General features: G+C 40.6%; 2 long non-coding RNA genes and 1 pseudogene across 4 annotated transcripts; 1 reads left to right on the top strand and 2 right to left on the bottom strand.

Moving 5' to 3' along the window:
- Positions 1–53,731: 53,731 nt before the first annotated feature.
- LOC144577410 (uncharacterized) lies at positions 53,732–60,843 on the bottom strand. The gene is made up of 3 exons (XR_013521213.1): positions 60,708–60,843; positions 55,011–55,085; positions 53,732–54,557 (listed from the first exon to the last, which is right to left on the bottom strand). It is a non-coding gene; the product is annotated as an uncharacterized LOC144577410 (long non-coding RNA).
- A 470-nt stretch (positions 60,844–61,313) lies between these two features.
- LOC144577409 (uncharacterized) lies at positions 61,314–139,770 on the bottom strand. Of its 2 annotated transcripts, none has more exons than XR_013521212.1 (5): positions 139,737–139,770; positions 125,313–125,420; positions 122,316–122,482; positions 89,668–89,792; positions 61,314–61,723 (listed from the first exon to the last, which is right to left on the bottom strand). It is a non-coding gene; the product is annotated as an uncharacterized LOC144577409 (long non-coding RNA). The 2 variants fall into 2 exon arrangements; XR_013521211.1 differs by lacking the exon at positions 139,737–139,770 and adding an exon at positions 130,426–130,562.
- On the top strand, positions 101,258–102,482 carry LOC100390652 (L-lactate dehydrogenase A chain pseudogene; annotated as a pseudogene). The gene has a single exon (XR_008474400.2). The product of XR_008474400.2 is annotated as an L-lactate dehydrogenase A chain pseudogene (transcript).
- Positions 139,771–144,179: the final 4,409 nt, after the last annotated feature.

The raw sequence follows: 144,179 nt of genomic DNA, 5'->3' as shown, positions 1-144,179 counted from the left end.
TTTGGCCCAGTTCCTTGGCTCTGGCTGTTTGTCCAGCTCTTGTGACAGGAGGCTTGTCTGGGCCAAGTATTTCAACTTCATCTTCAGCACTCCCTCCAGGCCTGTTTTCCAGTATCTATTCTCAAGCCTCATGGGCCATGATCTCCCCTGACAGACACCCTTGGGATGAACAAGTCTGGATTTCTTGGGTACCCGCTGTTCTTCCCAAATTCATGTGGAGGAGGTCAGGAAAGAACAGTTTCTTCAGATTCATCATAGTATAGTGATTTCATATTAGTCTGAGTCATGTGCCTCTGTCAGCGCCCCATTCAAGCCCTGTTGACATTAGCAAGTTGAATATTCCTACTGGGAAGTTCCAAACAATGGAAAAAGTCTTCAAAGAAACTGATGACTGTTTTACTTTGGGTCTGAGCTTGGGGTAGGTTGGGCATTCCACAGTACCCATCCAAGATATCACCTGATCTGATCCTTTTACTCTCAGAGTTCAAAATGTTCCTTGCAGAGAGACCTTGCATTTCTCAGACTGCTGCCCAAAGAACTTGTTGCTACAACAAAAACTCCCAAACCATGGAAACTGTTTGTATCTGCCAAACCCAAAGCAGAACTGTACACACAGTGTAAAAAATCAAGTTGCCTTAATCTTGCATATTTGGCTCATTTTTCCTAGCCACATCCTAAAACAAAATGGGTTGAATTACTAGATGAAAAATAAATTCCATCCATGGAACTGTTGCTATTGTCACAGCAAACAAAAGGAAGGTGTTTTTCTGTCACGTCTCGGAAGAGGTGAAGTCATTGTTTTAGGATAAAGGGATCAGACCTAAATTCCTACCACACAAAGAAAAATGGAGTTGGTTGCTTAATTAGACTGCCTATTAAAAGGTCTCTTATTATTTTAAATCGTGTTTTAAAATACTTAAAAATCCAGGAAGCCCTTTCTGGAGAAAAATTTGAAAGTGCATATTTAAAGCCCCTAAAAAGTATATAATTTTACCTAGTAGTTCCAATTCTAGGAATAATCTTGGAAGTGGCTGAAGAATTATCTACATAGATATTTAATGCTGTGTTACTTTTAACAGTGAGTAGGAGAAAAACTGTTAAGATGTCCAACCTAGAAAATTGGCTAAATAAATTACTATGCAGTGGAAGTGCTCTTTAAAACCAAAATAGCCCCCTGGATTAGCCATAACCCTCCATTCTTTACATAATAAACTTTTGTCTAATGCCTCAGCATGCTGAGTGCTCACGGAATATAGGCTGTCTTTTGTTAACCCACACACGTTTATTCCCCGTAGTTGAGCTGTATGCTCACCAAGAATCAGGTGTGTTTATTCCCAAACCTGTTTGTACTGTTATAGTTTTAATTGTAATTATATAATTTTATTAAACAGTATGTACATCAATGGAATTACAAAAGAGAGATTTTTATTTGTCCAAAAACTAGATTGAAATTTTTAGAAAGACTGGATAAAGTTGAGTTGCCAAAAAATACAAATTTTGATTAATTAGGTGATAGCGGACAAGACTGAAACATTAGGGGAGTAAATAGTAATGATGCCGGAGATGCTGTCATTTGTATGAACGTGAATGAACCTAGAGGACGTACGCTAAGTGAAATAAGCCAGGCATGGAGATACAGTTACCATCTGACCTCACTTGCACGTGGAATCTAAAAAAGTAGAAGTAGAGAACAGAACGGCTCCCAGAGGCTGGGAGTAGAGGAGTAGATAGGGAAGGAAAGACATTGGTCAAAGGGCACCTAGTTTCAGTTAGACAGAAACAGAAGGAACACGTTCTGGTGACACTGCATGTCATGGTGACTAAAGTTACTAATAATACAGTTTACATTTCCAAATAGCTAAAAGAGAGAACTTTAAATATTCTCACCACAAAGAAATGATAAATATTTGAGGCGATGGCTATGTTTATGAGCCTGATTTGATCATTCCACAATGTATTCATGTATTGAAACATTACATTGCACTCATAAATATACACAATTATTTTTTGTCAATTAAAAATAAACCTTTTTAAAAAGGAATGTTTGCTAACTAAAAAAATCCAACATTCATACTGAAGCATAAAAAAAAGATAAATTCAAAAATTCTCACTTATTCTCCTGTATTTTGCCTTATCTAACAAAACCCCTTATTTCCACTTAATTCAATAATTTCGCTAATTTTGACAAGAGTTGGTCTCAAGTTTATTCTATGAGAGTCAATCAATAATATAAATATAACCAAAATAAAAATAGTAAGAGAACAGCTCTTTTAGATAGAGAAACAATTTGGAAACACCCACTTACGTATCAATAATTTGACTAAATTCAAAGCACAGAGGAGGTATTGCTAAACCGATTGCAAAATAATAATTTCAAATCCTTCTCAGGATCAATTCAATGAAGAACAACACTTTTCAGCCTAATTCTTGTAACTGAAGGCACTCAAAAGTATTAAGTTATATTTTGGAAACAATAGTCTAATAACCAGATATCTTTCTAATTCAGACTATATCTCAAATTTAATCTAGATTAATGAGGTTTCATTTGTGTATCTACGGAAAGATTAGGCACATTCAGATGGTGGCTAATGTCTACTAGAGAGGAAAGTAGTAGATTTAACATTTATTGAGTCCTTAGTATTTTCAAGTAACTGTGATGGGTGAACGATTAACTACAAACAGTCTCGATGCAGTAGCCTGGCAGACTACTGTGAGACCTGCATAAAGATAGATGGGGAGAGGAAGACCTGCTGAATGTAATATTTAAGGAAGGCAGAAGAGGGAGTCGTAAATTCTGACTCAGGAAATAAAGAAAGGGTAAGGTTTCCAAGAGCAGAGTTGGCCCAGGGTATCAGGAGACGAAAGCTCATGAGCAATGGTAGACACATAGGAAAAGTGCTTGGCCAGGAGCAGTGAGCAGTTTGCTGAGGGTGTGCCGATGGTGGGATGGGGACAGTAAGTGTGTGGGAAACAGAACTGGAGCATCAGGCTGGGGCCTGATCCCGGAGAGACTTAGAGGCCATTCCAGAGAGGTTGGGCTTAATTCTGTGCACTGGAAGTGCTCACAATGACGGTCCACTGACATGTTTTGAGCCAAGGAGTGAGCAGATCTAGGTTTGGCCACTCGCTTTGGTGGCAGTGGATTAGATAATTTGGATTCAGGAAAACCTGGAGGCTAGTGGAAAAAATCATGGAATCTATTGTCCCTGGTTGAGACTCTTATTCCCAATCTTCTAGTTTACCTGCTGTCTTCAGAGAGAATTATTAACATATCAGGGTGTAATTTTTTGAATGAAAGTAGTAAATTCGGTTTATCATTATTTCTTTGTTCCAAAATACTGGTTTTTAAAGATTTTAGTGCTCTTTTCAAAATCTAACACTCTCTAGTGAGACAGTGAAATATGCAAACAAATGCAGTTTGCTCGGCTTATAAATGTTGGCTATTTTAATTAACACTGTGACATTGATACATTTTTCTTATATAGATGATGAAAGAAAGTTTCTTCGAAAAAATTGCATTTCTATTGTTCTTTAGTAAGTTGCTAAGAGCATTTTACCACTAAGAAAAGAACTAAAGAAAATTGGCTCTGCCTTGTCTGAACACCATGACTTCTACCTTGGGAATATGTGCACCAAAATGAATACAGCCTCCTCTATGTGTCCATGGGAGGGGACTGTGGGTGGAGAGGCACAGTGAGTCTCAGAATGGCCCTGGTAATTTAAACCTAAGTACCAACATCTCTATGTCAGAAGCAAGGAAATAAACCAAAGCTTTAAATGACTAGTTTCAAAATATGCACTTAACCAGTTCTAATGCTAAGGAGAAAATCTTCATATTTAGAATTTTTTTGCATATCCAAGTAAATAAGTGTAACAACTTTCTCCTAAGACATTTCCCCCTTTTGGTTCTAGGCAAAAAAAAAAACAAAGAAAGAAAGAAAGAAAGAAAAAAGAAGGGAAGGGAAGGGAAGGGAAGGGAAGGGAAGGGAAGGGAAGGGAAGGGAAGGGAAGGGAGGAAAGAAAGAAAGAAAAAGAAAGAAAGAAAGAAAAAATTGTTGCCTGTGTTTCTAAACTTTCTTCTAGGACTTCATACTTTGTAATTCATGTTGAATATCCCATATCTGAAATGCTCGGGACCAGAAGGATTTCAGATTTCAGATAGTTTTGGATTTTTGAATATTTGACTATATATACTGAGATTTATCAGGGATGGGATCCAAGTCTAAATTAAAACAAAATCATTTATGTTTCATATACACCTATACACATTGCCTAAAGGTAATTTTTATACAATATTTTATATAATCTTAAGGACAAAACAAAGTTCTGGCTGTGTTTTGACTGCAACTCGTCACGTGAAGTACGCTGTGGAATTTTCTACATGTGGTGCCATGTCAGCTCAAAACATTCAGATTCTGGAGCATTTTAGCTTTTGGTGTTTGGGATTAGAGATGTTCAGCCTTTGCATCAAACGTAACCAATTCACTAACAAAGCAGGTACAAAGTACAGCACATTTATGCCCCTAAGTTTTGAAGAAAAGAAAAAAAGATTAGTAGGGAAAAGATGTTTTTCTCCCCTACAAATCATTGTTGCTACTCACACACACCATATACTTTGCAAGTGTTTGCAAATTTCTGGAAACTTAACATGTCTTGTCTCAATCTCTGCATATGTACCAGCCTACCATACTGTGGCGTCAGAGGGAAGGTGTCTGAGCGAACTTACTGATCTTAATCTTTTCTTCTCCACCTATAGCAGAAGCCATGAATACCTTACGTAAAGGGTTTGCAGCTATGCCCTGTGAAGAAGCCCTCTCTCCAGACCGGGCATGAGTCCTAGCCTCTGCTTGGAATGCTCTCTTTCTGGCTCAGTTTCCTTCCTGATGTGTATACATAGACTCTGCTTCTCTGCCCAAGTCTCTGTGATGACAGCTCACTGGGCAGGCAGCCTGCATCTATGTTCCAGTCTCCTCTTGCAGATCAGACACTGCCTCTGAGATCCTTCTCTGCTTCTCCGTGACCTAACTCAAGGACCAGATCTTCACTGCCCAGGTCTCCAGGACCGCACCCTCGCCCCTTCTAAAAGAGTAAGTTAAGAACAGTTATAGCAAGGGATAAATCCTCCCTGCCCCTCACATGGTGTGCCTTAACATTTAGCCTTAACTGCAGAGATACAGAACAGCCCCTTCTGCACAACTAAACTGGAAAATTGGATCTGAATATAGAAAGGAGGTTGTTGGAGCTAACTGATTAGTAAGGCCCCTGTGGCTTGCCCAGTTACATATATTCGTGTCCAACTTGTCACACTGCCTGGCTGAATAATTTGGCCTACAGACTCCCCAAACATGAGATTCTCATGACTCACCTGAAGTTTTAATATTCAGAATACTGGGGCTTCTCCCTGGAAAGCTGTTCTGAGGAGCAGGGATGTTAATTTGTGAGTAAGCACTGCCTTCACCTCTAGACGTGTCTGTGTGGTATGTGCCAAAGAGACAGAACTCAGCACAGATGGTAACTCCTGAATCATTAACTTCAGGCAGCTGTGTTCTGGGGCTGTATAGCTCTGTGACAGCACCAGCGTCACAAACACACAGATTATCACGATAAACACTGCAAGATCTCTTGCAGGTCGTAGGCCATGGAGCACATGTTTAACTTCTTTGGGGAAAAAATTAATTCACTGGCAAAAAAAAAAGAATATTTGCCAAACACCTCATTTCCTGCTCATAACCAGATGGTTATGAATCATGTGAAACACCCCTTCCACCTCCATGGACAAATATTCACGTTATTTACAAACTAGTAGTACATTTGTGACTGTACATACATGCCTAACAAATTTCTAGGCCATGGAATATATTTCTCAAGTCTATGGAAAAATCTATATATAACATGAAAATCTTTATCTTCCCAGGTTTTCTGAATAAGGTATATTAAGCAGTGGCTGATGACCTGACAAAAGTTCCTGGGTCTTGGAGTGTGAGACAGATCACTACTCGGGAACTACATTTTTTCACTGTGGTTTCACCCTTTTATTTAGAACAACAATAAACATTTTTGTTATGGCTTTGAAAACAGAAAATAAATGCCTTTTTGTTCTGGTTTTGCAAAGGGAAAATTAATGCCTTTTTGGAAGAGAGAAAGAGAAAAGGCAAGAAGGAAGGGAAACAAGGAAGGAGAGACTGGATCGATTTGTTGCTAGCCAGAAACAGCTAGAAACAAAAGTAGGAATTAAAAACACCGTAGCTTTCTGCACCACAGCTGCCTCCCCTCGCAACAAAGAGCAGGCCCTCGGCCTCTGAGCCAGGGAGAGGGAGCATCACCCTTAGGCACAATCTAGCACAGAAGGGCCTGGTGCTGTCCTTTTTGGCCTCTTGACAAGAATGTTCACTTACAGATCCCAAGTTATCCTAAGTCCATCTGGCGTGTTCTGAGGATCAAAAACAAATGTGTGGAGCCTCCCCTCCCTCATACCCGCCTGCGCTCTCAGGCCCTGACCTGCTTTCAGGAACACTCGGGGTGAAGCCCAGACTTGTCCCACAGGGCATTCTCTGGGAGGAAGGCTGGGAGCACATGGCATGCAGTGCTTCTGCCTCCTTGCCCAGCCTAAGAGGTGGAAGGAACTAGCCCAGCAATGCCTCTCAGAGTCAAAGACAGCCTGGCTCACTCTCACAAGCCCTTCAGCTTCGTGGTCAGTAGTGAGACGTTTTGTTCCTTTCTTATTAGAGTCACAGAGAGTAAGAAGGGAACTCAGAGATGATTTTGCAAAGGGAAGACCGTGAAGTCTTAGCGAGGTCAGACTACTCACACAGGTCATGTCAAGTTAGCAGAAGAGCTGAAAGTGGTTGATACCAAGGATGAGGATTTCATCTTTAGTGTTTTGCCATCCAATGGATGGGTTTAAATCAGAGGTCATAACTTCAATCCAGCTATTCTTCAAGAGAAAATAAGGCCAGGGCTTTGGGGACAGCAGGAGGTGGAGATGAGGGGAAGGGCAACATCAGGCATTTATGTGACCAAACAGACACCTTTTTGACACTGGTTAGACATGTCAGATAAAATTATCTGCCATCTGCACCAACTTGTTTGACCTGAACGACAAGTTCAAATGCCAAGTGACTAGAGAAAAGGGACAGCACAGGAAGCCAGGGAGGGGGAGAGGTTTCTCCTCTTTCTCAGGACAGGAGTCTCGCACCTTGTCCTTTTATGAACAATAGAGCCTCTGTGTAAGCCTCACATCCCTCAGGAAAGGAGAATCCCAGGAGGTCCTGTCCTCTGCAGCCTGCGCCTCTTCCTCATTTCCTCATTGTCTCCTGATTCCCCGGGGTCCCAGGTGGGCAGGGCTTACATGTTCAGTTGCATCAACTGTCCCTGCATCCTATCCCCGATTTTACTTCACTACAGGAAGTAGCCAGAGTGCAACAGCAGGCTGTCTGTGTCTGGATTTTATGACAAAAGAGGATTTATAAACAGAACTTGAGGGCCTTCCTGAGAAAGAGGAATTGGCCTCTCTTCAGTCAGGAGCCAGGGAATTATTTGCACGCCACACAAATAGCTCCCAAGCTAACAGTAAATAGCTCTGGGGCTGTGTCATTCATTGACCCTGGGAATTCAACCGAGGCACCTCTGGAATTTGAAAATAGCTGTTAATTACACTAATTCCTGAGAGTTACAGATTCTTCCAAAAGGGATGATCATTAGAAATGTGAGGTGTCAATTGAGGTTCATGAATAGGCACCACCAGTTTATTTTCTTCCTGTAATCCAAGCCTCTGAAAAGCCTCACGGGGAGCTCAGACACACCCATCCCTCTCCACTCCCACCTCTGCCCTCCACACTAAACTCTGCACTTGGCACCAACGCCCACCTCTGCACTCCGCACCAGAACCTGTACTTGGCACTAAACTCTGCACTGGGCACCAAGCCAGCCATTGGAAAACCCACCAAAATTTGAAAGAAGTCCCGCCAAAACGTGCCCAACAGCACAGCCCACTCACCAGAAATCCCGCCTACCTACCAATAGCAGCTCGCCCCATCTACGTCCTGTTTCTCCACAGCCAATTAGAACACCTTCCCTATAAAACCCCATGCCTGAGAAGAATCAGGCACAACCTCCCTGGTCCCTTTCCCTGGGACCACAGAACCTCGTCTGGGAGTTAAATAAATTGGCATTTAATTTTCTTGTGCTGGCCTCAGTTTCCTCATTTTAAACTTGGCGATAAACCTCACAAGACAATAACCGTTAATGTAGTACATTAGTCTGGTGTTTAGAACACCTACAGTAAGCTATTCTTTTGGACTTATGCATTTTTGTATCTAAGAAACTTCTCTCAAAATAAAAATACCCTTGCCAGGGGCAACATATCAGGCTGCTGTGGTCTGAATTGTGTCCCCCTAAAATTCGTAGGTTAAAGTCCTAACCCCCAGTAGCTCCGAATGTGACTGTAACTGGAGACAGGGTCTTTAAAGAAGTAATTAGGTTAAAATGAGGTTACTGGGGTGGGTCTTAATCCGATATGATGGGTCTCCTTATAAGAGGAAATTGGGACACAGGGAAGACCTGTTCATAGGGAAGACAGTGTAAAGACACTGGAAGAAGACAGCCATCCACAAGGCAAGGAGAGGGGCCTTGGAAGAGATTCATTCTGGGAACTCCTTTAGATTAGACTTCCAGCCTCCAGGATTATTAGAAAATAAATTTCTGTTCTTTAAGCTGCCCGGTCTGCAGTACCTTGTTATGGCAGCCCTAGCAATCTAATTCACAGGCTATTTACACTTGAACATGAATTATTGATGGTAGGAAAATAAACGAGCCCTGTAACTTTCCTAGTCCTGAGGAATAGAGACTATGAACAAATCAAGTCTTTTGTGGGATGCTGGGCCATGGGCTTTGGAATCAGCACCCACAATGGAACCCCAAGTTGGCTACTAAACCTCAACAGGCTCATCTATAATATGGGGATTATCATAATACTGACCTTATACAGCTGCTAGAATTAAATAAAATATATGGAAAGTGCACAGTGCCTAAGACATAGTGAGCGCTCCATAAATTGTAGCTATGATAATAGTGAGGGGCTAGGAGAGGGGTCTCTGAGAAAAGAGGACCAGGTGGAAGACAGAGGTGAAGGTAATAAAAACAGTGATACTCTGCAGCTTCAGGAGCCCTGGATTTTAGCTCTATCTCTGCAATGATTAGATAATTTGGGAAGTCATTTTGCTGCCCTGATCCTCAGTTTCTACAATGAGAAGTCTAGACTATACACAAAAGAAAAAGGGGAAGAAGCTAAAAACCACCTTGAGTTTGTTTGTTTGTTTGTTTCTCAAGGTGGTCCTGAAAGGAGGAAGTGCTTTGCTTCTTTTTCACAGATGTCAATTACGAATTAACTTCTGAGTCACACAGAAGATGTAAACACAAGTTTCTTCACTTGCTTTCTTTTTCTTCCACCAAATATCCATCCATGTAGTAGCTACCATGATCGATAAGAGGAGCATTTTCCAGAACCACCCCTGATCTCAGGCCTCTGGAGTGGCCCCCTCCACCTTTCTTCAGTGATCTTTTTTGGAGCCTCCCCTCCAAACCTTCCCATATTCAGGAAACCTAGATTTCCACACCCCAGGGGAATATCTATCTCACTGGATCCCAGGAAGAGCAGAAAAGCATAGATGGGTTAGACCTCATGTTAATCTGAAGGAATATCCAGAGATTTACTCTAGAAATGCATCCTCTGCCAACATCAGAACTTAAGAGTCTTCATCACGAAAATTATTACATTTATTAGGTGATAATTGATGTGGCTTTGGACAGAGCATGCATTCCTTCGAGCAATCAGCTCTGTGCTTACTTGCTGCCAAGAAATAGTGCTAAGTGCTGGGCTGGACAGTTCTTTCCTTGGGGGACATTCATAGACTGTTAGAAAAAAAAAAAAGAAGTCCATCATTTTACCATGAATTTCACATCAAATGAGCCATGGCATATTTCTCTTAAATACTGATATAAACCATCATGGAAATAATTAAACCTTCCAGCACCATCAATTGGCCATTTCTCACCTGATCACTGAGAATATAAAGTGCTTTTCCAGACTCCAGGACTCTGGTTCATTGCTAGTAACAGGACACCTCTCACATATGGGAAGCCAGAAACAGCCAGGACCCTTGCTGACTGCTTGGGCACAGTCCTCTGAGCAGACCTATGAAGAAACAGAAGGATTGGTGCCCTTTAGGCATCTCTGGTCAAAACAAGTATTTGAAGTTCTGATTCTGCTATTATCTGGCACCTACACTTGGCCCATTGCTGGAAATATTAGGTCTAGAAAACATCAAGATCAGGCATTGAACAGGCAAATCTCCACTGAGAGGGTTCAGATGTGGAAATAACCAATGAAGACTGGTGATGGTTATAAAATTGAGCACAGTTTTCTAATTATGGAGTGCATGGGTCTTGTATGTGTGTGTGCGTGTGCGTGCATGTGTGTTCACTGTGTATGCATGTACATCTAAGGCATGCATGCAGCCCTCAGCTCTCAGAATGACTCCGCGTTCTAAGCTACACCTATGGTATTTGATACCAACCGACTGGACAGAAGCCTCTGGTGTCATTTGTTTTTCTGGACTCATTTTAAGTATCTCCAAGACAGAGACACAACAAAACTGTACTTAGGGCCAACTTATTCTAAGGCTTTATAGGTATCTAGAAGTGATACCTGTGTCTCTTCCACTTCCTCATTTGACTAAATTTAAGTGGGTCTAGTTCTTACCTTAATTCTCTCTTAAAAATGCTCAAGAAACCCAATTTCAATAGCTGGGCCTAAAACAATATTGCCAAACTTGGGTGCTAAGATTATAACAAGGATTTTTCCAACCAGTGAGAAACAAAATAAAACAAGACTTTCAAACAGTTTTATCATTTTTATCTTTGTAAAAATTGTATCGGGGTAAAATACACGTAGCATAAAATTTACCATCTGAACCAATTTTAGGCCTAGAGTTGAGTGGTATTAAGTACATTCATGTTGTTAAATGGCCGCTTCCACCATCCATCTCCAGAATCTTTTCATCTCCCCAAACTGAAACTGTCTCCATTAAACAATAACTCCCCATTTCTATCTTTCCCCAGGCCCTGGAAACCACCATTCTATTTTCTGTTCTTTTAAATTTCACTACTCCATATATTTTATATAAATAGAATCATATGTGTTCTTTTGTGACTGGCTTATTTCACTGAGCATAATGTCTTCAAGCTTCATCCATGTTGTAGCCTATATCAGAATTACCTTCCTTTTGAGGCTGAATAATATTTCACTGTGTGTATATACCACATATTGTTTACTTATTCAGCCATCAATGGACAATTGGGTTGCATCCAAGTTTTGGCTATTGTGGAAAATGCTGCTATGAATATGGATATACAAACATCTCTTTGAGATCCTGCTTTCTATTCTTTTGGGTAAATACCCAAGAGGAGAATTGGTGGATCATATAGTAGTTCTACCTTTAATTTTTTGAGGACTCATCATACTGTTTTCCATAGCAGTCACCTCATTTTACAATCCTACCAACAAACTGTACAAGGGTTCCAAATTTTCTCACATCTTTGCCAACACTTGTTGTTTTATGTTTTTAGGTTAGCCATCCTAATGGGTATGAGGCCTTCCAAACAGCTTTACTATTGACTGAGTTAACCAAATAAACCAGATCAATGATGTGCTGTAACATCAATTATCAGAAGAAAGGGGGGTAGAACACACTCAGAAAGTTCCACCCTAGTCTTTACAACACGGTTTGAATGGAGAGTAGAAGGGAACAAGTTCCCATGTCACAAGGTAAAGTTTAAAGATTACCTAGATGTCTTTCATTGCCACTTGTTCTAGGTCACACATACCAAACCCAACCCAGCAGCCTCAAGTATATCAGGAGGAAAATCACGCAAGTCTCAATGAGAGAAAGAGAGAGTGAGAGAAAGAGTAAAAAGGAGGAGGAAAAGGAGAAAAGGAAGGAACAGAGGGAATAGGAAAGGCAAGGCAAGGAAAGCTTTTACATAGCAAATGAAACAGAGTGAAAAAGTAACCTACAGAACAGGAGAAAATATTTGCAAACCATATATTTGATAAAGGATTACTGTAATATCCAAAGTGTATAAGAAATTTCTACAACTGAATAGCAAAAAATAAAATAAAAACTATAACAAATAACCCTACTAAAAAATGGGCAAAAGACTTGAACAGACATTCTCCAAAGAAAATATGCAAATGGTCAACAGTTACATAAAAAGATGCTCAACATCATTAATCATGACGGAAATGGAAATCAAAACCGTGATGAGATATCACCTCATTAGAGTGTCAGGATGTCTATTAGAGGAAAAAATGATAACACGTGTTGGCGAGAATGTAAAGAAACTGGAATCCTTGTGCACTCTTGGTAGGAGTGTAAAATGATGCAACCACTATGGAAAGGAAAAAGAAGGGTCCTTAAAAATTTGAAAATAGAACTATAATATGATTTAACAATCCCACTTCTGGGTATATACCCAAAAGAATTGAAAATAGGATCTCAAAAAGATATTTGTACTTCCACATTCCTTGCAGCATTATTCACAGTAGCCGAAAAGTAGACGCAACCCATGTGTCCATTGATAGATGAATGGATAAAGAAATATCCAATATAATGGAATGTCATTCAGCCTTTAAAATGAATGAACTCATGCAATATGCAACAACATGGGTGAACACAGAGAAACATTATGCTAAGTGAAAGACATCCATCAGAGAAAGACAAATACTGTATAATTTCACTTATATTAGATTTCTAAAATAGCTGCTATGGTTTGAATAGTTATCCCCTTCAAAACTCATGTTGAAACTTAATCCTCCAATGTGACAGTATTGAGAGATGGGTTCCTTAAGAGGTGGCTGAATCATGAAGGCCCTGCCCTTATGAATGAATTAATTCATGTATTAATAGGTTATCATAGGGGTGGGACTGGTGGCTTTATAAGAAGAGGAAGAGACCTGAGCTAGCACACTCAGCCCCCTCACCATGTGATACCCTGCACTACTTCTGCAGAAGAGTTCCTGACAGCAAGAAGGCCCTTACCAGAGGCAGCCCATTGATCTTGCACTTCTCGGCCTGCATAACTATAAGAAATATATTCCTTTCCCTTATGAATTACCCAGTTTCAGGTATTCTGTTATAAGTAAGAGAAAATGAACTAAGACAGTAGATGAACTCACAAATGCAGAGAGCAGAATGTTGGTTGCCAGGGATTGAGGGAAGGAGAAAATGGGGAGTTGCTAGTCAATGGGTATAAGGTTTCAGTGATGCAAGATGAGGATGTTCTAGGGATCTGCTGTACAACATTGTGCCTTTAGTTAACAATACTGTAATGTAGACTTAAAACTTTGTTAGGAGCCTAGATCTCATGTTCAAGATTCAAAAATAATAAAGAAAAAGGAAATGTAGGATTTGTCAAGTTCTATTGATAAATAGACATGTGTGCATATGGATGAACTTGGCTGACCTAACAATAAAAATCCTAACATAGAACTTCTTTGAAGATTCAATGTCTTGAATGATAGTCAACTATTAGTGATCCTAATTCTCCATAGTGAATGGTCTTTTTCAAAAAGAATACATGATCAAAAACTTTCTTCAGGCAGAGATGACTTAAAGCTACTTCACAAACGTTACTTACATACTGTAATGAGTTGTGAGGGATATGTATTACTTTAAAAACTTGACTACACAGATTATTTAAAATGCTTACAAATGAAAAGGCTCCTGAGATAAAGCTTTACAGTATTTTTAGATTAAATAAAGGTTTTATGAAGCTAGAGGTTTCAAATTTGCAGCTACATTTCTTGTGAGAAAATTAAAATAGAATACATCCAAAAGAGCTTGTCCATAGAACAGTTAAAATAATCCTTCCTATTTTGCAGAATTAAGAATCTATTCAATTAGTGGAGGGGAAATACTAAGTCTGAGGAGAGACTAGCTAAAACTAATAGTTAATATTTATTGAGCATTTATTATGCACATCTGCTCCTCCCAACAATTCCTAAGGTGGGTCCTATTATTTTCTTCATTTTATAAATTTGACATTTGAGGCCTAGTGTAATTAGACAACTTGAATAAGGTCATTGGAGTAGTAAATGCAGAAGATCACAAAGAACCCAAGCAGTCTGACCTCAGTACCTATTCTTAACAACCATTACGTTGCACTATCTCTCTACAGATTAAAAAGGAAAACATCTTAATCATCAATTGTCTGATGAAACGACCAGTGATTCCTCTGCTTTGGAGTAAACAAAGTATATTACAACAAACTCTCATTCACTTTCTCCTTCCTTTCCAGGATTTCTGAAACTTGTCTTCTTGTCAGCTGCTCAGCATAAGAGGAACCAGAAGCCTACTGCCCATTTGATATTTTCTTTAGCAGGGAGAAAGAGACTTAGTTTCTAAAATCTACAGTCTCTCTCACACAGCAAGGAGGATGCAGCACATGCGGAGGCATCATAAATCTGATGAGTGCTGAAGAGAACCATGTCCTCCAGCAAGGGGAAGCCAGGAAACAGCCCACGGGAAAGTCTGGAGTTTCAAGACCTGTTGAGAGACATACCACCCACTAAAGAAACAAACAAAAAAAGAGGTGCAGACCTCTTCTACCCTTAGATAATATATGTTTGGAAGAATTAACAGGCGAATATGAATGTAGCACATACAAGCTCATCTCTTCTTTCATCTGTATCAGTCATTCTTTTTGAAAATGAGCTAATGTCCCAGTTGTTCCTTCTACTTGGCCAATCATCTTTTGGTCATTTTTCAACAATTTAGCATTGTGTAATGGACAAGAGAAGAAGTCACTCTTCAATCTATCACAGGTTATGACACCTGGTAAAGAAGTGAAGTGGCAGGAAGATAAACAAGCTCTGTCAGAGATAGCCTTTGTCTTATTGACTGCAAGTGCTCAATGAGTATGTGTCAAAAAGGAAGAAAGAGAAGGAGAAGGAGGAGGAGGAGAAAGAAGAAGAAAAGGAGAAATGAAACAATTAAAACTTTTCCCACTAGAAAGAAGTCATTTGATGTTCATCTGAGCTTCAGACCCCTCCTTGTTCTCAATCTAATTGTGCCTTAGGTTGGGGAAATTACATTTATCTGGCATCAACACAGCATTGTGATTTGCTGCCAGTTCCTGTTGATTTTGCACTTAAGGTCAGGAATGAGAGTGATTGTATGCTTCCATTGTCTACAGCCACATACAAACCATCCTAAACCATAATGGCTTAAAATAACAACAATCATTTATTTGCTCACAGTTCTGCAGTTTGGTCAGGATTCAGCAGGGACACTTTGTCTCTGTTCCGTATAGTGTCAGCTGAGGCAGCTCAACTGAGGCTGGAGGATACACTTTCAAAATTGCTTTCTCCCAAGGCTGGCAAGCTTGTATTGTCAGCCTGGACCTCAGCAACGACTGTTGGCCAGGGACCTCTCTCCTCCTCCACATAGATCCATCTATGTGGCTGCTTGGGCTTTCTCACAAGATGGCAGCAAGGTCCCAGGAGCAAATACTCCAAGGAAACAAGCCTCAATATGAAATCACTTATCAAGCCTCCCCATGCATCATATTTGCTGATGTCCCATTGGCCGAAGACGGCTCCATGATCAAACCCAGAGTCTATGTGGAAGGGGGATACACAAGGGTAAGAACTCCCAGAGCTGTGGTTCCTTGGGGGTCACCCAACTAAGAGTTTACCACAGAGTGTGGTACCTTTTGTTTCTCTCCATTAGTAGAGAAAAATTGAGAGTTGGTATTATTTGCCCACTCCTACATTTTTTTTTAAGCCAGAAACTTAATACCAATGTTTCCTAAGTTTTTAGTTGGCTTAAGAAAATTGCAGGGAGGAATAAAAAAGCTCTATGAGAGAAAAAAAATGTTATGTGTAAATAAAATCATAAAAATAGAAGTACTTTTTTTTTTTTTTGAGACGGAGTTTTGCTCTTATCACCCAGGCTGGAGTGCAGTGGTGCAATCTCAGCTCACTGCAACCTCCACCTCCCAGGTTCAAGCTATTCTCCTGCCTTAGCCTCCCAAGTAGCTGGGATTACAGGCACCCCCCCGCCCCACGCTCAGGTAATTTAAAATTTTTTGATAGAGATGGGGTTTTATCATGTTGGTCAGGTTGGTCTCGAACTCCTGACCTCAGGTGGTCTGCCCGCTGGGCCTCCCAAAGTGCTGGGATTACAGGTGTGAGCCACTGCCCCGAGCAGAAGTTCTTATTAAAAACAAGAGTAACTATCCTAGAAGCACAGGGCAGCAAGGGGCGCACATGTGATGGGGAAATGCTTATGTCACGGATGAAAATTATGGTATGTTGGGTGACAAAAAACATAGACATACAGCACACCTAAATGTTATGAGGAGTGGAAATGTTACAAGCTAATAAGGTTCATGAAGAAATAATAAGGACTTTTTCCAGGTAAAGTCAGAGAAACAAAAGTCAGAAAATAATTTGATTTTATAAGCAGCATTTCACTGGATTTTCAAAAGATTTGTTAATTTAAGTGACATTTTAAATGCTTTTACCAATGATGAGATTGTTAAAATGGTAAGATACCTAATACTTTGAAGGACTGGATTAGAATTCAAATTAACTGAGCAAATAGAAGTTGACAAAGATGTAAGGGATACAAATGTTTTCTAAGCCATGCTCATATTCCAAGCCCATATTAAGACCTGCATATATATTAATCAGCACAAAAACTTGAGACACAGAGAATTCAACCGTTTTCTCAAGGTTCCACTGCTTGCCAGTGTGGGAGACAGGATTTGTAGCCATATGTGTCAGCTTGTTTTGATCAATTTGTTAGATGCAAAATTTCTGCAAACTGAATCATTCTTTTTTTTTTTATTGACTCCTTAAAGCCAGAAAATATAGTTCCAAGAGAAAAAAATGCTAATCAAAGATGCAACGAAGACATCACATATAAGAATTCTGAAAGCTCTTCTAATCCTCAAACTGAATTGAAACACGTTTAATAAAATGATAACCCTCAAAATAATTAACCAAATCAAATACTAAACCTCCAAATATCAAATTATGAACATGTTTTCCTGTGGCCAGATATATGTAAGCAAGTATTTTTTAAAGCAAGAGCTTCCTTCTTCCTTCTTTATTCCAAGTAATCCCTTTTAAATTCCTCAAAAGTTTTAAAGACAGACCGACTCCTGGCACTTTAAAAACTTTGAAACAGTTTGTGCTATAGTTTTTTTTTTTTTTATCTTGTCTGCTTGCTTGCTATAAGTACGTTCCCAATTGTTTATTAACTAAGGATTTTGCTCTTCTTCAGCCAAGAATATTAATACGGGCCACGTGATTGACTCATTTCCTTGGTATCCTTTGTGAGTTCTTGATGTTGGTGGAAAACATACTAATTTCTATGTATGTTCCTTCTTAGAAATAAAAAGGGTAGGTATTAGGATTGTACATTACAATAGTAGTAACAGTAACTCTATCATTTGCTGTCAGAGAGCCCGGTTTCCTTATTGATTGATTTATTTGTTTGTTTGTTTATTTATTTTTCAAAGTTAACATTCTTCACCATGGGGAAAATGGCTCCATCCTTTCGTGCTGCAGCACAGACATGGAGCACACACCGGGGTATGGAAGTGGGAGGCAAGCATGTAGAATGTGGGTGGGAGGGAAGTCCTTTACATTCAGCTTTTCTCAGAGCTCTGTTAGAATTAACGTCTACTTTTTGACTCAGTAACTTTGGCAAGTAGTGGAAAGTTTGGGAAGCATCCAGAAAACAGCTGTGAAAAGTATTAAAAGGCCAAAGAAATAGGTCATACGGGAAACATAAAGGAACCTAAAGGTTAGTCATCCCATAAAAGAGAAGCCTATGGTGGGACTGAGGATCTGTCTTCACATCTGGGTAGAGCTATGACATGCATGATGGTGGCCCCACTTCCCGTGATGGGGACTGAGGCTCAAAATGAGGATACCTATAAGGTATCCTAGGACTGGTTGTCAAGGAGGAGAGCTGATTTTTAAAAATAGGCCAGAAGTATCTTTGCCTCGTGTTGCCTAAGGATAGATTTATACTCAACTATCCACACAAGCACTGGCCCCATTTCTGGGACATTAATTATTCATGTAGTCCAGTGAAATGCAGAGACTAGGCCAGAAGGGTAAAATTCACCTGGCTCCACTTTCCCTTGTTATTTTGTGTTTAGGGGATTTTATGGTGCAGCACTCCATTTGCTGATGGAAAGGTGCTCTCAGTAGATCATCCACCGCCCTGGAAGGAATTCAGTTTTGGGATTCAAGCAGACCTAGGTTGACACTCTGCCACTTTGCCAGTTGCCAAGTTCTTAATTCCGCTTTTCAGAGCTGTCTTTTCTCAATCATTAAATGAAGATAATAATACGCACTTACTTTTTAAAAATGTTGTGAGGACCGAGTGAGACAAGATATGTAAAATGCCTTGTCTGCAGTAGGTGGTTACTAAGTCTTGTGTCGTCTCCCTTTCTGTGACTGGGCAGGATTGTAGAAAAGTGAAGAATGGAAGGAGTATCCAGATGAAGCATAAATAGGGACCACATAGATTTTATAGCTGAATTTCGATTTTTTGAACCCCAACAATGTGTAAAAACTACCCTCAAATCAACCAATCATCAAGTGACAACTCCAGGAGGCTCAGATCCCTTTTGATTGCACGCCAACGTCCATTGCCTTTCTCAAGCTCTTTCTGAGTGCCAGGCTCTTCGCTAGCACTTTATGTCCTCACCAACAGCTACGTGTTATTGTTCCTCTTTTATAAATGAGGAAACTGAGGCACAGAAAGATTGTGTACTTGCTAATTAGGACAGCACCAAGTTCTGGAGCTAGAACTGGAATGCAGGTTTATTCTGGTTCCAACACCTGAGATGGTAAAAGGAAGAGTGGAAGTAATAGCACCGACTCATATGTAGAGTCCTCAGGGACAAAGCCAGACTTAGAATTTAAAGCTACCAAGTTCGGAGGAACTGGGGAGCCACTTTGTCAGGCCCTGGCACCTGAAATCTGTTATCATTTATCAATGCCATTAAAAAAAGATGTTCCCAGGAGTCAGGGCAGAGCAACCTGCTTGAAATCCACCTAATAGGTGTGTTACAAGGAAGACAGAGGACTGTTTACTTCCTCTGACCTAATCTCTTTATATCTTAAGTGGATTTCTGAGGGTATAGTAAAAGCTCTCTCTGCTTCTGACACAAGTAAGTCTTGAGTGTCACTTGATTTATGCTTCTTCCCAGCTTGTGCCAGCATGTCTCTACTTACAAATAGCTTTCCATTCACCTAAGGCATACAGGTAGGAACAGAGCATTCTGACTCACCAGCACGCAGTTCCAACCTGGTGCTACTTGCCTTTCTTCACCCAGTCACCAAGTTAGTGGGTTGTATTAACAGTGATATTTATAGACAACAGTGAACCCCAAAGCAGCAGTGATGCCTGACCCACTTAAAAAGAGCCTATTCATCATGCCTTTCCCACACGCAGTACTGCTATTTCCTTGTGGCCTTTCTCTCAAGGTGCTTGCCAGATAGTGCAAGTGTTTCGTTTCCTTTCACGTAAGAATGTTTTGGCTACAATGATTGAGATGAAAGACTAATAAAAGAACGTAGATGCTATTATTCCTGCTGTTTTATATTCTGGTTATTTTATCCCATCACACTTGGAATAAAATAAAAAATTATTCCTATAGCCAACAGGGCCTTTTGTTATCTGGTCCCCTTCCTCCTCCATGCATGCATGCGTGCGCGCACACACACACACCCTCACCCCCACTACAGCTCTGACTCTTCTCCCATCTCTCCCTCCTGCTTCATCACTGGACACCAGCCACTATGGCCTCCCTGTTGCTCCTGAAACACATCCAGCACCTGAGCACCCCAGGGCACGAGCACTTGCCTTTCCAGATGGAACTCTCTTCCTGTACATAGCCTCCTGACGTACTCCCTCACTTAGTCCAAATGTCTGCTCAGACATCTGAACAAAGAGCCTTTCCCTGACCATTCTCTAGCACAGCACCTTCCATCACTCTTTATCCCTTTAGCCTGCTTTATTTTTCTTCTTAGCACTTATCTATTTGACATTATGTTATACATTTCTTTATCGTACTCAGTCCACATACACACATGCACATGTGCACATACACTGGAATGGAAGCCCCATGGGGGCAGGGCTTGGCTTTGTCTGTCTTGTTCACTGTCACAGCCTGAGTATCTAAAACAGAGCCAGGCTTATAGAAAGGGCAGGAGGAATGGTCACTGGATGGATAATTGTTTTGTCTTCACCTAACAATCTTAGTCAAACTCTTTTAAGATATGATAAAGATATCTAAAAGTTCTATACATCATTGTCAGCTGGCCTCATGATATGTTAGCTTTAATTTAAAAAAAAACATTGCTTTTGATTTAGAAGGAAGAATTTTGTATATGGAGAAAAAAGAAAGATAAATTAAAATGTTGACAATCTAGTTACCAGTTATAAAGATATAATAATTTTAATTAAAGAGAGTGACTAGACCTATTGCTGTTTCTAAACTAGATTTGGATCTTAAACTTATATAGAAGTATATTCCAAAAAATGCTAAATTCTGAGGCACAGAATTTCATAAATCAATACAAATACCATGAAAAATGCAGTTGGTGCTCCAGAAAGAGATGTTTTAATCTTGGCCAGGCACGGTGGCTCATGCCTGTAGTCCCAGCACTTTGGGAGGCTGAGGTGGGCGAACCACTAGGTCAGGAGTTCAAGACCAGCCTGGCCAACATGGTGAAACCCTGTCTCTACTAAAAATACAAAAAAAAAAAAAAAATAGCCAGGCATGGTGGCATGCACCTGCAATCCCAGCTACTCTGAAGGCTGAGGCAGGAGGATTGCTTTAACTCAGGAGGCAGAGGTTTCTGTGAGCCAAGATCACTCCACTGCACTCCAGCCTGGGCTACAGAGTGAGACTTCGTCTTGGGGCTGGAGTTGGGGGTGTGGGGGAAGAAAATGTTTTAATCTTACTTTTTGCACTAGAGGAAGCAGAGTCCATTGCTTCCTGGAGGTCTTGAAAAGTCAATGGGAGATGGAAGGGCTAGAACCTGTATCTTCCCCTGGCTAATTTTTTTCCAAAGTTGCTTATTTCTTCCACTTGCCTCTCCCTCTGGGCTTCTACACTAACACATTTTTATCTCTTTTTTGCATACAATCTACTTTTTTCTTACCTTTTCAAAGGGAAAATTATACTTATCTTCAAATCCAAGCCAGCATTTCCCAAATTGCATTCTAGATGATAACCAAGATGTTTACAGATATTCCTCAAATTAAAGTATATATATGTGTGTGTGTGTATAGACATATATACACACACACATATACAAATATATACTCACTTATATATGTATATTCAAATAAGTTTAGGGAAACTCTAATTGTCTCTTTCTCTCTGATGAATATGTAGTACTCATTAGCCCATTAAATCTGAGAAGCCATGCAGTAAAGAAATTGTAAACTGTTGTTTAGCTCAGTGCTTCTAGAACTTACCTGACTGGAGAACATTACTCTTTCTTCCTAGAAACTTCTCATAAACACAGTTGAAGAAATACTTCTTTCTCTATATACATATACAAGATAAACACATAGGCATTTATAATACGTTGTTTGTACATAAACATAAACATACAAAAAGAAGATTGCATATTACATGCATATTTTTTGAAGTGCAAATATGTAGGCCATTGGAGGAATGGACAAGTTAGAGCACCTTAAGAGATCCTGCAGAGCTGAGGTTGCAGCTGGCTGGCACAAAGCGAACGGGGTAGCAAGCATAGAAAGCATGCTACTTAATTTTTTGTTCAGCATCCCTTTACTAGAAACTGCCTCTACCTACTCACACACCACCCAAATAAGTGTAGTAGGAAATGCCATGTCTCCATACTGTAGAATTCCTGACTGCACAGCTGTAGTCGACTGGGATGTGGGTAGCTTCCTCTACTAAGTTGGGCCAATTAGCTCTTTCCATAGAAATTTTGGGTTCATGACCGAAAGATCTTAAGCAAAAGAATAAAGTTGGCATTGGGAGAGGAGTGGAGACAGAGACTGAGAGAAAAGAGGCATTCCTGAAGGTCCCCATCTCTGACTGTCCTCCTGAGGCCCACCTTCATCCTCAGCTCAGAGTCCTGAGATAACTTCATACCCCACCAATACATCTTCTCTTTTCTCGCTTTTCCAGGCCCTTTTTTTTTTTTTTTTGCTAGAATTCATTTCTGCTCCTTGCAGACACACTAACACACCAGGGCAAGAGGTATGCCATGGATGAGTCAAAGACAGGAGGGAGCAAACGCTAGAACTTGCAACACATTCACAGGTCATTGGCTGTTCCCCAGGCTTTCCATGTTCTCCCTCTGTGCTTTCATTTGAAAGAAAGTACAGTTTTCATGGAAGGAAAAAAAACTAGGTAGATATGAGATGCTAAGGAATCTTGCACTTAGATTTTTATGTCTATCAAACCCTAATTACTTTAAATAAATGCTGTCAAATTGCCCCACCATGTTTTGTAAGTAATTTGAGCTAGTCGTATATTATCTCAAGCTTTACTTCTTGATGATCTCTCTTTTCTTAAGGACGTCAGGTTTTTCTTAAGGAAGTATTTCAGGTGGTTTATTCTGTTTGAGTACAAACATTATTAAGCCCTTTTAAAGCTCGTTGATATGGTATTGCATTTCAAAAGCATATCTTTAAACTGAAGTCCATATTTTGGTGGGAACAGAGGAGTATCCAAAAGTAATAAATAATCTAGCTTTAGTGAAGCCATCTTAAATTAAATTTAAACAAAAGAATCACTTTTTAGCCGGACGCCGTGGCTCACGCCTATAATCCCAGCACTTTGGGAGGCCGAGGCGGGTGGATCACGAAGTCAAGATATCGAGACCATCCTGGTCAACATGCTGAAACCCCATCTCTACTAAAAATACAAAAATTAGCTGGGCATGGTGGTGCGCGCCTGTAGTCCCAGCTACTTGGGAGGCTGAGGCAGGAGAATTGCTTGAACCCAGGAGGCGGAGGTTGCGGTGAGCCGAGATCGTGCCATTGCACTCCAGTCTGGGTAACAACAGCGAAACTCCATCTCAAACAAAAATAGAATCACTTTTCTAGAAACAGACCAACACAAAAGAGCTGAACAAGCAAATAACATTAGAGAGATGCAATTAGGAAAGCATTCAAACCTACAAGAAATCACAGAAATACAAACTAAAACAAGACATGTTTTCCTCTTAGCAAAATTATACACTCATATAAACACATTCATCGTGTGTGTGTATGTGTCGTGTCCATAATGGGAAATAATTTGGTGTTGTTTCCCAAATGCTATAAAAATACCTGTCCCCTTTAATCCTCAGCTAAACTTCTAAGTGTAAGGAAAAATATTAAATATGAAAAAGCTACATACTTAAATATGTTAAGTGCTGCCATTTTTAACAGTAAAAAGGTAAGAAACCAATGAGCAGTTAGAACGGAATAAGGAGGTAAATCATAATATATCCACTTAATGAAGTACTTTATAATAATTAAAGCCATGATTGTGAAGACCATATAGTAAAATAAAAGTTACTAATAATTTCATATTTAAAAACAATGCCGATATTATATGTGTGGAATGATTACAAGTCTATAAAAAGAAATATATGGAAACGACTCTGAAAGAAATATATCAAATTGCTTACCATGATTTATTTCATGGTAATAGTTATAATTCCTTTTTTTTTTTTTTTTTTAAGAGACAGGGTCTTGCTCTATCACTCAGGCTGGAGTGCAGTGGTGCAATCAATCATAACTCACTGCAACGCAGCCTCGAACTCCCGAGTCCATTGATCCTCTGGCTTCAGCCTCCTGAGTAGCTAGGATGGCGGGCAGGCACCACCATGCCTATCTAATTTTTTATAGAGGTCTTGTTACGTTGCTCAGGCTCATCTGAAACTCCTGGCCTCAAGTGATCCTCCTACCTCAGCCTCCCAAACTGTTGGGATTACAGGCATGAGCCACCATGCCCAGGCAATTTTACATTTTCTAAATAAAGCAAGTCTAACAAACTATAAAAATAAATGTTCATACTCCAAGAAACAAGATTTTGCTGTTTGTGATGGTTAGTATTGAGTGTCAACTGGATTGGATTGAAGGAGGCAAAGTACTGTGAGGATGTTGCCAAAGGAGATTAACATTTGAGACCGTGGACTGGGAGAGACAGACCCACCCTCAACGGTGGGTGGGCACCACCTAATCAACTGCCAGTGTGGCTAGAACTGCCAGTGGCTGCCAAAGCGGGCAGGAGAAGATGGAAGAGCAGACTTGCTGAGTCTTCCAGCCATCATCTTTCTCCCACGCTGGATGCTTCCTGCCCTTGAGCATCAGACTCTTGAGTTCTTCAGCTTTGAACTCTTGGACTCACACTGGTGGTTTGCCAGGGGCTCTCAGGCCTTTGGTCACAGACTGAAGGCTGCACTGTAGGCTTACCTACTTTTGAGGCTTTGGGACTCTGACCGACCCACCACTGGCTTCCTTGCTCCTCAGCTTGCAGACAGCCTATTGTAAAATTGCCCTGAGTGAGAGTCTTATCTCCTGTATACAAAGGGCTGAAATTGTGGCAACTAGACCCAAGCTCTTATCATGCTGACCAGCAACAAAAGGTGCACTCTCAGCCTCACCAAGTGTCTACTGTCAAAGTGAGGATATTGATTGGAAAAGAATGGGACCCTGCAACTTGGAATGGGGACGTGTGGGAGGACCATGATGAAGCAGGGGACACTTAGCTTGTCAACTCGGATGAGGCTTTTTTGCCAGAAGAAACAGCCTCCCCACCCCCAGTGGGGGTAACCTCCCCTCCTCCACCCAGGCTGCCATCAGCCTTTCCCCCTTTGTCTGAGGAGGTAAACCCTGTGCTGCCTGAGGCAATAGTGATGGTCTTCCCTGAGGCAGGTGCCAGGCAAGATAATGCTGATTTCCCTCATGACCCACTGTATTAGTCGGAGTTCTCTGGAGGGACAGACTATTAATAATAGGACAGATGTCTATATGAAAGGGGGTTTATTAAGGAGAAATGACTCACGGGATCACAAGGTAAAGTCTCACAATAGGCTGTCTTCAAGTTGAGTAACAAGGAAGCCAGTGGTAGATCAGTCCTAGTCCCCAAACCCCAAAAGCAGGGAAACCTTCAGTCTGTGGTCAAAGGCCCGAGAGCCCCTGGCAAACCACCAGTGGAAGTCCAAGAACCCAAAAGCTGAAGAACTTGGAGTTCAATGTTCGAGGGCAGGAAGCATCCAGCATGGAAGAAAGATGAAGGCCAGGAGACTCAGCAAGTCTGCTCTTCCATCTTCTCCTGCCTGCTTTATTCTATCTGTGCTGGAAGATGATTAGGTGGTACCCACCCACCGTTGAGGGTGGGTCTGTCTCTCCCAGTCCACTGACTCAAATGTTAATCTCCTTTGGCAGCACTCTCAAATATACACCCAGGAACAATACTTTGCATCCTTCAATCCAATCAAGTTGACACTCAATATTAACCATCACAAATACACCTTTTGTCAACTTGAACTCACATACATCTCCTGAAATCATACATAATCTTCAAATAAAGACAATAAAAATGTCATGCTTATACCTAACATAATACAGCTATCCTTCATACAACTGGAAGTGCACTAATCCTTGACCTAAACGCAATTACAATAAAATTAACAACACTTAAATGTTGATATGGACTAAATAAATCTAATGTCACATGATAAGGGAAAAACAAAGGAAATAAAATGAATATATTTTCTTAGTACAAGTGTATACCTGCACAAACATTTCTTAACAAAGAGGAAACTCATGACAATTACGGTCCATGTTTCTGCAGCTGGTCAGGTGGCTGTAGCTGGGGTTTCTGACTACCTTCTGCTACTACCCATTCTGTATTTCCTTTGCCTGTAGCAAGCACCTCAGCAGGTTGACCCAACCTTCATTCCTGAAGGGTCTGGGCCATTTGTAGTCCTGCCTGGACTTGACTGTTGTAGTTTTCCATTGACTTTTTTTTTTTTTTTTTTTTTTTGAGACAAGAGTCTCGCTCTGTTGCCCAGGCTGGAGTGCAGTGGCACAATCTCGGCTCACTGCAACCTCCCCCTCTCCTGCCTTAGCCTCCCAGGTAGCTGGGATCATAGGCATGCACTGCCTTGCCCAGCTAATTTTTTGTATTACTTTAGTAGACATGGGGCTTCACCATGTTAGCCATCTCCTGACCTTGTGATCCACCTTCCTCAGCTTCCTAAAGTGCCGGGATTATGGGCATGAGCCACTGTGCTGGGCCCCCATTGACATTAATCACAGGGCATGGTAATACTAAGAGACACCCTAAGGGATCTCCTGTATTCCACACCTCCATTGTGGAGTAGTAGACTGATTTCATCTTGATAGTCACCCCAGCCAACACTGTAACTCCCTTCTTAGTCTGTTGACTTAAATGTAAGAGAAGCCCAACGTGTCCAGGTGGCAATCTTAACTTACAGTTTAATTGAATCATTGTTCTGTCTCCTGGTGGCAGCATTCCTCTTTCTGGAACTAAGATCTCTAGGCCAGCAGAACATACTGCCATGGGAACAGGAAGCAAAACTTTTGCTATGGGTCACTAGGGGTGATGGTGAATGGAGTTACTTCCACTTCTACACCATGATTCCTAGACCCGTGAATCCTGGCTCTGGGAGAAATAGTATCATATATTGGACGCTGATTCAGGACATATACGGCCTTCTGGAGAACTCTGCCCCAGCCCTGCAAAGTACTGTCACATAGTTGGCATTGTAATTGTGACTTTGAAAGGACATTAAACCATTCTATCAATTCAGCTGCGTCAGAAAGATGGGGACATGGTAAGACCCGTGAATTCCATGAGCATGAGCCCACTGCCACATTTCTTTAGCTGTAAAGTGAGTGCCTTGGTCAGAGGCAATGCTGTGTGGAACACTATGGTGGTGAATAAGGGATTCCACAGATGTCCATGTCCATGAGTCCATGGACGGTAGTATTGGCAGAAGCACTGTGCACAGGATAAGCAAACCCAAACTTGGAGTAAGTGTCTCTTCCAGTGAGGACAAACTACTGCTCTTTCCATGATGGAAGAGGTCCAGTATAATCAACCTGCCACCAGGTAGCTGGCTGATCACCCTGAGGAATGGTGCCATATCGAGGGCTCAGTGTTGGTCTCTGCTGCTGGCAAATTGGGCACTTGGCAGTGGCCGTAGCCAGGTCAGCCTTGGTAAGTGGGAATCCATGTTGCTGAGCCCACGTGTAACCTCCATTCCTGCCACCATGGCCACTTTGTTCATGGGCCCATTGGGAGATGACAGAGGTGGCTGCAGAAGGAGGCTGAGTAGTGTCCATAGAACGGGTCATCCCATCCATTGATTATTAAAATTCTCCTCTGCTGAGGCCATCCTTTGGTGAGCATTCACATGAGATACAAATATCTTCACAGTTTTTGGCCACTCAGAGAGATTAATCAACATACCTCTTTCTGAAATTTATTTGTCACCAATTCTCCAATCATGCTTCTTTTAAGTCCCTGACCATCTAGTCAAATCATTGGCTACAGCGCATGCATCAGTAATCACATATCTGGCCATTTCTCCTTCTATGCAAGGTGCACAACCAGATGCACTGCTCAAAGTTCTGCCCACTGAGAAGATTTCCCTATGCCACTATCCTTCAGGAATGTCCCAAAAAGGGGCCATAGTGCTGTAGCTGTCTACTTTTGGGTGGTGCCTGCATATCATGCAGAACCAGCTGTAAACCAGTCTTCTCTTCTTCTGTCAACTGATCATAGGGAACTCCCATGAGGCCACTGGTGCAGGCTGAGGAGAGAAGGCAGGATGGCAGGAGTGGAGACCAAGGGCATTTGAGCCACTTCCTCATGTAACTTACTTATGCCTTCAGGACCTATTGAGCCTCATCAGGTATATATCACTTGATGACAGAATGATGCTGTGCATGACCCACTTTATGGATAGATGGGTCAGAAAGCACCCAGTTCATGATAGGCAGTTCAGGTCACATGGTGACTTGATGGTCAAATGTTCAGTTTCCAACAAAGCCCAATAAACAGGCCAACAGCTGTCTCTCAAAAGGAGAGTAGTTATCTGCAAAAGATGGCAGATCCTTGCTCCAAAATCCTAGCGGCCTCCACTGTGATTCACCTATGGGAGTCTGACAAAGGCTCCAAACAGCATCTCTATCTGCCACTGACAGACACTTCAAGCACCGTTGGATCAGCTGGGTCGTATGACCCAAGTGGCAGAACAGCTTGCACGGCAGCCTGGACCTGTTGCAGAGCCTTCTCCTGTTCTGGACCCACTCAAAACTGGTAGCCTTTCACGTCACTTAATAAATGGGCCAGAGTAACACACACAAATGAGGAATACGTTGCTTACAAAATCCAAATATGTCCACAAAGAGGCCTCACTGTGCCTCTTTCTTGGTTGCAGGAGGGGCCAATGCACCAACTTATCCTTTTCCTTAGAAGTAATACCTTGACAGGCTGCACATCACTGGGCCCCTAAAATTTTACTGAGGTAGAGAATCCCTGAATTTAAGTGAGATTTATTTCCCATCCTCCAGCACACAAATCTCTCACCAATAAGTCCAGTGAGTTTGCAACTTCTGCTCACTGGGTCCAATCAGCATAATGCCATCAATGTAATGCAACACTGTGATATTTTTGTGGAAGGGAAGTAATCAAGATCTCTCCAGACAAGATTATGACACAAAGCCAGAGAGTTGATATACCCCTGAGGAAGGACACTGAAGGTATATTCCTGGCCTTGCCAGCTGAAGGCAAATTTCTTCTGGTGGGTTTTATGGATGGGGACAGAGTAAAAGGCATTTGCCAAATTAATGGCTGCATTAATAATACCTGCATCCAGGTACCAGGAGACGTGTTCATTTGCTCAAGCAAATTAACCACATCTGGTACAGCAGCTCCAGTTGGAGTCATCACTTAGTTAAGCTTATGATAATCCACTGTCATTCTGCAAGATCCATCTGTCTTCCACACAGGCCAAATAGGAGAGTTGAATGGAGATGTGGAAAGCACCACCCCTGCATCTTTTAAGTCCTTGATGATGGCGCTAATTTCTGCAATCCCTCCAGGGATGCGATATAGTTTTTGATTTACTATTTTTCTAGGTAGAGGCAACTCTAATGGCTTCCTTTTGGCCTTTCCCACCATAGTAGCCATCATCCCACCACTCAGGGAGTCAATGTGGGGGTTCTGTCAGCTGCTAAGTATGACAGACTGTCTATACCAACTATGCATTCTGGCACTGGGGAACTGATGACAGGATGAGTCCAGGGACCCACTGGACCCACTGTAAGTCAGACATGAGCTAAAGCTGCATCAATTACTTGACCTCCATAAGCCCCTACTTTAACTGAAGAACCACAGTGACGTTTTGGGTCCCCTGGAATCACTGTTAGCTCAGAGCCAGTGCCCAGCAGTTCCCGAAAGATCTGATCATTTCCCTTTTTCCAGTGCACAGTTACTCTGGTAAAAGGCCAGAAATCTCTTGGGAAAGGATGGGAGAAAGATTAATAATAGCAGAAATTGTCAGTAGTGTAGTGGGGTCCCTCCTCGAGGGGATCTGGCCTCCCCTTTATTCAAGCGGTTCTGGGTCTGCAAACTGATTGAAGTCTGGAAATTAATTGAGGGACTATTATTCTGTTTTTATAATTCAAATTAGTCTTTATCCACTCAATCCAGAAGTTTTCTCCTATATAAATTAAGTAAGAATGCAGTAGGCTTCCTATCAATTTCACTTCTAGGAACATCGTGATTAATTAGCCAATGACAGAAGTCTACACGAGTCAGACTATCCTGATTGCCGCTTTGCCTCTGCTGTCCATTACAGCAGCTACACCCACCTTGCCTTTGAAGGTTGAGTGCTGCCACTTGGCCCCTGCTACCTTGGGTTCAATTATTCTCATTGCATTTAAGTTTTGTCATTATGACTGCAGTTCCCACTGTGAGATCTGGCATACAGAGGCAAACAATCACAGAGTTCTTCAGGGAAGAAGGTGCTCCTTTCACAAATCTGTCTTACAAGGACAGATTTGGTGCAGGCTATGTATTCCGGACCCTCCCAGCTGGGAGGAGTACGTCTAATGTGACTAACGCACTCTAGTGTTTCCATCTCCCTAAGCCTTTAGATCCCTTCCTCTACGTTAAACTGAGATCAGGCATTTCTAGCTCACTCGCAGTGGGCATCTTTTGATCCATGTTTCAGCTAACCAAGCAAATAAACTATTAGAACCTTTTTAAATCCTCAAGCTACAATATTAAATGCAGAATCCCTGCTTAGTGGGCCCAAATTAATAAATTCAGCCTGATCCAACTTTATGTTCCTTCCATCATTATCCCATATCCTTAGTATCCACTCCCATGCCTGTGCTCCAGATTTCTGCTTATATAAATTAGAAAACTCAATCAGTTCTTTCGGAGTGTAGCACACCTCCTTGTGGGTCACACTCTGAACCTCACCTCTAGGGGCCTGCCAGGACTTGAGACTAGTTATAGGACTAGAAGCAAACAGGGGTGTTAGGGGTGGGTGATATGGTTTGGCTGTGTCCCCACCCAAATCTCATCTTGAACTGTAGTTTCCATAATCCCCATGTGTTGTGGGAGGGACCCAGTGGAAGACAATTGAATCATGGGGGTGGTTACCAACATGCTGTTCTTGGGATAGTGTGTGAGTTCTCATGAAATATAAGGGTTTTGTAAGAGGCTTTTCCCCATTTCACTCATTCTTCTCTCCCCTGCTGCCTTTTAAAGAAGGATGTGTTTGCTTCCCCGTCTATCATAATCGTAAGTTTCCTGAGGCCTCCCCAGCCCTGTGGAACAGTGAGTCAATTAAACTTTTTTTCTTTATAAATTACCCAGTCTGGGGTACGTCCTTAGAGCAGCATGAGAATGGACAAACACAGTATTAAACAATATATAGCCAACTAGAATTTAAAGGATCAGGAGGATCCTAAAAATAGCATCCATTTAAAAAATGTAATTAAATCACTGATCTACACCTAGTATAAATCCTAGAGAAAGAGTTATAATAGGGTATATTATAGCAGGGTACACAGTGTTTAGAAGATGTGCATTGAGAAAATATTTTTAAATGTTCACTGGCACAGTTTCTAGGCATGGCGGTGTGCTATTTGGGGTGGACATGATAATTAGATTACTTCCTCTTGGCAAATTACACCATTAAATTTTCTTTGAGAGAAAGCAAACATGCTACTGAGTGTTATAAATATTAAGCATATGCTCTTTTACATATTGTTACCTTTTTCTCAGACTTTTTTCATGTGCAGGAGGAAGACTGAAAACAATTTCCCCAACATATAACAAATTCAAACAAAGGCCACTTTGAAGGAAATAAATGTGAGTTATTGTTTCTGCTGTTATTGCTATTGCAATTACCCTAACCTTCTAATTGAAATTTCGCATTTTAAAGACAAACTTTGCCCTCCACCATCACCACTCTAAGAAAAATTTGGCATCATCGACCATCTCCTGGAAATTTTCTCTGATTTGAAAAGAGAACATTTACATACTGCTAGTGGGAATGTAAATTAGTTCAACCATTGTGGAAAGCAGTGTGGCAATTCCTCAAAGAACTTAAAACAGAACTACCATTCAACCGAGCAATCCACTGCTGGGTATATACCCAAAGGAATATAAATCTTTCTATCATAAAGACACATGCACACATATGCTAATTGCAGCACTGTTCACAATAGCAAAGACAAGGAATCAACCTAAATGCCCATCAACAGTAGACTGGATAAAGAAAATGGGGTATATGTACACCATGGAATACTGTGCATCCACAGAAAAGAATTAGACCATGTCTTTCCAGGAACATGGATGGAGCTGGAGGCCATCATCCATAGCAAACTAATGCAGGAACAGAAAACCAAGCACTACATGTTTTCACTTATAAATAAGGGCTAAATGATAAGAGTGCATGGACACAAAGAGGGGAACAACAGACACCAGGGCTTATTGAAGGGTGGAGGGTGGGAGGAGGGAGAGGACTGGAAAAAAAATAGCTATTCAGTACTAGGCTTAGTACCTGGGTGATGAAATAATCTGTACACAAGTTTACCTGTGACACAAGTTTACCTATGTAACAAACCTGCACATGTACCCTGAATCTAAAATAATAGTTAAAATTTTTTCTCTGATTTAACTTCCATGATACTACTACTGAGAGCTAATAGTTCTTGAGTCGTGGCTGTCTTCCAGCCACTGTTTTTAGCACTTTCAAGTATGATCTCCCTTAATTCTCACAATAACCCTATGCACAGATACTTTACATAGCCCCATTTTACAGATGGAGAAATTGAAGCACATAGAGGTGAAGCATCCCAGGATAATCCAGCTACTTAAGTTCTGGAGTCTGAACCGAAACTCAGCCAGTTCTACTTAAAGCCCACTGTCTTTTCTTCTACAGTGAAGCTTGTCATCTCCAAGTTCTTGGGATACTCAAAGTGATCTCCTGTGGTTTCACTTGTTAGCTTCTCTTTGCTACTTTCTCATTGCCTCTTTTCAGTGCCCCAACTGATTTTTTTTTTTTTTAAAGCCCAAGACCTACTCCCCCACTGCCCTGAAGTTCTTTCTCCCGTACTTACAAAACATTTTCCTGACAGTGAGGGTGCAGCCTGTATCTGAGATCGTACACCTAAAATACTTGCCTTGTGTTTACTAAATGCTGTTATTACATGACAACGGTCTGGTGCCTTTTCAAAGCACTTCCCATACATATTTTTACCTGATTCTCAACTCTGCATATTGAAGGTCAAGTTTAGGATATTTCTCTCCAGCTTTTGGCCTCCCTCTTCTTTCAGGATGCTAGCATCCTCCTACTCATCATCATTGGAGTCGTCTTAACTCCTCTTTCTTCTTTAGTCTCTATATTTGATCTGCTACCTAGTTTCAGGGATTCCACTTCCACCAAGCTTTTGAGTTTTTTCCCTCCTTTCTATTTCCCCTGACACTAAAGCAGTACTCCATGAATTCCACCCCTCTTAACGCAAAAACTTTCAATGGTTTCCTACTGGCTGCCAAATCAAATGCAATCTCCTGAGTCAAACACTAAGATTTATGTACATGTCTTTACCTTACCACTCAGCATTAACTTAATCCACTCTGTGAGTCCTACACTCGTTCATATTAGACAGAATAATCTATACCTAATCTTTAAGCAAAGGGGAGCACTGTAGAGTTTCAGACGGATTAAACCTCACACATTTTATTTTATATATGTCAGACTTCTCTTACGAGAACCTCAGAGTAATCTGACCTGGAAAGCCCGTATAATATCTTGCAGATTATCAGCTAAGATTACTTCATTTTTTTAAAAGTAACTACTTGTTATAGCTTGGATGTGGTCCTTGCCCAAATCTCACATTGAAATGTAATCCTCAGTGTTGGAGGTGAGGCCTGAAGGGAGGTGACTGGATCATGGGGTCGTATTTCTCATGAATGGTTTAGTGCCATTCCCCTGGTACTGTCCTTGAGATAATGAGTGAGCTCTTGGCAGAGCTGATCCTTTACAAGTGTGTGGCACTTCCCCATTCATTCTCTTGCTCCTGCTTTTGCCCTGTGTTGTACCTTCTCCCACTTTGCCCTCCACCGTGATTGTAAGCTTCTTGGGGCCTCCCTGGAAGCAGATGTCACTATGCTTCCTGTACAGCCTGCAGAACCAAGAGCCGATTAAACCTTTTTTCTTTATAAATTACCCAGTCTCAAGTTATTTCTTTATAACAATGAGAATATGGCTTAAGATACTATTCTTCATAAATTTACAAAATCATCTCCACATTTCAACATAGTGAGCAGCTCCTTACATTCCATGTAGCAGTGGAAAAGGAAAAGAGTGAGAGGATACTGTGGGGCTACTGAAATTGTGAAAATCCCCTTTAAAAGTTCTCCTTTGACTCAATAAAAGAATATGGTTCCCAAATAAGAAATCAGAGTGAGAAGGAACATGGTTACTACATCTAGGACCATAAGCAAGGCTACCTTGAATTATCAAAACCACATAGTGAGGCAGGTAGCACATTTTTCCATGGCTTTTATTTAAGAACTTGCTTACAGGAATCATCTTTAAGCCCTAATTGGTAATTTTATTTAAACTCTATTTCAAAGAAGTAAAAATTACCTTATTCTCTGATGGTAAACCTGATCGTTTGCCCATACAACCAAGGCACTGAAGTGCCCCCTGGTGGCCTCCTATCATAATTGCAGGTTCATACCAAACCCCTCGAGAGTGCTCTAATTTCAATCTGTACTCAGTTCTTTGCCTATGTAGTGCTGTTTCAAGGTTTCACTAGTTCTAATTTTGTGCCCACCTTTAAAAAAATCTTCACTACCTAGGGGATGTCTGATATTCTTCTGATAGTGCTTCATTTCTTTATCACAAAAGCACTGGAAGAGTTATAGTTCTTTGTAATTTGCACTGTGGTATAAACAGGTTACTCTTTGGTATACATTCACCACACTCTTTGCTGGGACGAGTTTTGACAGTAGAGAAGCAGTCCAGGGCCTTCTGAGGGAAGAAGGTATTTCTGGCAAAGGTGAAAGAATGATACAAAATGGAGAAACTAGATAAACCAAAGACCAATTATGTTTTAAATGTTTTATCTTTATAAAACCGTGGTCGGCTTTCAGAAGAAAGAAAGTGGCTTATGAGGGAAGTAAAAGCATTTTGGTAAAAAGCAAAAGGAGAAATCATCCCTCCTAAGTGCCTCTACACTTTATTGCCAGCACTAGCAAACTATTCTGCAATCCATCCTGAGAAATTTGCTTAACCTAGTTCTCAGCACATGTCACTAAGATTTTTTGTTTATTTGCCTCTGGCTCAGAAGAGCTACATGACCTGGTTACAGTTTAACACATGCCAATGGCTAAGAGATTTCTCTAATTTCTTTAGGGGAAAATCCCATGGTAAAAATTAGATCCTAAGAATCCAATCTAATGTTAATACTAAGAGGAAGGTCTTTATTATACTCAGCAGCTGGTTTGGGAGAATATCGGTGAGTGACGCTTCTTTTCTAAGAAGAGGATGAATTGGGACAGGAATGCCAAGCCACAGAATGTTATCCTCCCACATTCCTGATTCCAATGCCGATTCAGCTGCGCAGACACCAAAATCCCCAAAGATGTCCGCTCTTCATAATGGTTGATTCCAAGAGGGAAAAAGAAAATGTAGCCAATGACTATGTTCCTATCTTTTCCCAGATCAAAATCAGAAGATCAGCCCTTCGCAACACCATAGCATGCTGAGAAACTCAGCACAGTATTCATTTCCGTGCCCTAACATAGCATCATGGAAGGATTTGCCACTGTCATGTAAATCCCAGACATTTCCCTCTTTGGAAGAAACTTTGCAAACTTTCTAAATCTTACCTCTTCATTGAACTTCCATGGTGATTTTTAAGAGGCTGTTTGCAAGCAAGAAATACTGAATTACATCTCATTATCTTCTGAACTGTCTCTTTTACTTTAAATGGGCAATCATTTTGTTTTCCAGAGGTGGAAACCTATCTTTCATAGACTAGCACTACTGTTACTACTTGGAACTACACTGTCCACTATGACAGTCATTAGCCACATGTGGCTATTGAACCCTTGAAATGTGGCTAAACTGAACTGAGATTTTCTACACATGTAAAATACACCATGGATTTCAAAGTCTTACTGAGAAAAATCTCATTATTAGTTTTTTATATTAATTACATTTCAAATACTATTCTGGATATATCGTGTTAAGACAGATATATTATCGAAATTAATTTCATTTGTTTCTACCTTCTTACGTCGGCTCCTGGATAATTTTCAATCACACATGTGCCTTGCATCTTACTTCTACCAGTGAATCTCAGTCCTTGCTGCATATGAGAATCAAATAGAGAGCTTTTGAAAAAGAGAATGGACGTGGAAGATACCTGGTGCCAGGACCTTTCTTCAGTCAGAATACCTGGGATTGGGGCTGAGCACTGGTATTTTGCTCTTTTTTGAAAGTTTCCCAGGTGACTCTGATGTGTAGCCAATGTCGAGCCACTGCTTTAAGCTCTGAATTCTATGATTCTAAGATTCTACTGACAACTCATGCAGGTTAAAAGTTCAGAGTTGTTTTGTCCTTGTTCTGTGTAATCAACTCTTGTCTGTTCTCATCTATTTCTCCCTAAAGAAACACTGAGATGTTTTTGGAGTCACACAAGTTGGAACTTTGTTTGTTTTAATTTTTAATGAAGTTCACATGAATCCAATGCACTGCCAGGGCTGGGGGAAAAATGTATTGAACTTGAAATGTTAAGGTTAGTGAGTAACATGCAATCTTTCCTCAGGCTGCTTCTTTCATTGACCTTTTTCTTTTTGGAAGCACCTGCTTTGTTCCTTCTAATAACAAGAAGTTCATCAGAGTGCTTCTCGGGCTTAACATGCCTAAGGATCTCCTGGGGATCTGGTTAAAACACAGATTCAGATTCAGTAGGTCTGGGTCTTGCCAAGTTCATGCCCTTCTAACAAGCATCCAGGTGATGCCAATGCTGCTGGTCCGTGGACCACTCTGTGAGAAGCAAGGCATCAGGGCTTAGGAAAGAGGTAAGACTCACCTGGTGGGTGTAGCTTGTGCACAGCTGTGCAGTCACGAGCAATAATGTCAACAGCACATTGACTTCATTTTCTGTAATGAACATGGAGCCGCCTTTTAAATGAAGTCTGCTCTAAATTGCCCACTGAAGCACAGTTATAAGGGCACATGTTTTCTCTCTATATACAAGTGAGCCTCCTGAGAATAGGACAGCTGAAGCTAGTAGATGTGATTAAGAATCCACATTTTAATCACATCTATCAGCCCCAACTCCTACCTTTTTCCTTTCATGGCAGGAGTTAAGAAGAAGCGGATGGGCTCAGAGAAGGGTCTTAGAGTGGGACTAATCCCATGCGTCCCAGGCCTCACTGCCTCCAACAACAGGAGTCAAGACTGAGTCCCAGGCACCCCTGTTCCCTGCCCTTCATCACCACCACCTGCCACAGGTTCCCCCAGGACTAACTGCATCATGCCTTTGATCCCTGTGTCCATGGCCACAAGAAGCCCAGGCTCCCAGGTCACCCTACTTCTTTATTCTCTGCTCCCCAGAGGGCTCCACACATCCTTCATTCTGTTTCCATCTTCCCATCACAAGACCCCAACATCTCCAGAGCCCTCCAGTGTGCATTTGGATTCAGAGCCCCTCTTTAGAAAAATCCCTGTAATCTGCAGCCTCTTCCCTGAATGGCCCTCTCACCTGGGGATTCCTCCTGCCGATGCTGCTCTTCCTCCGCTACAGCCTCTCTTGTGCTGATGTTTTCCCCTCATTCTTCTGACCACTGGGCTTAGAGAGGGGGCAGGTGTCCTCTTGGCCCCCGGATACTGCTTCCATACCATCCTCCTCCTCCCTTGCTAAAAGCCCTCAGCTGTTTCTCTCACTAACTGCTTCTCCTTGCTGTTACTCTCTGCTCTTGGATTACTCCTGCCCATGATTTCTTTAGCTCCAGGCTCACTGACACATTCTCGTATACACTTCTTTCCCTATCCTTGGTGATTTCAGCACACACACACACACACACACACACACACACACACACACACAATTTATCTAACAATATGTCCTCTCAGTCACTTGAATTCTACTTCCTCACAACCTTGTTTGAAATCTCACCTCAGCCACTCACTCCCAGGAACATACCCTCCCAGACCAATGACTTCAACATTTCTGATTCAGTCAGATGGGATCAATTTTTTAAATCACAAAATCTAACAAAATAAGCACATTCTAAATGAAGTTTTTGCCTGTGGTCCATTGCACCACTGGGTTAGGTGGAAAGCCTTCCACATGATGACTCAGGGACCCAGGCTCCTTCTGACTTGAAGTGCAGCCGTTCCCTGAGGCTTCACAGTCCTTGGCTGATTCTCTGCATTCAGTGGCAGACAGAAAAGAGAAAGGGCATAGAATTGTATGAGATGATTTTTTATGGGCCACGCTGAGAAACTGGGCACATCATCTCCATCCACATTTCCTTTGCCAGAGCTAAGCATTGGTCATATCTAACTCCAAAAAGGAACAAAAATATGTGTTCCAGCCATGTTTGGGGGTGAACAACCACCTTGCCATCCATATTCTCATTTTCATCCATTTCAGCCTCTGATCACTTACCTCCTGACTCTCCAGTTCATACCACCCAGTGTCCCAACTCCAATAAGCCTTCAACCCACTGGGAACTCCCATACTCTTCTCTCACCACCTTCAACCCACTGGGAGCACCATCACTGCTCCCACCACCTTCAACCCATGGGGAGTACCCATCTTCTTATCCCACCACCTTCAACCCATGCGGAGTGCCCATCCTCTTCTCCCACCACCCTCAACCCATGGGGAATGCCCATCCTCTTCTCCCACCACCTTCAACCCATGGGGAGTGCCCATCCTCTTCTCCCACCACTTTCAACCCATGGGGAGTGCCCATCCTCTTCTACCACCCTCAACCCACTGGTAGCACCATCACTGCTCCCACCACCTTCAACCTACTGGGAGCGCCCTTCCACTAATCCTGCCACCTTTTGCTGCCCCTCACCATTTTCCCTTTTCAGTCTGCTTTCATTACCTGGGCAATTATCATGATGGCCCCCTTGCATCCAATCTGTATTTCCTTGCCTCTCTGTAGCTTTCTCACTTGGCAACACCTCAACCCTGGTTAAATCTAGCAAACTGTGCCTGCACCTGAACAGCCAAACATAGCTAAGGAAAAACTCATAACTACATGCACTGATCCCATTTTATGTTTGTGATAATGAACATCATTGAGTGCCTGGTGCTGCCAGGCAACCACGGTCATTTCCCTGGTCTATGGACTCTCCCACTCTCCTAGATATCCATGTATTACCTTATCCACGCTCCTTAAGCCTCTGATATCTTCTCTCCTGTTCTTAGTTTCCCGTTTCACAGGGAAAATTGAAGGCATCAGGAAAATCATTACAAACTCATACCATTCATTACCCCCACCAGCATCAGCACTTACGTGTGCTGCCTCCCACCTGATACCACAGCTGGCCTGTCCATGTGCCCATCTAATGCCAACCTCCCCCCTGTGTATAGATCCCACCTCATCCCACGTACTCTAGGGCATTACTCCAGCAACTCTTCTTTCTCTCTGGCATCAACAATCCCTCTTCTAATTGAATTATTCTCATCCTCACACAAAAATGTTATCATTCTCACTTAAAAAAAAAAAAAAACCTCTTGACCCAGTTCCCTATGAACTACTTGCTGTTCCTTTCCGTTCCTCTCTTTTGTCTCCAATTCTTCCCTTCCCTTCTCACTTAACCCATCTGCTGGCTTTAACCCCTCTGCTCTTGTCAGGGTAACAAATGGCCTCCCCATGACTAAATCCAACAGTCGTTTCTCAGGCCTCCTTTAACTCAACCCCCAGCAGCGTTTGGCACCGGCCTCCTTGCCCTCTTCCTCGCTTTCCTCGCCACACTTGCTGCCAGGACACCACATTGTCCTGACTTTCCTTTCACCTCAACTGTAGTTCCTTTGCTGGTCCGTCCTTGCCCCCCAGACCTCTTGGGGTGCCACAGAGCTTGGTCCTTGCACTTTTCACTTCTCCATCTGTACCCCACCTTCACCGATTTCATGCAGTCTCTGGCTTTTAAAACCATCCGTGTCCTGATGGTCCCTGGTACATGCCCCCAGTCCAGATGCCTCTCCCAACTCCAGGTGCTCAGGTCCAGTGCCTCCTGGAGGTCTTCACTTGGGGGTCAAACTCAAGTCACCAAAAGCAAACTTTAATGTTCCTCCCCAAACAGTTTCTACCCACAATCTTCTGATCTGGAAAACAACTCTATCCTTTCAGTTGCTCAGGAAAAAGTGAAAAAGCAAAAAACCAAAAACCCCAAACCAAACCAAACAACTAAAAAAAAAAAAAAAAAAAGTCTTAGAGTCACTAATTCCATGCTTTCTCTTATACCTCATGTCAACATATCAGGGAATCCTCCTGAATTTTCCTCCAAAACACAGTCACATGTCACCATGTCCACTGCCACTGTCTTTGTCCAAAGCCACTGGGACTCTCCCTGGATTCCCACTAGAGCCTCTTCTCCTGCATCCTCCCTTGCACCCTTGCCCTCCTACGATCTATTTGCAATGCTGCAGCCATGCTGAGAATAATACAAATCCTGTGCCTCCTCTGCCCCTGACACCCCAGTGGCTTTCTGTCTCACTCAACGTAAAAGCCAGAGTCCCGAAATGACCTACAAGGTCATTTTCTCTTCAACCTCATTCCCTATTCCTCAGCTTCACTTCACTGAGACCACACTAGCCTCGTTGCTGTTCCTCAGACACATCTTGTATACTTGAGGGCCTTTGCACTGGCTGGTCCTTCTGCCTGTATGTGAGGCATCCAAGATGTTCTTGCTCCCAGTATCCACATAGTAAAACTCCTGCTCCTTCTTCAAGCACTTGGTCAATGAGTCTCCTTAACCATCTTACTTAAAATAGTTTTAAGCAACATTTTATCTTTATTTTATCTTTCACTACTTGGGCAATTGTCATGATGGCCCCCTTGCAGTGATGGTGCTCCCTGTGGGCTGAAGGTGGTGAGAGAAGTAACATTCTAACACTTTATGACTTACTTCTTACTATGTTTACTTTTTTATGGCCTGTCTCTTTCCCTTAGAATGTAAGCTCCAATAACACAGTGATTTTATCTGTTTTTTTTTCACTACTATATTCTAATAACTGCAGCAGTGTTCAATAAACACATGTTGAATAAAATGAATGAATGAAATCATACATCAATAGTCCTTAGCCCAATGCTATGTACTCAGAAAGTACTCAATAAATTTTCATTATACAAGAAAATTAAACCCCTCTAAAATCTTTATTTTAAAATGGTTATGTTTTGTTTGAGAATATCAGAAACTGTCTAATAGAAAGTAATTTTTTTTAACTATAGGAAAACTGGAAAGGCATGTATAAGAGTCATTTTACGCAAATGAAGTACTGGCAGTGCCATCTTTCACACCTTTGCAATTGCTGTTCCAGATATTCAAAGTTGACTAATTAGCACAAAGACCTCAATTCTCATAGCCTTTGTCTAGTCATTTGCTGGAATCAATGTTCAACGTGGACATTATCAGTCTTTAATTTTTTTTTTTTTTTGAGACGGAGTTTCACTCTTGTTACCCAGGCTGGAGTGCAATGGCGCGATCTCAGCTCACCGCAACCTCCGCCCCCTGGGTTCAGGCAATTCTCCTGCCTCAGCCTCCTGAGTAGCTGGGATTATAGGCACATGCCACCGTGCCCAGCTAATTTTTTGTCATTTTTAGTAGAGACGGGGTTTCACCATGTTGACCAGGATGGTCTCGATCTGCCGACCTCATGATCCACCCGCCTCGGCCTCTCAAAGTGCTGGGATTACAGGCTTGAGCCACTGCGCCCGGCCCTTTTAATTGTTTTTATGCCACTGCTTGTGCAGGTACCATGTGACTTTGTCCACTTATACCTGCACCTAATAACAAAGAAAAGAAAGGAGAAAAGGATCAGAAAGAAGAAGATGAGGCAGTGGCAACAAAGGAGGAGGTGGCAGGAAAATCTTCCACCTTTTGTTGCCTTACATATACCAATCTAACCTTGCTCAATTCTGCCTGAGCTTTATGATCACCTCTAAGCTTTCCAAAACCACAGACAATTGGAAGCCACCCCAGAATTACTGAGTCTGAATCTGCAGCAGTGGGCAGGTATGTATGCAGTGTTTACAATCCCATGGACCGTTCTAGTGCACAACAAGATTTGAGCAACACTGGATGGGGCAGTTTACCTGAGAAAAGTTCATATTTCATAGTCATGACAACCACAGAAGGTACATACTTTGATCTTCTTCTTATAAACAATGAATCCAAGTCGCTGAGAAGTTAAAAACTTGCTCAGGATAACACAGTTAGTAAGCAACAAGACTAAGGTTCAAATTCAAGGCTTTTTCATGATACTCTGTCTACAGTTATGGACCATGCCAAATCCTAAAGCATCCTGTCAGTGACAGGCCACGCTGAGGCCCCTGATGGAACTCAGTCATCAGTCACTTTCAGAAATCTCCAAATGCCCTTTGGAATCAGCATCTTAAGTGCTGTCTACTGGGCACAGTTAGACCCAGCAATCCTGCTCACCATCGCAGGCCCTGGTCCCTGGCTGTCGGCTCAGTTCCTGTTCCTGAGTCCTGCCTTCCAGCCCATCTCTGAATAAAGGAATGCGTGGCCTCCCTCACTACAGACAGATCTTTCAGGGAAAAGTGCCTATTTCCTCAAGGTTGTAAATGTTACTTCCTTGTCCTGGAATCCCCTTCTCCTTGCTCCACCTAACAATGAGACTCTGATTTGTCATTTGTAGAACCTTCCACCCCAACCCCAAGCCCGAAGCTTCACATTTTATCTATTTGTTTATTCATTCATTCACAAAGTATTTATTAAGCACCATGAAGGTACTATGACTGAAGAGTTTACTAGTTTCAGTGGGCACTGAAAACTAGAAACTAGTAAACTTGACACTCATAGTACCTTCATGGAAGCTACGGAGGAGGCAAAAAACAAGTCAACCGACATTCATGCTTCTATTCTTGTAGCGTGTGTTTAGTCATTTGTTGTCAAGGCCATGGACTCCTCCATGTATTCCACAAATATTCATCCATGGGTAGATACATGGTAAGTGCTTTGAAGAAAACAGGAGGGAAACAAATAGTGGATGGGGAAATTTACCTACGAGAGGAAAGGCTTTGCCACAATGTGCTCATGTACACTGGAACACAGAATGGGAGGCAGTCAGGTATGGGAACCGTGACAGGAAGAACATTATAGGAAGAAGGACAAGGTGGACAAGTTTGCTGGGCAGGAAGGAGCTCCGAGTGACAGTGACAAGATGGTTGGTAGGCATGGAGCTGGAGTCCACACGTGGCTTTCTGAATAAAAAACAAGCGCAATATGTACATATTGCCAACAGATACTACATTTAGACTATTTGACTCATACGAAGACATGAACACCAAAATGGGGCAGCAGGGAAGAAAAATAGCTAGGCAGGAAGACGGCGAAAATAAAGCCATGGACTGCTGCAGACTCTTCATGCAAAAGAGAAACACTTGAGCAGTGCTTTTAAAATCACGTTCTACAAGTTCCTTTATTCATCTTTTCAGCAAATGTCTGCTACATGCTTGCTCTGGATCAGGCACTGTTCTAGGCACTGGGGATTCAGTGGCAAATAAGAAAAGTTCCTTTTCCTCTCTCAAGCCTAAACAGATTCTGAGTGCCCAGCTGGGATCTTTCCTTCTCTATCTTGTCAGATTCCTCCCTTGGGGTCTTTAAATACAGAACGAGGAGCAGAGGATAGAAGGACGAGAGAGACACAGGCTAGGACTAATGGAAGATTCCCCACGTCACTCCCCAGGATTTTTAGGAAAGATAGTGCTACAGTGTTTGAGGAAAATGAAAGGGAAAGGCAAGAAGTAAGAAGGAACAAGTTGTATTGAGCCCTTACTATATGCACGGCAGTATTCTCAACGTTCATGTTATCGTCTCATGTAAATCTTATAATGACACTATGAAGTGGGAGCAGTTATGACATCCACTCTACAGATGAGAAAACTGAAACAGAGAGGTGGAGTGATTTTCCCAGGGTTACACAGCTGGTAAGTGGCAGAGCTGGGATTCAGACCCCAGCAGGGTGGCTCAGAGCTCACACTCATTATCATTCCATGATAATGGCTTGACACAAACTGCTCTTAACTAGTTAAGCCCTTTATGGCATCCATAAAATGTAAATTTAAAAATTGCTCTTCTTCTTAACACCCTCTGTTATAAAATAAAACAAGATTAAGAAAACCACACAAAGTGAATTCATAGCTCCATTCATTGTTAAAAGCCGAACACCTTAGCAACTACTGTCCAGGTCAAGAAATGGAACTTTGCACGGCACCCCCAAAGTTCCTCATGTGTCTCATCCTGCTCAGTGTGGCTTCTTTCTCACAAAGCTAACCAGTGCTCTGAAGTGTTAAGTAACCATTCCTTGTGTTTCTTGTAGTTTTAGCACCTAATCATGCATTTCTAAATACTATAGTGTAGCTTTACCCACTTGTAAATTTGCCGTGTCTGTTAATTCTCTTATATTCTACAGGGTCTGTCCTCCATCCCTTTCTTTTTTTCCAACTTACCTGGGTACTTGACCGGTAGACCTCCCACCATCTGGCCTTTGCCGACTGTATTCAGATTTTCCTCTGTCTTCTATATTCCTGCAAATGGCAGCTGGATCCAGAGACTTGGTCAGTCTCAGTTTTGAACTTTTGGCAGGATTCTAGGTGGTGATTTGTTCTTTCATCATGAGACATGCAATGTCTGGTTGTCTCTCTTGTGATAATAGCAGCTGTTGAAGCGTGATGCCAAGATCTATTCATTCAATGGAGGTTGCAAAATGGTAATATTCTAGTTCTATCATTTCTTTTCCATTTATTAATTTGTCCATTGGAACACTTTTCTAAAAATATTCTTTCCCTCATCTACTATTTGATTACTCAGTGGCAGCTTTACTTAGCAGAAGTAGAATAAATGTTTGATTCTTTCTTTTCATTAACTAATTTTCACAAAAATGAATTATTTCCCTATTATCCTCTGAGATCAATTTTTTTTTTTTTTTTTGAGACAGTCTCACTCTGACACCAGGCTGGAGTACAGTGGTGCAATCTCGGCTCATTGCAACCTCTGCCTTCTGGTTCAAGTGATTCTTCTGACTCAGCCTCCCCAATAGCTGGGACTACAAGTGTGCACCACCACACCCAGCTAATTTTTGTATTTTTAGTAGAGATGGGGTTTTACCATGTTGGCCAGGATGGTCTCAATCTCTTGACCTTGTGATCTGCCTGCCTTAGCCTCCCAAAGTGCTGGGATTACAGGCGTGAGCCACCGCCTGTTAAACAGGAGATCAGTTTTTCAGGTATCATTATGAAGTCATGTATTTCAATTTATTTAATGGGTTTCATAATGATTCCAATTATTATCCTTTTTGAAGTTCAAATTTCCACCTCTTCAGCCAGTGGAGGGCTCTTCAAGTCGATCCCTGTGTGTTTTCAACATGCTCCTGGTGGTCTTCAATAGCTTCCTCACTATCTGGTATGGCAAGGTGTTCCAGACACACCTTGTACATTGCCCATCCCAAACCTAGAAATAGCCCTTTCTCTAGTTTTCATTAGTGGAAAATGGTATTTCAAAGCCACACCTGGACACAAGGGATGCCCACTGCTACTGGGTTGGTCATTGTTTCTAAACCTTTTCAGTGAACATAGCTAGGAAATATGTGTGTGCACATGTGCAAACACACACGTGCATGCTCCCACAAGTCATATGCATAACATATCTTCTTGTATGTATTTCATAGTCAATAAAAGGGGATTTTTTTGTTGTTGTTAAAGTGATACATTTTGCTAGCCCAGACTCCCTCAGCATAGCCCACTGAGGGCTATTGGCATGCAACCCACCTCAGCATTTTGAAGACTTAGGGAAAAAGAAAACAGTTCTCTAATGCAGGTTTAGGAATCCAGCTCCCATTTCAATGTTATTTTCTCATTATATATTAGTTCAGAAAAATCTCTGCTTGTCGATACCATTTTGAAAAGTCTATTTATATTTTCCACATGCCAAAACTTTATCAAATAGTCCTCTTGGGGAACTATTTGAGATGCAAGCTATTGCTGAAAAGAAGAGGATGCATGTCCTTGAGGCCAGCCCACCTGAGCGTGGCTTTTGCTCCGAGAGTTTGCTAGCTGCAAGTCCAAACTAAAGAATGATCTGCACAGATTGCCAACAACGCACCTTTGTGCAACGGGAATTAACAAGCATATGGCCATGTATACTAATTTTAGCTTAAAGGCTAGGATATAAAAGAAGAAATACAAGGGGCTTTGGAGGAGCACTAGATTGAGGAAGAATTTAGTCTGTTTTGAAAAACAAGAAAATAGGATGGTATCTGCAAAGCAGATCACAGCAAATATTCCATTTCTGTCACATTTTTAATACAAACAGAGGGAGACATTTGCTTTAACACTGGTGTAATCATAAAAGAAACAGGCCAATGTTTCAAGTACTATACAGCATCATACATGTGGAAGTCCTCTGAATGTTGCAATACCCTGTGCAAATGAACCAAGTATATTATTAAGAAGTATTATTTAATTAAATTCAAAAATTCTTTTAAAATTATCTTCACCCAGTCTATGTGCCCCTACATGTTGTTTTCAAATGAAAGGCAAAGGAACATGAGAGCGTTGGGCTGGCTGCCTCTGAGTGCCCGCAGGGAGGGCAATAATATGACTCTGTGATCATCATTATCTTCATGAAAAGAAAGATCTGGAGGTTGAAACAGGGCCAGCCTCCTGAGCTTCCCACTGAGAAACAGCACAGAGGCAAAACCTCCTTCTGCCCACAAGTCCACACATGCCTGTCATTGTTTACCAGAACTCAGGCCACAGAGTGTTTAGATACAGGCATTACATTCTACAAAATGTGCTGTAGGGCCCTGGGAGCCTGAGCAGAAGGAGAGGAAGGCAAGAACGTGTATGATGTATCAGAGAAACTGAACAAATGAGAGTTTTTGAAAGACAAACCAGGAGAAGGAATGTGAATCTCCTGCAGACCTCTAATTATGCAGGTTTATGGATGGGAATCCCAGCCACAATGGAGATAAATGAGTTATTCTATCAGAGATGAGTCTTCTCTGGATGGGACAAAATGATAGATAAAGTAGCTTTAAAATAAGTGAGGAATGTTGTAATTATGTTTAAGTTGGAATAAAGTCTTTAAAGGAAGCTCAAAAATCGTTTTCTCTAGATATGTATCTTTCAAATCTGTGGGCCAGTGTGGCCTCTTTTTCATATGTCTAGAGATCTATGCTTTAAGTTATACTAATAACGCCTACCTTTTGCACGTACACAGGGGGTTTTCACTGAATCTATTCTAACACTTTTTTTTTTTTTTGAGACAGGGTCTTGCTCTGCCTCCCAGGCTGGAGTGCAGTGACACAATCACAGCTCACTGCAGCCTCAATCTCCCAGGCTCAAGCAATCCTTCCACCTCAGCCTCCTAAGTAGCTGGGATCACGGGCATGTGCCACCAAGCACAGCTATTTATTTTTATTTTTATTTTTTTTTAGTAGAGACAAGGTCTCACCATGTTACCCAGGCTGGTTTCAAATTCCTGAGCTCAAGCCCTCCTACCCCAGCCTCCCAAACTGCTGGGATTACAGGCCTGAGCCACCGTGCCTGGCTCTAATGCTATTAAGAAAGAACTGGCAAATGTGTCACCCAGGAATAGGAAATGTAATTATTCCATTTATACAACTCACTTGGCTTTCCTCTACTGTGAGAGGAATAGCAAATGAGATGGTTAAACTGAAATATCTGACTCGTAAGACAGATCCCCTTCCTTTCCTAAGTGGAATGTTAAGGAGACAATCAGCTACACACATGCCCAACTTTTAAAACATGTATTTCAGACCTCGACTTAACAGCATCTCAGTCACTTCCCTCTCTCTCTTTCTCTTGCTCTTAGTTCAATTCAGTGTTCTGGGAACACCTAAATTCCTGCTAAAGAAAAGAATATAAATGTGCTGTCAGGACTATCACTCATGATATGAAGAGCCCCCTGGTGGCTCCAGGACAATGGGATTCTTTAATCCTCAGAGAATAGGGTCAACTTGTCACTTCAGAAAAGCCACTGCTCTCAGAAGTATCAGCGCAGATGTCCCTGAGCCTAGTAATTGTCTTGTAACCTGGGCTTGAACCCACATCCAGCTTTTCCCTTGGCTCTTTACCTCTGTCCCCTGTTCCTCTCCTAGTTCCAACCTGGCCGTTATTTCCTCAGTGTCTGTGCCAGAGGCCACCAGGAGCCACTAGCTCTGTTTCTGGCTGTAGGGCTCTGCTCTGACGTCTCAAACATACCCTGTCAGCTCTTTCCTGCCTACACTTGTTCCTGACAGTGACAGCCCAGTCTGCCCAGGTCTAGCAGGACCTAACCCTTATTCCAGCAGGCATGTAATACACTGGGTTATACCAGCTGTCCTTTCTAGGAGGGTAGTATTTTTTATGCTACCTCCTAGTTACCATGCTATGGGTGCCGGGTACAATGGGTTCCATGGATTCCTAGTGTATAAGGGGATAGAGAGACACACAGAGAATGTGCCTCTGCTAAAAGGAGGGGATATATTAAAGGGGCAATTGAAGTCTGCTCCAAAGAGAAACATACAGAAAGGCTTGTTTAGCTTTGGGTAGACTTATTCAGTGACTTATAAGAAGAGAAGACTGTCCTCTCAAAGTTAAGAAAACATTTAACCAGAATCACTGAGAACTTACAACTCATCAAATTAAAAAGTTCATTGAAGTCATATTTAAATAAAATGAGCAGTGTTGGACTTTGATTAAAGAACAAGATATGTGAAGAGTGTCAAGATAATCCTATGTACAAGTCAGGAGAGGTGAGTCAGTGTATTTCTTTGTATGGATAAAGAAAGCCTCAACTATCCAAAGCCCTTAGTCTTGTAGTTCGGTTTAGACCAAGACGGAGCTGAGAAGGTGAAGAGCAGCTCTCTGATGGTGAAGCTGCAGCCCCCAGTACACTGAGCTCACCAGAATGTTTCCTGAGACCCTCCAGAGAAGGACAGGGCACAGAAACAAGCAGAGGCCACATGTTGGGGTAAGCAGGTAAAAAGGGAATTTTTTTTTTACGACAAATTAGATACTAGAACAGAAGCCACAGCAACCTCAGAAAAGAGGAACCAGAAAAAAAGTCAGACTGAAAAGCTCTGTTCCCTGGTGGGAAGCCAAGAGCCATGAGCTCTGCTTCTCAGGGTACATCCTCAAAGGCGGGGTTAGGGGATTGCCATGCTGTGTGCCCTTGTGGACAGAAGCAGGAGAGACTCCCAAGGCCAGCAGTAGAGCATCAAGACTGCCTCCCCATGAGTAGAGCTGAACAATCTCAGGGGTCATCTACTAATTACGGTGCCATTGGGTATGGTTCAATTTCCTCCACTGTAAAATGGGGATAATCATAGCACCTACCTCATTTAAGATTGGTATGAACATTAAAGGGTTTAGTACCTACAAAATAATGCCTGGCACACAGTGAGCACTCAGTAAATATGAGCATTAGAATTATAATAATGGGTATTACTAACATTCAAGGCTGGATCATCTGTATAGAATATGGTATTTACACAAGTGATCCCATGGGTTAGTGTTTCATAGGTCCTCTCTTCAGCATTGGGTGTAGTGGAAAGTATGAGTAGAAGTGCACCAAAATTGTATAAAATGGCACTATAATAGAACAGGGTCATCTCTGTGTGAGTTGAACAGGGCAAGTACAGGAAAATGCTGTTTGAATCTTAAAGTATTAACTTTGTATGACATTGGAACTCAGACATGCTCACGATTTAAGTTCTGAATTGAATCTTACGTTGTTCAAAGTTAGGAGTGTGCCCATGTAATTTTAGCTGGAGAGAAAAATGCCTCGGGGCTCAGACTCAGCTCTATGTAGAAGAGCCTACTCAAGAGGCAGAATCAGTTGGGTCCTGAGAGTCAGTCACAGGGTTTTCAGGGGGGGCATTAAGAGGCTAAAGTCTAGGCAAAGGTCAAAGCCAAATTTGGGAATCAAGTCAAAGAAGTCTTCTTTGCCATCCCAGATTGTTTTCATTAAGCAGCTCATGGGTTTGACCATAAAGCATATTAAAGGCCACCCACCAGTTAGTCAGGGTTCTCCTGAGAAACAGAACTGAAAGGGTGTGTGTGGAGAGAGAGAGAAGAGATTGATTTTAAAGAATTCACTGGCTCACATGATTATGGGGGTTAGCAAGTCCAAAATCTGCAGGGGAGGCCTGCAGGCCGAAGACCCAGGGACAAGATGTTGCATCTCAAGTTGGAAGGCAGCCTGCTTATATGATTTCCTCTGCCTCAAAAGGGCTTAGCCTTTTTTCTGTTAAGGCCTTCAATTGATTGGGTGAGGGTCACCAGATTTTGGAGGGCAATCTGCTTTAGTCAAAGTCTGCTGATTTAAATGTTCATTTCACCTAAATATAGCTTCACACAAGCATGTAGAAAGCCTGACTGAATATTATAGTCTAGCCAAGTGGGCACATAAACATAACCATCACAACCCACTCTCGAAAATTAACAGGCAGCCCTCCGAATCCCATCACTGAGACTTGAGTCTCTACCAATGATCTCAGGCTAAAGTGCTAAGGAAGTTCCTGTGTCTATAGCATTGATAGGTCAGAAATACCCTATAGCAATACAGCCTCCTAGACCATATGTGTATTTCAAAGTGCTGGCCCTGGTGTTTCAACTCAGGATCCTACAGTGAAAAGGTAGAAAGGCTCACACCTGTAATCCCAGCAGTTTGGAAGTCTGAGGCGGGTGAATCACAAGGTCAGGAGATCAATACCATCCTGGCCAACATGGTAAAACCCCATCTCTACTAAAATACCAAAAAAAAACTAGCTGGGCGTGGTGCCACATGCCTGTAGTCCCAGCTAGTCAGGAAGCTGAGGCAGAAGAATCACTTGAACCTGAGAGGTGGAGGTTGCAGTGGGCCGAGATTGCACCACTGCACTACAGCCTGGCAACAAAGCAAGACTCAGTCTCAAAGAAAAAATAGAAAGTAGAAGAGGATGGTAAAATGTCAAGGAATTTTTTTGGTAAAATGTCAAAGGAAATTTTTCATTTTTTCAGAATATTTGATTCTGAGTAGATATTGTCCCTTAACATTTTAAAATTCCTATAAATCCAGCCTAGTTTGCTGTCATTTATCACTTGCCAGCCTGGTTAGTCCTATTAGTTTAAGAAGAAAGGACAGGTTGGCTCTGGCACATGTTCAGTCTGCAAATACCCATCAAATACAGGTGAAAATTATTTTGGAAGGATGAAGATATATATTTACTTCTTGCTTATAGGTCAAAAGACAGGCAAAATGCATAGCAAAATATCTTGCATGTATTCAAATACTGAGTGAATCGAATCAAAATGATTTTTAGCAAGTTCTTTCCTTCTCTGTACCTTAATAAATAGGTAACTTACTAATAAAAAGCTTATCTAGAAGTTGCCAGGATATTCCATTTCTTTACATTTATTTATTTATTTAGAAACAGAGTCTGGTTCTGTCGCCCAGGCTGGAGTGCAGTGCTGCAATATCTCACTGCAACCTCCGCCTCCCAGGTTCAGGCAATTCTCCTTCCTCACCCCCTTGAGTAGCTGAGACTCAAAGTGCCCACCACCTCACTGGGCTTTTCTTCTTTCTTTCTCTTCCCTCATTTTCTTTCTTTCTTTTTTTTAAAAGAACAAAGAGAATTTCTTTTAGGACCATCCATTTCTTTCTCTCTCCCAGGGTTTGGATCCTCAGCAATGTTCTTGAACTTTAACCCCTCCAGGGATACGGGACACCCATCTTCTGTGGCAGCTCCATTCCCAGGTAGGCAAGAGTCCATTCACTGGACGCTGCCAGGCTTCAGTCTCTTTGAGAATCCCTCTTGGCCTCACAAGGCACTGCAGCTAAAGGAGTCTGCAGAATTAGTCCCTGCAGCCTCTGAGTGAATCATCCTTTATTTTACCCAGCTCATCCTGCTATAGATGTTTGTTTTCTTATCTGGTCCTTTAACTCTTCCAACCTGATGTACTGTTGATGAAACTGGCCTGATTATCTGGCTGCATTTCCTGTCTGGGAATAGAATTTCATCGGTGGTGAACAAAATGACAGCTATCTTGTTACTCAAGATCATCAGTTTCCCTCAGACTCTTCTAAATCACTCTTTCTGATCCTCCAGCTGACTCCGATCAGACCTAACTCTTTTGAGAGAGAAGCTGATTAACTTTGTCCTTGGTACCTTTCAGTTTGAGCATCCCCTTCAGTTGGAAGGGAAAAGAAACTTACATGTTACTCAACCACTACAGAGGTTTTATGGATGACCATGCTGATCAGTGTCTTGAAGAACTGTAACTGTTAGGAAGTAGATTCACCTGTGGAAGTCAACTACAGTTGCAATAACTGCATATCCAATCCTGATCTTTTTCTTTCCTTCTTTCTTTCTCTTTCTTTTTCTTTCTTTCTTCTCTTTTTCTTTCTCTTTCTTCCTTTTTCTTTCTTTCTTTTCTTCCTTTCTTCCTTTTTCATTTCTTTCCTCTTCCTCCTCCTTCTCCTTCTTTTCTTTTCTTTTATTCATATTTTTAGTAGAAACAGGGGTTTCATCATATTGGCCAGGCTGGTCTCCAACCCCAACATTAAGTGATCCACCCACCTTGGCTTCCCAAAGTGCTGGGATAACAAGTGTGAGCCACCATGCCCGGCCTCATTTCTTTAATTGAGTAGAAGTCACTCTGTGGAAAATCATGGTTTTATTCAAAATATGAAATATGAATGCATTAACGTACATAGGCCTTTTGTTCTAATTTGGGATTCCTGTGCCTGAGTAATTGTCAGGTCTTAAGGAAAGCTTGCATAGGCTAGGCACCAAAGAAAATGTCCCCAGCTGCCCCCCACTACCCAGGACTGAGCCTGCTGCCTTCCTTTGGTCCCCCAAGCCACGGAGGGTGCATGGAGAAGGAGGAGGCCTTGGTGCATGCCCCAGCCGTTGGTTGTCTACGCTCTGTTCTCCACCAGTTTGGGGAAGTTGCTGGGGCTCTCGCATTGCCCAGAGGTGCCACCTCTTTGAGCTGAAGCCAGCCGAGAAGATCAGTAAGATTAAGAAGTTGCAGAGAACTTGGTCGAGAGTTTCAGCTGCATTGCTTTGAAGACAGACAACACCTCCTTTGAAAAGATGACAAGTGTTCACTGTCAAAAGATGCTTCTGCTCTGATAGGACTAAGAACCCCTGTTCTCATGGAGCAGCATGGAGTCAAGGCTTTCTACACTCCAGCCTTTGCTTATTTCTCTATGCTGCTCACCTAACTTTTCTGAATTTGCTGCATTATTTACGCATAAGGGGCTCCTCAGAAAGGCAAACCATCCACCTTCACTTGCGTTTTCAGTTAGGTAGGACAGACCAATGTGGAGGAAGGGATTCAGCTATTGTTGAGAGTGATTAACAACCAAACCCATGAAGACTCAGCGACTGGGGAGACTTGTGTGTCTCGGTCAGCAGTTGACTTGGAGTGGGCCACAAAACTCAGAGACTAAAGGGCGGTACACAGTTTACCCAGCTGGTGCTAAGAAAGGCTCTTGGCCAGGAGAGGTTGAGGCTGCCGTAAGCCACGGTCTCAACTCTGTATTCCAGCCTGGGTAGCACAGCAAGATGCTGCCTCAAAAACAGAAAAAGAAGAAAGGCTCTACGAACTGGGAAATGTGGTACCACCACACCTGGCTAATTTTTGTATTTTTAGTAGAGACAGGGGTTTACCATGTTGGCCAGGCTGGTCTCGAACTCCTGACCTCAGGTGATCTACCTGCCTCAGCCTCCCAAAGTGCTGGATTATAGGCATAAGCCACTACTGCAGCCCTATCCTGGAAAGCAATTTTTAAAACAAAACACTAGAGATGATCAGACTTCCTGACCAGTGAGAGAAAGCTTATATGTTTTATTACATTGGGGAATAATCAGAGGTTTTTGACTTGAACCTTTTAGAGGCCAGTCCATGTTGCAATGAGTGTTGGTTTTGCTTTTCCACTTAAAAACTTTATTTAAAAACAGAGACAGTCAGTGGGGAGGGATAACGTGGGGAGAAATGCCAGATACAGTATGCACCTAAAGTTAAATAAATTTTAAAAACAGAGACAGTCATTTTCATAATTTTTTTCCCAGCAGTTGGGGCTAGAAAGTATGTTGTCATTAGAAACATTGCCACAATTTGTTTTATGGTCTATATAGGTAAGCACATAGTTATATAATATCAATATATCCCAAATTAATGAAAATGAAAATTAATATACATACAGATATCTTTGCATTTTGAGCCATAGAACACAGGAGCATGTTTTTAGTCCATTCAAAGCTCCATATGTTTACATATTATTTTTGTAGGTTATTTTCAGAAGTAAGCTTTGCTTCCATGGTAAGAGTGAGCATTTCGGCAAGAACACATGCACAGACACTCAGAATCACATCACTTGGATTCACACATAGACACACCCAGTCCCATCCACGCAATCCCATACCACCTAAACAGAACACAGTTGATTCCAGGAACCTCAGAATATGGCCATAGTTATTTATCTTGAAAATCAATTTTCACCATCCCAAGCTCAGTACTCATTCACAGCAGGAAGCTGGATTCAGGGTGCTTTTCTACCTGAAAGCCAAAATAGTGCCACATTTCTGACCTTCTAGATTATTCATGGGCAAGTGAGGGATTCCACAATAGGTATCATTTTCCGTGATGCCTGAGTGTGCCTGTAATTACAGAAAAGGCTGTGAGCATCAGATCATGGTGTATTCTCTTTGCACAGGTCTTTTGTTCACTTATGACATTACAAAACCCAGTGGGAAATAGTGGTCAAAGTAATGGCAACCCAAAATAAAGCAGACAGGACACTTGTGGAAAAGGCTCAGGATTTTTGTGCCAGATTTTCCAGGCCATTTGGTTGCAAGTGGCAAACTTTTTTTGAGAAGAAGCAATGTTTACGGTAGGAAAAAGCACTTTTCCATACAGTTTGTAACTGATACAGTCATCATTGAATGCCATCTTGAATTCTTAGTTGGTAACGGACTCTCACCTTATATTAATATAGACCACCAAGAAATTCTGTAAGTCATCTTTGATGTATATGAGATTTTCGTATCTTAATTCAGTTGGAAAATAAAGCAAGAAAAAATTTCTACCACAGACAATGAAGGAGACCTTACCTGGAACAGAGTTTTGATGGTCAAATCCAATGAATTCCTTGCAAATACTGTCATTCACTTGGACCTCAGAGTCATCTAGAAAAATGTAGAGTAATGGTCAGTACATTGGTTCTGTTTAAAGAATCCTTCAGGGATCCTTAGTTGATGTGGACATTGGGTAGAGGGTATGGAGGAGGTGGGTTAAAAAGCATGGGCTGAGTTGCTGCTGGGCCATCCTCCTTAGTGAAGAAGAAGCAAAGAAAAGGTTCAGGAAAGAAATGACAGAACTGCCTTTTTTCCAGCTAAGGCAACTTAGTCAACGTGAAATAGTCAATGTACAGATAGGTTAATATAAAAATAAATCATTTGATTCTCTTGACTACTCTGGCCATTTTGAAGCCCTGGAAAATGAACTGTCTTTTTCAATAATATAAAATCTCTAACTTTCCTACAAAAAAAAAAAGAGTGAGCATTTTGGCTTATGTATAGGTTAGAAGTAATTGTTAATTTTTAATATGTACTTCATGGTAAAATTTCTTGGACATATGCAAGCAATTAAAAACCAAACTTAGGCCAGTGGTGTTAACTGGTTTCTAAAATTTGATTTTTATTTCTAACAAGTCATTTACCTGCAGTTCAATTAATATAAATGGAATCAACATAGTTTATGTTTAAGAAATACACAGAGATTGTGGCTGTTCTATTTATTTTACATAAAGAATAGCCAGATTTTACTTTGGAACTGCCTAGTTCTTCAGTGGTCTTTGAGCTAATAAAAATTTATCTTTCACCACTAAAAGAGCATTACTCTTATGTCATAATGAGAATAATCATTTAAGTACTTGGCATAATTGAGACTGCACCACCGCATTCCAGCCTGGGGGACTGAGCAAGATCCTGTCTTGAAAAGAAAAGAAAAGAAAATACTTGGCATATTTGACATAATAAATGCCTAAGAGACATCTTACTTGATAAATCTATTTTTTCTTGCTGTGTTGGGGATGTTGTAAATCATGCATTTACATTAATGATATTTCTTAAAGCAATAGATGTAACTGTGAACCAAATCAATCTGCAAACTATTGTAGGCATCTGTATTCTGTTCTACAACAGAATAATACAGTAGGTACTCTAAACTTTGTTGGAGTCTTTAGTCAGCAGATTATGTTGTAAATATATTTGTATGTTGTTAAAACATTTTAAAATTTGTTTTGTTTAATAGAATAAATATCTTTATTGAAGGGATAGCTGTGAAGGTATAAAACTTCACATTTGGATAAAACTCTACTGTTTACAAAGTTAAAGAAAGATGAAGATCAAAATATTATGGTTAATATAAACAAAGTTTAATTAGGACTGCATCTTTTAGACAATAAACAGACAATCATTGTATTAGTCTGTTCTCACATTGCTATGAAGAATTACCTGAGACTGGGAGGTTTAATTGATTCACAGTTCCACAAGTTGTACAGGAAGCATGGTTGGAGGCCTCATGAAACTTACAATCATGGTGGAAGTTCAAGGGGAAGCAGGCATGTCTTACCATGGTGGAGCAGGAGAGAGAGCAAAGGGAGAGTGCCACACACTTTTAAACCATCAGATCTATCACAAGAACTGCAAAAAGAAATCTGTCTCCATGATCCAATCACCTCCCACCAGGCCTTCCCCTGACATGTGGGTATTACAATTTGATACGAGATTTGGGTGGGGACACAGAGCCAAACCATATCATTCCACCCCTGATCCCTCACAAATCTCATATTCTTCTCACATTTCAAAACCAATAATGCCTTCCAAACAGTGCCTTAAAGAAGTCTTAATTCATTCCAGCATTAACTCAAAAGTTCAAGCCCAAAGTCTCATCTGAGACCAGAGAAGTCCCTTCCACCTGAGTCTGTAAAATGAAAACAAGTTAGTTATTTCTAAGATCTAAGCAGGGTATAGGCAATCAGTAAATGTTCCCATTCCAAAAGGGAGAAATTGGCCAAAACAAAGGGGCTACAAGCCCCATGCAAGTCCAAAATCCAGCAGGGTAGTCACTAAATCTTAATACTCCAAAATAATCTGCTTTGACTCCATGTCTCACATCCAGGGCATGCTGATGCAAGGGGAGAGCTCCCAAAGCCTTGGGCAGCTCCACTTCTGTGGCTCTGGAGTACAGCTCCTGCAGCCGCTTTTATGACCTGGCATTGAATGCCTGCAGCTTTTCTAGGAACAGAGCGTAAGCTGTCGGTGGATCTATCATTTTGGTGTCTTGAAGATGGTGGCCTTCTCACAGCTCCACTAGGCAGTACCCTAGTGGGGATTCTATGTGGGGATCCAACCCCACATTTACCCTCCACACTGCCCTGTAGAGGCTCTCCATGAGGGCTCTTCCTGTAGCAGACTTCTACCTGGACATCCAGCTGTTTGCATACAGCCTCTGAAATTTAGGCAGAGGCTCCCAAACTCTTGGCTTCTGTGCACCTGCAGGCCCAACACCATGTGGAAGCTGCCAAAACTTGGGGCTTGCACTCTCTGAAGCAAAAGCCTGATTTGTACCCTTTTAGCCACAGCTGGAACTTTAACCATCAATCAGATCTTGCAAAAACTCAGTATCAAAAAAACAGCAAGGAGAAAATCCACCCCCATGATCCAATTACCTCCCACCAGGAACCTCCCCTGACATAGGAGGATTACGATTTGACATGAGATTTGGGTGGGGACACAGAGTCAAACCATATCTATCATAAAAAAAAAAAGTCAAGCTTATATAGAATTGTGGTCTGGCATCCTGACAGCAAATGTCAGTTTATGAAGATAAAATCCTTTTAATTGTCAGAGTAAGCACCCTCTAAATGCCCCACCATACATTCTCAAAGTGTGGAAATGTATTCATTTTTCATTCTTTATGGAATAAACAGAGAGGGGTACAAGTTGATGAGGAGTGGCCTTTGGTCCACTGTGTCAGGAATGCAGCAAGATAAGGCTCCCAATTGTGCTGTTAAGTCAAACGATGCTGATAGAACTTGTGGTGGAGACACAGCTTCCATCCTTGGGTTAGTGACTCATTGTGCAGGAAGATGATCATGTTTTACTGCCCAACTACAGCTCTCTACCAATGTGAACAGAGAATAGCAGCACAGTGATCACCAGCAGATAGACCTGGCGTTATCTGTACATAACATCAAAAGAACAAACCTAGACTCCAGAAGGAAATAAAAATTTTCAGTCCTGTCAGAATTCTCAATTTCTTTACATAATTTGGAGGTGTTGTTTCTGATCTACAGGTTATTTTAATGGTGGTAATTGTTTTGTTACCCATAAATGTTGAGGTTATCTTATACCTCTCCTGTGTAACAGTTTTCCTTGGGAAAAATCTCATAGGGCAGTCATTCATAAGGTATGTTCCAAAAAACACAAAGTCATCAGGAATTGGCAGGGGAGGGGAAGGATTCTGAGATCCACTGGAGAAGCACATGATTAAACAAAGTGCAGTAGGTCTCTATTGTAGGACTTCTCAGAGACCTTAATGTGTTTATAAGGGTTGCCATTTATGTGTGTGCACTGTGGGTGTTTTAGGTATTATATCTGTTGTGTGAGTTATGTATATGTTTTCTGTGTGTTGTATTACAGAATTGTTTTTTAGGGCATATATAGAGTATGACCTGGAAAACTCAATTTATTTAACATTAACTTTTCAGACATACTTCTTAAGCTGTAGTTTTGTTTTTTTGTACTTTAAAATGTCAATGTACTTTTACAGCAAATAAACTGGTTCCTTATAATATAGCGTTTTCTTCTCAGAATTTTAGCTAAGATTGTACAAAATATACTTCTATTAAATAAATATTGTTCCCTATCAAGTCTATAATCAATTGGAAAGTGTTCATCTGGAAACTGAATACATTTCAGCCTTGATACTAATAATACAAAAAAAGTATTTTAGACACTATTCAAAGAGGAAATAAAATACTAGTGAAAGAGTAGCAATCATACTTCAAATATTATAATTTTATATTAAATGTTTTTATTTTGTTATCATATGCCAAATAAATTACAAAATAAGAGCATTTTAATATAAACACAGAACATGAATGAAGTATATTCATTTTACCATATTTAAATACTGACATTGCACAATTCCTAAAATTTTTGTGATTTATAAGTTAATTCCCAGATGTTAAGTACTTAAATAATATTAATATGGTATCTTCTTTTTCTTTCTGGGCACTTTCTTCCTTTCCTCGAACTAACAATTTTCTTTTCAGCCATTCTTACCCATCTGCAGTACCTGAGCAAATTATGCTGGCATACAAAGGAAAATCATGATTGCCTTGCTTAACTGCAGAAAGTCACCCAATGCCTATTTACCATCAATCAATTAATATTGTGTTTCCAAATGGTAGTCTGGCAAAGTTCAACAATTCATTTATTTCAAAAGTTAAGGGAAATTCTACTCACTCTAAGTAACTAAATGTCTTTCCTTTTAGACAGATTATATTAATTATAGTTAATCTATTAAGAATACCCCAAGTTGATCAGAAGCTATATAGAGGTGATGAATTAGATGTGGGGGGCTGGGCACGGTAGCTCATGCTTGTAATCCCAGCACTTTGGGAGGCCAAGGCAGGCAGATCACTTGAAGTCAAGAGTTTGAGACCAGCATGGGCAACATGGTGAAAGCACTTCTCTACTAAAAAAATACAAAAATTTATCTGGGCATGGTGCATGTGCCTGTATTCCCAGATTCTCAGGAGCCAAGATCATACTACTGCAGTCCAGCCTGGGTGACAGAGTGAGATTCCATCTCAAAGAAAAAAGAAATAGTGGGGAAATAAATAATAAGAAGAAATGATTATTTAATAAATAACTTCAGCTAATATAATAAAAATATTGAAAACATGAGGTACATGGAAAAAATAATGAAAATATTTAGAATTATGGAATTTAAAATGCCCAACCTCTGATGAAAATGAAAAACATTTATTGAAAAGTTACCATGTGTCAAGTAGCACATTAAGTGACTCACATGTACCATTTTATTCCCTCTTCATCATCCTAAAATAGGTATAATTTTTATTCCTATATTACCATAAAGATAACAGATTCAGAGGGGTTAAGTAATTTGTCGTGGTTGCACATCTAAAAAGCAGCAAAGCTGAGATTTAAATATACTCTCTTATACTCCCTGCTGAATATGGAGAATGTATTAAATTTCTGTCATTTCATAACATATTATCACCAGTTCAGGGGCTTGAAACACCACTTATTATCTCAGTTTCTATAAGTAAGGAGTTGAGGTATTGCTTAACTGGGTCCCTTGCTCAGGGTCTCACAAGGCTGTGATCTAGGTGTTACGACAGCTGCATTCTTTTCTGGAGTTTGGGGTCCTCTTCCATGTGTATGTGATTTCAGAGAGTTCACTTCCTTCAAGTTGAAGGACCAACGGCCCAGTTTTCTTGCTGGGTCTCAGCCAGGGGCCATTCTCAGACTCAGGAAGGCTGCCCACAGTTTCTTGCCATGTGGTATCTCACTACTTCATGACCAAAAGGAGAATGAATCCTTCCAGTCTGCTATAATGGCGGCTTACATAGCAATAACATAACCATGGGAGTGACAATTCCATCATCTTTGCCATATTCTGTTCACTAAATGCAACTCATCAGCTCCAACAACACTCAAGGGGAGGAGAATATACAAGGGTATGACTCATTGGGGTTTATCTTAAAATCATACCTACTGTAAGTACCAATGTTCTGTTCCTGGTTTATTTACTTAACTGATGACTGTCTTCTGGACTGGAGTCAGTATTACCTGGGAAAATACCAAAGCAGTCAAATTAGCCATGACCTGTACATAGGGCAAAGACAGAAACAGAATGATAGATTCAAGTAGACAATAGGGGCTCCAACTTCTGTAAGCTTGAGGACTAGTGTGTCTACAGTAAATCTATGACTTCATTGTTGAATAATTTGAAGTCAATATTAGATGAATTCCCCCAGTAAATGAAGAATATTATTTAGCACTCAACTCTAAAGGCCAATTTTCCAAAGGCCAGTTTCTCTATTAGTGAACTTGGTTTAAAATAAGTAAAGACCATTTAAGTACTCAGTTTTTCTAACTAATAACCAAAAAGATCAACATCATGTTGAACCTGATCCCCCTACCCACTGAAAAGAAAAAGGTTTTAGTGACAACTCTCAAATTGGTGAATTTGGGACGCAGCTGCTTATAGGCATTACCCCAAGCAGGATAATCAAGGGGTACTCCCTTCTTTAAAGCACTATCATACTGGCTCTGCTAGTCATTCCTTCAGGGTTACAAGGAAGTTATGTGCACATATTGTTAACCAACATAAAAGTTTATTTCAAAGAACCATGGGAAGGGCCAGCAAAAGGAGGCATTATTCATCAGCAGCACAGGTATTCAGGGACCTTAGCTGATCCATTAAAAGGTGCAGCCAGCATCATAAACAATCAGGGATATTTGCTCACTATTGCTCCAGAGAAAATAACAGCCTTAAGCTGAGTCATCAGCTTTCTCTTTAATAATTTGATATATATTCTTCTAAATGGAGGATGTGATTGGGCCATTTAGCACTGCATGGTATGGAGGGATTTAATGGGCACAGTCTCTGCCAACCTCCCAAGGGTGACTGATTCCCTTATAGCCAGCCCACACAGAGTTGCCTTCAGCTTTGAGCCTGGCCCACGTCCAGCAGGTGGTAGCCAGTTAACAGGAAGCTCCATTCCCTAAGAAAGAGTGAACATGAACCAATTAATGATTATAACAATACTGGCAAAAAGTTCCAGGGGGGTGCATTTTTCTTAAAAGATGATTATGTAAATAAAAAGTATTTACAAAAATGTATGGATATACCCTTCTGCCCATGTGATTCAAATGAGGGAAGTACATACATATATATATATATATATATATATATATATATATATATATATATATATATATCAAACACCACAAAGATATTTAATCTCTTGGACATTTTGAGAGTCTTTGATTAAGAATTTACCCTAAAGAGAAAATACTGATGTGAGAGAAAAAAATATATGTTTGAAAGTAGACATTACAACATTATTTATAATACCACCAAATCAGAAACAAACTAAATGCCCAATAATAACAGATCATGAAATAAGATTTTCTAACACCAGACATTAAATGTCAACTATGAAGTTATGCAAAAACTTGGGAAAAAGGCAAACCAATTCTTAAGTAGGAGAAAAGATTATATAACCACATATAACCTTTAGGATTTGAGTTACTGCCCACTATAACTTTGACTCCACCCTTAATTTGCTTAACAAACAGCAAAGATGAACCACGTCAACCTTTCCTTCAAGTGACCACAAATTCCACTCAAGCAACATCTGAATGAACAGGATTTACCTATTCATGCAGCATAGACCAGCACTAAGATAAAGGATAGTAGATTGAGTTGAATCTATCTCTAGGAACATACACCAAAGAAACAACCCAAGATGCACGTGAATAATTATGCATAAAAACTTTATACCAGTATTTACATTACTTTACACCAGTATTTATACTGTGCTAGTATTTACATTAGCAAGGTATTTAGAAAAGATGAGAAAATGAGATTTCCATAGTCACTAATTCATTTAAAAAGTATTTATTGAATGCTCACTCTGTATCAAGTATTATTCTGGTCATGGAGAATACATCAGTGAACAGAAATAGCTTATGTTTTTATGGGTAAAGACAGGTACTAGTGAAATCAACCAGTAAATACTTTGTATGCTGTCATAGGTTGAATGGGTCCCCCAAATAAGATATGTTGAAGTCCAACCCCCAGGATCAGAATGTAAACTTATTTGCAAATACAATCATTGCAGGTATAACTAGTTACATTAAACTGGTCATACTGGAGTAGAATAGGCTCTTACTTCAATATGGCTGGTGTTCTTATAAGAAGAGAGAGACACAGAGGGAAGATGACCATGTGAAGATGGAGGCAGAGACTGGAGCAATACATCTACAGCCATGGAATGTCAAGATTTGCCAGACATTTACAAGCAGCTAGGAGACAGGTGTGGAACACATTCTCCCTCTGAGCCCTCAGAAGAAACCAACCCTACTGACATTTTGATTCCAGACTTCTAACATCCACAACAGAGAGAAAATAAGTTTCTGTTCTTTCAGACCACCTAGTTTGTGGTACTTGGTTATGGCAGCCCTAGGAAATGAATATAAATGCCACTGTGAAAAAGCAAGATGTAGAATAGTTAAAATAGGTAAGACTGCAGATAAAGGAATATTAGGTAGAAAGATTGCTCTTTATAAAGACTATGTAAATAGAGCTTCACAGGTAAGATGGTGTTTGAACAGGAACCTGAAGCAACGAGGGAACAAGACAGGCAGGCATCTGGGGACAGAACATATCAGATCAGGATGCAGCAAAGCAAAATTCCAAAGGGAGAGGAAGCTGGATACCTGTGTGCCTGGAGCAGAGTGGATAAGGGCCAGAGGGGTGTGGGAGAGAGGCAGTGGTGGGAGATAGAAGCCCTTATTGGTAGTGACATTGCAATACCTTTGAGGGTTTGAGCAGATAGATAACATTATCTGGTTACTCTGTTGAGTATAAACTGTCACGGGACCAGTATGGAATCTGGACAAAGACCCATTAGGTCCTGAAATCATCCAACCAAGAGATGTAGATGGCTTGGGCCAGTGTGGCTGCAGGGAAGGTGAGGTTAGATAGGAATTCCACCTGATTCTGGAACTACTCAAAGGGCAAGACTGGCATGTTTTGTAAAGGACTGGATGTGTGATGTAAGAGAAAAGAGTCATAGAAGACCTCAGATGAGGTTTGAGGCCTGGAGGTTTGAGGTCAAGGATGGAGTTGCCATTTGCTGAGAAGGGGAACCTGGAGTACAGGTTCATTAGAAGTTTAGCTTAAGACACAGTAAGTTTAGTATGTCATTAGTCAACTCAGTGGAGATGTCAAATAGGCAGTATTCAGGGGAAAGTTCAGCCTGGAAATAGAATCTGGGACTTGATAGGGATAGATCATATTTGAGGCTATGATGCTTGATGGGCACTCCTGGCAAGTGAATGAAGATGGAGAAGGAAGAGGAGAGGTCTGAGGCCTTAGGACTGAGTTCTGGGGCAGCTCCTGCTGTTAGAGACTAGGGAGAGATGAAGAGGTTCTGCAAAAGAGACTTAGAAGATACTAAGGAGGAGAAGCAAGGGAGAAATGTCCCAGCAGCCAAGAAGAAAATGTTTCAAGAAGTGAATGGGAAAATATTATGCAGCCATTAAAAATAATATATTTGATACAATATAGTGACTATAAGTAATAATTATACATATTATATGTTATATATTATATATAAATAATTATTTAATTGAAAGTTGCTAAGAGTAGATTTCAAGTATTTTCACCACACAAAAATAATAAGCATGTGAGGTGACAGATATGCTAATTTCATTATATATAACTAAGAGAGTAGATTTCAAGTATTTTCACCACACAAAAATATTAAGTATGTGAGGTTACAGATATATTAATTTAATTATTCCATTATATATAACTATCTAAACATGTTATATATTACATACGTACAATTTTTGTTTGCAATTAAAAAATAATACATTTGAATCTTAATATTACAGAAATAGGATGATATAATCTCCAGTGGAAAAAAAAAATTAGGTCTCCAAACTGTATGCAGCCAAATCTTAATTTTGTTTAAAGAAACATATGTAGGCATAGAAAAGAAAAATCTGAAGACGTACAGGGATGTAAATAGTTATTTCTGATTTTTACTTTAGGATGGCATTTGTTTTCTACTTTTATAGAAATTTCTAAGCTTTTTACTATGAGCTTATTTCCCAATAAATATGTATATAAAATTTTTGAAAATCATAATAGCAAAGACTTTTAAATCCAGTGTTTTAAAAGCAAAAATATGTAACACTTGTAAAGTCTTTAAGCAAGAGAGTAGGAACTGTTGAAATGACATTTAGTTAAGTTTCCTCGATTGTTATAATTTTGCTGTCTTCCCCTCCAAAAGAGAAAGCAGAAAAATATTAAATTTTTTTCTTTTTTTTTCACTTGTGTTATAATGATCTCTCTTCAGAAAGAAGAGCATAATTAAAATAATGTAATTTTTTTCATTTAAATAAGCATTTCTACGGAAATGTAGAAGCTGGGTTTCCATTTCATTGTTAAGGATCAGTGAAACCTTGAACAGGTCATGTAATAAGTCTGGGTTCTGGTTTCCTCATGTGGGTTAAATGAGATTGACGATGTTCCACAGCTCATAGTGTGGTTGTGAGACTTTCAGCCTAATTTAAATAACAGACAGTGTAGTTGTGAGAGTGAAGAGAGGCCGCAGGGATGACTCTTCCCCGCAGCATCCTCCAGATTCTGACTTTGTTGCCAACAGCCAACACTGGCAGCGAAAGATGGCTTAAACCAGTTGGCTTGCTTTCAATGCCCATAATTGGCCATACTATCTCTGCAGATGGTCCCTGAGGGCACAGCTCCTGCTTGGCAGAAGAAAGAGTCAGTGGTTTTCAACCAGGCCCCAGAAGTGTAGGTTTAATTTCCGAAGCTGCTAGTAAGAATGGGAGCCACGTTGCCCTGTTATTAGCCTGCTGGAGCCAGCAGTCGGCCTGAGCTCTGCCCACCCTGAGGTCCTGCCTGGGCATGTGCTGGAAGTTCCTTTAAACAGATTCAAATAACAACATTTTATGTCTCAAGATACCAAAAGCATGAGGGGCTGTCTGGACTCAGCAGGCTGAACATTTCTCCAAACAAATAATTTATCACTGATTCTTTTATGAGAGAGAGAAGTTCAATAATAGAAGTAATAGGTGCAATTTTAAAAGTTCCAATCATACTCTTTTGTTATGAAGTTAATTCCTCAATAAAACATGCATAAAACTCAAGAACAACAAATAGAGCTGGTTTCTACTCTAGGAATAGAAGCTGGTTGTTTTCCATCCAAAAGCAAGGTAATAAGCAGAAAGAGAAAACTCTTTTATTTCTCTTAAATAGCAGGTATGCTCAGGAGACATTCTCACTACCAGGGAAAAGAGAATGGGATTTGGAATCTGTAATGTGATCAGCCACTTGCATACCTGGATGAGTTCATTAACGATTCTGAGACCCCAGTCACTTCCTATCTTGGTAAAGATTGGGCTAATCATAACCACTCTCAAGGTGGTTGGGAGGATGAAATGCTGAAAGCACAGCTGGCTTTTTTTGGCTAACATTGATTGTGGGCCTACTTTGTTTCAGAAGAGCCAGGCTTTGGGTAACCCCACCAACCATACGCCTTCCAAAACTCCATGTTACCTTTCCCAGCACTGTTCAATAAACATCAGGCTCTCTCTTCCCCACAATGTGCCCACCCTGCACTTTGTGCAGCCACAGTCTCCAACTTCGATTTGTGCATCTTCAGTTCTGTGAAAGTAGTGACAATCTATTGCTGCTTCCTTCATGATACCCCTTCACAGTAATCTTCCTCCCTCTCAATCAACTCCTGCCATCCCCTCCTGAATTGCATTTCCCAGCACTCAGGAATTCCCAATCAATCTGCAATTTCTCTTCCTAGAATCCTTCCCTCAAGAGTCCTGATCACATGTGAAACAAGTTTAGCCATTGTGCAAATTAGTTCTGTGGCCAAGTTCCTAATACAAAGTCTAGGAGAAGCCAAGGGTGGGACTGGGAAAATGAAGTCAGTGTGACAGCCCCATGGTGAGTGGGAGGGTTGGAAGGCTGTGTGATACAAAGGAAAAAAACACTAGACGAGGCGTCTCAGCCTCTCTCCCAGATCTACACATGAGTCCTGTGGCCACCGTAACATATTTATTATCTATGGTATTCTATTTCCTCACCTGCGAGATCAGGAGGTTGAGATCAAATCAGACATGATAAATAGGTGGTACTGGTGCCATCATTTACTCATTCACGTACCTCCCCCCACTCCACACACACACACACACACACACACACACACCCATGGCACATATCATTAACCAATCAATACATTTCCTGCAGAACCCAGATTAGCCCCAGTACTCCAGGCAATCACACCACCAAACAATCAGAGTTGGCATATGATACAATATTTCTCTGTACTATCCTTGAGCTATAATCTAAAAATCCCCTTTAATATTTGAACAGTCTCTCCTTCTATGATACAGTTTTCTTCGGCAAACAGGGGGGTTTGCAGACTCAAGAGCATAACCATCAAGTGGGGCAGTGTAACTTCCTAGAAATCAACAACACGTACCGTCTAATGCCTCTTTATACTGCAGCTCTGGGCAGATGGCAAATGGCCAGGCCAGCCGGCCATGTGGGGAAACCAGTCCTGACTATAACCCACAGCTCCTTGTCCATGTAATGGGAGATGGTCCTTTAATGCCCAGCACTGACTTTTCATTGGAATTTCCAAAGAGCATATCCCATGAGCCTCCTTTCACCATGGATAATCAGACTAATTCCTCAGACTCCACAGTGCCAAATCTTTCCTTACTTGCTAGCTTCAGTGTCTGCTTTGGCCTCCTGCCCTGCTTGTGAAGCTCTGGCCCTCTCCACTGTAGATTCCATAGCCCGTGACCTCAACTCAACTCTGTATCTGGCTCCAGTCACCCTGGCTTGATTTGCTGCCCCTTTCCCCTGCCAGCCAGGGCCCGGCAGCCCCAGAACTGCCTGCCCTCTGTTGCCCCATCTGCCCCTGGCCACCCAACTCCAACGCTGAATCTCTTCAGATGTGTCTGATGTCTCAGCACTTTCCCTACTAGCAGCGAGTGGCACTTAGTGTTGGGCACTCCCCTGGCCCTGAGGGGACTGTGGAACAGTGGGATCCTTGCTACCCCATGGCCTTCAGTAGCATCAGTAGCTCCCTTTTCTTATCTAAATTTCTCTGCCTGGTTTCTAAGGTCCTTTGTGCTCCAGCCTATCTTTCCGACTTCCCATCACCCCTCCACACTAGCCACCCTACTCTTCTGGGTGCAACATCAGCCCCCATGCCCACTCCGACCTGAGGCCTCTGGACATCATTTTCCTCTTGCCAGGAACTTCCTCTCCTCTTTCTCAAGGTCCCCAAAACTACCAATTCTTCACAATCCAGCTTACATCCTATCTCCTCCATGAAGCTTCGCGAGTATGCACAGCTTCGATTTTTACCTAACATTTAACTTCCCCACCAGATAATCTAGTACTTAATTATATATTACTTCACAGGACTCACAGGATTTTACAGAGAAGTTCTCTGAGGGCAAGAACCTGCCACATGGCCTGAGTGTCTCTCCCTGGTGACATTACAACAAATTAACAAGCAAAACAAACATTATTGAGCTCCTCTCCTATGACAAAAGGGCTGAAACACTTGCTAATTCGTTTTTGAACCATTGAGTAAGTATGCTGCGATGCATCAAATTCTTGCCTATCTATGTCCAATCTGGATCATAACAGATCCTTCTCTCCCTGAATTAAAGAAGAAGTTTGATTATGCTGGAGTCAAAAAAAGTACTTGCCTATTAGGCCTTAGCAGTGGTTTCCAATATTTTAATACAGAGTCATCAGGGGCATTTTCTAGAAGAGCAGATTTCTCAGCTGCACTGACAAAGTTACTGATTTCGTGCATCTGGGATAGGGCCTGAAGTGTGCCTTTTAATAAGTGGTCTAGGTAATTTTAAAGTAGATAGCTCTGAAGAAATTGTACTCTGAAGAAAAAAATAGGGCCGTGGGAACCTCATTTTCCAGAGACAATTAACCTTTTCAGAGACAATCTGCAATGGGTGGGGCAAAGGCAGAAAAGGGGCCACCACCCCGAGAAAGGACTATCTGGATTCTCCTCAGCCTCTTCCTTGGTTACACTCCAACATTGATTTTGAAATCTCTGAGACCCTCAGCCAACAGGTCATTTGGCCTTGAAGAGTCATTTTTAGCTGCAGAGATCTCCCACCCACAGGCCTCAACTTAGCCTGCCCTCACTGGAGGAAACAAACACACCAGTGCTCTCTTCACCAGCTACAGTGTTGGGCTTACAGGTTATTTTAACTCCACTATGAATCAGAACAGAATTATGAATAATTTATATGAGACTTGTCACATCTTGTTTCAGTCTTTCTTTGGCTCATAGTTTTCCTTGTTTGGCCTTTCAAATACTTATACATCTGATTATTTTAAAGGCTTTGAGTCTGGAAGACTACATATACAGCATTACACAGAGTCTGGCTTCTCATGGCTGACATCTCAGTAAGCTCTCAAATTTACAACACCACATGTCAAAAGTAAGGAAACAGAGAAAGCTTCCAAAAAGGCAGGACAGAGCTGGGTAGGGTATCTCGGCTGAGTAATTCTTCCGTGTGTCTTAGCATGCTGTATACAGAGGCCTGAGGCCAAACCGATTTCCACAATAACTTTTGCAGTCTTATTAACTAACACCCATCCTGTTTGCCCATGGGAACTTTGTAAGGTAGAAGACTGTTAATAAGAAAGAAATAAAGTATTTTTTAGAAAAATATCCTTGCCCTAAAGCAGATGTTAAACAACCAGGCTCCCAAAAGAATCTTGTATAAATGATCCTCTAAGATCATTTATATGATCCTCTAGGAGCTAGAATCTCCACTTCAAATGAGAGAAATATTCTCTAGAGATTTTCTCTAACTGAGGCAATGAATGTTCTCATGAGCTTCCTGGGCACAAGAGATACCCCAGAACACCACTGTTGTTTCTTCTAAGAAAGCAGAGTTCAAGTGCTCTGAAGAGTAATAAAACTGACCACGTTCTCTTCTCCCTCTGAAGCTTGATTCCACCCCCGGAGTTCATAATAAGTCTGTGCAATGTGTTTATTGAAAAACTGGTTCTCACTTTCTTGCAGGTGTGCAGGGTTTCTGAGCCATGAGCAGTTGAACAGTGGGAAGACCATCTGGAAAGACTGGGAGTAAGGACGCCCCATCTGATGGAAGAAAGGAAGTGCAGGCCCACCCATCTTTGCACCTGGGTCTTTTCATCAGCCTTCACACTGCTCTTGCAAGCCCTAAGCAGGACATTGCATCAAGCTGATGGGCTTGTGTTGAGTTCTCTTTCAACTCACCCCAAGCCTTAGGAGAGTCATATTTCTGACAACAAAATTCATTAAGTCTTGCTAAGCCTCTTTTAAATCATGATTCTTCCTTCGAAACAATAGCCACAGACATTAAAGTCATTAACATTTACCACCATTCACCAGGAGGTCAGAGAAGAGCACCATGTAGGAATGGACACCCTTGTGGGTGTCGTGGATGCATGGTCCCATCTGGAACCCTAGGGCACAGACGTCATGAGCAGAGGAGGCATCAGGGCCAGTGGTGGATGTGAATTCTGCCACCACCACTTCTAACCAGTACACCCTGGGCAGTGTACTTGACTGCTTTGTTCTTTAGTCTCCTTCTCTGTGAGGCTGAGATAATGATAGCAACTAATTTAGGGGATTATTGTGAGAATTAAATGAGATTATCTATGTCATAATAGGTATACAACAAGTGCCTTACAGCTGTCAATTTTTGACTCTGTTTTCCAGAAAAGATAGATGTAGAATTTAGTCCTCATGATGGGTAGCTTTGAAGATGTAAAAAGGGCCAATGCCTCAGAGGCTGGCGGCCCCTGCCATGGTGAAATAGGCAGCCGTGTGGTCAGGTCAGGGCACAATATTCACATGCTCCCTCCCCTGACAGCAATGATCAGGTTGTCTACGGGAAACATCCTATAGTCCGACATATCTTGTTCCCCACCCTGGACAAAGTGGGAGAGAAAGTCATAAAAGGATTTCTTTACTCTTGCTCAGTTTTCATCTCATGAAAGAATAAGACTTTCATCAAATTTCATGAGTGCACAATCAAGTTCTTACCTGGCAGAACTAATCTTCTGGGGGAACAATAATAGGTCATGTTAATTAAGTACTCATTCTCCTGAGTATATTTTACATTATCTCATTTTTTTCTCATCTTGACCCTCTAAAGAGGGTCTCTTATCATCCCCATCTTACAGAGGACACTGAGCACAGAATCGTAACTTGCCCAAGGTCATCATTTAGCCAGAACTTAACCCACTGGATCAAACTCCCCACCCACTCTACAAAGTTACGTCTCACCTCATCCAGCCCTCTCTCCTTCTGACTCACTTCGGTATTTCATTTTCTTATTGACATTTGATAAGAAGGTCAGATGGATGATGAAGGATGTTGGTGAGCCCTCATTTTAGCAAAGTTGCATCTAGCACTTAATCATTTGACAAATCGCTCTACTAGGACTAGGGGATAAATGGAGGGGAGGATATGCAGTCCATGTCCCTAATGAGCATTCCATCTCCTTGATGGGAGGGGGAGAGAGAGTAAGAGAGAGAGAGGCAACATGAAATAAAAACAACATATAAGAAAGGGAGGGAGGAAGTGAGAGGAAGCAGATATCTGGGAGTGTAGGGTGATTCAACTCGACTAAAAAGGGCAGTGTGTTTTCTTTGCTTTTATGGTACATGGAAGAACCTGAAGCTTAGAGATCTTAAATAGCAAATCCTGGTTTGCTCAGCAAGTCAGTGAGGGGAGGTAGGAGTCTAGGGTCTGACTCTGAAGCCCACACCCTCCTTACCTCACGTATGTCCCCCTGAGCCTGAGAGGGTAGTTTATAACACTCAAGGGCCTGTATGTTGCACAAAGAAGCTTGGGCTTTATTCTCTAATGAATATAAGTACCTACAATGCTCCTCTGCTCTAAATTTTAGAGCATCATCTAGGGACTGCCAGGCAGAAGGCAAATCCCACTGGTTTCCTTTTATGCACACACATATCCCCTCCAGGGGTGTCTAGTGAGCCAGTCAACTTTTTTCACTCTTTTATGCAAACACAGTAGCTGGATTAGCTGCACCTGCAGCCTCTGCTGTGTCACACATGATAAAAGGATCAAAGCCTAGAACATGACTTCAGACTATAATTTAAGATAATTAAGATTTTTAACCTAAATTACATTTTAACATTTCATAACAGAGCTGTCAAGATTCTATCTATCAAAACTCTATCAAGAAACAAAAGAGGATAATTATATTTTCAGACACATGCAGTCATCACTCTACTTAAGTTCTCATAAAAAAGACTTCTGTCTTCTTTCACATTCTCATTTTCAATTGCTCTTCCTCTTCCCACCCACCCTTGGATTCTGAGACTAGACATTCTTAAACAAGAGGAAAATATACCAAAGGAGTTTATAATTCAGGCCATGAACGTGTTTCTCAGAAGCAGCAATTCTAATTAGAACTGCATCCAAAGGAAATATCTCTTCATTGGTAGGGACAACTTGCCTCACTAAATAGACTCTGATTGGGGATGGGGAAAAGGCAGCATATTAAACTCCTCAAATCAAAGAGAACAATGAAATGCCTAAAAGCTTCCTCCTGGAAGCTGAATTTGCTTTCATCTTGTCCCATTAAGATATGGAGATTGTTGCAAAAATCTTTGTGATGTCAAGGGAAGAATACTAATTATTTTGGGTATTGTTGGATGCCTGCCCATTATCCAATTCACCTATCCCCTGACCATTAGAAATCAGCCATATCATTTGGGTAAAAATGACCCTACTCCCGGCTGCAGAGGCCTTAGGCACTCAAGGTAATCTTATCCTCTTTAAGACTGTGATCGATTCAGGAATGCACAAGGAACACAGGCTGCAGCCAATCCATGCATGGCATCCCCCAGTTCCTGTGACTGCTCAGGACAGGGGCACAGGATTTTATTTGGCCCAATGGCCAAGAACGAAGCCCATAAGTTTTGCTGGACAGTAGAAAGGAGAGAAATGCTCTTCTTTTGGACCTCTGTGTGTAGACATTGGACCTGGAATTGTTACAGGCATTTTGCTATCAATACAGGATGCCTAAGGACAAAGCCTGCACATGGAGGAGGATGAAGCCAGGACTGTTACAGAGAAATGGAGCAGAAATCCTGAGTAAACTGTGTGTGAACACTGACACAGCCAGTTTGAGTTAAGTTCTGATTTGTTTGCCACCAAAAGTATCCTAACTGATCCAGCAACTCTAATAGTTGAGTACAGTGTTCTTAGCTCTGTGGAATCATAGCCCTTTGAAAATCTGATATAGACCAGGATCCCTCTTCCCAGAAAGACACATTTACAAAAAGGTCACATAGAATCTAGGGGCGACAGGGGCATGAACTCCAGACTGAGTCTCCAGCAGATTGGTTAGGCACTTAGGCTTTGAGGTAGGATAGATCTGGGTTCAAATCCCAGCTCAGCCACTATCAACTGCATGACTTCAGGTCACCTCATGTAACTCTTCTGAACCTCATTTTATTATGCCATTAAATGAGAATAATACCTACTTCACAGGGTTGTAAAATGTAAATAAAATCATGTATGTCTAGAGATAAGCATAGTACCTATCTCATAGTCACAGTCCACAGCCTATGGCATCAAGCAATTAAGAATAGTCCTTAAAGGACTTCAGAAAGAAAGCCCTCAAGATAAATGTCCATGTCAAGTGTTAGAAGATGCACAAAACTGAAGCCATGAATGATCTGAATATGTAAAGCAGTTGATCAGGAATTGGTCCTAGATTTTGGGAAAACCTGTCATGAGGACAGGAATTTGGGTAAGACATAGCTTCTTAAACTGAAAAGTGTCTAGATAGTTCTCAAGACTATTATGGCATCAAATGTGAGAAAAAGGATTTGATCCATCTGGGGCAGAATAGGGAAGGTTTTGTTAACAGTAAAGTTTTTTAAAGGCAAAGCAAAAGAGAATAAAAATGACTATGGTTGCACATCTGCAGACTTTCAGAATCATAAGACCAAAAACTAGTAATTTCCCATCCCAGCCCAACAGAAATGACTCACTGGTCCGTCCTTTATAGGCCAAAATCCCAAAGTTTCTTTTAAAAAGATAAAATTTTGGTCTCCATGGGCAATGGCCACACTGCCTAATATCTCTGCCTGCTATTCAACTCATGTCCTGCCCGACCACCTCCAGCACCTGCAAGTCCTGCTCCACCCAGAGGCTCTCCTGGTTGCTCATATTTCAACAAAATTGTAAGGCTCTTCTAGTATGCCCCCTTGATTTATGACTTGCAAATGTCGGCAAGAATGGAAAATCCAGGACACAGCCAGGAAGAACACAGTCCAGGGACATTTTAGAGTTGATACAGCCCATCTGTTTGGTCTTTCACCGCAGTTCTCTATTTCTACCTTCTACTACCTTATTTTTCTTTCTGCATCAAAACATTTCTTTTTTTTTCTACTCCATTTTTCTAAGTAGGCCAGTCACAAATAAGCACCTTTTTGAAGGCTAATGCAATCCCATCATTGCATTTTCTACACTTAACTCAGCATGAGGATGCCAAAATAAGTCCCAATGAAATGGCACAGTGAATTGACCCCTCCCTATAGCCAGTGGACAGCAAGATTGGACTGGAAGTGTGTCCCATCCCAGCCTATTATCCCACTTAAATTCATTTCTTCCTGTGAATCTTTTCCTTCCAAACACTCTCAGCATTCTGAAGCGTAAAAATCACAAATTAACAAGAAAAGGTAAAGAACTGTTCTGACTTCCCACTCACAGCCAGTGATGACTCATCAACAAAGTTCTGCTCCCTTCTAGAAACCACCCAGACAAAGAAAGCAAAAGGAAAGAAATACTGACAGAGACTCACAAAGGCCATGGTGAAGCACCAAGCACACCAGGACATCCTATGGAAAGGGAGGGCAGTTACAACCACAGTTGACACGGAGAAGAGCCAAGCCGCAGCACTGCTAATGACAGTCACCACTCTGGAGAAATACTCCAAAGGGCAGCTGCAGAGGTGGCAGCCAGCTCACTTAGGAAAACGTAAGTCACAGCAGAGGAGAGGGGAGGTGCTGTCAGGGAGTGGCTGTGTTCTGTGTTATTTGCTGCACATGCTAAGCCAAGACTTCAACCAGAAAGCAAAGGGTCCAAGAATCTTCAAATGCTTCAAAGGCAAGCATTTGAAGAAATGGGGCTCAACGTCCTCAAGTGATGTTAAAATATTTGCCATGATAGACCCCCTCATGGCTTTAGAATATGACAATTTCAAACAAAATCCCTGGAGATATTTTAAATTGCTGAACACCTAATATGTATCTTAAAAAAAAAACAAAAAGAAAAAGTAGTGTGATAGTTCTGCAAGGCTGACATTCTCACATATATATATATATTCTTGCACTTTAGATTCTGGGGTAGATGTGCAGAACATGCAGGATTGTTGCACAGGTACATACATGGCAATGTGGTTTGCTGCCATCATCCCCCCATCACCCATATTTGGCATTTCTCCTCATATCCCTCCCCAACTCCCTACCCCCTGCTCTATCTCCTCTAGTCCCCCCCAACAGACCCCAGTGTGTGATGCTCCCCTCCCTGTGTCCATGTGTTCTCATTGTTCAACCCCTGCCTATTAGTGAGAACATGCAGTGTTTGATTTTCTGTTCTTATGTCAGTTTGCTGAGGACATTCTCACTTTTTACAATAGAAAGTTAGAGCTGAGAGACCCCAGGCTATAGCTCAGAGCCACTAACTTTTTCTCCAGAAAGCAAGGATCTAGGAAATAACCGAGCCACAAATAATTACTGGTATGCTCGGCAATGAGAACTATTTCATGGCCAAGACCACAAGCTAGAAAATCTCCTTTCCTAACCTCACCTCCTTCACTTCTTACCCCACAACTCTCTCACTCCTGCTGATCTGTCCTCACCTTTGCTGAGTCTCCATTTTCTAGATTCTTCTTTTGTCTCCTCATTCATGAGAGTCTTTCTGGCTTCTTTTGCTCCTTACCCAGCCTGGAATCTATTAGAAATTATTTAAATGGGGCTTTTGCAGGAATCTTAGAATTGCTCACTCCCAAACTGCCTCCTGTGACTGGATTGTCAATCATCGAATCTGGCAAACTCATACTTTTCTTCCCTCTATCCATAGCTGCCAAGTAGGGTGGGAAAAATCAACAAAGCACATAGATTGTATCCCACAAGTCTATTTTCTCTAAATCCTGGCTGGGCCCTCACTCCTTCTTGACAATCCTTTCTGTTAATTTTTCCTGTTGTCCTGTAGCACTTCTAACAGCATTAGTCTTCTCAGACACATAACTGTCTGACTGCCTAACCTGCAAAGAAAAACTCATCTCTTGTCATTCTAAGATATATCATTTCTTGAGGGCTCTCTCAAGATTTTTACTCAAAATATTTCTGTATTTTTCATCGCGGTTTTACCTTCCCTCATAATGAAAAGAAAGACATATTCCTCTTCCTTTTTATAAAGTTATACTGAACCTGGGCTCCTCATCCTTTAGCTTCTCACTTTCTCTAGGACCTTCCTCCATTAATTTTCTCCTTGCTCACTTGGAATTCGTCTCTCAGTGGCTGCTACTTCTATCCCCTCTGTTGTAACAAATAACAAGAAATATTTGACTTTCCTGAAACCATGTGTAAGCCATTTTTTGGAGGGACGCTTAAACCAACTGAGAACACAGAAATCCCACAAGGAAAAAAAAATGCTGCAGATAATGAACTTATTTAAAAATAAAGTATTAAAACAACAACAACAACAACAAAAATAAAAATAAAGTATTACAGTACATACACACACACACACACACACACACACACACACACAATACAGGACCAAGAGGGAATGCAATGCCAGAAGATGTAATTAATACATGAGAGAATTATCATTCCAAGTACCAGGACAGAAGAGAACCAATACAGACAAAAAATACATATATTTAAAATTATTAAAACTTTGTTAAAAATATAATAAAAGTATGAAAAAGGACAGATTTTTTTAAAGCAGAATTTATAAGAATGAAAATATAGTGCTTAAAATTAGAAGCTGAAGGCCAGACACAGTGGCTCACACTTGTAATTCCAGCACTTTGGGAGGCTGAGGTGGGTGGATCACTTGAGGCCATGGTTTCTAGACTAGCCTGACCAATATGGCAAAACCCCATCTCTACTAAAAATACAAAAATTAGCTGAGTGTAGTGGTGCATGCCTGTAATCCCAGCTACTTGGGAGGCTGAGGCATAAGAATCACTTCAAACCAGGAGGCCAAAGTTCCAGTGAGCTGAGATCACACCACTGCACTCCAGCCTGGGTGACAGAGTGAGACCTTGTCTCAAAAATAACAATAATAAAACTAGAACCTCAAGGTATGTGGCAGATTAAACAGAGTTGAGGAGAATATTAGATAAATGGGAACTAGATCTAAAGAAATTATGCAGAATATAGCAGAGAATAATAAAAGATAGGAAATAAAAAAGTAGTTAAGAGATGAAGGCCGGGCGCGGTGGCTCAAGCCTGTAATCCCAGCACTTTGGGAGGCCGAGGCGGGTGGATCACGAGGTCAACAGATCGAGACCATCCTGGTCAACATGGTGAAACCCCGTCTCTACTAAAAATTACAAAAAATTAGCTGGGCACGGTGGCGCGTGCCTGTAATCCCAGCTACTCAGGAGGCTGAGGCAGGAGAATTGCCTGAACCCAGGGGGCGGAGGTTGCGGTGAGCCGAGATTGCGCCATTGCACTCCAGCCTGGGTAACAAGAGTGAAACTCCGTCTCAAAAAAAAAAAAAAAAAAAAAAAAAAGAGAGATGAAAAGGCTAGAGTATGAAAGTCCAAAATAAATCTTCCAAAAGAGAAAAAAGAGAGAAAAAGGGTAACATTTGAAAAGACAATGGTTACAATTTTTCCAGAACTGAATGTGTAATTCCTCAGAATGAAAAAGTACCCAAGTGCCAAAGAGGCTAAATGAAAACGAATCTACTAATAGACACATTGTGGCAAACTTGCAGAATACCAAAAACAACAGAAAGTCTCCCAAGCAAGCAGAAAGAAACAAATTGCCTACAAAAAAAAAATGACAGCTGGATCTCCAGCAGACTTCCCATTAGCAACAGAATATCCCACAGGAAAATCAAATTGTATTTTCATACTATTGTGAGAAAATAACTGTCAACCTAGAATGCAACACCTAACTCAACAAAACTCCAAGAGGACAATAAAGATATTTATGGACAAAGGCAAGAATAATTTACCATTCAGAGATTCTCATTGCAATACCTACTACAAATATACCTCATTAAGGAAATTTAGTTCAGAACAAAGAAGTAAAAAGCAAGATGCAATGATGAACACAAATATCAGCACATATGGTGATAAACAGAATTGACTGTAAACAAAGCACAATAATAATTCAGACAACTAATGAGAAAGTTAGAACTAGATAGAAGACAGCAGTAGTCACTAACAATATGGAAATGGAAAAGGAGCTGAGTTTAAAAAGTGAACATTCTCAGATAAATGGATAAAGAAAATGTGAAACAATCCACAAAATTACATATTTTACATATATATAAATTCCACATATAATGGGATATATAAGTTATTCCATATAAATTCCACATATGTATACATATCATCGTTATATACATATATGTATATATAATATCTCATTTTAGATACACACTCACACACATCTATATATATTCATATATACATATGACCATAAAAAAAAGAAGGAAATTTTGCCATTTGTAATAATATGGATGAACCCAAAGGACATTATTCTAAGTGAAATAAGCCAGACACAGAAAGAAAAACACTCACTTATGACCTCATGTATGACCTCACTTATACGTGGAATCTTTAAAAAATTGAACTCATCGAAGCAGACAGTAAGTAGATGGTGATTTCCAAGGGCTAGGTGGACAGGGAATGGGAAGATGACAAAATAAAGGATACAAACTTTCAAGTATATGATGAGTAAGTTCTGGGAATCTAATGTACAGCCTGGTGGTTATAGGTTATAGTTAACAATAGTACTATCAGGTATACTTCAAATTTTCTAAGAGAAATGATCTATAGTATTCTCAGTACACAAAAAAAGTAACTATGTGAGGTGATGAATTGCATCAATTCACTTGAATCTGGTGACGATTTCACAATGTATATGTAGCAATGGATACCTTAAACATACACAATTTTTATTTGTCAAATGTAACGCAATAAAGCTGAATAGACAAGTGGCAATCCTCACACTGCTTGGGAAACAACAATTTTAAACTTAGTCAAGTATTAATGACAAGAATTTGAAGATTATCACTAACAGAAATAAGAAGTATAACTCCCAAACCAGGAAAAGAAGAAAAGGAAAAACAAAGAAAACTCAAAAGGACAAAAAGGGCAAAAAGAAAGGAGAATGAAGCAAAAGAAAATTAGATGGAAGAAATAAATCCAAATATACTAGTAATAAATGTAAAAATAAATTAAAACCACTGGTTACAGTCTCAGGCTTGAATTTTTGAAATTCCCACTGTATGATATTTACAAGGTACAGATGAAAAAGATAGGCCAGGCAAATAGTAAGTTCAAGAAAGCTAGGAGAGCCTTATTACAATCAGACAAAATAGAATTTAAGATAAACAGAGTTATTAGTATTAAACACACTAAATGAGAAGGGAAATACTTTTCAGGAAGATAGAATGACCCTGACTGTTGTGCTAGACAATAAGTTCTCAAAATATATAAAGCAAAAAGCTACAAGATTATAAGGGGGAAAAATGAAAAAAATCACAGAGGTAGATTTTACTACATCGTTATCAGCAGCAATGTCACCTAAACCAAAAATTGGTAAGACACAGAAGATTCACATAATTATAATAATCAGTATTGACCTAAATAGTATTTAGAATTCTGAGATGAAGCAGAAAAATATGACTTTCAAACAATGGAACACACAGAACACACATGCCAAATGAGGGGTGCTTTTTCCCTTGACATCAACAGATTCTGACACCAAATGTGTAGGGGATTTTCCACACCCACAACTAATTCTACAATTCCTTGGCACCAACTAGGTATTCTATAATTCAGTTCAATTCTGACACTAACTAACCAGAGTTAGTATCACACACTAAAGGTTTAAGGACTCAGTACCATGAATCAGTCACATTACTGATGCCTCCATCTGACTTAGCTACGAGGTTGTAGAATCCCATAATGTCCTCCTTTAGGTTATGAACAGCTCACAGAGCTCAGGAAAGCACTTTACTTACGCTTACTGGTTTATTATAAAGGGTACAAATGAGCCAAATGAACAGGTATATAAAGTGAAGTCCAGATGTGTCCCAAGCACAGGAGCCTCTGTCCTGTGGAGTTGGGCTGTGGAGTGCCCTGTCCTGTGGAGTGCCATCCTCCCAGTATATGGAGGCATTCACCAACCCAAAAGCTCCCCAAATCCCATTGTTTGGGAATTTTTATGGAAGTTAAATCACAAAGGGATGATCAAATATTAACTCAATCTCCAGCCTCTTCTTTCTACTTGGAGGTTGAGGGGTGGGGCTGAAAGTTTCAGGCTTCTAATCAAGGCTTCTGGTGACCAGGCCCCACCCTGAAGTGATCTAAGGGCCCATCCAAGAGTCACTTCATTAGAACAAAATATGTTCTTATCACCCTTATCTCTCAGAGAATTACAAGAAATTCAGGAGTTCTGTCAAAAACCAAGGAGAAAGGACCAAATATACTTCCATGATGCCACACAAAGAAAACATATTTCCAAATGACTTGTGAGTTAATAGCTCATGATAGAAATTACTAGCACGACACGTCAAAATGTGTGATGTGCCTAAAGCAGCATTAAAAGGAAAAAGTAAACACACACATACACACACACATATCACATTGAACTAGAAATAAGGTGAACTAAGCATTCAATTCAACAAGTTAGAAAGAAAAAGATGGAACTTGAAGAAAGTAGATGGATGCATATAATAAACATAAGTGGCCTTTGGGAGGCTGAGGTGGATGGATCACTTGACCTCGGGAGTTTGAGACCAGCCTATCTGGTCTCAACCCCATCTCCATCAAAAATATAAAAATTTTGCCAGGCACAATGGCTCATGCCTGTAATCCCAGCACTTTGGGAGGGTGAGGTGGGTGGATCACAAGGTCAGGAGTTCAAGACTAGCCTGGCCAATATGGTGAAACCACATCTCTACTAAAAATACATAAATCAGCTGGGTGTGGTGGTGCATGCCTGCAACCCCAGTTACTGAGGAGGCTTGGGCAGAAGAATCACTTGAACTTGGGAGGTGGAGGATGCAGTGAGCTGAGATCATGCCACTGCACTCCAGCCTGGGCAACAGATCAAGACTCCTTCTCAAAAAAAAAAAAAAAGCGTAATATATAAAATTACATTTTAAATAAATGTAATATATTTATTATATTATATATGTATATTACATTTATTACATTATAATATATATTATATATTTTTATTATATTTATATTACATTAAATTACATTTAAATAAAATGTAATAGTATATAATTAGTTGGGCGTGGTGGCATACATCTACGGTTCCAGCTACTCAGGAGGTTGACGTGGGAAGATCAAGCACTTGAGCCCAGAAGGTAGAGATTGGTTGCAGTAAGTTGAGATAGTGCCACTGCACTCCAGTCTGGATGACAAAGCAAGACCCTATCTCAAAATAATAATAATAATAAACATAAGGGAAGAAACAATAGAAAAGAATAATAAAACTAAGTTCCTTTTCAGAAATGGGAAATCAAATAGATGATTTTTTGGTAAGATGGGTCAAGGAAAGGAGATTGTGTAAGTTAAACAATGGTAGCAGCAGTAGAAAAGAGAACATCATTTCAGATGAACTAAAGATTCAAAACTAATCTTAAGTGAATACTATGAACCCAAATTTTGAGAAATAAATTTATAATTTTAGATAAATTTGCCAATATTAATTCAAAAAGAAATAAAAACATGAGTAAGTCTATAATTTTAAAGACTACCCCCAAATTTTATCCATATAAATTTCTAGTCAGATGACTTCTACTAATGAGTATTACCAAAGCTTCAATAAACATAAAATATCAATTTTATATAAACTATATTGAAAAATAAAATAGAAATTTCCCAATGTTCCTTTAGGTACTATTATAACCTTAACACCAAAACTAGACAAGAGGAGTCTGGGAAATACTAGTAACAGGAAGAAGAAAATGCAGTTGACATACAGTAAATGTTCAGCAAGGCACTGGGAACTGTTCCAGAGTTTTACCTGGATTACTCTTTTTTTTCTTGAGACTAATTCCCGATCTGTCACCCAGGCTGGAATGCAATGATGCAATTTCAGCTCACTGTAACCTCTGCCTCCTGGCTTCAAGTGATTCTCCTGCCTCAGCCTCCCTAGTAGCTAGGATTACAGGCATGCACCTGGCTAACTTTTAGTAGAGACAGGGTTTCACCATGTTTCTCTGGATGGTTTTGAACTTTTGACCTCAGGTGATCCACCTGCCTTGGTCTCCCAAAGTGCTGGGATTATAGGTGTGAGCTACCATGCCTGGCTTCACTTGGATTATTTCATTTAATTTCTCCAAAAATACCTATATGGTTGGTGCTATTATTAACTCCATTTGGAGATAAGGAAACTGAGTCATAAAGAACATAAATAACTTACTCAAGTTAGTAGTCAGAAGTGATAGAACAAGAATTCAAACCTAGAATCGTCTCACTTCAGAGTGTGGGTTATTAACCACTATGCTGTGTTTCCACCAATATTTGTATTTGCACCTGTGACCAAAGAATGAACATCAATTGAACACAGATGCCAAGAAAATGAAATAAAATGTTAGTACATCTAATCAGGTATTTTTTAAAAAGCATTTAATCAACTGTGAAACCTATCCATGATTTTAAGAGATGAAAACACTTAGAAAGCTTCTTGGACTCAAGATGGCGCTGTGAGAACAACCCAGGATTGGAGCTCGCGTTGAATCCGCAAACGGTGAGTCAGAGCTGCATTTACAGACTGATCTTTGTTGCCCACAGAACGGGGAAACTCCCAAGTATAAAAAGACACGGGACGCCAGGCAGTAGGTCTGCCTGGCGAAGCCGGCAGCCGGGGCGGCGGTGGCTGGCCCTACCCAGCAATCCCCACAGGGCGCGCTTGTCCGGGTGCCCTGTTGAACCGGCAACCTGAGACTTGAGAGGGCTGGACATGAGACTGAACGAGACGTGGACAGTAGCCCAGCCCAGGGGATTGCAGGGACAGATCGTTTGGGATACCCAGTGGGACGAACAAAACCGTGATTTCAAACTATCCCGAGCAGACGGTCCGAGATGCTCTGTGGGGGAGGGGCGTCCACCACTACCGAGGCAACCTGCCCCAACTGAGATACACGCCCACTGCTGACGCAGCCAGCCGTCGCCGAGGCAACCCGCCCCAACTGAGATACACGCCCACTGCTGACGTAGCCAGCCATTGCCGAGGCAACCCGCCCCAACTGAGATACACGCCCACTGCTGACGCAGCCAGCCGTAGCCGAGGCAACCCGTCCCTACTGAGATACACGCCCACTGCTGACGCAGCCTGCCGTTGCTGAGGCAACAGGCTACAACGAAGAGACTCCGCCGCAGGGCGTGGCGGAGACCACAGCAGAGCCTGCAGGAACAGGGCGAATCACACAACAGCAGGGCGGAGCCTCGGCAGCCAAACAGTGGCTAGTCTGCCTTCTAGCTGGGCAGGACACCTCATCGAACATCCAAAAATAAAGCCCAAACCCCTCAACACAGAGCATTTGAGGAAAAAAAAAAAAGGGGGTTTTTTAATGAGCTCTGTTGCAGCAGAATCAAACATAGCAGCCTAACAGCCCTGAATGAACAACAGAGCATACAGCTCAGCAATTAAGCCCGTATAAAGTACAAACTGTCTCCTCAAGCAGCTCCCTGACCCCTCTATATCCAAAAGACTGACATTAGGCAGGCATCATCCTGGGACAAAGATAGCAGAAAAAGAAACTGGTAGCATCCCTCGCTGTCCCACAGCTGCTAGAGGTGCACCCCAGACAAGCAGGGTCTGGAGCGGACCTCAGCAGTCGTACAGCAAAGGGGCTAGACTGGTAGAAGGAAAACCAAGCAACAGAAATACTTCATCATCAACATTCCGGGTATCCACTCAGAGACCCAATCAAAAAGTCAGCAACTAAGCAAATGACCAGCAGACAAATCCACAAAGATGGGAAGAAACCAGCGCAAAAAGGATGAAAACACCCGAAACCAGAACACCTCGCCTCCTAGAAAGGACCAAAACTCCTCACCAGCAAGGGAACAAAGCTGGACGGAGAATGACTGTGACGAAATGATGGAATTAGACTTCAGAAGATGGATAATGAGAAACTTTTGTGAGCTAAAAGATCATGTATTAAATCAATGCAAAGAAACTAAGAACCTTGAAAAAAGATTTGAAAAAAGATTCGAGGAAATGATAACAAGAATGGATAACTTAGAGAGGAATATGAATGAATTAAAGGAGCTGAAAAACACAATACGAGAACTTTGCGAAGCAAACACAAGCTTCAATAGCCGAATTGACCAAGCAGAAGAAAGAATATCTGAAGTCGAAGACCAACTCAATGAAATAAAACGAGAAACCAAGATCAGAGAAAAAAGCGCAAAAAGGAATGAACAAAGTCTCCAAGAAATGTGGGACTATGTGAAAAGACCTAACCTACGTTTGATAGGTGTACCAGAAGGGGACGAAGAGAATGAATCCAAGCTGGAAAATACTCTTCAGGACATCATCCAGGAAAATTTCCCCCACCTAGCAAGACAGGCGAACACTCAATTGCAGGAAATACAGAGAACACCACAAAGATATTCCGCAAGAAGAGCAACCCCAAGGCACATAATCGTCAGGTTCAACAGGGTTGAAATAAAGGAGAGAATACTAAGGGCAGCCAGAGAGAAAGGTCGGGTCACCCACAAAGGGAAGCCCATCAGACTCACAGCAGATCTCTCGGCAGAAACACTACAAGCTAGAAGAGAGTGGGGGCCAATATTCAACATTCTTAAAGAAAAGAACTTTCAACCCAGAATTTCATATCCAGCCAAACTGAGCTTCAGAAGTGAAGGAAAAATAAAATCCTTTGCGAACAAGCAAGTACTCAGAGATTTTGTCACCACCAGGCCTGCTTTACAAGAGCTCCTAAAAGAGGCACTACACATAGAAAGGATCAACCAGTACCAGCCATTCCAAAATCACACTGAATGCTAAAGAGCTTCAACATAATGAAGAATCTACAACAACTAACAGGCAAAACAGCCACTTAGCATCAAAATGGCAGTATCAAATTCACACATAACAATATTAACCCTAAATGTAAATGGACTAAATGCACCAATCAAAAGACACAGACTGGCAAATTGGATAAAAATCCAAAACCCATCAGTGTGCTGTATCCAGGAAACCAATCTCCCATGCAAGGATACACAAAGGCTCAAAATAAAGGGATGGAGGAAGATTTACCAAGCTAATGGAATGCAAAAAAAAGCAGGAGTTGCAATTCTCATCTCTGATAAAATAGACTTTAAAGCAACAAAGATCAAAAGAGACAAAGAAGGCCATTACATAATGGTAAAAGGATCAATACAACAAGAAGAGCTAAGGATCCTAAACATATATGGACCCAATGCAGGAGCACCCAGATACATAAGGCAAGTTCTTAATGACTTACAAAAGGACTTAGACTCCCACACAATTATAGTGGGAGACTTTAACACTCCACTGTCAATACTAGACAGATCAGCCAGACAGAAAATCAACAAGGATATCCAGGGCTTGAACTCAGACCTGGAGCAAGCAAACCTGATAGACATTTACAGAACTCTCCACCCCAAATCCACAGAATACACATTCTTCTCAGCACCACATCACACCTACTCTAAAATTGACCACATAATTGGAAGTAAAGCACTGCTCAACAAATGCAAAACAACTGAAATCATAACAAACAGCCTCTCAGACCATAGTGCAATCAAGTTAGAACTCAGAATTCAGAAACCGACCCAGAACCGCACAGCTTCATGGAAACTGAACAACTGGCTCTTGAATGTTGACTGGGTAAACAACGAAATGAAGGCAGAAATAAAGAAGTTCTTCGAAACCAATGAGAACGAAGACACAACGTGCCAGAACCTCTGGGACACATTTAAAGCAGTCTCTAGAGGAAAGTATATAGCAATAAGTGCCCATATGAGGAGAATGGAGAGATCCAAAATTGACACCCTATCGTCAAAATTGAAAGAGCTAGAGGAGCAAGATCAAAAAAACTCAAAACCCAGCAGAAGACAAGAAATAACTAAGATCAGAGCTGAGCTGAAGGAGATTGAGACACGAAAAACCCTTCAAAAAATCAATAAATCCAAGAGCTGGTTTTTTGAAAAGATCAACAAAATAGACAGACCACTAGCCAGATTGATTAAAAAGAAAAGAGAGAAAAACCAAATAGATGCAATAAAAAATGATAAAGGGGAAATCACCACAGATTCCACAGAAATTCAAACCATCATCAGAGAATATTACAAACAACTCTATGCGCATAAACTAGTAAACCTGGAAGAAATGGATAAATTCCTGGACTCCTGTGTCCTCCCAAGCCTAAACCAGGAGGAAGCTGAAACTATGAATAGACCAATAACAAGGTCAGAAGTCGAGGCAGCAATTAAGAGCCTACCACACAAAAAAAGCCCAGGTCCAGACGGGTTCACAGCCAAATTCTACCAGACACACAAGGAGGAGCTGCTACCATTCCTTCTAAAACTATTTCAAACAATCCAAAAAGAGGGAATCCTTCCCAAATCATTTTATGAGACCAACATCATCCTGATACCAAAACCCGGCAGAGACCCAATGAGAAAAGAAAACTTCAGGCCAATATCCATGATGAACATAGATGCAAAAATCTTCAATAAAATATTGGCAAGCCGATTGCAACAGCATATCAAAAAACTTATTCATCATGATCAAGTAGGATTCATCCCGGGGTTGCAAGGCTGGTTCAACATACGCAAGTCTATCAACGTAATTCACCACATAAACAGAACCAAAAACAAAAACCACATGATTATCTCAATTGACGCAGAGAAGGCATTTGACAAAATTCAACAGCCTTTTATGCTAAAAACCCTCAATAAACTCGATATCGATGGAACGTATCTCAAAGTAATAAAAGCTATTTATGACAAACCAACAGCCAATATCATACTGAATGGGCAAAAACTGGAAGCATTCCCTTTAAAATCTGGCACTAGACAAGGATGCCCTCTCTCACCACTCCTATTCAATATAGTACTGGAAGTTCTAGCCAGAGCAATCAGGCAAGAAAAAGAAATAAAGGGTATTCAAATAGGAAAGGTGGAAGCCAAATTGTCTCTATTTGCAGACGACATGATAATATACCTAGAAGACCCCATTGCCTCAGCCCAAAAACTCCTGAAACTGATAAGCAACTTCAGCAAAGTCTCAGGATATAAAATCAATGTGCAAAAATCACAAGCATTCGTCTACACCAATAACAGACTTAAAGAAAGCCAAATCAAGAGCGAACTGCCATTCGCAATTGCTACAAAAAGAATAAAATACCTTGGAATACAACTCTCAAGGAATGTAAGGGAACTCTTCAAGGAAAACTACAAACCACTGCTCAACGAAATCAGAGAGGACACAAACAGATGGAGAAACATTCCATGTTCATGGTTAGGAAGAATTAACATTGTGAAAATGGCTATACTGCCCAAAGTAATTTACAGAATCAACGCTATCCCCATCAAGCTACCATTGACTTTCTTCACAGAACTGGAAAAAACCACCATGAACTTCATATGGAACCAAAAGAGAGCCCGCATAGCCAAGTCAATTCTAAGCAAAAAGAACACAGCGGGGGGCATCACACTACCGGATTTCAAACTATACTACAAGGCTACAGTAATCAAAACAGCATGGTACTGGTACCAAAACAGAGATATAGACCAATGGAACAAAACAGAGGCACCGGAGGCAACACAACATACATACAACTATACAATCTTTGATAAACCTGACAAAAACAAGCAATGGGGAAAGGATTCCATGTTTAACAAATGGTGTTGGGAAAACTGGCTAGCCATGTGCAGAAAGCAGAAACTGGACACTTTCCTGACACCTTACACTAAAATTAACTCCAGATGGATTAAAGACTTAAACATAAGACCTGGCACCATAAAAACCCTAGAAGGAAATCTAGGCAAAACCATCCAGGACACAGGAGTAGGCAAGGACTTCATGAACAAAACACCAAAAGCATTGGCAACAAAAGCCAAAATAGACAAATGGGACCTAATGAAACTCCACAGCTTCTGCACGGCAAAAGAAACAGTCACTAGAGTGGATCGGCAACCAACAGAATGGGAAAAAATTTTTGCAGTCTACCCATCTGACAAAGGGCTGATATCCAGAATTTACAAAGAACTCAAACAGATTTACAGGAAAAAAACAAACAACCCCATTCAAAAGTGGGCAAAGGATATGAACAGATACTTTACGAAAGAAGACATATATGAGGCCAACAATCATATGAAAAAATGCTCATCGTCACTGGTCATCAGAGAGATGCAAATCAAAACCACATTGAGATACCATCTCACGCCAGTTAGAATGGCGATCATTAAAAAATCTGGAGACAACAGATGCTGGAGAGGATGTGGAGAAAAAGGAACACTTTTACACTGTTGGTGGGAGTGTAAATTAGTTCAACCATTGTGGAAGACAGTGTGGCGATTCCTCAAGGCCTTAGAAATAGAAATTCCATTTGACCCAGCAATCCCATTACTGGGTATATATCCAAAAGACTATAAATCCTTCTACTATAAGGACACATGTACACGAATGTTCATTGCAGCACTGTTTACAATAGCAAAGACCTGGAATCAACCCAAATGCCCATTGATAATAGACTGGATTGGGAAAATGTGGCACATATACACCATGGAATATTATGCAGCAATCAGAAATGATGAGTTTGTGTCGTTTGTAGGGACATGAATCTGGAAAACATCATCCTCAGCAAACTGACACAAGAACAGAAAATGAAACACCGCATATTCTCACTCATAGGCGGGTGATGAAAAATGAGAACACATGGACACAGAAAGGGGAGTACTAAACACTGGGGTCTATTGGGGGGAAAAGGGGAGGGCCAGTGGAAGGGGGAGGTGGGGAGGGATAGCCTGGGGAGAAATGCCAAATGTGGGTGAAGGGGAGAAGAAAAGCAAAGCACACTGCCATGTGTGTACCTACGCAACTGTCTTGCATGCTCTGCTCATGTACCCCAAAACCTATAATCCAATAAAAAATTAAAAAAAAAAAGAAAACACTTAGAAAATTAGAATAGAAAAGTCCTTAATTTGATAACAGGCATCTATTGAAAGCAGACGTATTATAGTGAGATTTCAATTTCCCATTAAATTCAGGAAAAGAAATGGATTCTCCTATCAGCATTTCTATTCAACATTGTACTGGAGATTATATCAAATAAAATAAGCCAATAAAGAAAACTAAATGCATAACAATTAGAAAGAAAAAAGAGCCTCTGATTTTTCAGACCAAATTATTATATACACAGAAAATCCATGAAAATGTACCGTATTATTAGAATAGAAAACCATGGGCTGGGCACAGTGGCTCATGCCTGTAATCCCAGCATTTTGGGAGGTTGAGGCAAGTGGATTACCTGAGATTAGCAGTTCCATAGAAGTCTAGCCAACATGGTGAAACCTAGTCTCTACTAAAAATACAGAATTAACCTGGTGTAGTGGTACACACCTGTAGTCCCAGCTACTTGGGAAGCTAAGGAAGGAGAATCATTTGAACCTGGGAGGCAGAGATTGCAATGAGCTGAGATCACACCATTGCACTTCAGCCTGGGTGACAAAAGCGAAACTCTATCTCTAAAAGAAAAAAAAAAAAGAATAGAGAAACATGCTTCAGAAAGTTTCCAAGATAAATACATACGCGCACACACACACACACACACACACACACACACACACATTCGTTGAATACTTATTACATTCAAACTAGCAACAAAACATATTCAGTAAAAATGTATTGAATATCTACTATATAGCAGGCACTGAATTATGCACTGGAACAATATATACAAGAAATTCATGGGGAAATTATTAAACTTTATGCAGATAATGAAATAAGATCAAGCAAATGGAGAGAGATATCATGTATGGGAAGACTCAGGACTCTATACAGAACAAATCCAAATCTCCAAAGTAATCTATAAATTCAGTAAATGCAATCCAACCCAAACACAATTTTGATTAAAATTTGATAGTATGATTCTAAAATTAATATGAAAAAGCAAAGGAACAAGAATATCTGAAATAATTTTAAAGAAGAAGAAGGTGCAGCCTTTTGCCCTATAATATATCAACATTTGTTATAACATTATACCAGTTAAGTGAGTGAGTTCTTGGCACTAAGGTTCACTAAGTTTCATTAAGGTGGGAGTGCGGTGCCACACCTGGGCCACAGTTTTACGGGTCCTGCATTGCCCAAGGATACTGACAACACATCCGTGACAGCTTGGTTTTGCCAAATCATAATATTTAATTCTCTACTACCTTTCATGGAAGAGTTCCTATATAAAACAGAAAATATGTACAGTTCTGTGTCTGGACAATTCAAATAGCTTTTTAGCAATGGTCTGTAAAACTGAATATTAAATAGAAGAGTCTTTCCAAATCCTGTGCAAAAAACGCAGCCTTATCAAGAAACGAAATAGAAGTTGAGATTTGCTCAGGCAGGGTAGGAAGAGACACTTCAAAAATGAAGCCAGTCATGGTGACCTTGAATGGCCTTTGTTAACAGGAGGTGGTATGTTTCAGATAACTCCATGAGCCATTTGCCACAAGACAATTCAGGGCTAGAAGGCAGTAGCATCAATTAAACTCCTGGGAAGGCAGAATCAGCTTTTCTATTTTCTCTACCTCCACCCGCTTCTCTCCAAATATTTGGAATCGATCCCATCTGAATAATCCTTTCCCTGGGGCTGAGAAGGAACATTCAGCAAGCCAGATTAGGGCAAGAACTGAGTTTGTTTCAGGCATGAATATTAAATGGGATTTATGACAGATGGAGCACTTGTTAATTCTTTCTATTAGTAGAGCTATTCATAACAGCAAAGAAAGGGCCATCCCAGAACAGAAAGGGATGTCTTTAATCCTTCCTCTTGGAAAAGTCCAATTCTTAGCATTTCTCATTCTCTCTCTCCCCTGACACACATGCACTTTCTCTATCACATACAGACTCACAGTCAAACACACACACATACAAACACACACACACTCTACACTCCTTATCGAAGGAAACCAGACTGCCTTCAGCTTGTGGACCCATGGCCCCCACTGATTCCAGCAGGAATTATGGGCATGGCATTGTGAGCCCGAATATGACCCATCTCCTATGAATGAATCCTACATTATAGGAATGGAATTTGAAATTAACAGAGAGTCCTGTGCTCCAGCCATCTGCTCAGGGATTCCAGTTTTTTTCATATGACAAGAAGAGCACCAGAGCCCTCACAGGGCCAGCTCTTTATTAGCAGGGCCCCTCCTTCTAGCCCAGAGCCCATTTTTTGTGCTGCCACATAAGAAACAATGCCCTCTCTCCCTGATAACTTTTACTATATGGTTGATCTTTTATTAGGCTTTTGAGGTCTGAGAACCCAGCAGCCTCCCTCAACCCATCCCAAAAAGACAGTTCAGTATACAGAAACAGATCAGCTCCATCACAGAGCTTAGGAGCAAATAATGCCAGATGCCAAACCACAGAGCAGGCAGCCTCCTTGCTGCTTAACAATTCTCACTTCAGAAATGTAAGAGCTAATAGAATCATGCAAGAGCCAGCCAGGGAGAACAATGTCCGAGGAGCACGTGAAGAACATTCACCAAGGTTGAACTGACACAATCCATCCGGTATCCTAACTTGAGTTGCTTCTCTATTAAGCAAGGCTGATATCACTCCAACAAGTCCAATATACCAGCTTTGGTTTGCTCAGGTATAGGCAACTCAGGGGGAATTGAGCAATGCTGGCATTGGATTAGTCATTCACTTCTGCATTCATAGATTCAACCTTTTACTGGATGCTATAAACCAGGTACCTTGGTAAGCTCCGGCACAATCCCGGAAAGTAAAGAAACAAACAATAGCAACACTGTGTGATAATACCACAGTGTTTGTGGTGCTCGGATAAGATGCAGAGAACTTGCCAGGAGAGCTGACTGCGAGGCTGAGTCTGGAAGAACAAGTGTTTAGGGTATATTGGTGATGCCTTCCCTGCTTCCTTGGTGGGCTTCCCGTCATCAAAAACATTCCAAAAACATTTCTGGTATCATTATGAAGGTAAGAATTCAATCAATGTTTGAAGCATTTCACTTCACCAAAATGAAACAACAATTCCAGTAAAAGGTGATCCATATCTCTGAAATTAATAAACCATCTTGAACATTTTTAATTGCTCAAAACATTTTTAATCACAAAGGCAATGTATATTTTCCATAGATAATTATGAATAGACAAAAATAAAAATGATCAGGAATCCAGCAATTAGAGAAAGCAAGTCATATTTTGGTATTTTATTTTCTATAGTTTTTTGTTCTCATTTTTGAATACAACAGGGATCATATGTTATACACATAATTTTGTAACCTATTTTTTTCACTTAACATTCTATTCTAAGCAATTCTCATATTCTTATTCTCTGAGAAGGGTATTTTTAATGATTGAAAACATTCCACCATATGGATGGGCCATAATTATTTCAGATATTTCCCCACTGTTGGAAATTTAGGTCATTGCCATTTCTTTGCTCTCCTTGCTGCAATGAACATCTGAGTACACAACTCTGTTTGTGCATATACAATTATTTCCTAGCAATAAGTTTCTAAAAGCACAATAACTGGAACAAACACCACATATATTTTAGGAATTCTTGCTACATTATACGGAATATCCCCAGAAATACAAATACATTTCCTACTACCCCGTAGGTACTTAATAAATATTTATCAATCAGTGAATGAGTATGATTTTTAAGATTCTTTGTGATACTCTTGTGAAAAGCTGCCATACTTGAACTACAAGAAACTAAGTAAACTTTGAGGGAGTAATAAACACTTGGATGGGAGGAACCAGTAAACTAATAAATGTTTAAATATCTCAGAAGAATTTAGACCAAAAACTATATCTAAAGTAGAATTATGTATTTATCAAATGGAAAATTGTATACCCAAAAGAATGTCACAGAAGAGTAATTACTGTCATAGCAAAATGTGCACGCTGTGATGCTAAACAAAACGAACATCCATATAGGTATATAAGTGTAAGCTATACTTATGGCTTTGGAGTATAGTATGATCATATTTTTGTGGAATATGTGTGTGTGTATGCATGTAATTCATACTGCATTATATATACTAGAAGACAAACACAAATATTAACAGTGATTAACAGTGATTCTCTGTTAGGTTATGGGTGATGTTTTCATTGTGGGGTGTGTGTGTGTATGCATTCCAAATCTTGTACATCAAGCATGTACTACTTTTTTTAATTTAAAAAACCTGTTGTTAAATGTTGAATTACCATAGAACTAAAGAGAATACTTTCCAGAGCTAGAAATCTAACATAAAGACAGTAAACAAAATGATATACAAGCAGTTCTTCCCCTGAGGGTATATAATTCTGCTGGGGCTGCCATAATAAAACACCACAGACTGGGTAGCTTAAGCAACAGAAACTTATTATCTCATAGTGCTGGAGGCTAGAAGTCTGAGATCAGGGTGTCAACATGGTTGGGTGTTTGTGGGAGCTCCCTTCCTGGATTCTGGGATTACAGACAGCCACCTTCTCATTGTGTCCTCACATGGCCTTTTCTCAGTGTGTGTGTACAGAAGGAGAGGGAAGAGTATTCTGGTGTCTCTACTTGTCAGAGTACTAATCCCATCATGAAGACCCTATCCTCATGACCTCATCTACCCCTAATTACCTCCAAAAGGCCTCATCTCCAAGTATCATCACATTGAGGGTTAGGGATTCAACATATAAATTGTGGGGTCACAAACATTCAAACCATAACAGAGGGTATCAATAATAAGAGGGGCCCACATTCACACATTTTTCTAAATAAAATATTTAAGAAGGTTGCCTTGATAGATGATAAAATACAGAGAATACAACCATGAACAGGATGCAGTCCTGGCCATCAGAGACACATTCTTATGAGAGGAGACAGAAAATTGTTACTAATCTGTGCAATAGAATTCTAACAAAAATACATGCTGGGATATATTTTGAATGGAGAGAGGGAACACAGAGGAAGAGCTCTTAGTCTGGAAGCAATCATGAAATGTTTATAAAAGAAGTAAAACCTAAGCTGAATTTTGGTGGGGGGACAAAAGGAGGAGGAATTATTGAAGCTTGTAGAAGGCTGCGCCAGGCAAAGGCTACAGCCTGTACCAAGGCAATGAGGTACTAAGGTGCTATAATAGAAAACAGCCCAACACACATAAAGGGACAAGGCAGAGGACAAGGTTGGAGGAAAGACTCCCATGTCTAACCTAGTTCCTGAGTTACAGGGGGATCTCATCAGAGATTCAATGAGCTGAACTGGACCAAACTGAAATGTCATGTTAGGAGGTTTGAACTTTATCTCCAGGACCACAAAAAATCACTAAAATTTAAACAGGGAGGAACAAAAAATGACTCATGATTTAGGAATACCCCTCTGGTAACAAAGCAGAAGGGAATAAATTCACTATCAATTTCAAAAATAAAGGCAGAAAGCTAATGTAGCAGTTCTCCTAATAATTCAGATGAAAAGTGATGGGATCCTAAGTGATGAGGCACAGATATTTACTAGGAAAATAAATGTGTATTGCCAAAGAGACAAATTGGTTATAGAAAATAGTGAAGCTATAAACTGCATGGGGTTGACTAAGAGGTTGCATGATGTGAAAGGCCTGAATTGAGAAAAAACAGCAAAGCCATTAGAAGCAAGACTACTTCAGCAACATGGCAACCAACTAGTAGGATTACGCCAAGCACATATATTGAGTTATCGTTGTAGAAATTGACTATAGTTGTAATAATTACTGTTCTAAGACACATTGTTGCATATCAAACAATCTGAATCAGGGATTTTCAGGTCATTCTCAAGGCTATTGCATGAAGAGAGGAGGTGACATAAAGAGGCCCAACAGTAAGACTCCTGCCTCTCCTTCACTTAGGCCAGTCTCTGCCACTTTAGGAGAGAAGACATGCTTGAAAGCCACTGATGTAAATAAATGTGTGTGCATATGCCAATGGGGATGTATAACCAAACTTTTCATATGACACAAACCTAACTAAATATATACCACCTTGACATATTAATCAGCAATGTATGTTTTCATCCCATGTGGAAACTTAACGAGCACACCGCAACTAATGGGCTTTAGATCCTTCCACTAAATAATAAGTTCCTTAAAGACAGAGATTCCCTCCCTCCCACTATTTATTATAGACTTTACAAATAAAGTGTCCAATAAACATTTGCTTGTTAAAAAGAAAAGTAGGCTAATTTAAAAAAAAAAAACATAACCAAATAAATTCTTCCATGGATCCAAAAGCAATTTGTCAATTTGTCTGAAGGGAAACACATCCCAGGCTAAATTTGTAATCTACAAATATAGAGAAAGAATACTAATTATTATCCTTAATGATTTAGCTATAAGGGTGAACAGTGATAATGAAGTCAGTATACCATAACTCCAGTTTACAGTACAACCATCTTAGGACGTGGTAAAGGATAGCACATTACAGTGGTGGCTTTATGTTAAGGAATATTCCAGCTCATTACCTTCCAAACAATTATAGTGAAAACTGGTCTCTTTCCAAGACTCTTATTTTCTCTTTTATGTTCACACATACACACTCTCTCTCTCTCTCTCTTTCTTTCTCTTTCTCTGTGTGTCTCTCTCTCCCTCTCTCTCTCTCTTAGCCAAAGAGGTGGGGTAAGCAAACCTTACTGTCTCTGCAATAATTACTTAAGTAACAGGGCAACCAATTAGTAGGAATAGTCAAAGCATGTATATTGAATTATCTTTGTTTAAGTTCAATCTGTATATCTATGTATACTGTATATGATGTTAAATACAAATGAGATGAGAGGCCTATCTTTTGCAGTCTGTCAGAATTCCTTTTAAGAAAGGAAGCATCCCTCAGACTTATTTCCCTATTGTAAGTTTTAGAGCCTAAGAGAAAATAGCACCTGCAGTGATTCTGTGGGTTCCATGAAAAGGTCACATGAAGCATGCACTTGTTTTAAGAGCTTGAGAATTCTATAAGAAAGACAGACAAAACTCATACCAGAAATAAAAAGGTGGGCTGAGGTTGGGCACAGTGGCTCACGCTCGTAATCTCAGCACTTTGGGAGGCCAAGGTGGGTAGATCACCTGAGGTCAGGAGCTCGAGACCAGCTGGCCAACATTGTGAAACCCCGTCTCTACCAAAAATACAAAATTACCTGGGCATGGTGGCAGATGCCTGTAATCCCAACTACTCAGGATGCTGAGGCAGGAGAATCATTTGAACCTGGGAGGCAAAGGCTGCCGTGAGCTGAGATTGTGGTGCCACTGCGTTCAAGCCTGGGTGACAGAGCAAGACACCATCTCCAAAAAAAAAAAAAAGGTGGCCTGCATCTGATTGATGTTGCAAGGCAAAATGTTATATGCCAAACAGTAACTTGGTGATTATTTCTCCTGCATAATTAAACTCATAACTGTAAATTCTGTACATTATTATTTTATAAAATCTTTCAAAAGCAAATAAAGGAAAAACTTGGCTTGGCTGCCGATAGATAATTTTGTTTTGATACCAGTTTGAATAAAACAAGAACTCTCTGATGGATTTATAACATGATAGTGCAGTTCAGGCATGGGATAGACTGAAGGTGACAGGAAGGGTGGCACAAAGGCCATGTGTACTGAGTGTCAAATTGACAGGGCAGCCTACAGGAGAACTCAGCAGACATGGAAAGTGATTGGGCAGAAAGCTAGTGATATCTCAGCAATACCCTGAGCATATGTGAAGAAGAATTTCTTGATGAGTGGTATAAATCCAATCAGTAACATTCAGATTTTCATAAATTTAAAACACTATTTTTTAAAAAGTACAGTCATAGTAATCTGAGACCACACTGTATCCAGTGTAGGATAGCACAGCAAGAGCAGCAGTGTACACAGTGTCAGTCCAGCATGACAGGTCCATGAAAACGTCTGTCCCAGGAGCAATACCACTGGCCCACTCTACAGCTTCTCCTGCACCAGTGACATTGCTAAGTTACTTTATACACTTCATTCTCATCACAGTGAGTTTTCTGACATTCTGACTTACATTCATACGTCTCTTCATGTTCTTTTTCCTGCACAAGCAAATTATTTCTAAATCCTCTTTCCCTACTTCTCTCTTGAGGGTAGGTTTCTATTCTACAATCAAGTTATCATCTTCATCCTAATCATGGGAAATGCTGAGGAGATATTCACCTTGCCTCAATGTGGGTAGTGTGAGAAAAGAATCAAATCTAGGAAAAATGAGTACCAAGAAGGAAGATGTAAGCAATCACTTAAAGGCAGGGGTGGGGTGCAGGGGAGGATTCCATCTTTGTCCACCTAGATAACCTCAGATGGAAACCTGGAAAAGGGCAGTCATGTACCCATGGGTGTTTAAACATGGCTGGAATACTGCAAAATAAAAGCAAGCTAATTATCATTGATGAGCACACATGCTATTTACCTTTGGTGAGCCTTTTTCTGAACTTAAACAATAGATTTCTAATATTTACCATGGGAATTATTCATAAAATGTTCAGATATTCTGGATCAAAATTGCAGCATCCACTAAAAATACTCAGTCCTGACTTCCTTTTCAAATCAATGTGAAAGGCTACACAAGGTAAGTATACAATTCCACATTCAATTTGACATTCCAGAATGTTACTTGTGAAAACAGATTGATGAGAGTGTGAGTGGGGTTGCAGATTCTAGTAAGAAATGCATCTCTTCTGCATAAGACCTTCCGGGGGATGTGTCACTATCCTACACTGCATTGCTTATGTTTCCAATTAGAGTTTCAGAAGCTACCACAGCCACAGTACACAGAGTGATACAGCCAGGAGGCAACCAGGAAGCTAAGACAATTGTATACCTCTCCTGCATGGCTAATAACTAAAGCAGTAGAATGTCCAAGACTATACTCATTTTTGGCTTTATTCATCATGAACAACAAGGTTTTTTTCCTGGCCCTGTAGTAAGTCTGTCATCAACTATAGTGAACAACACAGATCCAAGAATAGAGAGTGATTCTGTGTGACAGCAGAGAGAAGAGTCAGATGGATGATCCAAGGAAAATTCCCAGAAGGCATGATGCCATACCAAAGGAGGAGGCAGCATGTGTTGGAGTGGGCTTGAGTGAGTAGCTGGTTTCCCACTATTTTCCTCTTAGTCAAAACTCTTTTTTATTGCCACTACCCTTAAGCCATATCAAGAGCCTTGCCATGATTCTCTCACCTCGATGAATTTCTGTTTTTGAAATGAGGTGGAAAGGCAGAAACTTGAAGAGTCTCTTTCTCTTCTCCATAAATCATCAACGAGATAAAAAATAGAATCCATTCACCAGTTACTCTTTTCTTCTCAAAGGACTCTGTTTACATGGTTTTTGTAAAGTGTGGTATAAGGCAAACAGTTTAGGGAAGTTGATGGACCTCAATAAACCATCTCATGGTGGTATTGAAGTTGAACAGTTAGAATGGGCAAGTGGCATATATCAAGAAGAACACCAAAAGAAAACAACAAAACCTCTTTGTGAAGGTCTTATTCCTAAATACAGACATTGAACCCAAAGAATGAACAAATCTTCAAGGTTGCAGATTGATTTAATAAATTTATTCCAGAATCCCATCTACAATAAATGATTAAAAGAAAGGAACAAAGTTTCTACAAGGATGCACTGAACACAAATAATTCTTGCATTGTGTATTATCCAAGTGAGATTTCATTACGATGGAACAGCCTGTTCTGCCGTTTACCTTCATAAAGCTTCATCTAAGAACAGCAATTCAAACAATCAAATTATCCACTGTGGTTTCTTAAGAAAGGTACAGTTCTGTATTTCTAAAATGCTCATTTATGTACTTAATGACTTTGAATTTGCAGGGAAATATTCACCTGATTATGTGATGCAACTGTAGGGCATGAATTTACTGGCAATGATCAAATCTTAAACACAAATGTGGAATAACTGCTCAAAGCACATGTAAAAGTCCTTTGTGATTAAATTATCATGGGACTGGAACCAAAAGTACTATATAAGAACCATTGCTTTACCTGAAATTTTTCTGAGAAAAATAAACATCTATCTTAGAAATCATAGAATCTCTAAGGTGGCAGAGACCTTAGATGACATTAAAAGCAATCTTCCTCGGTAGGGTGACCTTGCCTGGGATTTTTCTGGTTTTAGCACTGAAGATTCTAGTCTTAGAAAAATCTCTGAGTCTTGGGTAAACTAAGTTGGTCACTGTACTCTTTGGAATCATGAATCTTCTCTGTGGCATAAGATACAAGAAACTTAACTGAGACTTTAGAGTTCTATTAGAATACAGAGTAACACAGTCATACACTTTGCAGAGTTCTATTCCCCTTTGTGTCAAAATCAGTGCTATGATCTATCCTTGTTCTGTCTTCTACAGCAAGACAAAGTTTATTCCCTCTTCCACCTCGTAGCTCTATGAGTACGTGAAGACTGTCCTTCCCATACCACATTTCCCCAATCCAGTCTATTCTCTAGGATAAGCTGGCCTAGCCATTTCATCTTCTCCTTGAGTAATCTCACTACTTTCCTCTGGGCAGGTTCATCTGTCAAGCACTGACAGGCCAAACTTAGCTCAAGGCCCTGCCTGAGCAGAACTCATGAGCCCCTCCTTCATGGGCCTGGATGTCATGTTCCCATGTGGACAGATATTCCTTTAGATCATTTGTCTACCATATCCCACCATAAGATAAGAATACAATTCATTTCAATATAAAATGATGAGTCTTTTTAACATATGCTGTTGTTCAAAGCTCTGCCGTCTTGTAGTTGTGTAATTGGTCTTTACATCCCAACACCACACATGTATTCTTTACAGTGAACCCATTATTCCAGCCCAAGATCCCAGTGTTGGATCATAATTCTACCACCCAAATTATTCACTCCAGTAATTTGGTTTCAGGTTCATGTAGTATGCAAATGTTTTCTGCATGTCAACATCTGCAATCATGCAAATCACTGGCAGAAATGTAGACTAGGTTGAGAGGAATACCAGATGATTAATCAGTGCACACCTATTTGCTACATAAAGGCAGATATTCATGTGGCTCCTTTATTTTAAAATATTCTTTGGGGCTCTCCCTTCCAGATTTTAGAAAGGAAGTTGAAACAAGAAACAGTACAAACATACAGTAGCAATACTTTCTTCGTTTCAACCAGTAACTGTCTTCTGTTTACCTTGAGCCCACATACAGTCCTTCAGGCATTTCCAAACTTCAATGAAACAAGTTATGATAGAAATCTCACCATGAGCTGGAACTGAGCAGCACTGAGTGTGAATCATCAGTACAGAGCAGCAACTACGCTTGACTCTCTTCTTTCCTGGCACACAATAGGGTTGCACTTGCCCACCCCTTTTGAGGTCAGGCATGGCCCTGTGACTTGTGCTAGCCAAAGACATGCATGTGGAATGATATGCATTACACACTGGCAGGAGCTATAAAATCCAGCTATGGGGTTTGTCATGTTTCTTCCCCAGTGTTGTTTTGATCAGGGAAAGACGTGTCAAGACAAAGCCTTCATTAGCCTGGGTCCCTGGGAGAACACAACTCTTAGTGGAATGAATATGAGGGTGACGGATGTGTCAGAGTTCCCCTGCAAACCCATATTGGGGATATGCAGGTTGAGTAAGAAATGAAGCCCCTGAGATGCCGGTTGTTTTCTTTTCACTGCTCTATGACTTTGCCTATTACACAAGGAAACTACAGTGCAGAAGTAGAAAAAGATATGGACTGCTGTTTACACGAAGCTTACAGTATAGTTGAGATAATCATACCCACAAAATATAATGACTCAGTTAGCTTGAAGTAGGATGCTAAACTGGAAAGTAGAGATAGTTAGCCAATAAGATATGGTGCTAAGAGTGAATCACTGAGATAATGCATTAAAAGGTAATTAGTAAAAGGGGAGCTCAACATGGGCTTAGAATTCTCAGAACACATTTCATTTCCACTATGCAAAAGTGCAAATTATCTAATTTATTGAAAAGCATTATAGGAGAGTGCTGGAGCAGCTGCCGCCGAGTCCAGATCCCACTGCTGTGCGCTCCCGATGCCCACCCGACGTGCATTCCTGGTTCCTTTTGGTTCCAAGTCCAAAATGGCAACTCTCAAGGATCAGCTGATTCATAATCTTCTAAAGGAAGAACAGACCCCCCAGAATAAGATTACAGTTGTTGGGGTTGGTGCTGTTGGTATGGCCTGTGCCATCAGTATCTTAATGAAGGACTTGGCAGATGAACTTGCTCTTGTTGATGTCATTGAAGACAAATTGAAGGGAGAGATGATGGATCTCCAACATGGCAGCCTTTTCCTTAGAACACCAAAGATTGTCTCTGGTAAAGATTATAATATAACTGCAAACTCCAAGCTGGTCATTATTACAGCTGGGGCACGTCAGCAAGAGGGAGAAAGCCGTCTTAATTTGGTCCAGCGTAACGTGAACATCTTTAAATTCATCATTCCTAATGTTGTAAAATACAGCCCAAACTGCAAGTTGCTTATTGTTTCAAATCCAGTGGATATCTTGACCTATGTGGCTTGGAAGATAAGTGGTTTTCCCAAAAACCGTGTTATTGGAAGTGGCTGCAATCTGGATTCAGCCCGATTCCGTTACCTGATGGGGGAAAGGCTGGGAGTTCACCCACTAAGCTGTCATGGGTGGGTCCTTGGGGAACATGGAGATTCCAGTGTGCCTGTATGGAGTAGAGTGAATGTTGCTGATGTCTCCCTGAAGACTCTGCACCCAGATTTAGGGACTGATACAGATAAGGAACAGTGGAAAGAGGTTCACAAGCAGGTGGTTGAGAGTGCTTACGAGGTGATCAAACTCAAAGGCGACACATCCTGGGCCACTGGACTTTCTGTGGCAGATTTGGCAGAGACTATAATGAAGAATCTTAGGCGGGTGCACCCAATTTCCACCACGATTAAGGGTCTCTATGGAATAAAGGATGATGTCTTCCTTAGTGTTCCTTGCATTTTGGGACAGAATGGAATCTCAGATGTTGTGAAAGTGACTGACTCCTGAGGAAGAGGCCCGTTTGAAGAAGAGTGCGGATACACTTTGGGGGATCCAAAAAGAGCTGCAATTTTAAAGTCTTCTGATGTGATACCATTTCACTGTCTAGGCTACAACAAGATTTTAGTTGGAAACTGTGCATGTTGTCCTTTTTTATCTGATCTGTGATTAAAGCAGTAATATTTTAAGATGGACTGGGAAAAACATCAATTCAGGAAGTTAGAAATAGGAATGGTTTGTAAAGTCCTACAGCTATATTCTGATGCTGGATGGTGGTAACCTTGTATAGTCCTAAACTGGTTAGTGTGAAATAGTTCTGCCACCTCTGAGGCACCACTGCCAGTGCTGCACATGCTGCAGTTGCCCCTTGAGCCAGAGATGTTCATTTGTTATATAACTTCCTGGCTCTTTCACTGAACATGCCTAGTCCAACATTTTTTCCCAGTCGGTCACATCCTGGCATTCAATGTATAGATCCAATATCGCATGTGTTGTTCCAAAGGATCTTATTTTGTGAACTATATATATTAGTAGTGTACATTACCATACAATGTAAAAAGATCTATGTATAAACAATGCAACCAACTATCCAAGTGTTACACCAACTAAAACCCCCAATAAACCTTGAACAGTGAAAAAAAAAAAGCATTATAGGAAACAGTTCTACAAATATGTTGGCTCTTCTCTTTTAAAACTGTAATAAATGTGTGAGCTTAAGTTATGGGGCCATTTTCCATGTATTTGATTGTAGTCTTTTCTAACCAGATACTTAGTGTTTTTTTAATGGACATATTACAGTTCTCTGTCCTCCAGAAGTGGACAGATTTAACTTTATCAAGAAAGAGGGGTCACCCTTGCCAGGAGTTTTATAGACACTCTGGCAATTATTGTAATGCAGATAAAATGGAGCTGATCATAGCTCCCACTTAAATATGATTTACTTTATTTCACAGAAAGGTCTGTTATTAAAACTACACAGGTAAATATTTACCTGAATATCCAATATCAATTTGGCTGACCTAGCAAAAATATGACCTTGTTTCTTTAAAAAATATATTCAACCTCTCCCTTCTGTCCTTCTATAGGGATGAGGAAAGTGAAGTATTAATCAGAATACCCATTCACTCATTTAGCAAGCACCTACTCTCTGCCAAGTACTGCGCTATTATGAATAGACACTGGCTATTCATTAATGAGCAGAGAAGTCTAGGGTCTGTCCTCAGGGAGCTTACAATACAGAGGGGGAAGAGACAGACAGCAAAAAGAGTAAAGAGAAGGACTTTCTAGTAGAAGAAACACTATGTCTTCCCTACTCTGAATCAGAAAAGAGTTTTGAGTATTCAAGAAAATCAAAGTCCAGCATGTGTCAATCAAGCAGGGTAAATGCAAAGGAAAGTTGCTTGAGATGAGGTTGAAGTCGGGTAATAGGCAGGCCACATGGGCTTTGGAACCTCTGTTAAATTTTTTTTTCCATTTTATCTCAAATGCCCTCAGAGCTTTGAACAGGGGGTACAGTGTTACACAATTTCCATTTTAAGAAATTCATTCGGGCTGGATGAAGAATGGACTGGAGGGGTTAATGTAGAGGTGGAGGAGTAAGAAGAACTGTTGTAGAAGCCTAGGCAAGAGGTAGCAGTGATGTAGACTGGAGTGGTAGGGACAGTAATGGCATGAAGTAAATAAATTGAAATATATTTGGAAGTAAAATCCTAGAGGGGTCAATATGAGGGTGATGGATGTGTCAGGGAGAGCTCCTGGTTTCTGGCATGAGCAAGTCTCCATTTTGTGCAATGGGGAAGGAAGGAGGAAGAGTCAGAAGGAGGAAGCAGAGTAAAGGTTCCCTGCTGTTGAATGCAGCTGTTGAAGGCAATTGGTTACATTGATCTGAAGTTCAGTAGAGCAGAATAGGCAAGAGATGCAAATGCAGGGGTCAACTGCTTAATGCTTGTATTAGGCTGTATGTACAGGACAAAGAGATGTGGGCTTGAAAATGTGAACAAGATCAATGAAAGTTCTTGTGAGCCAAGAGAAAGTTGGACCAGAAGCCTAATACGTTTAAGAGAATAATTCTTGACGTTCCTTGATCCAATCGCAGACCTATATGAGAATATGGAAATGTCTGTACCTGCTCCCATTAGGCCCCTAACTCACAGTTCAAAACAGAAGCATCTCTGTGTCTATCTCTGCATCACAAGTTAACTTCACTTTCAACCTTTACTACAAGTTTCCTCTCCCACTCAACTATTTTTCAAAAGAGAATGATATTTTTATCACTGTACACATTTTACTATCTAAGCAATCTTGGGTAAAGGAATGCTTCCCAAATACCAAACTGTGACAAAGTGTTGTTCACCAATCCATGGCTAAATAAGAAAACCAGAACCACAGAACGTATATAATGTCAAGATAAGGTGGCCAACTATCACTTCCTGTAACAGATGCTCCATTATTCTGAAATCATGTCAGTCCTACACTTTTAGCATTAAAATACCCTTTCTTTTATGAAATAATGGTGATAGATTCCTTTTTTCTTTTTTTTTTTTGAGATGGATTCTCGCTCTGTCACCCAGGTTACAGTTCGGTGGCACAATCTTGGCTCACTACAACCTCTGCCTTCCAGGTTCAAGTGATTCTCCTGCCTCAGCCTCCTGAGCAACTGGGATTACAGGCAGGCACCATCATGCCTGGCTAACTTGTTGTATTTTTAGTAGAGACGGGGTTTCACCATGTTGGTCAGGCTGGTTTCAAACTCCTGAACTCAGATGATCCACCCGCCTCAGCCTCACAAAGTGCTGGGATTACAGACATGAGCCATCATGCCTAGCCAAGATTTTTTTCTAACATCCTTAACAAAATAAAAGACTAATAATCCTATGTAAAACTCTACTTTTTAAAAATTGTTCAAGTCTGTGAAATCCAAAATCAGAGAATAATAATAAAAGAGAACAAAGCATCATTGAGGAGCCAATTGCCAGCTCTCAGCTAGGTTCACTCTCTAGCTGAACCACTCCCTCCCAGACAGCCTCAGAAGTGCCTGGGATTCACTTTTGTGCCTCAGCAGACACTGCTAAATGCCACAGACATTTGGAGTTGTTTCCAGACGGTCAAAACCACAAAAGTCAGGGTGCACTTTATCAGTAAAACTGAGTCACTGTGCGTACCAGGCAAATAAATTCCTTCACTCCACTCTAATAACTGTAAATGGGGCACTGGCTTTTGTCTACTTATCATGCTTAGATCTTTATTTGAACAAATCAACTATAACAAGACTGTTCTGGCAATTGAAAACATATGACTATGGTCTGGGTATTACTTACTATTAAGGAATTACTGTTAGTTTTTTTAGGTGTATGAATGGCATTATGCTATGAAAATATTTTCTTTTTTTGGAGACAGGGTCTTAATCAAGCTAGTGGGCAGTGACATAATCACAGCTCACTGCATTCTCAGACTCCTGGGCTCAAGCTATCTTCCCACCTCAGTCTTCCAGGTAACTAGGATTAGAGTGCACGTGTATTAGTCTGTTTTCACGCTGCTGATAAAGACATACCCGAGACTGGACAATTTGCAAAAGAAAGAGGTTTAATGGACTCACGTGGTTCCACATGACTCGGAAGGCCTCACAATCATGGCACCAGAAGAGAGAAGAGAATGACAGCCAAGCAAAAAGGACTTCCCCTTATAACACCATCAGCTCTCATGAGACCTATTCACTACCATGAGAACAGTATGGGGGAAACCTCCAACCCCAATATTCAGTTATCTCCCACTGGGTCCCTCTCACAACATGAGGGAATTATGGGAGCTACAATTCAAGATAAGATTTGGGTGGGGACACTGTCAAACCATATCAGTGTGCCACCATACTCAGCTAATTTTATTATTTGTAGAGACATGGTCTCACTATGCTGCCCAGGCTGGTCTGCACTCCAGGGTTCCAATGATCCTCCCATCTTGGTGTCCCAAAGCACTAGGATTATAGGCATGAGCCACTACAACCAGCCAATAAAATATTATTTTCTAGATATAGACACTGAAGTATTTGATATAAAATTTATGATATTTGGGGTTGCTTTAAAATATTTTAGGAAAAATTAACACAGCAAGCTGCTGAGCACTGATAAGTCTTGATGGTACATTTTACTATCTTTTTACTTTTATGTCTGTAAAATTTTTCACAGTGAGGAGGAAGGAAGAAAGGGAGGGAGGGAGGGAGGGAAGGAGGACTCTGTCCAACACCCTTATCATTTTATAATGACTTTAAATGGAAGGAAGGTAGATTAACAGGAGGGAGAAGTTTTCACTACTATTTGTAAACACGTATTTTGGGTGATCTCCATGATGGGAATGCACATGACGGGAATGCACAAAGGCACACAGTACAGCCAGGTAGGGGTTAAAACCAATGCTATAAAGATGAAGAAAAGGAAACCGAGGTTACCCTACATTTCCCTTTTTTGTTTTGTTTTGAGGTAGAATCTTGCTCGGTTGCCCAAGTTGGAGTGCAGTGTCATGATCTCAGTTCACTGCAACCTCCACCTCCAGGGTTCAAGCAATTCTCCTGTCTCAGCCTCCCTAGTAGCTGGGACTACAGGCACACACCACCACACCTGGATAATTTTTATATTTTTAGTAGAGATGGGGTTTCACCATATTGATCAGGCTGGTCTGACCTCAGATGATCCACCAGCCTCTGCCTCCCAAAGTGCTGGGATTACAGGCGTGAGCCACTATGCCCATCCTAACCTACATTTCCACATGGAAAATAGAGAACAAACTGGCTAAATGGAGCTATTTGGCTGCTAAAGAAATTCATTTCAGAGCAATTAAAAACAAAAACAATTACAAATCCAAGGATAACATAGACCCTGCAGATACCTAGGATGTGCCAGGGTTGGGGCAGCCACTTCCTCCAAGCCCTTTTGTTAATTGGAACTGACAACAGGGGTCACTCCCAGCTATCCTGACTCTGGTCCTTTCCATTTCCCTGCCACTCAGATAAGGAAACATGAATTCTGACCTGGGACATACGAAAAGAAAAGAAAGCTCTTCCACGGTCACATCGAGAAGATGGCAGATGAACCTGAGAAATAAAAATAAAATCCTAAGCTCTGCAACTGACTGAACAGACCCCCTCTTGGCCAAGGGGACTACAGAGAAACCTAGAAAACTGAGTTCTGAGCCCAGACTGAATGGCAGGTCGGACAGGCCTAGTTATACCTCCTCCCTTGCTTTTCTTTCATAAGTATTAAACAGAAACTAGTCCTTGCGATAGACTTGCTCCAAACGATTTCAACCAACCTGGTGACTGCCCCTCCCTTTTTGTGCTTTTGACACAACTGGCCAGCAATCCTCTGGCCACAGAATGGTTCTGGCCAGTCTACAGAGGATGCACACTGGGGGTTTTTGTGTCCACTGCTTCAGCTTTGATGTCAGAGGGCTGAAAATTCTACTCTCAGATCATGCTAACATGGCCATTTGTTGAACATATGACCTATGGAGAGGCAGGAAGTTCAATTATACATGTGCATGTTTTTCCTTTCATAAATATTTATGACTCCTCCTACAGCTTATTAAATATATATTTCAGCCACCTCACTCAGCACAAATTCCTGTTCTCTTTGCCCCTCCCTTGAAGTATATTTCAGGCTTCTGGCCAGAGGCTATGTTTCCTAGCCTGTCAGAATAGCCACCTGCAGACTGCAACCCTTTGTGAGAAATAAAATTCTCCTTTTCAAATGTATAAATCTCATCATTCTGCAGCTGAACACCCCATCTGATTGGCAAGTGGCTGAGAGCCTCTTTCCCCCTGCATTTAGTGGGAGGTTGGAGCATGCTAACTGAATGCTCTGCAGCGAGAGCCGCAGATTCCCCAGCTTTTCCCCACATGCCTCCTATCCAGTATGTCCAGGCTCCCCTCTCTTAAGTATGACCTTCTTCAGAGTTCATCCCTACTTCAAAACAGTCAATGGCTTCCGGAGGTCTACGCTTCAGCGCAGTATGGTGGGTCAAAGGGCAGGCTCAGAGCCATACCACGAAGAGTCAAATCCTGGCCACTTAGGAGCTGGGTGACCTGGGACTAATTCTTAACCTCTCTTTACCTCAGCTTCCTTCTTCTCTTCAAAAATAAGATCATAGGGCTGTTGAGAATGGAATGAGTTAGTTGAAATAAAGCATTTAGAACACACTGACTTGAGCACTTAATAACATTAGCATTATTTTTCCTACAACCTACCCTTACTTGGTCTCACCATAGGCAACCTATTATTGATTATTGATCCGAACATGCAGTTAGATCCCCACATCCCTTTAATTTTGCTCTGCTTGATGTTCTTCTGGCATCTTCTCTCTCCATTGTTTCTGCAAATCCTCCCCATGTGTCAAGGTCAAACTGAAGCCCTAACTTCTCATATTCTGATTGCTGGGGCCTCCCAACCTCCTCCTTTTACAGAGTTTAACAGTATCTACCACTACCTGAACATTTTTACAAAATGAGTGAGTCATAGCCCCATCAGGAAACAGGCAGCACCTAAAAAAGATAATCAAAGACTACTTATAAAGGAGTGGCCAGGGTTGAGGGAACCATAAAGAGATGGCAAGGCACCCAGGGACTAGCAACAGGGGAAGCAGTTATCACCCAGGCTTGAAGGGATAAGGAGAAGCAGTAGTTACTAGACACCCGTGAGAGCCATCAGAGAGGCCTCCTAACAGACTTGACATAGAGAAACACCACTACTGCCAAACCATTTGGGAAGTGGTGAATGAATACCCCAGCCTCTATCTCTTCCATGCTCCACAGTCTCTTGCAGGTAATTCCTATTAGCCAGACCCAACTGGAGGCCAGAACCCAGGGAGAGGTCAGTCCCCTCCCCACCTACCCGGAGACACAGAAAAGGGTGGGGAATGGATATGGAGGGGTGAAGCTAGCATGGACAGGTTTGTAACAAGCTGCATTTACACGGACAGGTTTGTAACAATCATCACTCCATTGGGACCTATCTTGTATTCATTCTGTGGTCTCTCATATGCAGGCCTCTGCAAGAGTCAGCATGATGAAGTGGAAAAAAACATAGACCGTGAAATCAGAGACCTCGGTTATTATCATCCAAACCCTGTCATCTTCTAGCTATATGACCTTAAGAAAGTAACAACTTTCCTGAGTCTCTGATTCTCAAATTCCTTATTAGTGAGATGAGAGTAATCTAAGGTTGTTATGAGAATTAAATTAGAAAAGTAATTCCCTATTCCCTACTTCCTAACTACTTATAATCTTCTTAACACAAAGGCTCTAGCTCAGATAATGAAAAAATAGCTCGGACGATGAAAAACAGGAATGCGCCCATGCACTGATGGACAGAAAATTTCTGTGAATTCAAAAGTCACACTGGGAAATTGAGGGCTTCTTTGGCGTTTGTCTTAAGCTGGCTTGTTTAATGAGAAAAGCAGAAAGCTAAGGACTTGTAGACCTTCAGAACCCTGCAAATCAGAATGTGGTCCAGCAGCATCACCAACACCTGGAAGCCTATTAGAAATGTATGCTCTGTACCCGCTACCACCAGAATCTGCATTGTAACAAGATCTCCAGGTGATTCGTACATGTGTTAAAGCCCAAAAAGTCCTGCTTTAAAACTAAAGGAACCTCAGAGGTCATTTAGAATCTGGTGAAGCCACCCCATTTTATCAGGACACTGACATCCAACACTGTGTAAATTGTCCAAGGACATGGTGGCAGATGCTGCCCATTGACTAATTCTACAACCTCCAACCCCTCCTCTTATGCTGCTTTCCACTTCACAAGGTGAAAAAGCTAAATATCCTCCCAGTCTCCCTTGCAGTTAGGAGTGGCTACGTGACAGTTCTGACTAGGGCATCTGATCAGTGGGTTTCTTAAAAAATCTTCCGCTTTCTTGGGAGGCTGGGGCATAAGACTCACTTAAACCCTGGAGGCGGAGGTGGCAGTGAGCCAAGATCATGCCATTGCACTCCAGCCCGGGCAAAAAGGGTGAAACTTCATCTCAAAAAAAAAAAATCTTCTGCTTTCTCAGTAAAGAAGGGCATACATGTTTGTCCTGCCTTAAAGAAAACACATAGTCTGGAGCTGGGGTGCACATCTGGTGGCAATAAAGCCACAAGTGTGAGGCTAAAACAGCTACACACTGAGGGCTGTAGAAGGGCAAGACACAGGGAGCCTGGTCCTGAAGGATATCATTCAGCTGAGGCTGAGTCAAGCCGGCAATTGCCTAGATTCAGCCTTCTTGTTATGAAATATACATAAATAAATCTCTCTTTATGGAAGACTCCACTTGTCAAGTTTTCTGTTACTTGAAGCCAAATTCATCCCACATGTCACAAAGCTAGCAAGTGGCTAAGCCAGCGTTAGGTCCGAGGACCCCAGAGACTTTTCCTATGCCTCCTTTATTCATTAAGTCAAAGAAATCTTTCAAAAAAATTTCCATAAACATAAGGAATCAAGAAGTGCTAATGTGATAGCGCATCTGTGCATGGGAAGAGAGGTGTTATATAAATTCGTGTAGTGCTGGAAATAGTATCTTGAGGGAAGATAACCAGGCTCAGTTTATAAATTCTGCATGTATGTGTTTGCCAAACTTTTAAAAGGGAGACGATGAAGAGAGGTGAGTGTGAAGAGCAGACAGATCTTCATTTCATCAAAGAATCTCCACTGGGCATTTGTGAACAATACAGAATTTGATATACAAAATTTAAATAAATGTTAGGTACAAATCCTAATTTGTGATACCACTAAACATGTCAATTCATCAATGTCTGCGTTGTCTATTAATATAGATTGATTTACTGAGTTACTTAAAAAAATGGATGTTTGTCTAACCAAAAGTTGCTATTCCCAAACTTACTTTAAAAAAAAAAAAAGGTGGGGGAGGAGCTAGAATTCATTGAATCAAAGAAATCACACACAAAAAAATGAAAGAAGTAGCACACCCAGAAAACGAAAAAAACAGCTTTCTTCCAAAAGTGGGACAGCCTGCTGGAGGAAATGCACCCTCTGACTAAGCCCAGAGAAGAGTCTGAACAGGCACAGCCATCAAGACCAGGATAAACTCACCTCCCTCCCCCTTACCATGAAGTTTTTGAAAAGCTGAGGGGATCTTGTCCGGGCTCCTGCCAAAATCATACTATCATTTTCAGTTGAATTAAGTATGAGCTAGCAGACACTGAGTACTGACAGTAATTCTGTTTCTGTAAAGCTACATTCTACAAAGCAGCTTTAATCTGTGCTGCTACCTTGTTGAGCTGGCCCCATTCCCCATTTTATAGATGAGAAAATCTGGAAACTTCTTCAAGATCACAAAGCAGCAAGTGGAAAGAAAAAAAAATCCCTAAGACTCTGTAGGATCTTACATTGCTTCTCTCTAAACTCACTGTGACACTCACCCTTAAGTTGCCCTGGCCAGGCCTTGACATTCCCACCACCTTCCATGCCCATTTTTACCACTTATTTCTGGTCTCTGTTTAAAAGTTACTTGTTTAAAAAATCTCTGCCTCATGCCCTGCCCTAGACTGGGTGTCCTTTGATGAGCTCCCACTATGCTGTGTACCTCTTAGCACTTTCAACTGTCATTAACTAATCAATTGATTGACTGATTACACAAATTAAATGATTTGTTTATTCTGATGTTGGCACCAATAGGTGGCCTGGTGTTATGCTGTGTGTGGCAGGGTGGCAGGAGGGAGTGGTGAGGGAGCATCTTTGACCACTCAACAATCTCCATCAGCTCTTCCTCATCATCATCCACTCCAAACAAACAGTTAATGTGAGAGAAGACAAGTCATTTTACAATATAAGATCACCTTTAAGACAAGTCTCTTTGCCACTCCCTTTCTGTCTTAAAACCAGACTGAAGTCCCAAACCTCTCTCCTGTAGAAACTTTAGAATCATTTTTTAAAAGTCTTTCACTCTGATTAGGGTAAAGGTTCCGTGAAGGCATGTACTATGTCTTGTTCACCCTTGAATCCCAGCACCTAACACAGTACTTAGCACACAGTAAGCAACCAAGTATTTGAATGAATGAATGAATGACTTAGGACTTCCATGTTAGTACTCTTCCACCATGCCACTCTGCCTCCTCCAAGACTGAAGCCCACAGAAACTTCCACCTTTGGACATTCTCTACTTCAGATCAAAGCACAGCCTTGCTGGGGTCAGGGTCAGCCTCAACATAAAACTCTTGGTCATGGTTTTAGCTCAGATGTTTCATCTCACACTCAGTGCCCTTTCAGGAGGGCAGGGCTCTCCTCTTAAGCCATTCTCAGAAGATAAGGAAAGGACCCAGACCCAACAGAGTTAACACATGAAAGACAGAACATTTGAGGGCCCAGATGTCCTTCTCTTTGTCCAGGCTCTCAACGTGTGAAATACCAACACCTTTTGCAGTCCCTTTCTCAAAATCACCTGGAGATGTTGGTTTAAAGAAGCCAATTCCAGGATTCCACTCCAGACTTATAGAATCAGAATCTCTGGGGGTGATCCCAGAAATTTGTTTTTAACAAGCTCTCCACCAAAAAAAAAAAAAAAGTTTGTTTTTAACAAGGATTGGAGCTACTTTAACAAACATCTCTGACACTGATGCCTGCTACTCTGAAATGTCTTGACTCTCAAGTCACAGCTCAGTTTAAGATGTCCAGAGGCTGACCATCCATTTAGGCCATGCTAGGCCCATGAGATAAAAGAATTCCATGGAACTCAGTAAGACTCCATCCAACCTGACCTTTTTTTGCTTTTTCAAATTAGAGTATAACAGTCACCACAGGTGGTGAATGGCCTGGATAGCTGCCCTGCTGCCTTCCCCAATCTTACCCATATCACAGTCTGGAAATTTCCAACCCTGCCAGAGGGAGAGGAAAACTCAAGGATTGGGACCTGGTTTCTGTTACCTAAAAAAAAAACAAAGTTCAAAGTGCCAGACTGAACCTGGGTGGCAAAGGAATGTGGGAGCTTTTCTCTGTTTATTTTGAGAAAGAGCAGGGACACTGTGGCATCCAAATCCCAAAACCAAGATGGAATCACAAAGCCATTTCCCTGGTGTCTTCTTGCTCAAGAATCTCCCTCTCCCTTGTTGCTGGGTCCAGCCACAGCCTCCTGTTAAGAAGGAATACTCACTAAAAGTGCCCATTGTCTGTCCAGGAGGGGCCAAGGGCCAGGTCACAACAAATCCAAAATGCTCAACAGTGGATAATGGACCCTTTCATTCTTTAAAATATGGGCACATTTAGGAAATATGTAACAACCAGAATGCCTCTCCCCACAATCATCAAAATGCATACAGTGCTCAGGACTGTTTATATAATTTCAAGGGTACACGGACGGGTTCCCTGGAGCCCATCCATGGAACTTTGGCCATGAGGCCCAGATTAAGAATGATCATAAACTTGCTGAAGAATTAAAAATCCAAAATGTCTAGAATTGTTTATCCACACCTGAGGAAATTCAAGGTGGGGGGGATAGGATGGATAAGGAAACAAGCTTGCAAATATCCTTTTTACTTATGTCTTGTTAATAGAAATTTGGCAGAAATATAGATATATGCAATATTTGTTTGTTTCTGGTGCTTTTATTAATCCGAAGCAATTTTGTTATTTTAGGGACATTAAAAATTCATCACACAGAATTTAATAGACTCATAAAATAATCATGCTTGGTAAATTTAAAGGTATAATCTTGGAGACAATTAAATATTTACTAGTTGAATTTATTTTAAAACATTTTATATTTGTTGTAGGGTATTGAAACTGCTAGGCTTTTTTAAAATCTAGGATTAGTTTTTTGCTGTTTTATAAGAAGCATCCCAAAACTGCAAATTCTTTCTTTAAATAAAAAACTATGCTCTTTTTAAAAAAATCTTTTGTCTATCTCACATTCACATGTCTAGAAGGACAGGTTCTGGACACTTTTTCTATTCCTTCATACTCTTGAGCCTGTCCTATCTCCTGTTTGTTCTGAGTCATTAGGACAAGTAGCACCACAGGCATACAAGATGCTCCTATTCTCACAGTCCCTGATCAGCCGTGTGCTGATCTCTGTACTGATTCTCAAAAGACTAGGACCACCAGCAAAAGAGGCATTAGGTCTCTCTTCCTTTTCCTGTAAAAATGGTAGTGGCGCCCTGAATGTTATAATCTTACGCCTGTACCATTTTCCATTGATCCTAAGACACACCTTATCTTATGAGTCATCAAGAGCAACACTGTTCTTTAGACGACATGACACACTGCTTTAACTATAGTTCTCCAGTCACCCAAGTCTCTGATTGCTTTGACGTTTCTTTCATCCAGCCAAGATGTGCCAGCAGTTTCTGCTGTCACTCAGCTGGGCTTGTGATGGCCAATCCTTCTGTGAACTCACTAACAGTTTCTTCTACTTGAGGGGTGGCTCTTACTCTCTTAGGCTCCAGAAAACACTTCGGTTGTTACTTTGCAAAAATTATGTACTTTTGTGTTCATTCCTCCAACCATTCATATCTGCTTCACTAATATCAAATTAAAGTCTTGCTGCTCTGTTTCCATGCCTTTTGCACACAAGGTAATTTTTCATTTTAATGTCAAATCATAGAGTTATTTTTTTGAGGATCTTTTAAACGGCAATTAAACTCAATATCTAGAGTGTCAACAATGCACCTAACTCAACTGACATGATGACAGTGTGAAATGCTATGACATTATTAACAACTGTATCTCCACAGAGCCTTACCATCAGTTGATCCCCAGAGATGGTGGGATATGGAAGATGAGCATTCTAGAATCAACTAAACAGGGCTCTCACACTGTGACCCTGTGCTCTTGTCTTACAGTTCTGGCTGACCCGTGGTTATAACTGAAATGAAGAGGAAAAGAATTCCAACTAAGAGCAGGATAATGATGAAATAAATAGTCCTTTCACTCCCTGCAACGTTCTGACTCCTTTCCATTACGTGTCTTAAAGTGAGGGACTCAGAGCTATCGTTTCTACCTACTCACCAACAGTATGTCATGTTACTTTACTATGATCTTAATGACAATATCCTACTACACCTCTCTGTCTTCCCTCAATCCATCTCTTTTTCTCCTCTAATAGCCTAGAAGGGGAAGCAAATAACCGTCTCCTATTTCATCTATCTATACTAATACCACAACTTTGAGTTTATGATAAGTTTCCTTCCTCTCATTTTTATCATAATTCCCCATCACTTTATTGAGTAGTAGAGAGGGGAAGAGACTATTTGTGGATGATATAACTGGGACAAAAAGAGTTGGTCTATTGGGGGGAAAAGGGGAGGGCCAGTGTGAGGGGGAGGTGGGGAGGGATAGCCTGGGGAGAAATGCCAAATGTGGGTGAAGGGGAGAAAGAAAGCAAAACACACTGCCATGTGTGTACCTACGCAACTGTCTTGCATGTTCTGCTCATGTACCCCAAAACCTAAAATGCAATAAAAAATTGAAAAAAAAAAAAAAAAAAAAAAAGAGTTGGTAGGAAAACCAGCACTAGCACTCAGCCTCCCAGACTTGTGTTTCTTGTTCTCTTATTTTAATACCCCTGTGGGAAAAGCCATTCCACAAACAGAAGAAACTGTTACTGAGATCCCCGAAAGAATCTCATCACAAGCTAGGCTTCTGGATGGGAAGAACGTGTTGTGGATTCCTAAAAGTTGAAGGCTGCTTATATACGCTCAATTTAGTAAGTACTCGTGTGAAGACTGTACACGAAGCTTGCCAGGCAGGGTACTGTCAGGAATTCAGGGAGGAAAGTCATTGCCTCACCCTCCCCTGCCTCATAATCCAGTTGTTCTAAATTCAGGGATGGGGAAAGAGGCAGGGAGGGGGCACTTCATCTTGTGAATCAGATTACATTCACAGGCCTCAGAAAGTTGTTTCATATCCCTCCCCCACAACACACACACACACACACACACACACACACACACACACGTGTGTGGTGCAGGCACGTGCAGACAAGATACTGCAAATCATTTCTTGGGATTGATACAGTTTCTGGACATTAGAGGAATAGCTCACATCTGCACCCCATAACATCAAGCCACAAAACTCACACAGATGAGCCTTTTCTCATGGTTAGTCCCACCCAAGTACAAAGAGACCTAGCCAGTCAAATAGTTTCTGGAAGAAGCAATAGTCTCTCTTGGTGTTCAGGTTTTCTTGATTAACATCTGTCAAAGAAATTCCTTGATCCTCTCCCTCAGACCTGGTGTTCTGTGAGGCCTTCTTTCCTGGCAGGGTTGATGGTGAATATTCTCCACAATGCACAGCCAGCCAGAGTACTATCTGAATAATCCATAGCCCTCCCTGAGGGGTCTGCCCATGATACCCCTTGCTTTCTGCATACCCAACCCTGTGCTCCACTTGTCTCATTACAGCCCCTGGGCAAGACCCACTGAGAGCCTCAGATTGCCTTCTGAGCCCTCGGAAAGAGTGCTCCTTTTAAAGAGGTCAGAGGACCCCACTCTGCCAGAAAAAAATCTCTGGCCAGGGCTATGGCTGCAAGGAGTTTCTGGCATTTGTGGGTTGGCAAGTGGTCAGGGAGTTTCCAGTCTTTTACTACTCTCAAAAAGCAACCCTATTTTTCATTTGAAATCAGGATGTTAAAGTGTCACTGAATCACTGGGAACTGACATCTGGGATCAGAGCCTTGTCTTGGTGGAGTCAGAGTCTCCATATCACTTAAGGACACAGAAATCCTGGCTTCTTTCCCACATTAACTTGTGAATATGAATATGGAGCTTTTTTTTTTTTTAATCAGATTCCCCATATCCTCTCTTAGAAAAGGGGACAGAGTTCAAGTTCTAGAGCCACAAAAAGCCTGTTGAAACTCTGGCATTGCATCCACTTTCTTGTGTTTGTTATTACTCTTCTCTGGATGTCAGTGTTTCAAGGCCCTGCAGGGGAAGCTCAGATGTGGCCTCACTTAAATTATTACTACTATGAATTATAATATATAGTGCTTTCTCGTTAATAGGGCTTTCCTCTTTATTATTATTTTAACTTAATCTTCATCTGACCTCCCCAATAATTTCACAGTGTATCAGCTGGGGTCCCAGCAGGGATCAGATGGCACATTGAAAGAGTTTAATTGAAAACTATGTAAAGAAAGGACTATTTACAGAAATGGATCAGAGTCCAATCAGGAAAACAAAAACTATGCCAATTATTTTATAAAGTGAATTAAATATAAAGAAAGGATTGGAGCTCTTTATATGAAGTATCTAAAGTAGTCAAATTTGAAGAGACAGAAAGGAGAATGGTGGTTATCAGGGGCTGGGGGATGGGAAGTGGGGAAACATTTCAAGGGTAGAGAGTTTCAGTTTTGTGAGATGAAAAAGCTCTGGAGATTAGATGCCACAACAATGTGAAGCTACTTAATACCACTGAACTGTGCACTTGAAAAGGTTAAGATGGTAAATTTGATGTGTTTTTCACAATTTAAAAAAAAGGGGGTTAGAGGTCTGAATATGTGAAAGAAACACATAAAAGTAACACAGAAAAGCAACCGTGAAGATCAGGCTAGCACTACTCAGGCCAGGGAACAAAGGGAAGAGCTTGGTGTTGTCACCCAGAAGCTTGGAGCAGCACAGCAGATCAGAGCCTCAGGCCTCTGAAGAAGGGCTGCCTGTTTATTTCAGGTGCTTGACAGCAAGCACAAGGACCACCCTGAGAGTGCCAGAAAAACATGGGAGGCTGCATCCCACTGCTGCTGAGGAAAGGACGGCTGCTGAGGAGACTCTAAGAGGAATCGTGAGCAAAGGAAGGAACAGGTCCCTGCTCCTCCCTCCAGTCTTGCACGCTCCCTTTCCAGTCAAGCACCAAAAGCAATGTCTTTTGAAACATCACAGCCCAGTACCAAAAAGCAGGGCATAAAAATGGTAGTGAGAAGCTGAGCAATATCAGCTTAGTGATGGGCAGGGTAAAGGGAATGGTAAAACAACCAGCAACAAGGAAAAGCAGGAAGTAATTATTACCCCTAAATCTAAGGGGCAAGAAGAAGGGATGATGTTACAGGAACCTTGTCAAGGCCATTAAGGGCACGGGAGAGGGGCTGCACAGCAGGATCTGTAGCCATCTGCCTAAACCATGGCCAAGCAAGGAGGAAAAGGACAGAGGTGGGGGAAGAAACTCCTAGACTTCTCTCTCTTCCTACCTGCTGGTCACCATAGCTTAAGAAGGAATGTTGATGTCCTTCAGTCGTACAACTGCATCTGGTGGCCTTAAAAGTATTTTATTTAATCAAAATGGAACCTACTATATGCTTTTATCTGCATCTTCATCTCCCCATCTAAGGATAACAGTGACGATAAAACTGAAATCCCTTTAAGTTATTATACTTCAATTCATTTTTTCTCAATGGTTTAGCAGTAACTTGGCATGAACAAAATTTGCTTTTATTTTAGGCATGAAAAATTGGTGATTTTAACCAAATTTACTGAAAGCCTGACATGCCACTAAAATACTTATGATGGATTTTTACAAATACCAGGAATATAAAAAGCAGATTAAATGTTTATCACCTGCTTCTCTTGCTATTGTTGAAAAATTGCTTTGGCTTCAAGTTCTCCTCTAAAATGTGAATAATCATAATATTCACTGCACAGGATCATAGTAAAGATGAAATGAGAAAAAAACAGGTGAAAGCACTGCAGAAAGTGGGGTTTTTTTCTGTTACCTTCAGCTCTCCCTGGATCTGGGTGTTATTTAAAGCAAGGGTCCCCATATCCTAGGCCATGGACAGGTACTGGTCCATGGCCTGTTGGAAACCAGGCTGCACAGTGAGAAATGAGTGGCAAGCCAGCAAAACTTCATCTCTGTTTACAGCTGCTCCCCGTTGCTCATATTACCACCTAAGTTCTGCCTTCTGTCAGATCAGCTGCAGCATTAGATTCTCATAGGAACATGCACCCTATTGTCAACTGTGCACTCCTTACAAGAACTGACTGCCTGATAACCTGAGGCAGTGATGCTAGTGCTGTGTAGTGGCAGCAAATACATATTAACATTGTCAATGAGGTTTGACTATACAGAGACTATCATAAATCAATTGCTTGCAGACTCATATCAAATCAGTGAGTGGCAAGGGACAAGCTGCATCTTGTGGCAGGCTTTATAGTGGTAAGTGAGTCAATGTCCTTCAATTGTACAACTGCATTTGGTGGCCTTAAAAGTATTTCTGAGATGACTTCAAATCTCCACATGTTCTGGATTAAAGTCAAGGTTGAATGTCCTGAGACTGCCATAAAAGCACTGAAAAGCCCGCTTCCATATCTGATTTTCTATCATTGTGAAGCAGGGTTTTCTGCAGTGACAGCAACCAAAATGAGATTACAAAGTAGACTGGACATAAGCAACACACTTTGGGTGTTACTATCTCCCACCACTCCCAGATTGAACCATCTAGTGGCAGCAAAATAAGCTCAGTGATTCCATGGTGAGTTGTGTAATTATTTGATCTTATATTACAGTGTAATAATATTAGAAATAAAGTACACAATAAATGCACTTGAATCATCTCAAAACTACCCCCAACCCCATGGAAAAACTGTCTTCTATAAAACTGGTCCCTAGTACCAAAAAGGTTGGGGATCACTGCTTTAAAGTACCACCATCACAATCACCATCTTAATCATCACTGCCATTAACACCACCACTATCACTATCACAGTTAATCACCACTGCCATTAACACCACCATTATCACTATCACAGTTAATCACCACTGCCATTAACACCACCACTATCACTATCACAGTCACCATCATAATCACTGCCATCATCACCATATCACTACCATCATCATTACCTCCACCATTAGCACTATCATCATCATTATCATTATCCTCATCACTAATATTATCTTTTCTCTAGGTCCTAAATTTCTTTGTCATTAGGGCCTTCAAAATTTTATGGAGCAAAAAACCTTCTTGGAGGGAAATGAGAGATGAGATTTGGAGTCAGAAGTGCTATGTTGGAATTCTGGGTTTGCCATTGACTAACTGTAGGATCCTTCTGAGTTTCCCAGTTTTCTCATCTGTTAAACAGAAATACGGACCTACCTCTGTTGATTATTTTCCTTTGCCCCTCCAAATCCATTATCTGCCCTCTCTTTGCCATCCTATTTTGTATCTTGTAAGGATGACTTTTACAGACCAAATCACCTAGGCTCCCTTGTATGTGTATATGTTTGTAGGAATATTGATAGGGTTGGAAATATACATACCAAGCTTACATTATCTAAGAAAGAAGTAGTGGTAGCCAGCCTCAGTGGCTCACACCTGTAATCCCAGCATTTTGGGAGACCAAGGCAGACAGATCACCTGACATCAGGAGTTTGAGACCAGCCTGGTCAACATAGCAAAACCCTGTCTCTACTAAAAATACAAAAAAATCAGTTGGGCATACTGGCGCGTGCTTGTAATCTCAGCTACTCAGGAGGCTGAGGCAGGAGGATTGCTTGAACCTAGGGGTGGAGGTTGCAGTGAGTTGAGATCATGTCGTTGCACTCCAGCCTAGGCAACAGCATGAGACTCTGTCTCAAAAAAGAAAAAGAAAAAGAAAGCAGTAGTGGTGATAATAGTAGAAAGATTAGGTAAGAAAAAAAGAGATGAGCAAAATGAAAAATATTTACATCTGAAAATACTATACTGAGAAAAGAATTGAGACACGAAATCATAACTACGTCTGATATCATTTGTGTGAAATTTCAGAAAATGCAAACTAATCCGTAGTGACAGAAAGCAGATCAGTGGTTGCCTGGGGCCAAAAATAAAATAAGAGATTAACCATAGCAGGGTAGGAGGGAACTTTCTGGGGCAATGAAAATATTTGGTATCTTGATTTTGGTAGTAGTTACAAGATGAATACATTTGTAAAAACTCAACTACTTGTACAATCACTTGTACTAGTTTATTAATATTATATGTAAATTGTACTCAATAAAACTTGGGCTAGGAGCAGTGGCTTACACCTGTAACCCTAGCATTTTGGGAGGCTGAAGTAAAAGGACTACTTGAGCCGAGGAGTTCAATACCAGCCTGGGCAACACAGTGAGACCCTGTTTCTACAAAAAGTTTTAAAAATTATTTGGGTGTGGTGGTGCACACCTGTAGTTCTAGCTTGCGTGGGGGGCTGGGGTGGGAGGATTGCTTGAGCCTGGGAGGTCAAGGCTGCAGTGAGCCGTTATCGTCATGCCCGTGCATTCCAGTATGGGTAACAAGTGAGACCCAAAAAAATCATAGCATAATATAAATGGAAGAAGATATAAAACAGAATTCTAGTAGTAATATTATTGTAAATCTGTACAACCTAAATGTGCATAGAAGGACTAGAAGATATATGGACCAATGAATACATTAGCTTGGTACACAGGTGCCCGCTATTTTGTGAGTGACAAACAAAAAAGAAAAGAGCTGAAGAAGGTTCCTGAAAACAGCAATGCTTATCCAGCAATGCCAAACTCACTGATAAGGTTGCTCTTTGCAGAAATAAGGTTTGCGAGTATTGAGAGCAACAAGGGGATACAAAACTGTCTACAGGATCCTGGTGGGGGACTCATTTTACAATAAAAAGAGCTTTATGCAACGGACTCTTGGATTATAATGAGGCTTAAAGGGAGAAACAGTGTGGTCTCAATAAGGTTAGCAAATAAGATTGCTAACCTTTCCAAATCTCGATTTCTTGTTTTATAAATGAAAAATAACAGTAGCCTTCAAATGCCAGCTTTTCAAGATCCCAACTACTACTGAGAAATACTCCCAAAGACATGGGAAGAAACATCTATTGATTCAAACATAAAAGGTGTTTGGGTCATCAACCCCATGCTAATGGTTCAAGAAATTTAAAACAACATAATTAGCTTCCTGAATGTCTGGAACTAAACAGAGCCCATCCTCTGTATGTCAGACCAGTGGCCCTCATCCTGGCCCCAGAGGCATCTTCAAAACTTTTAAAAGTACAGATTCCTGAAAACAACCCTTGGAGTTTACGACTTAGGGCTAATGTTGAGAACCACTCTGCTAGGCACTCACCTTAGTATCTTAATGCAGTCCAAGCATTCCAACACAGTCCTCAGATCATCTGCCATTTTCTGGCATAAAAGTTCTGTGGTATTCTTTCTGCACTATCCCAACTCCCTGGCCTGAAGATTTTAAAGAAATGCAAAGCATCTTCCATTCCCAGCTGAGACTGGACACGCCTGAAATAGGTAAAAGCGACAGAGAGACTGGATGGTATGACACTCCCTTCCATGTTTCCAGGAAAAGGGCTCAATCTGAAACACAATTTTTCATATCTTCCTTTCTATTTCCTAAGCATTCGTGGTTCAGTTAACAAATGGTGCCTGAGAAGCAGCATTGGCATCTTAAAGCAATGAAAGTCCAAGGAAATAAGACGACCTCCTGACCTGCTTTTCACACTCCCACATATGCCTGCCTCGAGAGCTTGGCTTCTCAAGGCCATGAAAAATCAGCTCTTCATTCATTCCTTAAAAAAAAAAAAAAAGTTTATTTTCTGCCTTCTGTGTACAAGCCCTGTTCTAGGCACTGGGGACACAGTAGTGAGTGAAACACATAAAGATCCTTCTATTTTTGGCTTACAGTCCAGTTAAGAGAGACAAGTAAAAAACAAAAAGGTAGTATCAAATTATCATGACTTCAATGCAAGAACTTAAAAATATGTTGTAAAAAAGAGTAAAGGGGCCGGGCAGGTGACTCATGCCTGTAATCCCAGCACTTTGGGAGGCTGAGGCAGGCGGATCCTAAGATCAGGAGTTCAAGACCAGGCTGGCCAAAATGGTAAAACCCTGTCTCTACTAAAAATAGAAAAAAAAATTAGCTGGGCATGGTGGTAGGTATCTGTAGTCCTAGCTCCTTGGGAGGCCGAGGCAGGAGAATCGCTTGAACCTGGGAGGAGGAGGTTGCAGTGAGCCGAGATCACACCACTCGCCACCGCACTCCAACCTGGGCAACAGAACAAGATTCTGTCTCAAAAAAAAAAAACGGTGAAGGGCAGAGTCACAGAATAGTCAAACACACTGCAGAAGCAGAGAGCTGAATGGTGGTTGTCAGGGCCCAGGGGGATGGAATAGGAATGTTGCTGTTCAACAGGTATAAAATTTCAGTTATGTGAGATAAGAAAGTTCTGGGGATCTGTGGTACAGTATTGTGCCCATGATAAACAATACTGTATTGTACAATTAAAAACTTGTTAAGAGGATAGGTTTCACATTATATTTCTTACCACAATGAAAAAGTTATTAAAGAAATAAATAAGTGAAGAGCATGAAGCAGGGCATGTGAGTAGGTAGGGAGATGAGGAGTCGTCAAGGGGGGCCTTCCTTCCTTCCCTTTATTTCTGCCTCAAAAGGTAACATCTGAGCTAAGCTCAAGGAGAAGAAAGAACCAGCATGAAGAGAGCCTACAGAAGGAGAAATGTGACAGTTGAAGCCTAATAGGAAGCAGAAGACACTCAGAAGGGACTATATGCAAAAGTGCAGGCAGAGCTTAATGAAACTAGCTGCCCAGGGCTACCCAAAGTGGGGGGAATCATGATCACCCCTGGCCTGCAGGGACTAAGGGAGGAGTGGCTACCACAAGATGGACAGGACCCCTGATAGAAGCTGTGGACTTTGGTAAAGGGATACAACCATCCTCAGGTGACTAGCCAGCAAGGAAGGAGCAGAGGTGGGGGTGAGTTAATGCCCTGAATAAGTATCTCCTCCCCACTCTCTCTGATCTCCTACTAGTGATTTCCCACTGGCCAATTCCAAAAGGAAGTCAGGAAGCAAGAATGTTCATTGATGCAATTCATACCATCAGTCTACTGGCACACAGAACAAGATGAGGAAGACTTTAGATTGGGTCTAGAAGGGCAAATGGAAGGCATCAGCATAAACACCAAGTGCAAAGGCTTGAGATGGGAAATAGAATAGCCTGTTCAAGGAGTAGAGGGGCTACTGCACTGAAGCTTCTTAGACAAGGTATAGGACGTAACAGAAGATAGGACCCAGATCATGTGGGGCCCTGTATGCTATAGTGAGCTGCTGGTATTTAATTCTGTGTCCAACAGGAGGTTGTTTAGAAGGTTGGGATAGGAGATGGAATCGGACCTCACTTTTAAAGACCACTTTTCCTGCTGTGTGAGTGTGTACTATAGTCACGGTAAGGGTGGAGGCAGGAAGCAACCAGCGCAGCAGGGGTGCAAGTAACTCATCCCAGAACTCACACGTACAGAGAAATGAGACTTCTGCTTTGTCTAGATCTGATCTATTCTTGCTCGCTAACTCCTATGCACTATAGAAAAACAAAAGAGCAGGGGATAACTTTAAGATCAATGCAATAATTTAAATCTTTCTTTTAGGTAAAACTTGGCCACTTCGGTTACACATACTTAGTCTCTGTATTTCAGCACCATCTCTGGGCCCCAGGACAGTACTGTGGAGAGAGAAATGTACATGACCTTGCAGGTTTTGGGGAAAACGTCCTCAAAACCATGCAGGGTCTTTTGGCTCCCCAGCAATGTGCCTTGTTCCCCTTGTCATTAGCTCTCAATGGTGTCATTAGCACTCAATGGTGTCATTAGGGGTTATGGCTGAGGCTGTGGCTGGCAGGCATCTATGCTCCCTCTCAGCTCGGCTGGACCTGATGACTCCTTGTATGACAACCTCATTCATCTCAGCTCTCATAGGCATCACAAACCTCTCTGAGTCTCTATAAGTCCCCTCTCTCAACAGGCCTATGCAGGCCTTGTCAGCTCTCAAGTCTGCATTCATGCCTTGAGAGAACAGAGAAAGTCTTGGAGATGCAAATTAGACCATCACTCTCCCTGACATCTCTGAATTTATTTCATGTGGTTACCCTGCAGGTTTGCCAAGAAGGTCCCTCAAGGAGCTTCCAGGTGACATCTTTCCAATGCCCCAGGCTGGGAGCAAGAAAGGAACCTCTCTGCCCCATTTTTATTTAGGAATTTAACAGACTTCTCATTGTCCAGGATTGAGACAAGAAGGAAAATCAGAGTACTGAACTCACCATCTATCTCCTCTGACCCCCTTCTCTCTTCCTTCTCCAAAACTCTATTCAGGCTGGAATGCAGGCTTCATTATCATAGACCTCAACTTCTGAACTGCAGCCTCATCACTGGTGAACAGAATAAACATTCTATTAATATATGTTATGGTACAAATTTATAGTCTAATTTTCCAGGCCTAGTCTTTGCTACAAAAATGAAAAATAAAAACATTTATAAAATCCCTTCTCTCCCTACACAGACTAGTTTTTAAGACTGTCTTTCAACAGAACCATATTTTTTAATGTCTTAGCTCTTCCTTTCAGTTGGCATTCACTTATCTCATCTCAGAGGCAGACATATTCAAGAAAAAGAAAAGCATATGAAATTGTTCCAAACCATGGCCATCATTACACCCACTAAGAAGCTATTCTAATGTCCTAGGTGAGAAACAACCATAGCTTGATACCTATTGGCAGTGGAGTAGAGAGCAGGAGATATAAGCAAATGGAAGCAGGATAAGGAAATATTTTGGAGGTAGAACAGAATTGGCTGATGGATTAGACGATAGGGGTAAAGAAAGCTGAGGAACCAAAAAAGACTCCTAAGTCAGTAACAGACAACTGGTTGTCCATTTTTACAGAAATGGGGAATCCTGGGGAAGAAACTGGTATGCGGTGGGAAAAGTTAAGGATTCTGTTTGACCTGTTAAATTGAAATTCCAGTGATATATCCAAGTAATATGAAATAGGCTGCTCAGATGAGAATTAAGAGACGAGGATTAAAATTGGGGAATCAGCAGCATACAAATGGTGCATAAAGCCCAGTGTACAGTACGAAGAAAGGCTCCGTCTGTGCATGGAAGGCACCGGGAGAGAAAGACTCTATAGGCCAGTCCATGTGAGGCCAAAGAAGAAGAAACCCCAGCCACTCCCAAACCTCCCTCAAGCCAAGCTCTCAGATTCAGCATAACATTTAAGATCCAGAATCAGGCACCAGAAACCTATCTTGAATTTAGCAATAACCAGAGAGGAGAGAGAAAATGTATATGTTTAAATTAGGTCATCATTATTGTACAGGCTTTTGTTCAAAGAAAGTTAGAAGTATTTATTTGGGACCAGTCATGATGGAGAAAACTCCCTGTGAAGCAGACCAACAAGAAACAGCATTTTCTAATAGTTTGGACTGTTCTATCAACAAAGGATCTTGTGATATAGCAACTTTTTAGCCCAGAAGCCACCTGGAGGGTTGGTTCTCTAACCAGTCAGATTAAACTACGGTTTATTTTCTGGCCATGTTCTCTAACATTTGTGTTGCTAGTAGGAACAGGGAGAAAAGAACTCAGGCCTCTCTACCTTTATGGGGGGGAAAGGGCCAGAGCAGGGAGCTTGAGGAGGAGTGAAAGAAATACTATTCCCAAGGAAACAGCCCCACCTGCTGAAACAAATTTCCATCTGGGTTGGGGAGGTAAGGGGGTAAGATTTGAGTTTCTTCAGGTATTACTACTTAACAACTATAACCTTCTTGCTCCCTCTAGAGGGCAAAGATATGAATAACATGACTATAAAGAAAAAAATTATTTTAATAGAAGCCATGGCTTCATTTTTATCTGTACTTTTCTTCATCACTTTGAAATGAGTATTTACAAAGAGAGAAAAAAACAAAGGCAATGAATTAAAATTCCTCTGGCACTTTCCACATACTCTGACATTTGAAGCCCAGGAATTGGGGGTGCTTTGCAAGTAAAGCCAGCTCTATGGCACTAATCAAATACTTAAGACTGGCCCTGTAAGAAGGAGAAAGGGTACAATATTGCATTGTCTTTATTAATCTATTTCTCTAAAAAGCTAATCATTTATTCTGGAAACAGGAAGATTCTGTGAGATGGTGTTCCTTCGCATGCAAATTCATTCTAGAAGAATTGTGTCTGGACTTTGAGGTTTTCTGAATTGTAATGAGGACATCACTGTTGCCAGGCAACTTTGTACTCTGGATATAGGTGCACATGAAAGTTAAATTACCTTATTATTCTAATGAATCTACTCTGACAGTAGTCATGGTATAACGATTTGTCTATCTAGATCCAGTAGCCAAATGAAGGAAACAAGTCCAGGAGTCAAAGACAATAAACATTAATAAAGCCAGTTCTCATAAGACCATTCTCCAAGGTTTCAGTACAATGGTTCCAAAGTAGCACTGAGACTAATTTTAAAAAGCTTCATTTCAGCCTAATGATTTTGCAATAGAACAGACACTGATAACATTTAGACAAAAGGAATCATATCTCAGAGCTGTAGGTTCAATTTGGGTGACAGTGTTTTATAAACACACAGACAGATGGTAAATTGCTTTAGCTTTCAAGATTATTGCTGCAATAATTATTCTTTCAGAAGAACAAATATTTGTCGCCACAGGCAATGAACAGATAGCAAAAGACAAATCACACCATGACAAAGTAAAAATTGCAGAAAGAGAACATTACAGGTGATTCCATGCAATTTAGCATGTGACAAAAGCGGCATCTCAAGCCACTGGGGCAAAGTTGTACTTTTTAATAAATGGTGCCAGGACAACTGGGTAGCCAGTTGGAAAAAATAAATAAAATTAGATCCGCATTTCATGCCATGCAAAGTAATAAACTCCAAATGTATCAGAGATTCAAGTACAAAAAAATAAAATTATACAAATACTAGAAGAAAACATGACTAAATTACTCTCCAATATCAGTGTAGAAACTAAAACTTAAAATAGACGCAATAAAAGATAATTTGACCACACAAAAATGAAATATAACAAATGGTAAAACAGCAACACCACCATCACCATAAACAAAGTCAAAAGACAACTGACAAACTGGGAGAAAATATCTGCAACAGACATATCCCTAATATATAAAGAGCTTTTGAATATCAAGGGAGAAAGGACCAAAAACCCAGTATGAACAGACAAGTTAACAAAAATATATAAAATGAAATATACCAAATGGCCCTTAAATATATGAAAAAAAATCTTAGCGTTACAAAAATGCAACCAAGCATGGTAGCTCACACTTGTAATCACAGCCCTTTGGAAGGTTAAGGGAGGAGGACTGCATGAGCCTAGGAGTTTGAGACCAGCCTGGGCAACATAGCAAGACCCTATGTTTACAGAAAAAATTTAAAAAAATTAGCAGAGTGTGGTGGTGCACACCTATAGTTTCAGCTATTTGGGAGCTGAGGTAAGGGATCACATGAGCCCAGGAGTTCAAAGGTGCAGTGAGCTATGATCATGCCACTGTACTCCAGCCTGAGGAACAGAATAAGACTGTGTCACAAAAAGAAAAAAAAAAAAGAAAAATGGACATTAAAACAAGACTTAGATGCCATTTCTTATTTATCAGATTGGCAAAAAATACAAAGTATGACAATACATTCTGTTGTCAAGGCTGTGAGAAAATATTCTTGTACATTGCTGGTAAGAATGAAGATTGGTATAGCCCTCCTGGAAGGAAATTTAACAACTCAGTAAAATTATAGATGCACTTAACTTTTGTCCTGGCAATTATACTTCTAAGAATCTACTCTGAGGTTAAACCTCCAACAATATAAAATTAATATGCACAAGGTTATCTACTACAGCATTGTAATTACAAAATATTGGAAGCGACCTAGATGCTCAATGTTCATACATAGAAGAGTGGTTGAATAAACTATGATGAAGCCAACACAATGGAATACTATACAGCTATAAAGAAGAATAAAGATCTCCATGAACTTATATTCAGTGATTTCCAGGAGACATTAAATTTAAAATGCAAAATGTGAAAGAGTATCTATAGTATACTAACTTTCATGCAAAACAGAAAGGAATCTAAATATATATATATATATTTCATATGTATATTCACTTGCAAAAAATAGTAAGCCATAAATTAATGAGACTGGATAAGAGTAAGTGGGAACAGGGCAGAAAGGAATAGGAAAAAGAAACAGGGTAGCAGTGATAAAGGGGGAGTAAAACTTTTCTAAGCATACCTGCTCTTAAAGTCATATAATGTTTCACATAACCCCAAAATAAATAAATGATTAAATAAACCCGGATGTGAGGGGGACAACCAGGAATGGAATAAACAGTAACTAGTGAACTTAATTGTACTGCAAATGAATAATATGACAAATGAAGAGGGTGAGATGGAAAGCAATCCTAAGTATTCTATTACAAAAAAAAAAAAAGAACTATATATGTGTGTATATGTGAGTTAATACACATATATGCATTTTCAAGCTCTGTCTTCTGAGAAGCAGTGAGCACACCTAGCTCTAGGATCTTGGTTTCTAAATACTAGTCTCTAATTAAAGGAACCAAAGCTCCTTGGAGAAACTGTTGATTTCAGGCCTAGAACAGAAAATATAGATAAGCCTGGAACAGCTTCTGATACCAGAAAGGAGTGCTCAAAAAACGACAGGGGTATGCTAAAAAAAGACATAGGAGGCCCAGCGTGGTGGCTCACACCTGTAATCCCAGCACTTTGGGAAGCCAAGGTGGGTAGATCACCTGAGGTCAGGAGTTTGAGACCAGCTGGTCAACATGGTGAAACCCCATCTCTACTAAAAATATAAAAATTAGCCAGGCATGGTGGCAAGTGCCTATAGTCTCAGCTACTCGGGAGGCTGAATTGCTGGACCTAGGAATTGGAGAATGCAGTAAGCCGAGATCACACCATTGCACTCCAAACTGGGCCAACAACAGCAAGACTCTGTTGCAAAAAAAAAAAAAGGACATAGGAGTTAACTAGAACGAGCTCCTAACGGCTAAGGTGGAAACACTTTCAGCAATAATATACATAATGATACTAACAGATTATGCCCATAAGTACAAATTGATTTAAAAAAATTAGCATTTCAAATTAATAAATGTAAAAAAAATGATGGAAACAAATAATCACTACTAAGGCAAATATCACAGCTAATAACTGTTGCAGGGAACTATTAATAGATGATAAAATTAGTGGACAAAGGTACAAGAAATAGGATATTTCCATAGTGTCAAAGTATCTCCCTAAAAGATACTTAGTAATTACAAAAGGAACAATCATCATCTTATAGTGCAGAAACTTGACAAACACTATCTCAATAAAGTGATCAAAGTAAACATCACCTAAGCTAGATGAAGTGGCTTGCACCTGTAATCCCAGTACTTTGGGAGGCTGAGGCTGGCAGATTACTTGAGATCAGGAGTTCAGGACCAGTCTGGCCAACACGGTAAAACCTTGTCTCTGCTAAACATACAAAAATTAGCTGGGTATGGTGGCACACACCTGTAATCCTGGTGGCAATAGCAAGAAAACTGCATGAACCCAGGAGGTGGAGGTCACAGTGAGCCGAAATCGTACCACTGCACTCCAGCCTGGGTAACAGAGTGAGACTCCATCTCAAAAAAAAAGTAATCACCAGTAATAAGACATTTGAAATCATGTACCCCTTGACATCACAGCAAGAAGGGCATAACATCATTTCTGTGGCATTATTGCAAAAATTGCATAATCTCACTCTAATCATGAGGAAACAACAAACAAATCCCAACAGATGGATGGTCTACAAATAACTGCCCAGCATTCTCCAAAAGTTGTCAAGGTCATGAAGGACAAAGACTGATTAGAGAGACTACAGAGACATGACAACTAAATGTACTGTAGATCCCAGACCAGAAGGACATTAGTGGGGAAACTGTTGGAATTTGAATTGTTTGCAGATTCGTTTATAATGTCAATGTGAATTTCCTTATTTTTAAAAGTCTTTTCTGTAAGCCTATACATATTTCAAAATAAAAGTTTTTTTGAAGCTTGGAAAAAAAAGTGGCTCCATAAGGTGAAAATATTGTACATTTCTGAAGGGAGTGGCCATGTAGAAGACCTTACTGTTCCTGGATTTAAGTTCTACAGATATTAATGTATAAATTCTGTAGGAGGAATGTTGGACACTAAAAATCAGAACAACATTTTGTTTAAAATATAAAATAAAATATAACCTATTTGTTTAGCAGATTTGGAAAAAACAGAAATAATAATGTGCTACTTGTGCTTTTTCTATTTTCAGAGCTACAACTTTCAAGTCAGTAAAGTAGTCACTGAATGTACACTATGTGCTAAGATTTGAGCTGGGTCCTACTAACTCCACAAAATTTTACTGGACATCTCTTATGTACCACTAGTGAGAGGTGCAAATCCTTTTGGTCTCACCCCTTAGTTAATGCTTGTCTGACCAGACTTAAACAATAGGAGAGATGTCAACAGACACGTTTTCTCTTTTTGTTCCCAAACAGTTCTGAGACACATTTAAAAGAAGAGTCCATCAAGATTGAGTACCAGTCATCCAATTTAGCAACTCAATTAACACATTACAGTATTCCCCATCCACCACCACCCCCATTCCCTGTTCAATTTCCCCTGATCCCTCACTTTAGCACAATGGGATCACTACCAAGTAAACTACTTGCTCGTCAGCCTTTGTTCTAGACCAGGGGATGTCCAATCTTTTGGCTTGCTTCCCTGGGCCACATTGGAAGAATTGTCTTGGGCCACACATAAAATACACTAACACTACTGATAGCTGATGAGCTAAAAAATAAAAATAAATTTAAAAAAATCTCATGTTTTAAGAAAGTTTACAAATTAGTGTTGGGCCACATTCAAAGCCACCCTCGACCTCATGGGGCTGGTGGGCCACAAGTTGTGCAAGCTTCTTCTGCTCTGGAGGACGGTAGGGAATGATGGGAAGTAGGAAGAGGATGATAGAGACTGAAGCCAAGAAAAAGGTACAAACTTGCCCTTAAGGACCAGTTTCAGGACACACTTATCAAGGACATATATGGAATAGATATCAATCAATGGGAATACATTATTAAATTCACAAAATACTTATAAAACGCCTGCAAATGAGAACTATATCCAATGAACCATCTATACCAGATACAGACCAATCATTCCAAATAGAACAAGCAAAGATGGCATTTCTTGTCCATAAAGAGAGCTCAGGAACCAAATCAGGTTGGGCTTACTTGATGCCACATGGAAAAAAAGGCTATCAAAAGACCTCACGAGCACTGCTCGAAAATTTCTTATGTAGATAAGCTCCCAAAGAAATCCATCATTAATCAGAAACAAAGATGAAAAATGAAATTATTTTGACCTAGAAAAGAAAAAAAAATATATTTCAGACTTGTTTATGTGAAAGACAAGTTCTACAATTTAATTTTTTAAGTGAGAGATTTCTCTTGTGGGATATCAGATAGAAAATATTTGGTTAATATATGCAAGGAACAAAAAAGCAGAGAAGCCTAAAACAAACACAATCAAAGCAAAATTCCAGTTTAATTTGTAACAAATTCAGCCCTATTGTTAATTTTTGACAAAACAGCTGCCTAACAACTTATACCAATTGCAATCACATTATTTTATAATTTGCACACAAAACTTTTCGTTGCTTTTTTTCTCCCCAGGTTTCCTTTACAATATTTGTTCTTTAAGGGGAAAAAAGAATCTATTAAAAAAAAAATCTACTTAAAAAAAAAAAAATTATGAAGTAAGACCACAGATAGCCGAGGTCCAAGCTCCTTGTTACTCTGAAAAATCAGCTGGAAACAATCAACCACTAACAGTCAGACCACTATGATTTAAGTGTGTCTTAAATCTGCTTCAAGGAACCAGGCATAGTCTTGAGGATAATTGTGAGGCAGGAAAACAGGCCCGGATGCAGTGAACCCAAGGACTTCTTAGAAGTAAATCAAATGGAGGCCAGGTGAAGTGGGTGGCTCACGCCTATAATCCCAGCAGTTTGGGAGACCAACGCAGGTGGATCACCTGAGGTCAGGAGTTCGAGACCAGCATGGCCAACATGGTAAAACTCTGCCTCTACTAAAAATACAAAAATTAGCTGAGCATGGTGGCAGGTGCCTGGACTCCCAGCTACTCAGGGACTAAGACAGGGGAATCGCTTGAACCCAGGAGGCGGAGGTTGCAGTGAGCCGAGATAATGCCATTGCACTCCAGCCTTGGCCACAGGAGTGAGACTTCATCTAAAAAAAAAAATCAAATGGAAACACTTCAGCCATGACAGGAAATATCCTCTTCATTTACATAGATCACACACAGAGTAAATAACTTTGTACCTTCCCTTTAGCCTATTCATTTACATAGGACACACATCAAGTAACCAATGGAAGCCTCTAGAGGGTATTTAAACCTCAGAAAATTCTGTACCTGGGCTCTTAAGCCACTTGCTCAAGCCTATTCCCACCCTGTGGAGTGTGGTATCATTTTCAGTAAATCTCTGCCTTTGTTGCTTCATTCTTTCCTTGCTTTGTGCATTTTGTCCAATTCTTTGTTCAAAACACCAAGAACCTGGGTACCCTAAACCAATAATAATTGGGCAAAAGGGCTTCTTCTCCTGGGATGAATGGCCCCTTCCAAGTAGGGTAAACACACACACGAAGGATTTTAGTGCAAATGATAAGGATAAAAACACTGTTTAACTCAGATGAATTCGCTTTCTTTACTTCCATACATAACGCACCTGCTAAGGATGACTTGAGTTTCTAAATCCCAGACCCATGAGGCATGTTTCATCAATATGTCAAATCATGTTGCTTCCATTTTTTTTTACAATTTCTCAAACTATGAGATGCAAGCTTAACACTTCCTAAAATGTTTTCTTAAATAGTAAACCCCACTTCAGTAAGGCCAGGAGCACCATATAATTCAAATAATGCACAGTGTACATGGCCAAAGGGTGAGTGAGGGCCAAGGAGGGTTGGCCCCAGGAAAACGCATGAATATAAATATACATGCAAAACTTCCCATAATTTCAGGGATCCTAGATCCTATGAAGCCCAGATCACAGGTTCAGAACTCTACTCTATTATTCAACCCAAATAAATAAGGTTTGTACTTCGCCATACTGATTGAGAATTTGTTGCTGAGTCAGTCCTAACTTAGGCATAAAACTTGTTACAAACGTGCCCTTTTCAAGGTAAAAGAAATCTTATTTTTACCATCGTAATAAACTATATTGTCCTCTGCTACAAAACTTACATTTTTATCTTAAAAAGATCTTCAGAGGAGAGCTTTCAAGCATTTTCTCTGCAATTTATCTTCTGCCCATGAAAAGGTCACTCTTTAGCCTTTTAAGTCTAACATTATGGAAAGCATATCCAGAAGTAAAAGTCCCAACATTTATAACTTTGTAATATTTATTTCATAGCATTTTAAATTTTACTGAAGTGAGAATTTATCAATTGAAGCTATTGGTTATAATAGCTTAAATGAGTGAAATCATGTAAGAATACATCCTAACACACAGACTCAGCTGCCAAACCCAAGTTAACTTAATAATCGATAGTAAAAGAAGGAAAAAAAGCATCACACTTAATTTCAGGATGCAGCTATAACCTTAAACTCAATTGTGTTTGTGACATCATCATCCCTGTGCTTTAGTATAAACAGGGCCCTGATATTTGAATGACCTTCAATAATAAAAGATTTTTTATAATCTTTAATCTTCCAAAACACCATTAAAGCCATAGTAAAGAGAATTTTCTAAGTATAAATCAACAATACCAGAAAGAAGAGAAGAGCAGGCCGGGCATGGTGGCTCATGCCTGTAATCCCAGCATATTGGGAGACCAAGGCTGATGGATCGCTGGAGCTCAAGGGTTTGAGACTAGTCTGGGAGACATAGTGAGACACCGTCTCTACTAAAAATAAAAATAAATAAAAATTAAAAGAAAGCCAGGTGTGATGGTGTGTGCCTGTGGTCCCAGCTACTTATGAGATGGGAGATGGGAGGATTGCTTCAGCCTGGCAGGGGAGAGGTTGCAGTGAGCCAATACTGTACCACTGCAGCTTGGGTGGGTGACGGATTGAGAAGCTGTCTCAAAAAAAAAAAAAAAAAAAGAACAGAGGAGTACTTCTGTTTCAGGTAATTTAGTGGAGTGAATAACTTGAGAAAAACTCCTAGGACAGATGTCTAAAAGTTCTGCCTAAAAAATTCTTATATCTCCTTAAATTCATAGCTGGACATTTGAGAATCTCCTCAAAGCTAAAAATGAAGCAAAAACTTGAATTCAGTGAGGTAGCCAAGTCCAAGCGCTAACAGCTACCACTGGAGCTTCTGCTGGTCACTGATGGACTGCGTCTTTTAATCCATTGGTCTTTACACAGAAGCACTGGAGAAAAAGCCTAGCACAAGAGAGGTCAGATGAGACCCACCAGCAACTCCCTCACTGGCACCAGGAAATAGCCCTCAGAGATGGAGATAGGGAAGAAATGTGCCTATTTCACCTTGGCTATGGAAAAGAAAGAGAAAAAATTTCCTCCATGAGTTTCTATCCACAAACTGACCCTGCACACAAAGGCAAAATTCATACAACCCTTAGGTGTGAAAAACCCCAAGGTGAGAATTTAAAACACCTCCAATTGACTGGTAGAAATTTTTCTAGAACTGCTATTAAAGAGCTTTGCAAAGCCCCTCCACTTAATCAGAAATTTCCCTATCTATAATGCCTCAATAACCAAGAAAAGTAAAGAATAAATAAAATTCTGAATCTCAGTTTTGCAAAGTTACCAGAGACTCTCAAAGTTCTATGGTCTAAGATGTCACCATAAGCTTTAATAAGTCTGCTCGGGTCTATCAACTCTTGCTTTACGAGTAAATACAAGCCTGCCCAGACATCTAGTAATATTCCATCTGATTCTAGACTCTAAACACTACTGGCAAGCAGATAGGACCAAATATTGCAAGGAACTCATGATAAACATCCAGTCTTATCAATAGGTATGAGCAGGCTTTCCCCCAAATCCTCGCAAACAAACTTCACACAACCTGAAACCCAAAGACTTGGTCTTCTGAAGGAAACAATTTACTTGTGAACTGACAAAAATAAAGCATACAATCAAACTGAGAGTTGGGATTATACACATTTTCCTTTTGGAGGAGCCACCCAGCTTCTGATAGTTCCATTTTCTTGTAATGAGATCAGATGATTTTCTAGGTAACATACAGGGACAAACAGCCAGAAAATCTAAAATCCCATAACATATCATATCATATCATATATCATATCATATCATATCATATCAATCATATCACATATCAAAAAAAAAAAAAAAGCTCCTCTCTCCACCAAAACTATGCTTGGGGCTTTTTGTGGGAGCTAGCTTTTGTTCACAAACTTTCACAGACAGAAAGCTTGAAAGAGAACTAGGGAACAGATTATGCATATTTGGAGACTATCTCACTTTACCCAATTTGGCAAGTAAAACACACTACTTTCTTTCACTTTAGAACAACCTAATTAATAGTCTTGACACTATAAATTTCATTGAGTGGAGCCAGACCACTCTTCATAAGTGGCCCCAAATCAAAAGGATTTGACAATACCCAAAGGAGTATGTTCACCAAAAACAGATTAACACAAAAACCTACTGGCTACTACCTGCAAATCAGAGGTTTGTTACCTTGGTAAACTCCTAACTGCCCTCAGGATAGTCCTTGTTATCACCCAAGATATGTATTGATTAATCAACTTACCCTCTGGAAAAAGCATTGCTTTCTCCTATGAAAGGAGAAAAAGTGGATCTTGGTTGAGAATTGAAACCCTAATCACTCAAATTCTGAATTGCTTTCTGCTGTCTTCAAGCCTCTTCACTTTGTAAGAGGCCTAGAGGTAGAGAAACTCCTGCATGCTATGGTTCAGATAAAAGCAGGAAAGCTCGAATAAACAATGCTAACCACGACTATAGAACTCCCTGCCTAAGAGGTTCAGAACATGGAACTGAAAAAGAGCCCATTAGTTACAATATTGATGTCTTGAGAGAACATGTGCTATTTTAGGGGGAAATGGTATGTTTATGGCCCTGCAGATGTCTCTGGCATCTTTAACAATACTAAAGAGATCTGGCGAGCTAACAAATAAATCATAAAATTAATCATAAATTAATTTTATGATCTGACTAATAATTCCATACCTGGTACTGCAGACTCATTATATAGGAGATAAAATCTGTTCTTCTAGCTTAATTTGGATACTCTTGACTCATGGCTTAGAGGAAGACAACAAACTGATCATAATCCTTCTCTTGGTATATTTTAGTTACAGGGGCTCAGATGGTGTGTTCTCAAATTTTAAATGCTTCTGTCCAACTGTTGTTCTTACCACATGATTAAACAAATGATCATTCAGCAAAAAGAACAGAAAAACCTAACACTTGAATGTTGAAACAACCATCTGGGAAATGATGCATGATCATGATACTATAAACAGCAGTGAAGTTCTACATTGATCACATCCCCAATAGTTAATCCATCAGATCAGGCCAAAGAATGGCAATAACGGAGTCAAAAGGAAAAACTCTTTCTTCTATACTCACAACACTTCTGACACAAAATGTATGGGAGTGTTCCACACCAAGCAATTTTCCAATTCTCTGTGGATACCAACAGGGTGTCCTACAATTTAATCCTGACACTGACTACAGAGTCAGTGTAGACCCCACAGGTTAAGGGCTCATTCCCACAAGACTGCCCTCCTTACTCCACTTCAAATGCCAATCAAAAGTCCAAGCCTCCCACATTTCTGACATCTATAAGTCAGGGATCCCTAGGAACCCCTCCTAAGGTTCAATAACTTACTAGAATGGTTCACTGAACTCAGGAAATGCTTATTATTTCTGGCTTATTATAAAGAATGCAACTCAGGAATGGTCAGAGAAGAGATGCATAGAACAGCAAGGTATGTGGGAAGGGATACAAGTTTCCATGTGCTCTCTAAGCATACCACCCTCCCTGCACCTTCATGTGTTCACCAACCCAGAAGCTCCTAGAACCCCTTTATTAAGGGTTTTTATGGCAGTTCTATTACACAGGTATGACTAATTCAATCACTGGTGACTGAACTTAATCTCCAGCCCTTCTCCCCTCCTGGGAGGTCAGGGGGTAAGGTTCAAAATTTCAGTCTTCTAATCACAAGGTTGATTTCCCTGGTAACCAGTCCCTATTCTGAAGCTATAACATTTAAGGGCTTTCACCACCACTCTTTTCATTAAAATATAAAAAGACTCACCATTCACTCCAGAGATCTCAAGCTTCTGACAAGCTCTTATGTCAGGAACAAGGAATAAGATTTAAAAAGACACACTTATCAGCCCATCACTAAGGAAATTGCAAGAGTTTTAGGAACTGTGTCAGAAAGCAGGGGAAAGACCAAATATATATTTCATATTATATTACAAGAAGATACACTAAGAACTGAAACCATCTGCATCCACACAGCTTACTGTCAATATCAACAACTGTCTTCATTCACATAGCATTAATATTCTAGGAACCTTAGCCAGGATGGTAAAATTGCAAATAATTTTATTTGTTCATTTCAAGATAGTCATTTATCTGAACACTAATGAACATATCATAATCATTTATATGAACACTAAACTACTGCACTTACCTTTGTCAAAGTAAACACTCCTTTTTCAGAATATAGTATTGAATGTCTACTTCTCAAGATTCACTTTATTTTATTTTACTATTGAGATGGAATTTCACTTTTTGCCCAGGCTGGAGTGCAGTGGGTGCAGTCCATCTTGGCTCACTGCAACCTCTGTTGCTCAAGCGATTCTCTCCCAAGTCGCTAGGACTACAGGCACATGCCACAATGTGTGGCTAATTTTTGCATTTTTGGTAGAGACCATGTTTCACCATATTGGCCAGGCTGGTCTCAAACTCCTGACATCAGATGATCCGCCCACCTTGGCCTCCCAAAGCACTGGGATTAAAGGCGTGAGGCACCATACCCAGCCAAGATTCACTTTAAAATCCTATCCCCAAATTTGTCTAATCATAAGCCCCCAAATTAAAAGACCCACCATAAGCCAGACACCCAAGGAACCCAAAATATCCTGCCTTTGCTCTCCCTTTAAGCCATTACCAAGATGCTGTCAATGTAGTGATCAACAGGATTATTATGGTGTATTTCAGGAAGACAGGATTTTACAATAGAGTAGGAAGTTTAAATTACAATGTGCCACACAGAAATGTCCCATGCAAGATTAGGGCAGCATAGCATTGAAGTTACTACACTTACATTCTCCCAAAGCGTACTTTGAGAAATACTGATCTCTTAGGATGTTTAAAGTGGTTCTTTAAAAAGGGGTTCTACATGCAAACAAACTTGAGAGATACCAGCTTGAACAAAGGTAAACTGGTCTTATTAGTAATGTGTACTGTCAACATTCAACTGGAACATACTATATTAACATATATGTCAAACTCATTTGACCATGAGCACTGTCCTCATAAATATTTTGTGGGATTAGTGTTCTACATAAAACAATGTGAGAAACACTGAACTCTACTAAAGCCAATGATCCTAGGTTCAAGTCTTTATTCCAACACTTACTTGTGGTGTAATCTCACCTGTCTTTTAGCTTCTCAGTTTCCTTATCTGTAAAATAATAATATTTATTTTAGTACTCTCCCTGTCCACTAATAAATGTTGTTGCTAGAGTCACACTTGAGATAAAGAACAAGAAAGCCCTTTGCAAACACAAAAGTGACATACATATGAATAAAATGGTATTTTTGTTTTGTTTTTGAGATGGAGTCTTGCTCTGCTGCCCAGGCTGGAGTGCAGTGGTGCAGTCTTGGCTCACTGTAACCTCCACCTCCTGGTTTCAAGAGATTCTCCTGCCTCAACCTCCCAAGTAGCAGGGACCATAGGTGCATGCTACTACACCTGGCTCATTTTTGTATTTTTGGTAGAGAAGGGGTTTCACCATGTGGGCCAGACTGGTCTCAAACTCCTGACCTCAAGTGATCAACCCACCTCAGCCTCCCAAAGTGCTGGAATTACAGGCGTGAGCCACTGAACCCAGTGAACAAAGGGTTTTTACTCACGTTAAAGACAAGGTAAATCCATGGGGATTGTGAGACAGTAGTATTAGTGAAATAAAATGGAAAATATTCTATTAAAAGGTTTTTTCAGCGAAGTTGGATAACTAGCACAGTTGGGGCCTTCTTTGTGGCTTAACTCAAGATCAGTGGTAAAGAGCAGAATGAAAAAATACATTAAGAATTTATTCAGATGACAGTGCAAAGACATAATATGATTCCATATGAATTTGAACACTTCTTGCTATGATAAATTTTGTAACGACGTTTCTAAAACAAAACAAAACAAAAACCCTCAGTAACCCAACTAGTCTTTTTATTCCTTAACAGCTCCCCATATGTACAGGAGGAAACATCACTGATGTAACTAAAATGCCAAGATAATCATTCACCTTGTAAATCTATCTTTTCTAAGCACAGACACAAAGAGTAATGAAATTACTACAGGCATGGGTGTCACAGTACAAACTGTCACCCGATAGATCTCTTAAGTCAATAGCCCTTTTTGATAAAAAATGAGTTCTATTTAACAATATGACTAGAGCATTTAACTTTACAGTTGTACCACATAGCATGGCTTCCAGAAACTCCATTCAAAGAAAACTTTGTAAAGCAGGAAGAAATCTATGAATTGGGAGGTGATTTGAATACATACTATCTGCCTTTTCATGAGCTGCCTAATTAGAAAACTTCAGTTTATTCATCTCCCACTAGATGTATTGTTCCAGACTTTAAAATGTTACAGCCCAGAGAGAGATCCAAGATGGCTGATTACTAGCAGCTCAGGATTGTAGCTCCCAGTGAAAGCACAGAGAACGAGAGGATGCCACACTTTCAAACGAATTTTTGTTGCTCACGGACCAGGAGATTCCCAGTGGAGGAGCCCCATGGGTTGCCAGCGCGATTCTTGTTGCCGGCGTGGCGGTTCTTTGTACAGAGTAAACAGGACAGGGTCCCCTTTTGGTCAACGTTTGAAGCTCCAGGAAGGCAGAGTTGCCTATTCAGCTGATTGAAAAAGGGACTCAAGAAGGAAGCCAGATCACAGATTCCCAGGCAGAAAAGCACCAAGAATCTTGACGCCGCTATTTTAGCCAGTGCAGTGGGTTGCTCAGATTCCGGTGCTAGGAATCAACAAGTTTGACATCCACTCAGAGACCTAATTTGAAAGTTGGTAATTACAAAGACGACAGGTAGATAAATTTACAATGATGGGAAGAAACCAGCATAAAAAGGCTGGGAATACCCAAAATCAGAATGCTTCTCCCTCTACAGGGGATCACAGTTCCTCATCAACAAAGGAACAAGGCCTGATGGAGAATGAGTATGTTCCATTAACAGAATTAGGCTTCAGAAGGTAGATAATAAGAAACTTCTGGGCCGGGCATGGTGGCTCAAGCCTGTAATCCCAGCACTTTGGGAGGCCGAGGCAGGTGGATCACGAGGTCAAGAGATCGAGACCATCCTGGTCAACATGGTGAAACCCCGTCTCTACTAAAAATTCAAAAAATTAGCTGGGCGTGGTGAGGTGTGCCTGTAATCCCAGCTACTCAGGACGCTGAGGCAGGAGAATTGCCTGAACCCAGGAGGCGGAAGTTGTGGTGAGCCGAGATCGCACCATTGCACTCCAGCCTGGGTAACAAGAGTGAAACTCCATCTCAAAAAAAAAGAAACTTCTGAAGTTAAAAGAACATGTTCTAGCCTAATGTAAGGAAACTAAGAACCTTGAAAAAAGGTTTGACGAAATCCTAATGAGAATAGACAATTTAGAGAGGAATATAAGTGAATTAATGGAACTGAAGAATATGAGAACTCTGCAAAATATGCACAGGTTTTAACAGTCGAATTGATCAAGCAGAAGAAAGGATATCAGAGGTCTAAGATCAACTTAATGAAACGAAACGAGAAGACAAGATTAGAGAAGAAAGAGTAAAAAGGAACAAGCAAAGTCTCCAAGAAATATAGCACTATGTGAAAAGACCTAATTTATGTTTGATAGGTGTACCTGAATGTCATGAAGAGAATGAATCCAAGCCGGAAAATATTCTTCAGGATTTTATTCAGGAAAACTTTCCTAACCTATTAAGGCAGGACAATACTCAACTCCAGGTAATACAGAGAACACCACAAAGACACTCCTCAAGTAGAGCAACCCCAAGACACATAATTGTTAGATTCACCAGGGTTGAAATAAAGGAGAAAATTCTAAGGGCAGCTAGAGAGAAAGGTCAGGTTACCCATAAAGGGAAGCCTATCAGACTCACAGCAGATCTCTCAGCAGAAACCCTACAAACTAGAAGAGAGTGGGGTCAATATTCAATATCCTCAAAGAAAAGAATTTTCAACCCAGAATCTCATATCCAGCCAAACTAAGCTTCATAAATGAAGGAAAAATAAATTTTTTTGCAAAAAAGCAAGCACTCAGAGATTTCATCACCACCAGGCCTGCTTTATAAGAGCTTCTGAAAGAAGCACTATTCACAGAAAGGAACAACCAGTATCAGTCATCCCAAAAACTTACCAAAAGGTAAAGAGTATCTTCATAATGAAGACTCTATATCAACTAATGGGCAAAATAGCCAGCTAGCATTAAACGACAATATTAAACTCACAAATATTAATATTAATCCTAAATTTAAATGGATTAAATGCCCCAATCAAAGAGACAGACAGGCAAATTGAATAAAAAGTCAAAACCCATAGGTACGCTATAACCAGATCCATCTCATAAGCAAGGACACATAAAGACTCAAAACAAAGAGTTGGTGGAAGACTTACCAATCAAATGGAAAGCAAAAAAAAAAAAAAAAAAAAACAAACAGGAGTTGTAACTTTCGTCTCTGACAAAATAGACTTTAATAGTAACAAAGACTAAAAGAAACAAACAAGGACATTACATAATGGTAAAAGGATCAATGCAACAACAGGAGTCAATGATCATAAATATATATGCACCCAATATAGGAGCACCCAGATACATAAGGCAAGTTCTTAATGACTTATAAAGAGACTTGGACTCCCGCACAATAATAGCAGGAGACTTTGACACCACATTGTTAATATTTGATAGATCAATGAGATAGAAAATTAACAGGGACATCTATGATTTGAACTCAGACCTGGAACAAGTAAACTCAGCGAATATTTATAGAATTCTTCAACCCAGGTCCAGAGAACATACATTTTTCTCAGTATCACATTACACCTATTTTGAAAGTGACCACATAATTGGAAGTAAATCACTCTTGAGCATTTGCATAGCATTTCACAGACTTAAATGAAATATTGGTTGGCTGTTTGTTATTTTCCTCCCTTATTCTTCCCTGTCTCCACTGTTAAGCACAATTATTGGCATAAAAGAGGTTTTCAATACATATTTTTAGACTGCATTCCAACCTGGGCAATAGAAGAAGATTCCTGTTCTCTCTCCCCCTTTCTCCTTCTCTTTCTTTAAAAAAAAAAAAAAAAAAAAGTGTTACAGCCCAGTAACATTTTCATCCAAATAACGGATACAAGAAACTGTCAACTTCTAACTTTACTGAGGTCATTAAAAAAAAATCTACTATCATTTTTTATTTTAAAAACACTAAGTGGAAAGATATAATCTCAGAATAAAGGACTGCCCTAAAGATTAATAAAAATATACCACAATGCCCTATTTTTGTGGACTATAATTTCTTTGGACTCTCATATACAAGATCAAAGAAAGTAACAGATCATTTTATGTAGTTTGCATGTACTCAGCTAAAAATCAGCCAGAAAACTGGGACCATTTAACAACCTGACTTTACATGTTAACAACATTCAATGTAACTAAAAATGTTTATATGTGATCTATTACTAAAAGTTACCAAGCAATTTGACTTCTCCAGCAATAAGGTGTGAAAGCATGCACTGACAAGGAGCTTGAAAATCAAATCCAAAAAAAAGAAATCACATTCTTGACAGGTTTGCAAAATAACACTTTTAAAA

This window comes from Callithrix jacchus, chromosome 8 (genome assembly GCF_049354715.1).
Source record: "Callithrix jacchus isolate 240 chromosome 8, calJac240_pri, whole genome shotgun sequence".
In the NCBI taxonomy this organism is placed as follows: Eukaryota; Metazoa; Chordata; class Mammalia; order Primates; family Cebidae; genus Callithrix; species Callithrix jacchus.
This window is presented reverse-complemented; position numbering and strand designations above follow the sequence as displayed.